The sequence below is a fragment of the Andrena cerasifolii genome, chromosome 9 (assembly GCF_050908995.1).
Source record: "Andrena cerasifolii isolate SP2316 chromosome 9, iyAndCera1_principal, whole genome shotgun sequence".
In the NCBI taxonomy this organism is placed as follows: domain Eukaryota; kingdom Metazoa; phylum Arthropoda; class Insecta; order Hymenoptera; family Andrenidae; genus Andrena; species Andrena cerasifolii.
In genome coordinates this window covers 3,059,349-3,197,607 of record NC_135126.1, presented here as the reverse complement: position 1 = coordinate 3,197,607, position 138,259 = coordinate 3,059,349, and the positions used below count along the sequence as shown (strand labels likewise).

The 138,259-nt window shown below is 39.5% G+C and overlaps 18 protein-coding genes across 32 annotated transcripts; 6 read left to right on the top strand and 12 right to left on the bottom strand.

The window, feature by feature from the left end:
* Positions 1–24,053: 24,053 nt before the first annotated feature.
* Positions 24,054–26,735, top strand: LOC143373045 (phospholipase A1). The gene is made up of 2 exons (XM_076819829.1): positions 24,054–24,452; positions 25,476–26,735. Exons 1-2 carry the CDS (start codon positions 24,080–24,082, stop codon positions 26,225–26,227), a joined length of 1,125 nt encoding a protein of 374 aa, XP_076675944.1. The 5' UTR covers positions 24,054–24,079; the 3' UTR covers positions 26,228–26,735.
* A 5,806-nt stretch (positions 26,736–32,541) lies between these two features.
* On the bottom strand, positions 32,542–52,005 carry LOC143372923 (uncharacterized). Of its 2 annotated transcripts, XM_076819579.1 has the most exons (6): positions 51,555–52,005; positions 49,216–49,647; positions 47,111–47,261; positions 39,680–39,992; positions 35,229–35,375; positions 32,542–33,241 (listed from the first exon to the last, which is right to left on the bottom strand). In XM_076819579.1, exons 2-6 carry the CDS (start codon positions 49,361–49,363, stop codon positions 32,759–32,761), a joined length of 1,242 nt encoding a protein of 413 aa, XP_076675694.1. In that variant the 5' UTR covers positions 49,364–49,647; positions 51,555–52,005; the 3' UTR covers positions 32,542–32,758. The 2 variants fall into 2 exon arrangements, with proteins under 2 accessions (XP_076675694.1, XP_076675693.1); XM_076819578.1 differs by lacking the exon at positions 51,555–52,005 and having other exon boundaries at positions 49,216–50,048.
* Positions 52,006–56,885: 4,880 nt separating this feature from the next.
* On the bottom strand, positions 56,886–66,614 carry LOC143373575 (CDK5 and ABL1 enzyme substrate 2). 2 transcript variants are annotated; one of them, XM_076820975.1, is made up of 10 exons: positions 65,471–66,614; positions 64,296–64,673; positions 63,946–64,069; positions 63,738–63,865; positions 63,484–63,522; positions 62,700–62,785; positions 62,513–62,619; positions 62,326–62,432; positions 62,049–62,253; positions 56,886–61,962 (listed from the first exon to the last, which is right to left on the bottom strand). In XM_076820975.1, the coding sequence occupies exons 1-10, from the start codon at positions 65,890–65,892 to the stop codon at positions 61,822–61,824; spliced, it is 1,737 nt and encodes a 578-aa protein (XP_076677090.1). In that variant the 5' UTR covers positions 65,893–66,614; the 3' UTR covers positions 56,886–61,821. The 2 variants fall into 2 exon arrangements, with proteins under 2 accessions (XP_076677090.1, XP_076677091.1); XM_076820976.1 differs by lacking the exon at positions 63,484–63,522 and having other exon boundaries at positions 65,471–66,609.
* Positions 66,615–68,406: 1,792 nt separating this feature from the next.
* Ubr1 (Ubr1 ubiquitin ligase) lies at positions 68,407–75,781 on the bottom strand. 2 transcript variants are annotated; one of them, XM_076819567.1, is made up of 3 exons: positions 75,414–75,780; positions 74,837–75,074; positions 68,407–74,503 (listed from the first exon to the last, which is right to left on the bottom strand). In XM_076819567.1, exon 3 carries the CDS (start codon positions 74,468–74,470, stop codon positions 69,107–69,109), a length of 5,364 nt encoding a protein of 1,787 aa, XP_076675682.1. In that variant the 5' UTR covers positions 74,471–74,503; positions 74,837–75,074; positions 75,414–75,780; the 3' UTR covers positions 68,407–69,106. The 2 variants fall into 2 exon arrangements, with proteins under 2 accessions (XP_076675682.1, XP_076675683.1); XM_076819568.1 differs by lacking the exon at positions 74,837–75,074 and having other exon boundaries at positions 75,414–75,781.
* Positions 75,782–76,200: 419 nt separating this feature from the next.
* Positions 76,201–77,492, top strand: Rps27 (ribosomal protein S27). Its single transcript, XM_076819607.1, has 2 exons — positions 76,201–76,358; positions 77,163–77,492. Exon 2 carries the CDS (start codon positions 77,164–77,166, stop codon positions 77,419–77,421), a length of 258 nt encoding a protein of 85 aa, XP_076675722.1. The 5' UTR covers positions 76,201–76,358; position 77,163; the 3' UTR covers positions 77,422–77,492.
* A 156-nt stretch (positions 77,493–77,648) lies between these two features.
* Positions 77,649–83,864, bottom strand: Ap-1-2beta (adaptor protein complex 1/2, beta subunit). Of its 6 annotated transcripts, none has more exons than XM_076819571.1 (12): positions 83,625–83,864; positions 83,109–83,270; positions 82,356–82,526; positions 81,042–81,068; positions 80,696–80,941; positions 80,351–80,611; positions 79,838–80,260; positions 79,069–79,753; positions 78,731–78,989; positions 78,305–78,662; positions 78,028–78,219; positions 77,649–77,943 (listed from the first exon to the last, which is right to left on the bottom strand). In XM_076819571.1, the coding sequence occupies exons 2-12, from the start codon at positions 83,214–83,216 to the stop codon at positions 77,869–77,871; spliced, it is 2,805 nt and encodes a 934-aa protein (XP_076675686.1). In that variant the 5' UTR covers positions 83,217–83,270; positions 83,625–83,864; the 3' UTR covers positions 77,649–77,868. The 6 variants fall into 6 exon arrangements, with proteins under 6 accessions (XP_076675686.1, XP_076675684.1, XP_076675687.1 ...); XM_076819569.1 differs by having other exon boundaries at positions 83,650–83,864; XM_076819572.1 differs by having other exon boundaries at positions 78,311–78,662; positions 83,650–83,861.
* A 1,541-nt stretch (positions 83,865–85,405) lies between these two features.
* On the bottom strand, positions 85,406–94,492 carry Sbf (SET domain binding factor). Of its 2 annotated transcripts, none has more exons than XM_076820527.1 (21): positions 93,896–94,492; positions 93,459–93,544; positions 93,109–93,396; positions 92,817–93,036; positions 92,495–92,736; positions 92,107–92,412; positions 91,852–92,029; positions 91,534–91,738; positions 89,856–91,457; positions 89,589–89,782; positions 89,099–89,497; positions 88,807–89,023; positions 88,523–88,724; positions 88,296–88,441; positions 87,370–88,215; positions 87,155–87,302; positions 86,936–87,081; positions 86,631–86,857; positions 86,341–86,547; positions 86,178–86,260; positions 85,406–86,096 (listed from the first exon to the last, which is right to left on the bottom strand). In XM_076820527.1, the coding sequence occupies exons 1-21, from the start codon at positions 93,993–93,995 to the stop codon at positions 86,004–86,006; spliced, it is 6,135 nt and encodes a 2,044-aa protein (XP_076676642.1). In that variant the 5' UTR covers positions 93,996–94,492; the 3' UTR covers positions 85,406–86,003. The 2 variants fall into 2 exon arrangements, with proteins under 2 accessions (XP_076676642.1, XP_076676643.1); XM_076820528.1 differs by having other exon boundaries at positions 89,099–89,494; positions 93,896–94,491.
* Positions 94,493–94,581: 89 nt separating this feature from the next.
* On the top strand, positions 94,582–105,238 carry LOC143373350 (peptidyl-tRNA hydrolase 2, mitochondrial). Of its 3 annotated transcripts, XM_076820534.1 has the most exons (5): positions 94,582–95,002; positions 95,109–95,286; positions 95,375–95,560; positions 95,654–95,853; positions 104,044–105,238. In XM_076820534.1, exons 2-4 carry the CDS (start codon positions 95,131–95,133, stop codon positions 95,834–95,836), a joined length of 525 nt encoding a protein of 174 aa, XP_076676649.1. In that variant the 5' UTR covers positions 94,582–95,002; positions 95,109–95,130; the 3' UTR covers positions 95,837–95,853; positions 104,044–105,238. The 3 variants fall into 3 exon arrangements, with proteins under 3 accessions (XP_076676649.1, XP_076676650.1, XP_076676648.1); XM_076820535.1 differs by lacking the exon at positions 104,044–105,238 and having other exon boundaries at positions 94,582–94,998; positions 95,654–95,868; XM_076820533.1 differs by lacking the exon at positions 104,044–105,238 and having other exon boundaries at positions 95,654–95,868.
* LOC143373345 (uncharacterized) lies at positions 95,967–104,359 on the bottom strand. 2 transcript variants are annotated; one of them, XM_076820524.1, is made up of 16 exons: positions 104,218–104,359; positions 104,058–104,123; positions 103,392–103,649; positions 102,927–103,329; positions 102,289–102,846; positions 101,901–102,196; positions 101,351–101,816; positions 100,870–101,277; positions 100,420–100,797; positions 99,559–100,339; positions 98,814–99,484; positions 98,236–98,738; positions 97,801–98,163; positions 97,507–97,744; positions 97,210–97,428; positions 95,967–97,136 (listed from the first exon to the last, which is right to left on the bottom strand). In XM_076820524.1, exons 2-16 carry the CDS (start codon positions 104,079–104,081, stop codon positions 96,496–96,498), a joined length of 6,207 nt encoding a protein of 2,068 aa, XP_076676639.1. In that variant the 5' UTR covers positions 104,082–104,123; positions 104,218–104,359; the 3' UTR covers positions 95,967–96,495. The 2 variants fall into 2 exon arrangements, with proteins under 2 accessions (XP_076676639.1, XP_076676640.1); XM_076820525.1 differs by lacking the exons at positions 102,927–103,329; positions 103,392–103,649; positions 104,058–104,123; positions 104,218–104,359 and having other exon boundaries at positions 102,289–102,654; positions 102,738–102,846.
* Sea (mitochondrial citrate transporter scheggia) lies at positions 104,649–108,039 on the bottom strand. Its single transcript, XM_076820532.1, has 4 exons — positions 107,770–108,039; positions 106,913–107,347; positions 106,119–106,339; positions 104,649–106,038 (listed from the first exon to the last, which is right to left on the bottom strand). Exons 1-4 carry the CDS (start codon positions 107,915–107,917, stop codon positions 105,856–105,858), a joined length of 987 nt encoding a protein of 328 aa, XP_076676647.1. The 5' UTR covers positions 107,918–108,039; the 3' UTR covers positions 104,649–105,855.
* Positions 108,040–108,575: 536 nt separating this feature from the next.
* On the bottom strand, positions 108,576–110,999 carry Snr1 (SWI/SNF related, matrix associated, actin dependent regulator of chromatin, subfamily b, member 1). 2 transcript variants are annotated; one of them, XM_076820530.1, is made up of 7 exons: positions 110,863–110,980; positions 110,678–110,791; positions 110,081–110,543; positions 109,858–109,985; positions 109,452–109,764; positions 109,181–109,357; positions 108,576–109,107 (listed from the first exon to the last, which is right to left on the bottom strand). In XM_076820530.1, exons 3-7 carry the CDS (start codon positions 110,530–110,532, stop codon positions 109,068–109,070), a joined length of 1,110 nt encoding a protein of 369 aa, XP_076676645.1. In that variant the 5' UTR covers positions 110,533–110,543; positions 110,678–110,791; positions 110,863–110,980; the 3' UTR covers positions 108,576–109,067. The 2 variants fall into 2 exon arrangements, with proteins under 2 accessions (XP_076676645.1, XP_076676646.1); XM_076820531.1 differs by lacking the exon at positions 110,678–110,791 and having other exon boundaries at positions 110,863–110,999.
* A 108-nt stretch (positions 111,000–111,107) lies between these two features.
* Positions 111,108–116,171, top strand: Vang (Strabismus domain-containing protein Vang). Its single transcript, XM_076820529.1, has 4 exons — positions 111,108–111,747; positions 111,853–112,444; positions 112,516–112,674; positions 112,757–116,171. Exons 1-4 carry the CDS (start codon positions 111,617–111,619, stop codon positions 113,591–113,593), a joined length of 1,719 nt encoding a protein of 572 aa, XP_076676644.1. The 5' UTR covers positions 111,108–111,616; the 3' UTR covers positions 113,594–116,171.
* A 2,278-nt stretch (positions 116,172–118,449) lies between these two features.
* Positions 118,450–119,827, top strand: Pfdn2 (prefoldin 2). Its single transcript, XM_076820841.1, has 3 exons — positions 118,450–118,696; positions 118,913–119,036; positions 119,447–119,827. Exons 1-3 carry the CDS (start codon positions 118,551–118,553, stop codon positions 119,639–119,641), a joined length of 465 nt encoding a protein of 154 aa, XP_076676956.1. The 5' UTR covers positions 118,450–118,550; the 3' UTR covers positions 119,642–119,827.
* Positions 119,828–121,706: 1,879 nt separating this feature from the next.
* LOC143373495 (polycomb protein EED) lies at positions 121,707–123,188 on the bottom strand. The gene has a single exon (XM_076820824.1). It carries the CDS (start codon positions 123,186–123,188, stop codon positions 121,905–121,907), a length of 1,284 nt encoding a protein of 427 aa, XP_076676939.1. The 3' UTR covers positions 121,707–121,904.
* Positions 123,179–126,338, bottom strand: LOC143373502 (uncharacterized). Its single transcript, XM_076820834.1, has 4 exons — positions 126,014–126,338; positions 123,651–123,839; positions 123,410–123,571; positions 123,179–123,319 (listed from the first exon to the last, which is right to left on the bottom strand). Exons 1-4 carry the CDS (start codon positions 126,077–126,079, stop codon positions 123,218–123,220), a joined length of 519 nt encoding a protein of 172 aa, XP_076676949.1. The 5' UTR covers positions 126,080–126,338; the 3' UTR covers positions 123,179–123,217.
* Positions 126,339–126,787: 449 nt separating this feature from the next.
* Positions 126,788–128,486, top strand: Mcts1 (malignant T-cell-amplified sequence 1 homolog). The gene is made up of 6 exons (XM_076819387.1): positions 126,788–126,968; positions 127,049–127,201; positions 127,274–127,374; positions 127,484–127,617; positions 128,104–128,171; positions 128,250–128,486. The coding sequence occupies exons 1-6, from the start codon at positions 126,958–126,960 to the stop codon at positions 128,329–128,331; spliced, it is 549 nt and encodes a 182-aa protein (XP_076675502.1). The 5' UTR covers positions 126,788–126,957; the 3' UTR covers positions 128,332–128,486.
* On the bottom strand, positions 128,342–132,454 carry LOC143372817 (uncharacterized). Of its 2 annotated transcripts, none has more exons than XM_076819385.1 (10): positions 132,028–132,454; positions 131,893–131,939; positions 131,738–131,818; positions 131,428–131,634; positions 131,260–131,350; positions 131,057–131,179; positions 130,215–130,387; positions 130,032–130,133; positions 129,788–129,976; positions 128,342–129,730 (listed from the first exon to the last, which is right to left on the bottom strand). In XM_076819385.1, exons 1-10 carry the CDS (start codon positions 132,089–132,091, stop codon positions 128,624–128,626), a joined length of 2,184 nt encoding a protein of 727 aa, XP_076675500.1. In that variant the 5' UTR covers positions 132,092–132,454; the 3' UTR covers positions 128,342–128,623. The 2 variants fall into 2 exon arrangements, with proteins under 2 accessions (XP_076675500.1, XP_076675501.1); XM_076819386.1 differs by having other exon boundaries at positions 131,266–131,350.
* Positions 132,455–132,559: 105 nt separating this feature from the next.
* On the bottom strand, positions 132,560–134,857 carry Vps36 (vacuolar protein sorting 36). Its single transcript, XM_076819384.1, has 6 exons — positions 134,623–134,857; positions 134,363–134,558; positions 133,924–134,285; positions 133,703–133,867; positions 133,407–133,622; positions 132,560–133,342 (listed from the first exon to the last, which is right to left on the bottom strand). Exons 1-6 carry the CDS (start codon positions 134,716–134,718, stop codon positions 133,169–133,171), a joined length of 1,209 nt encoding a protein of 402 aa, XP_076675499.1. The 5' UTR covers positions 134,719–134,857; the 3' UTR covers positions 132,560–133,168.
* Between the last annotated feature and the right edge of the window lie 3,402 nt (positions 134,858–138,259).

Sequence of the window (138,259 nt, the reverse complement as noted above, 5' to 3'; positions counted from 1 at the left end):
TTGGTACGTTTAGGGCTCGTTATTTGCAATTAGCCGCGTCGATGGGACGCGCTCGCGGGGGTGGTACCAGACTACAGGCACGAGTGTGAAGGCCGAGCTTGCACAAACAACAAGATGGCCGCCAGGGCTGCAATCCTGCACACCCCCTTGCCCCCGCGCGCTGTGCCACCTACCCCCCTCTAGATCCTATCCGCCGGCAGACCTACGTCCCACGACGCCAGGCTGCCCCTACGGGCGAAAGGGTTGTTTTGCAGAAGCGCGTACCTCGTCAATTCTTTCCGAATGTCTGGCCGTTTGAAATATTGGCCCGCCTGACCTGGAAAGCGTATTCGGTCCTTCCTTTTCGGCGCATGGGATCGTTAAAAATAATGAATATCCGCGATCGCGGATCGATCTTCCCCATTTTTTCCCCACCTTCTGCCATCGTTGGGGCCTTCGTTTGAACCGTCACCGCGGTGGCAATACGTGGATCGGGGTGCATCCTTGATAATCGGTAATTGCTCGTGCGGCAACATTTTAAAATAGCATTTTGCTGAATCTCGCCCATTAGGTGAGAACGAGTGTGGTTGTCTCATTTTCTTATTTTTATTTTTTTACGGGTTATAGCTGCAGGGAAGGTCACTCTGGCTTAGATTAATATAAACTACGTTCGTCCGACTTTATTAAAAAAAATTGGTCCTGTGGATTTTGTCAATCGGATTAAGAGCTAACTGACATTATTTGCAGAGACTATTTTGTAACAATATACCCCGAGGCTGGGTTGGTTGTCAGAAATTTAGATAGCTAAGTTTATTAATAAAAAGCCGATTCACTTAAGGATGTAATATCATTTTTTTATTCTAATTATACATGCTATAGTCTTGAACGCGAAATAAAACTTAGGAACGTTATTAACAAACAGTTTACAACTTTATCACTGAACCCCAATTTCTCTGGATTTGCTTTCTGAATAGAGAGACAAGCACACAAGGCAAAAGACTTCTTCATTTTCTTTTTCACCTTAATTAATTGTTGACATTTTTCTTTTTTTTATTTTTTACTTTATCGGATAAAATAACTCGTTTTACTTTGTTCTTCTTTCCAAATGTTCTGTGACAACTTGACCCAACCCGTTAAACAATCCCACCTTTCTACTCATATATTAAAATGTTAAAAAAAAATGCAAGAAAAATCGTTACAGTAAGTTAGAAAATCCTCTAAACTACAAGAATAATGCAACAATATTATAGTCAATATTAAGAAATAACCTATACCTACTTCATAGAAAATACGGCGTAATTAACTTCGAGCACACGAAAAGAAACAATGACACGTCTTGTCTTCATGCGTCTCCGCAGCGAATTGAGTGATGAGGGAAGGAGGCTGCGATATGTTTACGCGTCGCCATGGATTATTAGTACATTCCTATTGTTTACAGTTTCTATTTTACAGCGGTTGTGACAACCTACCCGTGTGACAACCATACCCAGTCTCCCCTACCCCGCGAAAACAAAGAAACAACAACTATGTATTAATATTAATCTAACACAATCTGATGATGCAATAAAGACGAATTATTATTAGTATTATTATTCTTATATACTTAAATTATGGTGGAACTGTACTTAGGTATGGTTCGCGAGGTAGAATGTATTAAAGTAACGTGAAGCAGCTCCTAGTTTTCACAAATGAACATGAGCAATCCTTCAACCCCTTACGAGATCCATGTTGTTAACGCGAATACAAGCCCTCCTCGTGATGTTCCTTCGATTCTGAGGTATCCTTATCTACTCGACTCTGCGTGAGACGCATTAGTTATTTGCGATGCTTATCGCGCAGCGTAGCAGCGGGGCGTGTCTTATCTCCATCCAGGGTTACTCTGCTAATTGGAGAAATCTTTTTACCGTCCCCGCGGCCGAGCATTTAGTTCCCAATTACCGATCCGCCGTTAGCGGGGCCGAGAAACGACCACCCTTCGAGCGATTCCTTCTTTTCTATCCGTCCTATCGATGATTTGCGCCGAGACTAAACCCGAGAGGCACTCTCCTTAGCGACGCTCGTGAAAACACAATGCGGGGATAAGAATGAGCAGACAGGCCGCTCGGAAACATCGATGACCATCCACGAACGCCATTTACACAGTTTCTCAAATGTTTCTTGCGACCTGGTGACTTGCAGACGACGAATACCTTAGATCCACAGATATTACTCGAGTTATCCTCGCCTAATACATTCGACTTTCTGGAGTCTATCTTCCCACGAAGCCAGGGAGTGTCGATGCTGACACAGGAGTCACGGAACTCCGCGGGACATCCCCAGCTGCGAAAGTTAATTGTAAAGTCTCGATGAAACGGATAATGGACGCGATGCGGTGCATGATGAGGCACCGGGTTACTGGAATGCGATCAGAATTCACGAGTGAATAGGTAACCCCGTACGCGTGATCGAAGCTCGCATTGTGACGGGAGATTTCATGACGATCGTGGGGCGCGTGCACGAATACCAAAGCTTCGTGGATGTTGCGCGAAAACTGTCCCGCACGCCACGAAGACTCTCCTGGAATTGACTGGCTCGTTTCGCCTGTGATTCTAACGGGCCGTCGGAAGTCGGAACTATCGGGATACCGGAGGGGCTGCATTTCAGGCTACCAATCAAACTCGAGGAACATTTACTGCGGATTGATTAGTAATGGGAAATTAGCTTCGCATGCCTGGTCTGTTAAAAAGTTCCTACACATTTGGGAGAGTATCGACACGCAGCCTCGTGACCGCCACCAATTAGTGTGCGATCAAAAGAGGAAGAGACGAAATGCCGATAGATCTCTACAATTAGCCGCGTCGGCCAATCACCGTCCCTTGTGCTCGCCTCCGAGGACACAAAAGAAAGCGGGACGAAAGAGGTCGGGAGGGACGCGAGAGCTCTGGGTGCCTTTTAAAAAAATCTTGGCAACACGGCCGCCTTTCATTAGTCCTGCCAGCTACGGCCAGTGTCTCTTGAGAAGCTTAAGAAGAGGGCTGGGCGACCGTCACTCCCCTACTTGGGTCAGTGACGGCATTAAGATTTAGAAAACCCCTGTGCTCGGGGATGATGGACCTCCTGGACGAGAACGAGACAATTATATGTTCCCTTCGTGGGTGAAACGTGGATTCTATCATCGACATCGAACATTCCACTCGAGCTAATTACAGAATCAGGGGTGTAGGAACGTTTAGATGTTTCGCAGTCATACTGTGATTTGTGCGAGGGAGTTCAAGTATTCCATTAGCCGTCGGTTCAACAGGGGGTTGATAATCTACTATGCCATTGCTCTATGCCAGTGCCTGAAAATTCTGGTTGCTAAAAGTTGCACGGATAACGCGTTAAATAAGAAAATAAATCAGACCAACGTGCAATAAAAAGAGGGATGCGAAAGCCTGACCGGAGACGGCGACACGTTAAGGGACAATTTGCCGCGCATTAACGAGTACTTCCACCCCCGACAGGTCGACGACGGCCAGGGTGTTACACCATCTCGTCGCTGAGGGTGACTGCGCCCCTGACGTCACAGCGGCAGCGTCAGCAGAGACATAGGGAAAAAGAGAGTAAATGAAACGTTGGAGGAACGACGGACCTCCGCTTGTTTCGAACGCGTCACTCGTTCGTTTCGCTTCCCTTCTATGGTTTAGCTCTGGTTCCCTTTTTTCTCTCTCTCTCTCTCTTTCTCTCTGCCCTGCTCGCGGAGTAATCAGCAAATCGCCGAACCGGCCTGGCAAGCGATCACGACGAGCAGAGAGGAGGGCGAGAGGAAAAAGGAGAAAAGTCTCGGGGAGCGGCTCGGCGAACGCTAGAGGGACGTCGCGACGTGAAGAGAGAAGGTAGACGCCTGATAAGACGTCGAATAACTCGATTACTCGCCGAGGGAGTGTCACTTTGCCAGGCCGTGCATCCAAGTGCGAGAGAAATTTCGTTAAGGTGCTTCTCGCGCGAACTCCTCGACATCCTTCGCTTGTCTCTCGCCGCTTATCCGCCCCTCTCCTCCCCCCCCCCTCCCCAGACGGGGTAGATTCGAAGAATTTTCTGATAGGGCGAAGGAATTGTAACTGCCGAGGTTTGGTCGCTGATGCGCGAAGAAAGTCGCGCGACTCCTTCGCTCTCCGGTAAATGCAATTTGTCCGGCGTTACTTAGTTAAATCGCGAAAGAAGTATTTAGAATGCAGGTGGTCCTGGGAATTTGGAGAATCTTAGTGTTGCTGAAAGCTATCAGAAGATGAACGAATTGGTATTATTTTCGTGAAGTATGAAGGGGACTACTTAGGCAGTCAAATCGCTCGGAAATCAAGTATGCTTTGCGAATTAATTACAGGCAGATGAAAGCATGCACAGAATTTTCCTTTTACACATTGTTTATTACTAACATGTAGAGTAAACAAATATTTTATTTGTCTACATATCTGTTTTACAAATGGCGCCACGCGAGGTTGATTATACAGTATACTTTAGAAATAGTGGCTTTACTTTTGCCCTGATATTGAGCTTAAAAACAAAGATACAACGGTTTCCTTGGAACATGTTTCTCCTAGAACCTGTAATTTCGGAGCATACCTCTGAAAGAATAATTGAACTAAAATTACTAAAATAGCGATTAGGAGAAGGCGATTTGTACGATAAATGTCGATTTTTCGGAGTTCACAGATGGCTGTTTTTTATCTCGGAAACTAGACAATTTAGACTTTATGCTGAAGTAGACTCCAAAAAGGAATATATTTTAAACAGGCTGTAAAAATTCGTGCAGCCGGTTTCGCATGGTTTTCATTTTCGAAATCGCGCGAAAAAACAAAAATTACATTTTTCCTATTAATAATCTCATACTCCTGTTTTCCACCAATAATAACATTTATCTTAAAATGATCATTAATTGAAAATTTATTAATAATAAATAACCAACTCAAACTAGTATCAATCATCGTAATAATTTCTAGATTCGTCATAATCTGAAGATACATCAATTTTATAAACAACAATATTTACAAATACAACAATTTCAACAAAATATTCACCTATACAGTAAGACAAAAATCACAAAAAAACTAATTTTCATCTATGCTCTAACACTAACATCATTTATATATATATTAACTTCTAAATTATGAACTAAAATTACTAAAATAGGGACTAGGAGAAGGCGATTTGTACGATAAATGTCGATTTTTCGGAGTTCACAGATGGCTGTTTTTTATCTCGGAAACTAGACAATTTAGACTTTATGCTGAAGTACACTCCAAAAAGGAATATATTTTAAACAGGCTGTAAAAATTTCAAGTCACTCCGAACCTCGGTTCTTTCGCAATCAGGGCAAAACCGCAGAGAAACGCCTACACATCAAACGACTGTAGCGCCTTCATATAGATGTATATATTATTCAAAAAAAAAAAATTATACAGTTTATAGTATTAATAAACATTACTCAAAAGTACTACTCACAATTCGTATTCATCTGCTTGTAATTAATTCGCAAAAAAAATACTTGATCTTCGAGCGATTTCACGAAGATAATAATTTTGTATAGCGAATCCTCCACTTCGACAAGTAAAGTGACTGCACGATACGTGCGCGCCGATCGTATCAGACACATGCGTGGCCGTAAAAAGGTTACTCTACTTCTGCTACTTGATTTAATCACTATAGGCACGTAATGAAAGTTTAAACGTAGCGTAACACTAGACGATGGATGCATTTTCTACACGCATGCCCAACGGTACGATTTTTCCGAACGTCATAATTTTCCATTAGAGCAGCCGTATCGGGCTCGTTCTTTCGCCTCCCCAGCCCCTCGCATTTTATCGTCCCGCCATTGAAAATTGCTCCCCGGATATTGCAACCGCATCCTGTGGTAGAATAATAATAATCGCGAATACGGGGAACAGTTAATTCGCGGATTTTTCCAATGAAGAAGCTCGGGGCCGCGATGCGGAGCGTATCGCGGATCGACGGGTAGATACCTACAGTGACGTAGGATGGAGGAAGCGAATTGCTCGTGGCGAATCGTTAGCGTCCGGAACCGTGCAAGTTGTAACCTTGTTTTTGGAACGGGGAACAGCAGAAGCAGCAATTTCTCGAGGTAATCGCGGGGATCTGACGAAGAAGCGCGCGAGAAGACCGGGGGAGACGCAATTCACGAAAACCGAGAGGTTGAAAACGGGTTGAAACAGCTGCGGGGACCGTCTAGCTCGTTGCATGACAGATTATAACGGGTGACCCAATTAAAATCCGACGTTCCCGCGACATCCAAGAGCGGGCGCAATCCGTGGAACTGTTTACCCTCCGCGTCTGATATCATCTCTCAAAGCTGCGAGCTTTGTATCTCGATTAACGAGCACGGTATTAATGAAACATCGTAAAATCGGTGGAAATATTTCTTACACTACACTACTCCAAATCGTTGCGCTGGAATTTTTTTATTCAAATCTTCTGATTAGCTATTAACAAATATGGGACTATAATCCGGAAAAGTGGCAGAGTGGCAGAAAAATTCCCGGGAAATGTTAGGTAATTTACTAATGGTGTGATTATACGACAACCTCGGGAAATTCTCTGCAACCGGCGTATCGGTTTTCGTAAGAGATTAAATTTCAACCGTATATTCGATCGGGCACAGCGGCTATTTCCTTTTGCATCGGGTTTCTCGGTAATCTTGGACTCTTTTCTCTGTTCCAACGCGATGATCTCGGATGGAAATTGGCTTCTGCGGGAGCTGCGTCTGAAAACCGAACGATACAGTTTGTCAGCGGAGCTGGGAGGCAGCGCGGCAGGGAAAGCAGCCAGTCTTGATCAGACAATTGAGTTAAGTAAGTCAAATAGCTGCAAACACTCGGTTCCCGGACCTGTTACGTACAGTTAGCAACAACTTTCCGTATCTCTCATTTGATTTCGAAACTAACTGAGGACACACACACACACACAGCGATACTTGTGAATGTTGAAAAACATCTTTCCAATTACGGGACAATACGCAACGAGTTGCCTGCTACGTAACTCATATTTTTCTTTGCTGTTAGTTTCGTTGTCCCTTTAAGTGTTATATTGTCAGCGTGCTGCAACATGTGACAATAATTTCAAATCAAAAGGTGCTCTCCACGCAGCTATAAACGCTTCGCAGGGACTTCCACAGTGGAACGAGTAAACTGTTAGTCAGACATAGGTGGGAATTTTATGATCGAGCCATTGTACATTTAATTTCTCTGCGTGAACTGTCTAATCTGCTGGATTTATATACTTTGAACTGCAGCGATCCCCATTTTCACAAATACTTTGGCAAACATTTAAATTAAATTTTAGCAATTATTGTCGAAAACCGAGAGCGAGTTATACGCGCCAACTTTCCACGGTATTCCAATTATGCGCTCTCGAAACTTATATCTGGCGCATTATATTTTCATATATTTCGCATGAATGCTTCAGGGTCCTATATACATTGGCGGAAAACAGGATTCCAACCCCGCAAACGACACTCGCTGGTTTATGCCGTATCCACGATCCCCAAAATATTCGGCGGAACTGCAGATCGAACCCGCCGCGAGTTACTCCAATCTGATACCACCTAAGTTAGCTGGCATCAGGAGCCAATAACATTTACTGGATTGCAAGCTATAGTCTTTCGCCGATTGGATCTTGTTTCGCGTATACACCAACCGGTGTATCATAAAAAGTTATCGCGAATTTGCCAAGTCATTCGTTCCATACGTAATAAGAATATAAACAATTTAACTGCTTGGTGTTCCTCTTAATTACCGCTAACTACTCTCAACTACATTTAATTTTAACAGAAGATCAGTCTACTCAATATGACGGGTTAAATATTATAGTGCAAACTAATTCTTGTGAAATAAAAGTGTAATATAACGGCGCTATTTATTCAGAGTAAGACAGAATTATATTAAATTTTGCTGGAACTACCCCTTTGCTCCGTGATGGATTCTCCCACCCTAAGAAGAATTGTATAAAAATCTCAACTTATTGAAAATTGTGGCCACAAATTTTTAATTTAATAGTTAGCACTCTATTAACAAGGAGCCACTATGGGCAACGTTTTCAATAAGTTTAAACAAATATTTTCTATTGGACTCTTCGCGAAAGCTCGCGAAAGCTAAAGCTTTCCCCATCTGGCGCTGGAGTCACGAAGCTCAAAGCTTTCGGCTTCGTTAACTGTTAAGTCGAGAATACAGGTCCCTGAGAAGTGCGCGCGCAAAGAAATTGTACCACGAAGAGGTCGAGGAGGGTAAAGGTAAGCGACTGTGTCGAAAGCAGGAAGACTTATCGAATCGCGTCGGCGGAAAGACACAACGAAACAGCATTGTATTTTCAACACTGACGCATTTCACGGAGAATTGCTTTTCCCAGATATCTCGCGGGGCTTCGGCTTCCTCTTTGCTCTGCCGTGCAATCGCGCTGGCCAAAGCACGTTGGAACCGCGCCACGGAGCTTCGTTTACCAACGAAATGCAGCAATATGAAATACATTACGGTTACCAGGTAAAAAAAGACTGTTCGATCTAGAGAACAGAGATGATGCAGCAGTGCTCAGAGCCCAAACGTGCAGGCGGTTACCTATTTCCATTCCGCGTTAACATCCCCTTTCGCAATTTTTTGGGGGGATGGGCATTAGTGAAATGGCCATTTGCAATACTTCATGCGAAACAACGCAGGACGAAGTGGGTGAATATATTCTAACAATGGTGGGAATTACCATCGGTACTAAAATTTGCAAGTTAACCCTTCGTTGACACTCTGGGTGTGAGCCACCCATAAGCTGATTTTGACGCTCTGTACCTTCTATCCACAAAACGAGTACCTTTTCTCCAAAGCTGACTTACAAACTATTTTTTCCCTGGAAATATTATATCCGACCAACAACTCTGTAGATTTTTAGCCTCTAATATTGAAATTTGTAAAAGTTACAACTATTTAATGATTTTCTTCGTTTTTCTCGACATGCGGTAATCTAGATTTTTTTCACAAAAACTGTGATTAAATTTCAATAAAAAAAACTATTGGAATATATTCTAGAGATCTTAAAACTGATCCATGATTTTTGTTATGACGATTGGATTCTTCAGATGATAATGGCAGTCGTTCAAAAATTGCTCTGAGTGTGAGCCACCCAGGTATGTCAAAGTTGATCCAAAAAGGAGGTGTGTCGACACGAAGGGTTAACATTCTGTTCCTTTAATCCCCCTTGGTATGTTCTATACTGTAAGCGAGGGGGGAGGACATTTTTGGAGGACACGTGACTGTTGATGGATATTATATAGCGAAAAGCTTCTCTCCGATTGCATGATTTTTCCATCCCAGAATTTCTATGATGCTGCGCCTCTAATTACTTAGAACTGAACAATTGTTGATAGATGAAGCATTGTGCAATGGTGGATTGAGATCAGTAAGTGTATTAGGATCACTGGAATATCCACGCGAGTAGCTTAATTCCATTTTAATTTAATGTACCGATCCCGCAGGCCCTTTGCTGCTGCCTTCCCGAAAGGTACGAATTACAGCGATTCGATCCGGCAAGAAATATACTACCTTTGTGCGCCACTTTCGTCGTCCCTCCGTCGTACAGAGGAGCGAGCAAAAGAACGCGCGTAGTCGATAAAACGCGATAATTAAAATTTAATTCGTCGGCTCGATCGCGCGCCATCAAACGCGACGCCGCCCAGACGTAATTGAGGCATTACTTTTCGATTAAACGCAAGGGAATAGGGAATGAATGCCGACAGGTAAACGGGAAGAACGGCGCGCGGCGGGGGAGGGTGGCTGTCGACGCTGGAAAGCGATGGTGGCCATGTGATGGGATTTAAATTAGCGGCGTGGCCCCATGCGACAGATGTCGCAGACTTCCATTAAATGTCGCTCGCTCCACGACTACGATCCCAAAAAGGAGAAGCTGCGAGTGGTGAACAGTGGCTAGGAGATCAGGGGCGGGGACCACGAAGCTGCGAAGACTGAGGGAAAACGTCATGGGTGAAGGGTGCGGAAAGGGAAAGTCTATGGATTAATTTATGGGCAGGAAGACTGCTGCAATTGATATCAGTTTTGTACTGTAAATCGAATAGGCACCCCTTCAAGTATCAGATTTAAATTGCACGATGTCGCGGTCACTGGCAGAAGGAACGGTAGCCAACTAGGATAAGCTAAACACCTCCCATGTGCTACCACAGACGTGGTATAAAGTAGCCCAACTTTGACTGCCTTGGCGATGGAAAAATTCGACACTGATCGTAGTGTCCTCTGTTCATGAATGATCGACAGTTGAACAACTATTCCCCAAAGCAGTATTGAGGGCAAAGGGAACCTGCGTGTGGAAATGCTGACTTGTCTATGGCGCGGACTGACCATCGCAGCGTTTCGCAAGAAAATTCCTTCACGCTCATTTGGACGAGTTTTACGCTCAAGTAAACGATGCACTAGAATGTCAAGGATTTTAATTAAATTGTTCTAACTGAAGTTAGAGGGGAGCTGTAAATAGTAACTTTGCTACTTAGTTACAAATTTGTTTAAAAGATAGTGTAACTATGTGCTAACTGACAAGGAAACATATCGAACCCGAAAATTCTGATTGTAATGAAACTCCGTACGATTGTAGAGCATGTCGGAGTATGTAAGAAACGATTTTTTTTTCTGCGGAAAAATACTCTGAGGGGGTGAAATCAGCCCCCAAATTTTCAGCGATTTTTCGGTTTTCGAGTATAACTTTGTAACGGTGCGAGGTAGAAGAAAACCGTGAATGGACAAAATGTTCAGTGTTTGATGCCGTATAACTCGCTGCAAAAGAAATGTTTGTAGGTCCAACAATTTATAAATAAATTAAAATTTTCGTTATTTTACATATAATTTCTAACCGCGAAGGTTGGGGACGATCTTTTCCCGTGTAAAAGTTATAATTCGCAATGGTTTACTAAAATGTAAAAGGAACAAATTTTGGTTCATTTGATTATTTGTTTACAAAAATTTTCCGCCTTTGTCCATATTACTACCATCTGCCACTTGACAATCGATGACTTCCTCTTCAAAAGTAATTGAATCTCTTGATTTTGCATATTTGGCTCACATTTCTTTTTAAAAAATTAACTCATCAGACTTGTAGACAATTCATTTTCTTCTGATTGATTTAATTTTCTCTTTCTATTCTGCGCTCCTGAGAGTTTTTTTTTGACATTCTATGGCTAAAGAAAAACAAAAGATTTTTATGTTTTACCCGAATTTCAAAATTTTATGGGAACTTGCTGAGATGTATATATTATCTAGTAAAAATTCACATGTAACTTTTATTAGAAAGTACTGCAAGTTATTAGAACTGACAATGATCCTTTGATTTGAAACTTTTAATGTTACAAAACAAAACTCATAGTTAAATTGCAATAGACATTTATATTTAGAACTTAAAACTGCGAATACGTATAAATATATGAAAGGATAAAATATTTCTCAGAGTCCAGGAGTAACTTTGTATATTATACAAAAGCGTGTTTCTTAAAAAACTTTACTGTAGCTAATATTCTTTCAAGAAACGACGTATAATATAAATTGTTATGGTTGCTTTCGTAATTCATCGTTTTTTATTTGAATAATACCAGAAATACTAAAAAAAATAACACAGAAAAATAACTAAATTAAGCAACTATTTTTTTATCGAAGCGCCCTCGCGAATTGGCGCCCCGGGCGGTCGCCCGCTTCGCCCGTACCTTCCGCGGGCGCTGAAATTAGCCTAGGCTTCCTAAGGTGTCTTCTTTCACTATCACTTTTCACTACTTTCCTTTTCAAAACATTATATTGTTAAACTCCCTTTCCTGCGACAGGGTGAACCTGAGAAGCTGAAACAATTATCTACGTTATGTTAGTAATGGTGTAGTAGGATTGGGAGGAAATTAACAAAAGAATTATGCAGCTGGTGAAGTACTTAGCTCAAGTAATTATTATACAATTATCCGAACGTGTAAAGAATTTCGCAGCAAATGCGTGAAATACTGTTTTACGTGAACGAAGTTTTACTGTAAATTTCTGTGTTGACGGCAAGAGAATTCCTGTACCAGGTCTGCGGTACTATTACTTTCTTTTCCCCTCATTCTTCTTAAGTCCTAGAAACCTCATTATTGCTCGATACCCCTATACTTGAGCATGCTCAAGTGGAGTGTAACTGATCTTGTGGTGAGAAACGTGGTAAAAAGGTTACGGAAGTGTTCCAAGTGTTATCTATTCGAGCAATTTCTATGTCCCATTTTTTTTTATAGATCCTAAACACATTCTATGAGTAGAACTCGATAAGAAACCCTTCACTGAGGCTGATCTACGGCGTCCGCCCTCCCACTGGCTGCTCAATGAGAACGACATTAGGAATTAATGATACAGGGTGCTGGATGGAGGATCGAGCGACGAACTTCTCTTTCCACCGAACGCCGGCTGGGAAATAATGAAATATACACTTCCGCGGAACTGAGACACTCGCCGTTTTTCTTCTTGCCTCCCGGACTCGCGATGGAACTTCTTACGATCTTAATGATTTTCCTGTCGTTTGTTTCTTATTGTGGCAACGAGGAATGCTGATGAGGCACTTCTCAAGGGAAGTTATTGGAAGTTTTATGAACAGAATGTTTCAATAATCTGCGACAACTGGTCAGATAAACTTGAGGAATACTTTGCGTCGCATTGGGGTGGCTTTGAATTGATCATACTTTTTATTAATGTGTCGCATGATACTTTTCTTTTAAAATTTCATTCTTCTTGCATGTTACTTTAAACACAATGTTTAATATCAATATTATAAACATGTCGACGGTGTGACTTTGCATTTAAATGAAGGTGCATTTAATTATTGTTCCCTGTGCTTTTTATTCGCGGGGTTTGTAGAATCGTCGCTATTAAATGATCCGAAGATCGTCTCTGTCAAGTTGCACACTTAACACGGTGGCTTCCGGATCAGAAAAACCGGAAGCGGCCGCCCTCCGCCTCCATCAATCAAGCCCATCCTCCCCCGCGAATGTTTATCGCATTTGTACCGATGAATTCGACTGAAACACGCGCGGATACATACACGCGATCGGCGAATTCATTTCGCAGTCGTTTCCCACGTCAACTCGCTCGAATCGTCGAAATTATTCGGTCGACTTGACGCCTTCAAAAACGAGTCCGTCTCGTTGCACGTAGAACGCGCGTTATTAATGTTCTATCGAATATTGCACGCATTCCGCGATTACGTTTTCGAATTGAAAGCGCTGCCGATGACTTTCTTCGCTCGCCAGGGGAAGAGCATTCTTTCTATGGGAAAAAATGCTGCAGCAGACTAGGAAGTCGATAGAATGCTTCTCGAAATTGTAAAATCAAAGGATTCCTCTCTATCAGCCTTCTTACTTTGACATTAAACACAATTCCTACGGTATCAAGGTATGTATTCAAGATTATCATTATATTTTATATCTTATGGGAGTACGTGTCACCGCAGAGGAGTTATAGGATAAACCTATCACCAAGCCGAAGGAGGCGCTAAAAAACTATATCGCACCCTTAATAATAAAGGAATTCAACTCCCACGTAAACAAAATGTGAATGTAATTTTTTTATTGTACCTTGTAAAGGCAAAACATATTAAATAAAAAACAGGTGCAAAAATTTGGGGGCGCTAAAAATTTTCATGCATAAGGGCGCCAAGCATCCTCGCGCCGGCCCTGCCTATCACCCCATTAGTGTTGGCTAGAACCGTGATTTGTGAATCACTGGTGAATCATTCGATCACATTCATTCCTAATCACGGTGATTTTTCACAGTGATCCGTGATTTTAATCATCGCTTCTGATTGGTGCAGGCAGAACGGTGACTCGCGATTTTCGTGATCTGATTGGTGGAAAGCGTAACTGCTCTTTGCACGCGCCACATAACCCCAATTTCTAATTTCTCTCGAAACATTCTCAAGTCCTCACTGTGCTTATAGAATTTCAGTTGGATATATTGAACCAATGTAATCGTTCTTGATCTATTTAAATTAACGAATATCTCTTCAGTTTAGTTAAAAAGTGTAATGTGTATGTGAAGACTTTAGCCAATCAAATCAGTGGGTGCACGTATTGACTATTTATGAATGTAAATACTAGGTATATATTCGCTGAATTAGCACGCTTTGTCTGCAACACAAACTATATTTAAGTATTTTTTTACAAAATAATTCACTCAAGATCAAGAATTACGATGACGGTGAACAAATTCGCTCAAATTAAAAAAATAACGATCACTGTTTAACTTCACTCACGACCGTGATCGTGATTCTGCGACCACTGTGATAAATCACTGCTAGTGATTTTGCACTCCATCCCTACTGACCCCATGCATTTTTCTGTCACCGGTTTGTGGGGTCCTAGGACCCCATTACCATTTCAGTGTCACATGCGACATTACCGATGAAGCCTGGAAACAGATTGTAACGCTACGCGCGGTGGGAATTAGAACTCAACACGAATAAAACTAGGAGCGGTATTCACAGTCGCGCCTTAAGCAAATGCTTCAGATCATCTTCTGGAAGACGATCTTATTCCCTTAAGACATCAGGAATTCATTTTAATTCCTACCACACGTAGCATTGCAATCGTCTTTTAGACTGAATCGATAACGTTGGGTGCGACACGAAAATGGTAAAGGTGACTCGCGAGCCTCCCGAGCGTGCGACACGACATTAAATTGAGTGATAGATGTATCCTATACAACGTCGGTCACGAAAGTCCATTGGTCGAGGTTCAATTTTACACCTTGTCTGCGATTTGGCCCTAGAATATCCCTAGGACTTTATTCCATACCTCGTCTGTGATTGGATTATAATTTTGTCGCATTTCTATGTGTAGATAAAAATCAATTTTCATCGTATTCAGTTTCAATTCTAACCACTAGTAGGATTGAGGTCGAATTCCGTTCTGGATCGATAACGTTGCATGCTACACGAATATGGTAAGGGGGTTTAGAGCCCCGCTCTGTCTGGCAATAATAATTTACCATTAATCAACTCAAACAACCAATCTAATACATCTCCCCCTATCAATTTTAACTTTAATGTTCCAGAGTTCCTTGTACAAACGAGAGATAATCAAAATGTGAAGAAGCAAAAGCGAAAAGGAGAAAACAATGATCACGGGGCCACGATTTCCATGTTCCTTTTACGTTCGTCCAAGAAATCAGGATAACTAACTTCCGACCACCGTAAGACGGATGCGACAGTCTACATCGTAGACCAGCGTCGTTCAGGAGTTGCCCGCACGGGCAACAGATCAGGGTGCCCGGGGCAGACACGGGTCGGCGGCAAGTAAGTCACGCCTCCACGGGCAATACGGTACAGACGCCAGGATGAACAAGGACCGCCGCGTCGAGTCAACAATATTAGAATGAACCTACTAACACATGCCTGCCTACGCATCTACGAGCCTGTACAACCGTTCCTCCCCATTCCGCTGTACCGATAGCTGACGGTCACTGCCCGGAACTTTGCCCGCAGCGTTAGCCCCGGGCAGTGGCGGGTGCCCTTGCCCGCAAAACCATAGGCTGAACGGCGCTGTCGTAGACTCTACAATCCACAAGCAGCAATGAATTTCATTCCTCGAGGATCAGGAATAGCATCGAGCCAGCGGCTTTTTCCTCCTTTCGTTGGACTGGCGTCGTCCAGCTCCGCGATATCGGCGCGTGCACGGAACATTAAGCTTCCCTCTAACGAATGCGCGCTGCAATATTTTTCAGAGCACATATCCGCGCGATAAGAAAAGTTGCGCATTCTTGGCCGGCGCGGCGTCGCAATATTCGTGTTTTCTCATTTTTCTGGCCGGCCCCCCTTTCTCTTCGGCATTCCCCGCGGGTTCCACGATGCGTATCCACTATCCCTGCCTTTTTCGTCGGTAGACATTTCCGTGCGGCGATAAATCTATTACGTACACTTGGAGTGACGATAACGGGGCTGGCAATATTGAAACGCTGGTGTAAATACGCTCTGAACAATTACGCGCTGTCTTATGCAAACTACAAAATCTGGGGGATGATTTAACAATTAAAAGGTAGCTCAAGAAGTGGGCGACTATTTAAGATTTAAGGGGAGGTTTCGGTCTAAAAATCGAGGCTTCGTATTGAATTTCCTCCTTATTTCATTATCATCCTAAACAAAAACTTTGGTTATTTCTTGGAATGCCCCACAATTCATTCATTAGTATACTAAGTAGTTCACCGCCATACCATTTCACTTCTATGCGCACCTTCCCTAAGTACGCATGACCATCCCCCAAGGTCAAAAACTTCTCAGAACACTGGAAAAACTTCTGAGAAACCGAGAGAAGCGGAAGGTAAGCGAGAGAAAAAGCTGATTCCGCAAAGGGTCTCACCATCCCCAATACACTCCCGTTCACCCTTTCGATCCCTCGCGGTGCACCCATCGCGAGTTTGTTTAAACCCGCGTCGCCGCAAGACACCGCGACTGGTAAGAGGCAGAAAAAAGAATGATTGCAGCGCTTCCGCGGCACGATCTCCATAACGAACATGTACGCCCGGTCCATATTTCATGCGATAAGAAAAGTCCCGCGTAGTTGGCCGACGTTGCGCGAGCTCCACTCTCCTCCCCTTTTTTCCGGTCTCACCCTGTGTTTGCCCTCCGCCGCCTTCAGTCTCCGCTTTTCCTTATTACCCCTTAGATTCGCATCGGTCCAGTAAGCCGAAAACTCGCTCCCATATCTCCATCCCCCTCCCCCTCCCCTTCCTCCCTCTCAAGTTCCTCTTGCAACGATCGTAGCTGCTGCACTCTCCTTTTCAACCCCTTTTCCCCGACTCCCTCCCCCTGCCCCGTCTCCAACGTGGCCAAGGGTGCTGCACCCCCAACCCCCACCCTGGTTCCTCGTTATTTGTTGTTGCAGCGAAAACCGGCCGCGTAATGAAATATACACGAAACAGCCGCGTCGAACGCAGGAAGCGAGGCGGCCAACAGCATCGCGGCGGTGATTCATAACGCGATCCTATCCCGCCTAGGAAATATTGCGATTCCGCGCCACCGCCTTAAGGGGGTAGACACGGGTAATGCAGGGCGCTGTATACCGACACAATCTGGCCCGAAACATGGCTTCAGGATTTTTCGTTTCTCGTCCTTATATGAGCAGATTTGGAGCTGGCCGAGGTCTCATTCGAAAGAGGAAGGTTCAATGCGGAGCGCTCTGCTCATGGTTCAACGAGATTGCGTTGATATGTAATAATATCAGTGTCCAAAGTAAAGCAAAAGTCGACAAAATATACCCGCAGAATCCAAGCATTTTTAGGTCACTAAAAGAGTTTCGTGACTCAAACGGTGAGCAGAGCGCTCCGCATTGAATCTTCTTCTTTCGAACGAGACCTCTCCCAGGCCAAAATCTGCTCATATAAGAACGAAAAACGAGAAATCGTGACTACAGTCCCAAATCAGAGTTCCGCCATATTGGCGATAATACATGGCAAGTCACGTGACAAATTTAGTTGAGGTAGTAGATACGAGATGGCGCCTACTCGGGAGGACTGCCAGCGAGAAGTGGCGCAGATGTTTCGAGACAGTGACTGTTCTGAAATTTAGTATACCTCTTTCCACTTCATGTTCTCCTGATATATTGGCCAAAATCTGGCGAAAATTTTCAGAATGCACAAAATTGGGTGTGACTGTTTAACGAAGAGACGCAGAATTTTCGAACGCCTCTTGAAAGGCCTGCGCCTCTTATTGCAACTTTAAGGCGATGCCTTTGAAGCTGAAATAGCCACTAAACATTTGTTGTCATATAGCATATATTTAGGTTATATTTTCTGTCACTTCGAGGAGCCGACCACATAATAATCACGCGCATCCAGTCTGCGCATTTTCACTAGCCCAATTCAACATTCAATACAATTTTGTATATATAATGTTTGTTGATAACTGCTTTCTGCAGAGGACGTGTAATAAGTGTATTTCATGTTCTGTTTCGGTGCTTTGCTAGTAAAAAAATGTCTAACCTAACAAATTTCATTTTCTGGGGACATTCCCTCATCTATTTTCCCTTTTCACTTAGAATTCCTTACTGCTAACGTAGAATATTGTAGCATAAGCACGTTTCAAGTAATTAAAATGTACAATGAATTTTCTACGTTTACAGTACCAGCCGACTTTCCGTTTAAATTTTTATAAGTATAACGGAACAGCTGAGAATTTCTTTCCTTATTCAGAATAGAATACAGAACTCTCGCGTTCACCGGGTAATCGTCGATCTATCGGTATTACCATTTCTGTGCAGAAAAAAAATGCTGTAATACCGACCTGCCGAATCGGCCAGGTCACGCGACGTGTCCACCCCCTTAACAACGTGGCCCTCCCCTGGCCCGTCGCTTTCCCAATTCCACCCTCCGCGGCCCTGCGCGCCACTCTCTCGCCCTCTGTGTCTCCAAGCAGACCGTCCAACCACCCCGAATTGGATCCCAGCTCCGTGTTTACGCGCTTTTTGCCGGCCCTCCGCGCCTTGGACTCGTCGATGGTTTTTCCAACCACCGCCTCCCGCGTGACTCCGCAAACAAAGTGAATTCGAGCGTTCCCGGCGGCGAGAAGGAGCCTTCCTGTACGTAGAGTCGGGAGTCGTAACGATTCGCTGCGTGTTACCTCGATGGGCAAGACAGGATGGTCGTTGATATAATTGCGCATAGAAGGGGTGAAGACTGCGAAGAGCGGAGAACAGGGGTGGAGGTAGCTGGTGGTTTTTCGGAGATGCGACGAAGGGCGGGGGAGGATAGTCGGGTTCTATGGGCGAAGCCTAGCGGGAGGACGACTGTAAATCAGAGAGAACACAATTTCACGGGAGGCTGCGACGACGACGTGGTCCGTCGCACGCTCGATCGACCGGTATATAATTAATGGAGACGTCGGCGTCGGTTCCTCGGACCGCGGAAGAATGTTTGCCGTCTGGAATGCTCGCCGTGGCAACCTGTTTCTATCTGGACGCCGATAGGGCTGCGAGGCGGGGGCGGATTTAGGAATTACATATTTGGGACGCTTTATGCAGACCCCTGCGCGAGAATCTGACGTCTTTTTAAAATTGAGACGTAGGTGGGCGATCCAGAGTCGTCGGGCATCAAACTTAATGTGGTTTACGGAACCCACTTTTGGGGACCAACTTTTGGGAGATTGTTTTAAGAACGGTTTGTTGAAATTCTGTGGCGTTGGTTAGAAAATTATTGTCCTATGTGTCTCTTTACTTCTACTATTTAATCATTGTTAGACACGATTGAAATACCACTAACGTCGTCTAATTAATTATAAACATAATCACGACAACGATTATATTGGAGCCGAAAAGTACCTGCGTAAATTGTTACTGGACAAATATATAATTCTTACATTTTTCGCGATACATAGTTCAGTTCACTGACATAGAAAATTGCATTCAAGAAAATAGAAATTTAACGTTATTTATTAAGTTATTTATAAGCCGAGGATCTGGGACTCTTGTAGAAGCATCGCGGATCATTATGCAACCTAATTCGATAGGAAAATTATTTGCTTATTGCGTAGGAAAGCCTTTTGAAAATTCGTCCAATTTATGAACTTTTTATTTATTTATTTATTTATTTTATTAAATACTTTGAACCTGGACAGGTCCTTAAGCAAACTTTTCAAGGTTGGCAATACAGAGATGATATGTTAGTACTTATGAACTATATATTTACAATGTTTTAACAAGTATGAAGGTAAAAATGTCAGTTCTTGGTTTTAACAATGTTAGTTGCTTAAGGTTATTATAGTAAAAATATATATATATACCTATAAGTAATTTACTAGTAGATATCACAATCCGTGTTGATCTTTGGTCAGAGCATATTAAAAACTATCTTACTATCTAAACGTATGGTAGAATTTATGAATCTATGTACGTACAAATACTAGCGGCTCGTAGCGGCGAAATGGTGAACTAAGAAACCTGGAGTTGCCGTAGACTGGCGTTGGCGTGTTTCGACGGACATTATTTCAGCATGCATGGTGTTTTATAATTGCTCCTAACTAATTAATTACAAAGCGAATGGACTCAAAACTCTCAAGAAGAAGCCAGAAGGGTTTATACTTTATGATGTAGTACTCAAAATATATAAACTAATTCTAGAAAAGCTTCAATTTATGATTTGGCACAGAGAGTTCAACTCACGCCCGAAGTCGCTCGGCCGGGTGGAAAATATGTGGTTTATTTATTTATCAATTTACAATACAGGGCCCTAGATAGCTTTGTAAAGTCACTACCAATCACTGTGTAACAACAGTTGCGATATAATTCTTAAAATGTTGCTTGAAAATGATATTTTACGATTTGAGGAAATGGGCGTTGAAACACGCCAGTGCCAAGTTTAAGGGACGTGTCTTTCTATGCTTTAACCTGGCACTGGCGTGTTTTAGCGCCCATTTTTTCCAATCATTAAATCACATTTTTAAGCAATATGTAAACAATTTTTTCGTAACTGTTCTTATACAGTGATCGACAGTGACTTTCCAAAGATATCCAGAGCTCTGGGTTGCAAATTAATAAATAAATAAACCACCTATTTTCAATCCGGCAGAGCGGCTTTGAAAACGAGCTGAACACTCACTGCCAAATCATAAATTTAAGTTTTTCTAGAATTAGTTAATATATTTTGACTATTACACCGTAATGTATACACCCTTCTGGATTCTCCTTGAGAGTTTTGAGCCGATTCACTTTCTAGTTAATTAGTTATGAGCAATTATTAAACACCATGCATGCTCAAATAATTGGTGCCGAAACACGCCAACGCCAGTCTATGGCAACTCGACGTTTTCTAGTTCACAATTTTGCCGCTACGAGCCGCTAACATTTGTGTTGCAGAAATTGAACGAATTTCAAAACTTGTTGTGATACTTACTAAGTACGTAGTAAAATACTTATACGTACATGTACAAATATTATTACTATAATAGTTTTAATAGAAAATATTTTATTGTTAAAACCCAGAACTGACATTTTTACTTTTATACTTGTTAAAGCATTGTAAATAGCTAGTGTATAAATATGCTAACTTTGGAATTTTTGCTTAAGGACCTGTATAGGTTCAAAGTATTCAATAAAAAAAAAATTAGGCGAATTTTCAAATGTCTTTTCTAAACAATAAACAAATAATTTTCTTATCGAATTTGGTTGCATAATGACCCGTGACACTTCTACAAGAGGCCCAGACCCTCAGATTGCAAATAAATTAATACATAACAAATTTCTATATCTATTCTTGCATGTAATCTCCTTCGCCAGTGAACTGAACTACTTATCGCGAAAAATGTAAGAATTATATATTTTCCAGCAAGTGTTTACGTACTTTACCAGTTGGATCTTGAAGCACAGACTTGCCTGCTTTTCCATATGGAGTTAAAAATTGTGTTGTTTGTAATTAGTCGATTATTAACAGTTTCCCATCATAGATCAAATCATTTCGTCTACTTACCAGTTCATAATTGTTAAAGTGGCTAAATATATTTTCAGAAAACTAAACAGAATTCCAGGAAGAAAAGATTGTCTGTACACCCGCAATTCCGGGGCTTTCACTTGCATCATAGCCAACGAAATTCGCAGCTTTCTCTTTAAACAACAAATGCTCAAAGTGTCAATACCATCGCTTTTTATTTTACAAATGTTAAGTACTACGGCTAAGATCATTTCTTCTACAAAAAAAGGATCTCAACTAACTGCTGTATTTTATTACACTAGAACACTTACCGTATTTTTTTAACGCGGTGCCCATTTTATGCTCATAAAGCTCACCCATAAGATACACATATAAATATCTGCCTGAATTCCTAATCGTTACGGAATTTACAGTCTGAATATCGGGACGCAATAAATATTTCAAAAATCGTCAATTTTGCGTTAGAAAATACTCTTTTGTAATATTTCCGCTGGTCACTCGTACACCTTCGCTTCCCTAAAAATTACGTTCTTACCTATCCCTTCTTAGAAGTCATCAACAATTAGCATATTTCACACATTTCTCGAATAGCTCATTATGACACTTTTAACTCTTGGTATTTGAGCGTATCACACTCATAACCATACTCAGTGATGCGTGCAAACTGGTAGTCCCTGGCCTATTCGTTGGTTCGAACAATTTGTTTGATCTGCCATCGATTGAAAGTACAAGTTGCTCTAATAAACGTTCGTTTATTGAGTTTGCAAAGCTGTTGTATACCATCAAGCACCTGGGTACAGAAAACCTTACGTATTTGCACCTGATACAAAGAAAGGGCTGCATAATGAGACGCGGAAGCGTGAAACGTTGATGAAGCGTGCCTCATTTTAATTAAAACGCAACATCAATTCTTCTCACTTTCTGCTGTTCATAGACTCAACATTGCAGTATCTCACGAGATTTCTATCGATTCAGAAATGATTAATATACCTGCGTGGGATATCGAGACAATTTCCCAATGACACTCCCTTTATTGCTAAAAAATCCAGGATCCAGAGAATAAAAACGCAAAAAGAGAATTTTAAAAATAGCGCAGGTAAATGACACAATTAACAATCTTACCAATTTACCAATTAATCTATTATTTTTCACGCTTTCTGCCAGTGGCCTCGTTTACCCGCCAGCGCCAATGATTCGTGGGACCACTTTCTTCTCACTTTTCCCTGTCAAAACTAAGTCTCTCGAGTGCACTCGAGAGACCTCGCTGCAGGAAAAGAAAGTGGCCAGCTCGACCTACACCTCTGCTTGCCGTTTCGTTAGCCCTCCTCTCTGATAAATGAAAACAGAAACACCGTCGCGAGCTGGACACGCGGACTCAGAGCCAAATTTTCCACTCATCAAAGTTTCCGTGGGCGTCCCGATGCACTTTCGCAACTTTCCACGAAACTCGGCCTTTCCTTATTCCAGTAATCTTTATTCAAGGTTGGAAACACTAAAACAGGAACCCGTGCGCAGCGTCCCAATTGAAACACATGCCTGAGTATCGTAAAGAGTAATCTACGTGTCTAAGAAATTCTTAAATGAATATCGAATATTCTTCCTGCGATCCGGCTGACGACCTCCGTGTCATCGCTCAGTTACGAAACTACCCGCCTACACTCTAAATTCGGCATTTAATGGCTCCACAAAATAGGCAGGAAAAGCAAACCCAGATCTATAAACTGAGGAAGAAGACAACGTTTGCACAGAATTAAAGGGTCGTTCCTGTAATCACGCCGCAAAATTCGGCAACATTCAGGCTTTTTTTCTCAGTGAACACAATGAATAACAATGTCAAACTTTTTTCTCATTTATTAATCTACTTGTAAGGTACACGGAACAATTTTTTAAATACACTTATAAACGTGATTTTTCAAAGTTATCTGGATTTAAATATCGCTCCTTTGAAAAGAAATATGAAACAAAAAAAAAAACAAATTGCTTTTTAATCATTACCGCTATCGCAGGTGCCAGAATTAGCCACGTAAGTCAAAACTTAACAAAATCGCGCGCATTCAAGTCTCCAAATTCTCCATTTTTACTCGAAGCTTGATTTTTTTGTTTCAGATGAGTCTGTGAGCTGAAATCACCTCCGCCGTCTTTTCAAAGGCGCGATTTTTACCTCTAGATAACATTGGAAGAACATAATTAAAAGTGTATTTAAAGAATTGTTCCGTACGCATTACAAGTAGCTTAATAAATGACAAAAAAGTTTGACATTGTTATTCATTGCATTCACTGAGAAAAAAAAACCCTGAATGTTGCCGAATTTTGATTACAGGAATGACCCCTTAACATTACTAATGAGTCCTGAAAGATTCAAGGATCCCAGCAGGGTTGATTACAGCATAAACTAATCCTTCGATCACCCTCAAACATCCCATCACCCACAAACCCAATATCTCTACCAATCCACCATCAAATCTGAAGTTTGAAACTCCTGAAACGGATGTCCTGTTGCTCCACCCCGCTCTAAGCCATCAAAGTAGAGAATCGCCAGGCCTAACACTTCGCTCGCTTATAATCAATAGTCATCTCTCCCCCCTTTCGCCCACCTGTCCCCTAATATTCAAACACTCGGCGACAGGTGAACGAGGTGGGGGTGGGAGCAAGGACAAAGTGGCATCGGTGGTATGACCGCGCATCATTCCTCGTGTTGTGTCCCGTCGATGAACTCCTCGTGTCTCGCGATGCTCCCATCAGCGTTCAGATCGTCATTGCTCCTGGCGACGTTGTCGCTGATTTCGATCCAGGCTTCGGCGAAAACGCCTAGGTCGGGACCCATACATGACGCGATCCAGAATGGTGTGGCGGCAGAGTACGACCGGGACAAGTGCATCTGGAGGCGAGGGAACGACAAGGATTCCTGTCCAGATCCTGACGTGAAGGTCTACCTCTACGCGAACGATCGACCAAGACGTCAGCTGGACGCCAGGGAGTCTGACTGGCTGCGACAGGATTACGATCCAACCAAGGAGAACATTCTTCTTATACACGGATACGCAGGTAGGCATTTGCTCGAATCAATGATACTTAATGCATTGCACGTAGAGTAGGGTACCAAGATGGAGGCATTTAAGGGGAGGTTCTGGTCTAAATGTCGATTTTTCTTTTATTTCATTTTTCGAATGTTCAACCTTTTAGGAAAACGGGTTTGAAAGGATTTGTTGAAATTCGTAAAATTCCCGAAGTTATAGGCATTTGAGTCGCGGCAAATACATGGGTCACAACCGGCTACTCGGCGCTCACGTAAAACTTTAAGGGAAGGTTCTGGTCTAAATGTCGATTTTTTTATATCATTTTTCGAATGTTCAATCTTTTAGGAATACGGGTTTAAAAGGATTTGTTGAAATTCGTAAAATTCCCCAAGTTGTAGGCATTTGAGTCGCGGCAAATACATGGGTCACAACCGGCTACTCGGCGCTCACGTAACACTTCAAATGCGTTTTTCTCGAAACAGTGTTCTCAAAACGGTGGGACCTGTATCTTCAAAAGTTATTATCCGATTCGACTGAAACTTGTTTTATTTTGAAGATTATTCTTTTGGCTAGGGGGGGGGGACTTAAAAAAATACAAAAAGTTGAAAATTTATAATTTTTAAAGGCGTTGAAAGGACGAAAAATACAGGGAAAAGTGATTACAAACGTGAAGTGTCGTTATTTTCTAAAAAAATGTAATTTTTGTAATTTTTTTAGTTCCCCCCCCCTAGAAAAAAGAATAATCTTCAAAATAAAAAAGGTTTCAGTCGAATCGGATAATAACTTTTAGAGATACAGGTCCCACCGATTTGGATCAATTTTTTGACGCCTTAACTTTAACGACTCCCCAGGGCTGTTTGCACTGATTAATTATAAAACAAGAAATATATTTCTATAACATAAGACATCCTTAATACAATGCAACAAGTCCCATTAAATTATATATAGTAGTTTTCCTTTAATTAATTCCTAAATATCACCTATTTTTTGGGGCTCTAGACCAGAACCTCCCCTTAAAAGCATCGGAGCAAAACACTTCCGAATATTCCAGGCGGCGACGACGCTCTACCGATGGTAGTCCTCCGCGACGCCTACCTAAGGAACGCCAGCTACAACGTGTTCCTGGTGGATTGGGGTGCCCTGTGCGCGCCGCCCTGTTACCCAGCCGCGGTGGCTAATCTCCGTCCGGTGGCCCGCTGCCTAGCAGGCACCTTGACCACCTTGCGAAACCTGGGCTTGCCGGTCTCGAGGACGACCTGCGTGGGACACTCGCTCGGCGCCCACGTCTGTGGCATCATGGCGAACTTTCTGCTGTTCAGGATGCACCGAATAGTCGGCCTGGATCCGGCCAGGCCTCTGCTGCGACCTGGATACGTGAACCGGCTGGACAGCGGTGACGCGGACTTCGTCGAGGTGATTCACACGAACGCCGGGTATTACGGGGAGGGCGGGCGGATGGGGCACGTGGACTTCTGCGTAAACGGTGGCAAGGTGCAGCCGTTCTGCGAGAACAAGCCGAACTATCAGCTGTGCAGCCACGTCTGGGTGGTCTGCTATATGGCCCAGAGCATCGACAACGACGGCCTGGGCTCCATGGCGGAGCCGTGCTCGAGGAGATGCCCTTCCGGGCCCAGGATCGCCTCAAGGGCCGGCGAGTACGTGCCCATGGGGCAGCACACGCCGTTCGGTACCAGAGGCTCCTTCTGCTTCACGGGGAAGCACCCGCCCTATTGTCCTAAATACGGAAACGGGCGCGGCGACCAGAGGTGCTGCTTACCAGACGGCAAGGTTCCTCCTCTGTAACGGACTTCGGGGTGGTAAGTGTTGCGGTACGATAACGCCTTTTGCGTCGTGGTGGATTTTAAGACTGTGCGTGAAGTGAGGACCAGGAAGCAGTGTGTGTATATAGAAATAGCGTAGCGAATGGGAAATTGACTGCGTAGATTCCAGAACATGGGATGGAAAGCGTAGTACATAGGTACGGAAGAATGGTTTGTGCTTCGTCGTTTTGGCATGAAAATTTTTTAATATCTCTTCGGGGAGGATGGTTTCAAATGATGTATGTACTTAGTAGGTAGCAGTGCTTTCAAGGGAGATACTGTATGGTGGACTTAACTTACTTAGATACTCGTTTTGCTAAGTAATACAAGACACACGTAACAGATCGTTCTTGATATATCAGTTATTTATCAAATCGAAGAGGTGTTCTTTACCTCAAATGTAACGATCAGTGGCGGATTTGATGGGCCCCTGGGACCCCATCTTCAAAAAAGGAAATTACAATTGTATCCAAACACTATATTTTCTTTCTGTACTGCTAGGCTTAGGCTGTTTTTGATAAACCACCTCTTCATTTTCCCGAAGAAATGGGCCCCTCGGTACGTTGCCACCTGGACGTTTTGCTTAAATCCGCCACTGGTAACGATTCATTGAATTTCAATTAGTAGTTAACAAATACCTACACTTAAGAGGGCACACCACTGTGACGGCTGGAAAAGTAAGCTGTCTTTCAAAATTTTTTCAGGAATAATTTACAGTTTCCATAGAAAATTTTGTATTACCTACTTTAGTACAATGTACTATAAAAAAAATTGAAAAACATGCATAAATTTTAATGTATTAATTAATCTTCTAGACCCCCCACACGCGCTGGTCGATTGTGTAACTATGGAACAGCAGGTTCGAAGTCAAATTTCATTTTTTTTTTATAAACTATAGGTAGTTTTCGTTGCACATACCGATTTCTTGAACAAATTATTTTTGGGAAAATGGTGCGTTTTAGAAGAAAAGTTTCTAAAATCCGCGAGTAAGATGGACAGTTTTTCGAGCGCATTTAAAAAATTTATTTTCAATCAAAGAATCCGCACGTGCAACGGAAACTTCACTCATACAGTTCATAAAAAAAAATGAAATTTGATTTCAGACCTGCTGTTTCATAGTTGCACATTCGACCACCGCGCATGGGAGGTCTAGAAGATTAATTAATATATTAAAATTTAAACATGTTTTCCTATATATTTTATTTTTATAGTTTCTTAAGACATTGTACTAAAGGTAAGTAACACAAATTTTATTTGAAAACTGTAAATTGATCCTGAAAAAAATTCTTAAAAATGACTTACTTTTCCGGCCGTCACAGTGGTGTTCCCCCTTAAATCAATCTTCTGAATGTCTCCCATATGCGCGATTGTCTAATCACGCTCAATAATCAATATGCCTAGTTTCTCCGTATGAAAAGGAATTGCGAGTACCATTCTTTCTAAAGTGTGATAAGGTGAATGTCCCAATTTCTGCTGATTTAAGAGGAAACTCGTCATAAAGGTGTAAAAAATTTGTTCGTGATCAAAATTTGCAGAGTAATTGATTAATTCTTTAATTATAAATCAACCAACTGATAAACTATTTAAGAAAAATATTTCAAGATGTTTAACTATTACTAATTTGTAATTAAATACATAATGCTCTAAATGTCTTTATTTCCGCTCATGAAAAATAGTCGTGCAACACTCTCGTAAATGTTTAAATAATTTAGAATTATTTTGTTGCAACTCTAGTACAAAGGTAACGCATTTAATAATAAGAAAAATACGAAGTGAGCAGAAATGGGGACATGAGCAGAAATTGGGACATTCACCTTACCGCGATTGCTCCAACGAATCGGATCGAAGGACAGGTGTCAACGATGGATCTAGTTCGTGCGGACTTCCATTCGTTGCTCCATCGATCAACACAGGTGTGCATGGACATGTGGTTGCCCGTACGGTACCGCGAAGCGTGCATTCCTATCCAAGAACGCGATCACGTATTCAAAGACGGTACGCGTCGCCCGGAAAAATCTCGCGTTCGTGATCTACCGACCCAATCAATCCCGTTAACCGCTCCACTGAACCGTCATAAATGTATGCACGACGATGTCCACCGAGCAACTGGACAAACTGTTTTCTTCAGTCCTTTCTCGCCGAGCGTCGTTGCGCAACCGATCGACTGCAATGATTTGCATGTTCAAGTATGACGCGCGATTTCGCGCCAAAACGGAGCGCACGCTTGAGGTGCTCGATGTTCCACAGCTAGGAAGTATGTATCCCAGATTTATCTTGCGCATCGAAATTAATAAACTGTTGCCAAGAGTTGTGCACGTGTTGACTATAATAATGACACTGTGCATTGAAATAACACGGTGTGTTACTGGACTGGAAATTGATACGTCTCAATAAATCGAATTGGATGGTATTTGTAAAAATATGTGCAATAGTTCAATAAAAACAGTTTGAATATTATAGCTCGACATAAAAGGATTGCGGTTGTCTTATGAAAAATGAAGTGGAATATTGCAAAAGTATTCGTTTACTCGGGCGGAGTTGTGTATTCTTAGGCTAACTAGGCTGCAACCTAGGTCGGAAAATTTTGGGGAGCGACAAATTTCGAGCGAAAGAAATTGGGAAAGGTTTAAGGGGTGATTCTCGCCTAACAGCCCCAAAAGTAACTGATGTTTAAGAATTTTTTTTTTAAAAACTGTTGGTCATATTGGATTAAACTCTTTTGGGTTATAAGGAGGCACCTTTAAACTTGCAGAAAATAATTTTTTTATGTAGATCCTTCTTATTATTTAATAATTATTGTGGAATCTTCTCCACCTCTTCGACGCTGTAATTCCTGTTTACGGGATGTGTAGCACCTACCACAGCCATCTGATTGCAAAAAAAAAAGAGTTTCTTAAAGTTAGATAGTTTACGCTGGGATTGGTCCACTTTAAAGAAAAAAAATGAAAAATTGAAAGACTTATAAGCGTTTGAAAGAAAAAGTAAGTTTTCTTCTTAGTAAAATTTTCATATTATTTTTTATATAGACAAAAAAGGTATTATAAATAAGAATTAAAATTTTAGATCCAGTCCCAGCGTAAATTATTTAAGTTTAAGAAAATTTTCCTCTTTGTAAATCAGATGACTGTGACAGGTGCTACACCTGAGCCAACATCGTCGCAGAGGTCAATACAATTCCACAATAATTAATAAATAATAAGAAGGATGGACATAAAAAAAATTCTACAATTTTAAAGATGCCTCCTTATATCCGACGAGACTTTAATGCAATATTAACAATAGCTTTTTCAAAAAAAAATCATAAATTTCGCGGGCTATTACACGAGAATCCCCCTTAAACAGAGGGGCTTGAAACGACTTAAAAAATAATTCACTTCCTTTTCTTACAGCGAATTAGCAATAACTCATATATATTAGTTACCATATAGGCCTACTCTTGAGATTGTCTCGACTCTTAAATTAAAATATTTAATGAAATTTCGCGGAAAGGGCGGAAGGACACTTGTTAACCTAGGGGCGCGAAATCTCCAAATCCGCCCGTACGCTGAGAAGCTTGAATACCGATTCGTGAAACAGATTCTGACATACGACCTTCCGAATCCTCTTCTGCGCTCCCCGACGTTACAATTCCAATGCTTTTGTCGTTCTCGCGAGGCCACTTGACGAAAGGTAGCCCCCAAGTACCTATCGCAATGAGCAAGTTCTGCTGGAGAGCCTGAAGAATTACCATCGCGGAGCGGCTTCTGCTTTCCCAGCTACCGAGTCCTTAGCTGCACTCGACGTCGCGATTCCAAGGCTTTTGTCATTCTCACGGGCCGCTCGCCTCCACAAAGGGAGAGAAAAAAATATTCGGAGGCATCGCCACGAGCAATTTCGCTGGGAGACTTGAAAGGGGACGTATCGAGGGGGCCCTGTCCTTACACGGAAGCCCGTTCACGAATCCAGGCGCCGTCGAGTAGCCGACCAACTGGCGCCCCGCTGATTCAAAAGTGTTTCAGGGAGACATCGATACACTGGAAGCTGTGGGATCGTTGGATGGGCGACACGTAGACGCGACGCGGCCCTCTACAACGAGGACCCGTGTCTCCACATGTATATACTTCCTTCTCAGCCTGGTGGTTTTCGAAATCTGCCCAATGAAGATAGCCTTTCTCCGGCGAGCACACTCATCGCTCCGAAGGACGTCGATAGATTCGAAGACGAACGTGCTCCAAGTTTTGTAATTAAATGCGCAATGATACCGATGGTAGATATTTCTCTCAAGGTGAAAATGTAGTATCCTCTTAAAGTCCTTGTAGACACTTCTGGGGCCCACGACTGATATCCCATTCACATATTTTCTAAATATCTGTTTTTAAGTGAGTATACGAAAGTGGGTATTTCTCACGCGAAAATGATATTTCTGTATTGAATAGTAATCGTTTCTTAAGGGGGTATACCCGTTTGAACCCTCGGAAAATGTATACATTTTGTGGATTTTTTTACAAGTCAACGGTTTGATGCAGATTTCCCGTTTTTTAACTATGTTTACATAGTATTATGAACTACTTATAAAAAAAGTTTCAGTTAAAAAACTATTGTTTTTCGGAAGTTACGGATACATGTCCGAAAGTCTCTCGATTTTAGACGGCTAAACGGTGGCCCTAAAAACTCGCGCTACGTTCAACCAATTCACTTCCAATTTTGCATGCAGAATCATAATAAGATTCCACATCGTCCAACGAAGGCGATTTTGAAAATTTTGAAAAATAAAGAAATGGTGAGAGATCAAATGTAAAGTTAAATTTTTCTAAGAGAAAAATCCACCTTTTTCCTTTATAAATAATAAACGGGGAATCGAAATAAAAAAAGCCTTCGTTGGACGATGCGGAATCTTATTATGATTCTGCATGCAAAATTTGAAGTAAATTGGTTGAACGTAGCGCGAGTTTTTAGGGCCACCGTTTAGCCGTCTAAGATCGAGAGACTTTCGGACATGTATCCGTAACTTCCGAAAAACAATAGTTTTTTAACTGAAACTTTTTTTATAAGTAGTTCATAATACTATGTAAACATAGTTAAAAAACGGGAAATCTGCATCAAACCGTTGACTTGTAAAAAAATCCACAAAATGTATACATTTTCCGAGGGTTCAAACGGGTATACCCCCTTAATCGAGCGAAGTGTAATTGTCTGGACGTGGGTATCGTGGAAGGAGCAAGGGGAATGGAAATCGGTAGGATGTTGCTTAGAGCAATAGGCGGCAGGCATGTTTTGTAAAAAGTAATTTATTACAACGATAACGTACAGTATAAAAATCGCGGATCTCCTTAGACTGTGTACCTTAAGTAACGATATATCGTGAGTAGAAATATTTCGACCTCTCAAAGATTAGAGTACAAATTTACGAGTGAAAATACATGATATGGACAAATGCACGCGCTTAATTGATTAACGATCCTGGAAGAGACGGTGCAGCGTGTATAATACTGGCGAACTGTACTCTTCGCGTTTCTGCTCAAGGAACTAATAACAACGGTAACTGCGATAACAATTACTCGTATGCTTGTTCACCTGTCCTCCGAATAAGGCACTGAATTGTACTGATTTACATTTTTTGCGCGCTATCCGCGATATTAGGCACTTACCTCTAGAATCTAATTTCTCGACGCATTCTTTAATTATTGCTTCCAACTCAATACTCCTAGTCTACTTATTTTCCAGAGCAAGCGAAGTCTAAATTACATTAATTGTATAAATATCCGAGAAAATATAGGAATCAGGAAACCTGTCGAGCGGTAGGAAAGTTATTCGCTCCATCTTTGGTCTGCAAAATCCGAGAGTCTAAAAACATTCTGTCCCTTCGCATCCCAATAAGTGGTCCATGCTCGCAATTATGATATGTACACACGCGCACCTACCAGAAGTGCATCCTCTCAGAGACAGATTGCCTCGAAAGCGCCGCGGAGCTTCAAAATTCAGTAGTTTCTCTGCGCGCCTTTCTGATTTCTTTAAGCCGCGTATTCACCTGCGCATTCGCCCCGAATGTGCATTCGGCGCGCACCGATTTTTTGCTCGTCCGGTGTTCGGCGCGTGTTCGGGGCGCGGCGCGCATTCGGGCCGATCCGCTTGTTGGCGGTCCATCAAAGCGCGCATTCGGGTCCGAACAATACCATGAAATGGACGCCGCAAATTTCACTCAACCCCGAATGCGCGCCGAATGCGCGGCGAACGCGCGCAGAGCTCTGAACGAGCAAAAAATCGGTGCGCGCCGAATGCACATTCGGGGCGAATGCGCAGGTGAATACGCGGCTTTATTCTACATCCTCGATCAACAGTAATCAATCGTAAACCTACTTGAAAATAGAAAGACCGTAGATATTAACAGTCCATCGCTTCTAAATACAGAAAATCTTTGGTTCGTCGCCGACAGTCCGGTCTACTTACTACTAGACCTTCTTACAGATTTAATCTTACAAGTAACCAATATCGGAAACAGCTCTGTTCGCGTAACAAGCATTCATAAACGTGCCCATTAATAATACCTCGAGAATTGCGCGGCTGATTGGTAGGATAACCTGGCGAGGTCTCTTTGCATCGCGAGGGATGGATGGAGCAGACGGAAATAATAGGGCAGGTTCAGGTCATCGGGTCTGGATGATGAACCGGAGGTGCTAGCATTCGCGGCGGACGAAAATTGTGGGGAAGAATCGACCCAGGGCCTGTGCAATCTTGGCTGCACGTCACGATCGACATCCCTCGACGGTGAGTTCCGGTGGCTGATCGAGGGCAAGGGTGGGCTGACATCCCCGCAGCTACTCACGCCGCTGTCGTCCAGGTGCTTCGATGCCCTGGTCGACTCAGATCCGGAAGACACGTTGCCCTCCTCGTCCTCGACGCAGCTCGAGCTCTCCGTTTCCGTCTGATGGAACTTCCTTTTGCACCGCGACTGGCCAGTCTCTCGGAAGCCCTTCGCGAACGGGTTGTTGTTGATCTTCAACTTTGTGATATTCTCGTTCTGCAATCATTCGTGATATTTGTTTTGGAAGTTTCGTTTTGGCAAGGAGACTTTCGTGCGCAGTGATTCTCTGTAGGGTAGAGTGGGGCTAAAATTCAGGTGGGTAAAAAAGTCCCGAATGCAAAATCTCCATTCGTAAACCATCGGTTGAATATTGCAGTGTAACTGTGCTGATGGCAAGGGTAATGAGGAGGACCGCAGAGTCGGCAGTCGGCTTTGGGCTTCGTGCGTGTTCAATGTATTTCTTTGTAATTAAATGAGAAAGAAATGCTTCATTTTCGGCAGAAACAACTGCCTTTGGCAGATACAGGAGCCCAGTGAGAAACAGGCACGTAGGTATAAATTTTCATTCCTTTGCAGAGGAAGTGCAGTATACTTGGAATATCAGTTTGTTTAAGGCGAATACAAAATTACGGCAGAGGATGGGAACAAATAAGACTGCATGATATCATAGGGAAACTAATACAGTTTTATATTTCAAACTCTCAGTAATAATAAAAAACAAAAAGTAGCTCTTTTTAGTTGCAAACTTTGGTCTAAATGAAAAATGACAGGAAGTATCGATTTTGTTAAGGTGCAGGTAAATTGGAATTCCGGTATCTTAGGTAAATATTAGAGATCCCTATTTCACGTGTATTTAAAGCCACGTGTAAACGTATCCGTACCTGAATCCGTGTATCTTTTAGCACACGGGTACCCGTACACTATTGCACGTGTATTTAAATACCCGTGAATTTAGATACACGTGTCTTAATAAATACACGTGAATTTAGATACACGTGTCTTTATAAATACACGTATATTAACGTGTCCGTATTTTGATTCGTCTGATTTTTAATATCTATGGATATCCCAGAACTCTGAGGGAATGCGAAATTAATAAAATAATTATTAATGTATTCGACCCGTTATTTAAGTCATTTCTTATTTAGTTAATGCCCAATTCTAATTTAAAATACACGGATACGGTAATACACGTGTATTTAGATACATCTGTAGGTAAATGCACGTGTATCTAAATACACGTGAAATACATAGTGCACGGGTATCTATTTAGAATGTATTTATGTATTTACACGTGAAATAGTGCACGGGTACCCGTGTAGTAAAAGATACACGGATTGAGGTACGGATATTTGTAATACACGTGTACACGTGTCTTTTTACTACACGTACTATACCATGAGTCTCTGGTATTTATGTCAAGAAGCGAAAAAAATACGTCGTTTTTGTTGTGTTCCTACAGTAATGTGTACATAACATTGTTTATTTCTGAATGATAATATTTTCGAACCTATATATCGGCGAAACTATAGAGGTACCATTGGGGAAAAAAGTCCCTTACTTATATTTTTATTTTTTGTTAAAGAAGTCATGTTAAAATACTAAAAAGAGTGGTTGTCTTTGTTGAACTAAACCAATTAATAAAGTCATAAATTAGCTAGCTTTTTCCTGTTTTTTTATATTAATAATTTTAGTTTAAGGAATAAGGCCAAAGTGATTAAAAGAGAGCTATATCTCTATGTTGAGCCAAGATTATTGTGCAATTTTTTGTACAAGCTGAATCTGTGTCCTGTATTTACATTCTTTTGTCTAAAAAATGGTTGCCGTAGTATTTCCTTTCAATATTATATATAAAAAAAAATTGGTTTAATAAATATTCGTTGATTTCAAAAGAGTTATTTACTTATCTTGTTTTATGTTACAGGACAAGCTGGTTAGAAGATATTAAGGGCTTTTTACCCCAAACATGCCCGGGACAAAAAAGTCCATTTTGAATTGACACACATTTTGTGATAAAACTCAGCAAAAAATAGCACTATTAACCAACAGCTTTGTGAAAGTAAAGCATGATAGTTTTAGTTTTCAGATTGTTATTACTAAATTTTACATAGATTTATATGCAAAACAGGACTTTCAGCCCCACCCTACCCTACGCCATGTTACCATAACTTAGCGACGGTTTAGTTGGAATATAGATATTTACCTGATAAGCAGTGACAGCAATGAATTCCGTCTCGGTGAATTTGAACGACGAAGCTGGATGAGAATACAGATCGCTGAGCCTGGTTGCGTCGTCGCAGCGAATGATCCAGATCCGCGGAACGTATTTGTGCATGGATGTCAGGACCACCTGCGCGAACAATCGGATTCTTTATACATATATTAATCCTTAAGAAAAAGAGGCGAAAGTTTAAAAGTTACAGATAAACGGGCAACGATATAATTCTTACGACTCGGCACGATGCATAATTGCTAACTATAAGTGGATCGACTGAAATAGTCGGTGAAACATCGCAATTGAATGTTTTCATTAATTCCGTGCTCGCCGTTAGTGGTTGGATCGCCGCGCAACTCGCGACGAACGTGTCCGTTTTTTCGCCGACGCGAAGAAAGAGATTCTCTTTGCTCTGCCCCACGCGCGGCGGTGGGAGGATTTTATTAAATTCGTAATTAGTTTGAAGAATCGGGTAAAAGGGCGCCGCTTCGTCAAGATAAGTTGGCGCCTCCGCCAAGGATGCCGACGACGGCGGGGACAGACGCGATTCTCGAAAACCAGGCTGGCCCTTCAACCTTCCCGGAATCACGCGCTCTCGACTCATTCGAAATCCTGTGTGAACTGCAACGTTACGCGATGAACCTTCGATTGCTCGAGAGCTTCTTCGCCGGTTGCGCGATCTTCCAACGGAGGAAGTCATTAGCAAACACATATTCCCCTTTTAATAATCAAGTGATCGCGTTGCTAAGTCAAACACGATAGAAATGAAAGAAAGTGTATGTATCTAAAGTAATATTATTTTTATGGAATAACTAATTCAAAATGAACCTATAAATTACTCTAGAAGGTACCACCAAGATAGTCCACTTGCTCTGTTCATCTAATTCGCTGGAACTCTAGCAACGGTGAACCTAAAATTCGATATAGGTACCACCTAGCGAAAGCTTAATTCGGTAACCGAAGAACACGAAATCCATGGAGCTCCCGTGGTCTCCGAAGAGGTCCCGGCAAAGAGAATCGGAACGCAGCGAGAATCCCTTGGTTTTAATAATCGCCCGTAATAACTCCCCGTGGAAGGGACGCGCGTTCTTCGGGCTACTCGAGGCGATGCAGATCCGCAGAAGTAATTTCCGGGATGTTGGTGAAAAGTGAAAGGGGACTGGCAAGGGGCGCCACCCGCGGCCACGGCGATGCCAGCTGCCAGGACGATGCCTCGTCCTGTCCGGGCGTAAACAAGCCCGCTCGCCCCTTCAAGAAAGGAAGGTATATCGATTACAGGGTGTCGTGGAGCGTGTTAATCTCCGTTCTTCACGGACAACGCCCGGAACCGACGTACCCGGCACCGTTTTGAGTAGCTTAAGTCTCCTTAAAGGTACGAGGAGAATGTACTCGCGGCATCGACCTTTTCCCTTTTCCACACTTTAATCCTGCGCCCGGCTCCCGCGCACCGCGCGCTGCCGAGTTTGGTCACCTTGGCCATTTACAGGGGCCCTCCAGCATCAGCCCATTAAGGGGAGGTTCCGGTCTACAGCCCCCAAAAATAGGTGATCTTTAGGAATTAATTAAAGGAAAACCACTAAATATAATTTAATGGGACTTTTTGCATTGTATCAAGGATGTCTTAAGTTAGAGAAATATATTTTTTGTTTTATAATTGATCATTACAGACGGCACTGGGGGGTCGTTAAAGTCAAGGCGTCAAAAAATTCATCCAAATCGGTGGGACCTGTATCTACAAAAGTTATTATCCGATTCGACTGAAACTTTTTTTATTTCGAAGAATATACTTCTACCTAGGGGGGAAATCAGAAAAAATACAAACATAACATTTTTTTACAAAATAACGACACTTGAAGTTTGAAATCACTTTTCCCTATAGTTTTCATCCTTTCAACGCCTTTGAAAATTATAAATTTTCAATTTTTTGTATTTTTTGTCTGGTTTTCCTCCTAGCCAGAAGTGTATTCTTCAAAGTAAAAAAAGTTTCAGTCGAATCGGATAATAACTTTTGGAGATACAGGTCCCACCGTTTTGAGAACACTGTTTCGAGAAAAACGCGTTTAAAGTTTTACGTGAGTGCCGAGTGGCCGGGTATTACGCATGCATTTGCCGCTACTCAAATGCCTAAAACTTTGGGAATATTACGAATTTCAACAAATCCTTTAAAACAAGTATTCCTAAAAGGTTGAACATTCGAAAAATGAAATAAAAAAAAATCGACTTTTAGACCGGAACCTCCCCTCGCGTTGGAATTTTCGGAGGCTTCGATCTTCAGTGCATCGCGCAATTGCAGGGACCAGGTACTTATCGTATCGAGACCTTCAAATTGGTGAAAAGAAATATTCAATAGCAATGAAGATTGTACGATATACATGAATACATTTTTGCTGGCAACGTCTCTCGTAGATTAACAACGTAGGAAATAATGGAATACTAGAAACACTTGGTAACATCCCGAGGAACTGCCCACGGGGAGAAAGTTGGGGCTAATTGACACGAAGTAGGGTATCGTTCGGAAACCTCTAACAGGAGGAGTGTTTTTCCTTGAAGCAGAACCTAATCGGAAGTGAAACGGGTAGCTAAGAGGGTGGATCCGTGTGCGGCGACCTCCCGCATGCGGCTCGAGCGTGGAGGAGCATAAGTCGAAACCAGAGACACGCATGGCGAGAGAGAAAGGAGGGGCATTTAAGGACACGCTAGCCTGTCCAAACACGGGACATCTAGATAAATGGTACGCTGCTACCGCTCCTAGTGAATCCCTGGCTTCCCTTTCCGGGCTTTCGTGACACTCCCCCGTGCCTTTTCGTGGGACGCGGTTTTGATCGGTCAAAGATGACTTGGAGAAAGTGTCAATACTTTTAAGTAGATAGAGAGAGAGAGAAAGCGTATTTACTCTCGTATAATGAATATTTGTGGAGCGTACAAGTGATACGGCGATAATGGGTACATGCGTAAAAGGCAGGGCTGTGGAGTCGGAGTCGGAGTTCAGAAGGAATTTCTGATTACCGGAGTCGGAGTCGAAAAAATATATGCCGACTCCAACACCGACTCCATATTAGTGAATTTGATAAAAATCCGAGTCTGTTGAGCTCTACTTTAGTCTGTATTTTATTGAAATAAAAAGTGCTTCAATGGCCATTGAATGTATTAGTTAAATTTAAAGTTTTTTTTTCATTATCGGTTCTTTCCTTTATTTGCCTTTACTGTTAGCGTAGCTTTAGCTTTTTATACTGTAGATATATAATATACACAAACATACTATATATTAGATATTAGTAATTTTGTTATAGGGTAAAGGAATCAATTACTGACACCTAACCAATTACTGTCACCTTAAGCTATTTTACTTAAAATAACGAATAAATAAACGATGTAAAGTCATACACAAAAAGAATTATGTAATTCAACCTATAATCTATACCATAGATTACATACTATAGTTTATTTATTCGTTATTTTAAGTAAAATAGCTTAAGGTGACAGTAATTGGTTAGGTGCCAGTAATTGGATCCTTTACCCTATATATAACTAAATTACTAATATTTAATATATAGTATGTTTGTGTATATTATATTTCCTTTACATAAAGGAAATGTAATTCCTTTAATTTAATTTGAATACGGCCGCGCTCTCTCGAGTGCTAATAAAGTAGAGCGTGTGAAGGACGAGAGGGTAAACAAAAAAACAGTTGCGCACGTGGCAATTCACGCAGAGTAATTATAAATTAAAGGTATTAACAGAACTTGGAAATAGAGATTAACAGGATGATCAATGACATTAAATGTAGTTTCTTGATTACAGAGAAACTCAGTTTTGTTATTGTTAATCACCATCAATTACTCTGAAGAAATAACAATATATATATATATAAACAAAAAAACAGTTGTGCACGTGGCAATTATATATATATATATATATATTGTTATTTCTTCAGAGTAATTGATGGTGATTAACAATAACAAAACTGAGTTTCTCTGTAATGAAGAAATAACAATATATATATATATATATATATGAACAAAAAAACAGTTGTGCACGTGGCAATTATATATATATTGTTATTTCTTCAGAGTAATTGATGGTAATTAACAATAACAAAACTGAGTTTTTCTGTATTCAAGAAACTACATTTAATATCATTGATCACCCTGTTAATCTCTATTTCCAAGTTCTGTTAATACCTTTAATTTATAATTACTCTGCGTGAATTCCCACGTGCACAACTGTTTTTTTGTTTATATATATATATATATATATATATATATATATATATATATATATATATATGCATATACTGAGTATATTAACAATCTATTATAAATGCAAAAGTCAGAGTCGGGGTCGGAGTCGGAGTCGGAGTCGGTGGTAAAAAAAAAAGGGGAGTCGGAATCGGGGGTTTTGACTGCGGACTCCGCAGCCCTGGTAAAAGGAGTACTCACGTTGGTTCTCGGGTCGACAGCGTTATTGGTGAGCTTGAGCTTGTTGAAGCTGAGAGGATGCTGCATCCAATGCGCGCCGGTCGCTGGGCTTTCTGGATGCAGGTAGATCCGTCGATCGATTCGTGGCTGAGGCTCGGCTGGACCAGCCGATGTCCATCCTCTTGCGTTCCCACAGCCATCGTCGACGCCAGAACCACCGCCGCCGACGTACTTGTGCCGACGATCGGTCGCCAGCTCCACTTCGAGGAGGACGCAGTAACGAGCACGACGCTCTAATCCACTGATAGTCAGCTGGATCGACGGGAACATTCGTCTGGAACGAGACCGTACACCACTATGTTCATTCCGAGCAACGAATCAGCTCAGACATCAACCCTTTTACATGTACTGGTACTGTCCAGTCGATGCGTATGGACTACCGCGTACACTGCAGGTCATAAGCATTGAGCTACTTACCCTGTGTGAAATAATTGAGGAGTTGAAGTGGCGGAGGATTTAAGTGCAAGTAGTTAAAATTTTCCGTAGAAACAAAGAACACCGTCTGTCACTCGTTTATCGCAACTTGATCGTTTAGCGCTATGGACTTTCAGCGAATACCACCTTCGCAGAGTCAAAGGGAAGTAAAAAGATTACCGCTGCGAAGATTGCTGACACTTTCATCGTTTTTCACCACAGCGAAGTTCGCACTTATGTAACCATATATATCGCCGAGCTTTACATTTAAAATCAGGAAACGAATTTAAACCTCGAGTATCAGGTGGGAGGGAATTATAGTAACGAGCCGAAATATAAGCAAAGGACGATTCAAATTTAGATGTCAACTGCGTCGGTATGGAAAGGAGACTTTGGTGTCGAGTAGAACGAGAATTAGGCCCATGGTAAGAAAGATTATTGCGAAGAAAATCCAGCGCTGAGGCATACGTAACCGAGACGTTTTGACGCATAGGTGAGAGACATGATCATACTTCGGGACACAAAAAGAAAAACGCTCGAAGCAAAAAGAAAAAAATTGTGAAGCACGAGTCCTTTACTGAAATCATTTTCAATTTTGGGCATTTCATTGCGAACGGCCGGCGTCCCAGGTCATTACGAAGGAGAGCCGGAGTCATTTCACTGCCACCGCAAAGTTGACGCGACTTCTTAACCTTTCGCCTTCACCCACGACGGGCGTAGAGTGCATTCTGCACAGGTAGCGCGAGCAAGCCGAAAGCGAACGAAAGGACAGAAAATTCCCCAGTCATTAACGTCCCAGCGACGGGTAGGCGTCGCCGAAGAAACGACTCCAACTCCTGGCTACTTCCTGCGACCCTCGGTGCATCACGGCCGCTATCTTTCCATCCCGAAGCGGCGAGTTTCCCCCTCGTGTAAACACTCGAAACTCGCGGATAATCCCCTAAGTAAACCTTCGAAAAGTCAATCTGCGGTGGTCCGTTTGCATACCTAATTGCAGATTTTCCGCCGCAGCTTTGTGTCTTTCCGCAAGTCTCTCGCTCGCTCCCCGCGGAACCGTCTAGGTCTAAATGGACTCTAGACTCTAGAGAACCAAACGCCAAGAGCTTCGCTGTATTTCACATACTTTTACAAAACCACCTAATCTACCAATCGTTGAGTCATCCTTTACTTTGTTTTTCCCTTGCACTCAGGAGTTAAACCTGCGAAAGGTTCACTGAAAGCTGCGATTACAGCAGTACCTGACTCCTCGGTAGTTAAAAGTTAAGTCGACGAGCGACACGTATCTCGAGAACTGGACGCAATTAGCAAAGGGAGGCCCAACCTGTGCCTGTGAAATGGGCATCAAGTGTCACGCTCGATTCCTTAAGCTTGAAACTCACTTAAGACCTCGCACAAAGCGACACATGCCCAATCACCCTTTTAATCACCGTCCGCGATCGTAATCTACGCGAGTCCAGTCGCATCGCCTTACCGCTTACGCGGAAAGCAATTAACAACGGGAAGCCCAAAGGATTCCTTAACACACGGATGTCACGGGACTTGGAATCACGAAATCTCTCATCGGGCATTCCCAAACTCGTCCCGAGTCTCAATCTGAAGATCGTCTGGATGTTGGGCCGTTTAACAAAACTGTAGAGGACTTAGGACTCTAATCAGAACACAAATTCAACTGTACTTCCGCGTTACCACCGAGGCAAAAGATCTTGCGACCCATCGTTTGTTCCACGATTCATTCGACGCTGGTAGAAAAAAGCTCGCGAGACTCGTTGGAGAATGATGAGGAAGATCGACGCCATGCCCCAGTTGTTGAATCCACTAAAAGTGGCGCCCTCGTAAGTGGAGGATTACGCCGTCGCGACGGCTGCTGGTAGGCCCGTGCCCGCCGATCGTTCGAGCGTGTCTGGTCCTTTTAAAAAAGCCACTCGAGATTATCGAACAGCCAGATAACGCGGTAATTGCGTGATACTAGCCGCGTGCAACGGCAGCACGCGTCCCGCTTCCTTTCATCTCGCACAATTAGACGAGTCGAAAGTCACGTGGCTGGGCGGAACTTTCTCCAAAAGCCTCGGGGCCCTTTCGAGCTGCTCGTTATTGAATTATAAATACACTTTTATTACACGCGTTACCAATCCAATTATCAGTCAACGTGACTCTATGCGTGTCCCTGGCTTTGAAAAGGGGTGAACAGGCTCGTGATAAAATTGGAAATCCAAGTGGTCCCACATTTTGGAACACCCTACCTTCCGAAGTAAAAGAAGCGGCTGTTTCACGCTTTACGAAATCTCGGCCGAACCCGAACGGCTACCATAAACTCGTAAAGCCATAAAGGAGCTCGAGAGCTGGTCGGCGACAGGCGAATCACAGGCGAAACGTGAAATTAATTATCTCCGCTTAGGGACAGTCCCTCGGCGAGGGGGGAGGGAACGGATAGCCGAAGAGAAAACGACGAAGTTCGAGGAGGTCGGGGACTGCACTTCTGGAGCGCACGTTTGCTTCGCCTATTCAAGTCGGCCTCTGACGCAAGGATGCCAACGGCAAAAGCACGGGGGGTAGCGCGAGGGTGGAGGGCGATAGATGGAACAAAGTGCGTAGGAGCGAGGCTCGCCGAAGGGAACGGGAGGAGCGCAAAAGAGTCGATCGTGTCACGGAATACTGATCGGTAAACGAGAGAGGCCTGAAACGGGGCGCACGTGGTTGGCACGTGGTGCGCCCTGGGAAGGGAAGAACCGTCGTCGGACCGGAAGGCACGAATATTCGGAAGGACAAACACCTTCGTCGCTATTGTGAAAGCTGGACCGCCCACGAATTGCCCATGTTAAGCCACTGTCTCTCGGACTCCGTTTATTCGCGGTATCCTGTTTCTGCCTAACGGTGAGGATCAGGGAAGCTCGCAACGTGGTATCTGCGTCAGAGCGTGGGAAGTACCTATGCACTCCTGGACACTACTTTTTGCCGAGCGGTCACGCGAAAAGTTATACGAAATGCATGTAGAATGAATAGTGCGCAGTTAGGTGTATCATCTGATGTATCATAGATGGCATTATTTTAAATTGTTAGAAGAAGGTGGCGTATGGTTTTAAATTTACAAATTGTGGCTATTCAAAGCGACAAACTTTGTCGTGATAAAAATGTGTCGCAATAAATTCGACCTCGTTATAAGTTTAATACAGTTGTACGTCGTGTATTCAAATTCTTTTCTCTGTCCTATTTAGGGTGCATGCACCATTTGCGGCCACTTTAAGGGGGAACACCACTGTGACGGCCGGAAAAGTAAGCCATTTTTACGATTTTTTTCAGGAATAATTTACAGTTTTCATAGAAAATTTTTATTACCTACCTTTAGTACGCTGTCTTAAGAGACTATACAAGAAAAAATAAATAGAAAAACATCTATAAATTTTAATATATTAATTAATCTTTTAGACCCCCCATGCGAGCTGGTCGAATCTGTAAATATGGAACAGCAGGTCCGAATCTAATTTCATTTTTTTTTCTAAACTATATGAGTGTAGTTTCCGTTGTATGTACCGATTTCTTAAATAAATTATTTTTGTAAAAATGGTGCGCATTAAAAGAAAAGTTTCGAAAATCCGCGAATAAGATTGACAGTTTTTCGAGCGTATTTCAAAAAATTTGTTTTCAATCAAAGAATCCGTATGTACAACGGAAACTACACTAATATAGTTTATAAAAAAAAATGAAATTTGATTTCGGACCTGCTGTTCTATAGTTACACGTTCGACCAGCTCGCGTGGGGGGTTTAGAAGATTAATTAATATATCAAAATTTATGCATGTTTTTTCTATTTATTTTTTTGTATAGTCTCTTAAGACAGCGTACTAAAGGTAGGTAATAAAATTGTTCTATAAAAACTGTAAATTGTTCCTGAAAAAAATTCGTAAAAATGGCTTACTTTTCCGGCCGTCACAGTGGTGTTCCCCCTTAAGGTATCGCACCAGTTTTGGCCACTGCTTAAAAAATATAATATTTTTCCGTGTAAGCAATAAATGTAACCTTATATTTCTGGCGGTATACCAAACAAAATATCTATCACGTGAAATTCTCCACAAAATAATGATCTGCAAGCCATTTAAAAATGAGATAATTAAGCACTGCCAAAAGCAGTGCAATGGCCACAAACGGTACATCTACCCTACTTCCTATATGATTTTTAAGAAAATTGTACAGTAAACCCTCCTATAACGCGGTACCTACTCTCATAGCGCGGTTCCCATATAACGCGGAGCAAAAATTGCGTCAGTTCTCCTATAACGTGGTACTCTCCAACGCGGTTTCTACATAACGCGGTACAAATTAATTTCGTAAGGTGAATGTCCCAATTTCTGCTGATTTAAGAGGTAACTCGTCACAAAGAAGGTGTAAAAAATTTGTTTGCGATGAAAATTTGCAGAGTAATTGATTAATTCTTTAATTATAAATCAACCAACTGATAAACTATTTAAGAAAAATATTTCAAGATATTTAACTATTAGTAATTTGTAATTAAATATATAATCCTCTAAATGTCCGTATTTCTGCTCATGAAAAATAGTTAAAAATAATTTAGAATTATTTTGTAGCAACTGTAGTACAAACGTAACGCATTTAATAATAAGAAACATACGAAATGAGCAGAAATTGGGACATTCACCTTAGGAGGGTTGACAGTATATGTCTTTTCTATATGTTGGCAAAAATAGTGTCGAGCAGTACATACTACTTTCGTTTCTAAATAAATGCAACTGATTTCGCACTTAGGTAAATTAAACGTTGCTTACTCCTACTTATACCGATTCCCTGTCGAATGGACCTTTACCTAATGAGCGGATAACGAATCTTGGAATATTGATAATGATCCAAGTAGTTTGCGAATTGTAATAAATATACGGATACCTAAAGTGAGGTGAATTAATATTGAAAAGTATTTCCAACATCGAATTGTCGCACAGTTCCAGACTCGGGCACCCTGTTGAATATTTCAAGAATTCCGGCGAGTCCTTCTCGCGTAGGCGTACCTATCCCTACCCTTTTATTTCCGTGTTTGAAGCGAAACCATCTGGCCGCTGTGTCGGAGGGTTATCTAACACGATGAGGCGCGCAATTCTTGGTACGTAATCTGTTATCTTATTGTTAGATAGCCGCGCTTCTGTATCTGGAGAGAAGTGACCGGTAGCTCGATCGTTTCCGCTGAAGAGCGACCGGAAGCCGTGATTCGTCCTGCATCCGTCCGGTCGTACGACTTTTCCCCGCAAATCTACCTTTGGTGAAGCGATTCGAAGATCGGCGGGGTCGATAAACGGCGGGCACGTCGTCACCGACCTTACTTTTACGACCATTCTTGACCACCTTCCGTGAAACTAATCGCCCTGTCGTCGCTCGGAGGCGTCCCTCGTTAAAGGCGTCTATACTCGGCCGACGGGCGTGCAGGCATGTCATACGGAAACGCCGCACTCGAGCTGAGCAATGCTTAGGTTCAGTTAGATACCTACTTCGCAAAGTACAGAGACTTTTATCTTTTATTGGAGACAGTGGCGCACTCAGGGTTTAATCTTTGGGGGGAGCCGAGTTGAAGGGATAAAAATACTTTCGATGCAAATCAATAAAATTCATTACGTGATTGTAAAAATTTATTTAAAGACCTAAGTGGTTTTCTTTTCTTTTTACAGACCTCCTTCTTTGGGCCCTTGGAGGCCCTGCACCCCCACAATACCAGAATCTCACGACTTTCCACGAGAAATGCTAATTCAGGTTTTTATACAGTGCGCCACAAAAGTATTGGGACAATCTTTACCACAGAATAACTGTTTTAAAATTGGTCCAAAGGACTTGAATTTTTTTAGAAGCTAGAAGGATTAGTTTACTACCTTAGGTGGCGTGTTTCGTCGTTTTGGAAAAAAATTCCAATTGGTCGGAATAGTCGGAATGTGTTTGTACCTAATGGGCCTATGCGAGTTGATTGAAATGATATGTATATAGGTACAGTATTATATGAGGCTATCGGCGCAATAGTGGCGTAACCCACAATTTTTGGTGAATTGACATTTCAGCATACACCACTTCTTATACAGCAAAATTTTAATTCTATAGTTTCCTGAGCGACTTTCCAAAAACATCCACAAAATGGCAGCACTAAAACGTGTGTTTGCACTGAGTATTTTGTTGAATTACGTCGCGCAATACTGACCTGTGCAGCATTGGTCGTTATTTTATATACTAATAATATACATACACCTTAGTAATTATATTTTTTAACAAATCATACCCATGTACCTATAAATAGAAATTTTAAGCATCGACTTAAGAGCGCCAATAATTTCATTAGCCGTTATCTTAAAACAAAAGTTTTGGGGTTACGCCTATGGAATTCAATCCCGGGATTTTAATCCCGGGATCCCGGCTGTTTTTTGGATTCCATTTATATATTTTTCAGTTGTTCATGAAGTAATTTACGTTTTTAAAAATTCTCGAAATTCACGGGATAAGTTATAACTTGATATATCAAATCCCGGCAGTTTGTAGTATTAAAAAAACAGCCGGGATCCCGGGATTGATTCCCCTAGTTACGCCACTATTGCGCTGAAAGCCTGATATAAGTGTTGACATTAGACACAGAGAAAATTCAGGGCCAGGTCGCATTTTTCAGGTGAAGACACGCCAAGGGTTTCGAACGGGACAGAGGGTGTGGTCGAATGGCGCCTGACAGGCTATTCCACCCCCGATGGAATGCAAGGTAAAAAATTTTCGGCGGAACCTTCAGAAGAATAGTTCCGTTGGAGCTTGCGACCAACATGTAGGTACAGGCAAATACTAAATGCACCTACGCGTAGAGACTTTGCACAGACATTAACAACCCCCAGCGGTATCATTCAATTTAAGGGTAACGAAAGAAATGATACAAATACATACTATAACAAAACTTTAAAGTGATTCACCCACACCCAGCAAGTTTAAAAGAAAGTCCTCATTAGCGCTACTCACCGGCCCAGCTTCGTAATTATCATCTCCGTCGTTTCGGCGTGGAACTGCTGCCAGAGCTCCTGATTCAGTAGCTCAACCTTCACCTCCGGAGGCAGAGGAGGTCCTCCGCCAGGACTTGGTATCGCCCATGTATTCTGCGTCGGTATATCATCTGAAAATAATCAAAGAAGCATCCCCATAAATTTACAAAAAACACACAACACACCTCAAAGAATAATTACAAAAAAAATATTCTGCAAAATTCAACTACCAGGCGAACATATCCGCAGGATCTGAAGCTCTAAATCAATCATCTTCTCCCACGAATCTACGAAACTACTACGACCCAGAAGAGCACGAAACAAGGACCTAGAGCAGCGGGGAAGTTTCTGCAAGGAGCATCGCGAGAGGATGAGCTGTCCGTACGCGAAAACTGTCTTTCCCTCGTCATTATTTATGGAAACTGTGTCTACCTAGACACCGGCCAAGGAAAGCCGAAGGGGGGGGGGGGACAAGAGATTGCGCGGATGAGGTAACTCGAATGCCGGGAAGGACACCTTTCGCAAGTGGATCCTATAGGATGGCGTCGCTTGCCCGCATGAGCGACTCACCCTTGCACTTGTCTCGCGGTTCTGCGGTCGGGGCATTATGCCCCGGCCAGGATAATTGCAGGCATCGGTCCTGCCTCCTTTCTCTCCCTGGCCGAGAGGGCGACGCCACGCCGACCGGTTGTATAGAGGCAGATAACGATTGTCCGCTCGACCGAAAGTCGGCGCCTTTCATCTTGGCCGAGAGGATCCTCGCGCGGATCTATGTCGCCGTCGCGGCAACTTGTCGCGTATTGCGCGCACCCTCTTCACCCCGGGCGCCCTGCTTTTCCCCGTGGGAAACCCAGGGGACGCTGGCTTCTCGGTACACGCGCGCACCAGTCCCTTAAATCCGCGTGGCCGAGGAGTTTAATTGGTTCGCGGCTGTGGTCGTGCGACTTTAATTGCTTGAATTGGAAAGATTGTCCACCGGGTTATGCTAATTATACCATTACACCAACGGAGGGGAAAAGATTGCTTTTCACCAGCTTTGGAATGTTTATTTTTAAGATCTTGACAGATTGGTGACTGGCAATTTTATACGAAAACTAACCCGTGCCACCGGCTATTTTTCCGTATAATTGAATATTAAAACGCACAAATCCGCAGCTGTTTTATATAGGTACTTGCATGGCACGACGTAAGGAGTTATTCCTAGTCAGAAGGCTGAAAGAGGCGAATTTTTTTTGAAAAAGCGGAAGCATATATTTTTACAGAACTTTTTGCATTTAATAGAGCAACATTTATAGAACATTTGGTAATTTTTTTTTGTAGAAAAATATTTACGTTTATACTAAAAATACAACGACATCCAAGAAGCCTTTTTAAAAACGGTGAGCAAGATATCTCAAAAACTACTGCACCAATATTTCTGAATTTTTGTGGGCTTATTTCTTATATAAAAATCTACTGAATGACGGAAGGATTTTTTCTCCAATGTATAGTTTCGATTTTATCAAAGAAAAATAGCCATAACCATGAAGTAATTTTTCGTTGATATAATCGACACTATACATTGAAAAAAAAATCCTTCCGTCATTCAGTAGAAATGTTTATAAAAAATAAGCCCACAAAATTTCAGAAAGATTGGCGGAGTAGTTTTTGAGATATCTTGCTCACCGTTTTAAAAAAGGCTTCTTGGATGTCGTTGTATTTTTATTATAAACGCAAATATTTTTCTACAAATAAAAATGACCGAATGTTCTTTAAATGTTGCTCTGTGAATTGCAAAAAGTTCTGTAAAAATATACGCTTCCGCCTTTTCAAAAAAAATTCACAAACATTCGCCTCTTTTCGGCGTCCTGACTAAATATTTCGAATAATAACTCTGCTCCAAAAAATTACACAGTGAATACTTAAGTTCGTCTGCTATCATTCAGTCGGCAATCCTCGTGGGATTAAGCTGCGCGCAATTGAGTCTTCGCGAAAGCAAGATTAGAGGAATTCGTGCTGTTTTCGAAGAGTCAGAAAAAATTCCAAAGTACGCGAAACTTCCGCGAGTTAACAGAGAGAAACGAGAGATAAAGGGGAAACACCAACCTGGCCTGTGCCTCCGTAAAGCGATCTGCTGTTGGCGAAAGAGCATCTGATGGTGCAGTTGCAGCTGCAACTCCATCGGTATCGCCATGATCGAGTTCATGCTCCGTTTGATGACAGCGCCTGGATATCGATTCCGTATCACACCCATGTAGGATTCCACCTCGACTGCACGCACGACTGCGCGAAGGATTCGAATAGAAGTCGCTGCGTCGTCGCCACTCGACGTTTCCCGCGTTAGAACCTGATGACGACTGAGGATGCGTTTCGGGAATTGCAGAGAGCAGCCTGCTGCAGCGATCCATCGCTGCACCGAGGGATCCCTTTCCGTATTGGTCGACGTCCTCTCCCTACCGCGTTAAAGCTCCACCCTCGACGGTCCCATTGGGCGATGCAATTGCAACTTGCACTCGGGGATAGCCGCGAAGTGCATTTCTAAACAGGCGCGATAGTAACAGCAAGATAATGAAACACATCGACGCATCGCGTTAGGTGCGGCACCCACCGCCAATGAATACAAAGTGCTCCAAAAATGTTTCCTACTGTGAAACGATTTCCAAAAATGCCGTTTGTCAGTGAATCATATGAAGAGCTTTGAGGCAGGAACAGGGGATAATGAAAATCAACTTTTTTTTAAAGCTTTGTCTTGTAGAATAGGGACATAGTGTGTTTTTTTTTATTTAGAAATTCACATTTAAGTATCACTCCACCAAAATCACGAGTAGTGTTTCTTCTAGAAATCTAGAGAGTTCGTTGTTGAGAAAAAGTAAAGTTTTTGATTTCTTATTTCTCCAGATATTTTTCGAGAAATATCCTACAAAATTTGTAAAGTAAAAAAAGACTTATTTAAAATTTAACTTCGAGACGAATTTAATTTCAAGTAAATTTAATAAAATTTTGATCACCCAACTGAAAATATCGACGTAATCAATTAAAATTGAAAGTTAGTTTCCACTAAATTTACTTATATTTCGCTCCTCCAAAAAAAGTTTTAACCTAATAAAAAAAATCGAATTTAATTCATTTTTAATTATCAATTTTATTTCTTTGATATGTATATATATATTAAAATAATCACCCATCAAGTTCTTACTACTTGTACGGTTATTGTTCTTCTTTACTTATTTAAATAAAGTATTATTACCTATTACATAGGACGTGTATTTAAGAAATTGATGTTTGATTATTCAAATATCCACTTACAACAAACTCAAATTGAATTTAACCCTTCGTTGACCCACCTCTTTTTTCGATCAACTTTGACATAGGTACCTGGGTGGCTCACACCCAGAGCAATTTTCGAACGACTGCCGTTCTCACCTAAAGAATCCAATTTTTGTGAAAAAAATCATGGGTCAATTTCGAAGTCTCTAGAAGGTATTCCAATAGATTTTTCATTGAAATTTTATTACGTTTTTGTAAAAAAAATCTAGACTACCACATGTCGAGAAAAACGCGAGGAAAATCTTTAAAAAATTGTAACTTTCACAAATTTCAATATTAGAAGCTAAAAATCTACAGAGTTATTGTTCAGACATAATATTTTTTGGGAACAAATAGTTCGTAACTCGATTTTGGAAGAAAGTTATTTATTTTGCATATAGAAGTTACAGAGCGTGAAAATCAACTTAAGGGTGGCTCACGCCCAGAGTGTCAACGAAGGGTTAAGGATGTATTACTATTCTCGATAAGTGAAAAATGCGGAGAAATCAGAGACACTAATCGCGAGCAACTGGATCGGTGATTAGGGGACACACATAGACCGACTCGGTTTCGGGGAGGCTCGACGCAGCTTTTCGCGAGGAGGAAATCGCGCGAGCAGATCCGCGACGTGAATCGCGGTCAGCTTCATCCCAGCTCCGCCGGGATTTATTCGTCGGCGTATTTGACGCATGTCTCGGCACACGATCGCATTAACAAACGAATGCGAGAGCGTTAGGTACAAGAGCGGCGAATCGTCACCATAAATTACGGGATCCGTCGGGCGGACGGCCGTTAATAGTTTGTTCTCGGGCCGAGACGAGACGAGGCGAGAAGATAAAATCAAGAATCCGTCCGCGGTGCGTCGGCGGTCAAAGAGGAACGGAACGGAGCGGAGCTGAGCGTGGAGCGCCGCGAGATACAAATCTATACGCTTTTCTCGCTCCCTTATTCCCTTTTTCTCGTGCTGTACCGCTCCTGTCGTCGCTTCTTCCTTTATTTTTTTATTTTTTTTTTTTTTTTTCAAACGATAGAAAGCGGCCCCTTGCCGCCTGCGACGCCGGTCATCGCACCATTGTAGTGGGTTCCGGATTGCGGATTAACTGTAAGCGATACCCACAACAAAAGCGCGCGCGCTTTACCTGACAGCTCCGGCTACCTGTATTCTACTACTTTACGGCAGCATTGTAAGTGTCTCTCGATCGTGTCGACCGTGACCGCTCCGCAGCATCACCGGGGCTGAATTCTTAACTGGCTTCCAGCGATCTTCCCGATCGATCGCCTCCTATCGATGCACGCTGATAAGCGCGTTTTCGCGGCACACCTGTGCGGCTTCTGGTGAACGAGGGTGTTGTCCCTTCAACTCGTTCTGATTCATCTTCGGGCGCAGTGCGCTGAAGGGTAGGTACTTGATTGAAACACTCCACGAGTAGTATCGAAAAAGGAATTCCAAGGGGACGTTGGAGGCTTGGATAGTATAACACACAGAGCAGGGAAAAGGGTCCTAATAGAGTGAGCCAGAAAACACTTTGGTAAAGAGATACAGCTGTTTTGGAAAAGGGTCAGAACCTCGATCTAGTAGAATCCACAGTTTACACTGACGAAGTGTTCTCTCGCAAACAACACATGCATCGGATTTTTGTTTCTTTTCCACTGAAGAGGTCATTTATTTTACTTCTTTCCTCCGGAAGAGGCACAGTAGCGTCGATCGGTACCTATATACGTGAAAGTACCAGAATAATTTAAGGCTTAATAATTCGTATAAATCATTAATTAGTGAAACTCAAAGTTTGCGTTGGAGGCCTGATAAGTATTCAAAATTCGTTGAATGCACTGGTTGGCGTACCGTAAAATTAATTCGGCTTCGAAGGGTGCCCAGTGCTCGAGGAATTAGGTAAGCGACAGTGCCACCGTAGCACAGCGAAGGATGCTACAAACCCTTCTTCGATAATAAAGGCTCACGCCTGCTAGCAGATCGGTTTCAAGTTCTGCCAGTGGGGGGTCTCCGAGAGAATTTCACGTCCTTCGACCATTTACCCCCGCTGATTAGACAAACTGTTAAGACCATTCTTCCTCTCCCTTCTAATCCTAAGTACCTAATTAGGTGTCAAGGGTTATTACCCTAATGAAGAAGAATTATAAGTTGTTCGCAAACTAAACCATGAAATGGGCAACGGACTTCCTGCGCGACGCGTCCGTCGAAAATATTTCGTGACAATTGCATCCAGTGGAGGAGGAAAACCGCTAATGAAAATCTAAGCTGCCAGGGTTGGCTCTCGCGAAACGCTGGATCTACTTTTGAATTTATTTCGCCCGTGGAAATGCTCGTTGCATTCTCCTGCGTAAAGAAATTTCCACCGCAAAACCGTGGGGAAACGGGGCGTTATCTGGCCAGCGGTGTAAGCCGAAAGCTTTCGGCGAAGAAAAGAGGTACGGTTAAGAGGGAAACTGGATAAGGAGAAGCCGACAAATAGGTTTTACGGCTCGCTTCCTGCCTGTTGCACGCGACAGTTATGCGCCCCATAATAAGACGATGGCTACTTTCCGAGACCACTTGCACTGCGAGCAAAGAAACGAAATTGTAATTCGCATTTAACCGATTTACTTCTCCATTTATAAATTAAGAGCGTTAAACATCCAAGACCGGTGGCGCACCCAGACGGAGTGACCAAGGGGCACCCCCAAAGAAAAAGGAAAAAAGAGATTAACGTAACCACGACTGAAGTAATTCAAGAGCTTCGTAAAAAGAGAATTGGATTTTCTTCTTTAAATAAATTTGTACAATCACCGAATGAATTTTATTGAATTTTCATTGAAAGTATTTTTATCCCTTCAACTCGGCTCCCCCAGAGATTAAATTCCGAGCGCGCCACTGTTCAGGACATTTTTCTGATCTTATTTTTATAGAGCCAGTACTAATAATGAAAGCTCGAGTGAAAATTCTTTCTCTTAATTATTGCGTTACTAAGAATGTAAGGAAGAATAGTGGAAATAGGGTAAACTGTAAGAAAGGTATAACTACGCACCGCAACGTTTCGGCTCCAAGCAATCGAGATTATTTTCTTAAACGACAGGATTCAGAGGACTCCTTAACGTCGCGTTGAAGTATTCTCTGTATGTCTCCTGCTGCAGAAGCCTCCAGAGGAAGGGACAAACAGAAGGAAGGATAAGTAGACTTTCTCTCTTCTAGTGCCAAAGGACGAAAACGAAGACGTTTACTTTCGAGTGGCCACTTTACCGCGAGTGTTTGTGCGTTTGAACGGAAGTCCTGTTCGATCGTTCAATGACTATTTATTTACACGCTGCCGCCGAATCCTTGCTCGACGAAAGACAGAGGGAGTGTTGCTGCTTCGTCAGGAAGGCTATCCGAATTCAAGTTCCCAGAAAATTCCAAAACGCTGGCGGAATTAAGGAAAGTGGCCCAGGTGGCAAACGTTCCGAGGGGCCCATTTTTCGGGAAAATGAAAAAGTAGGTGGTTTGCTAAAAACGGACTAAGTGTAGTAATAGAGAAAAAAAGGCTATACTTCCGAATGGCCCCAGTGACCGATCGACATGAGGTTTGAGCGGAGGGTTGGAGAGGGTGTGTGGACCCTAAATCTAAAATTGTTGCTTCGGGAATTTATTAGTTTCCGAGATATTAATAAAAAAAAATTTTAGTATGTCTGTTGACTTATTCCGACGTAACGCATTCCACTGTTCAAATCGTGCCGGGTATTAGTATTGGTTGGGGCTAGATAAGGGTGGGAGGCACGTGCCCGCTTGCGGGCGCGTAAATCATGGTGGTGAATCCATGTGAGTTTGGAGATTTGAACCAGAAACTTGCGGATGCGATCCATCCTATTATACAGGGTGGATACCTATTACTCTGTTAATAGTCAATACTCTAGGGGGTGATTCTATGCGCCAAAATAAGACGAAAATATAGAATACAATTTTTTAATATCGCGCGTCGTTTTCGAGAAAATTGTCTTTGAATTGCAGCTAAATACGCGAGCCCTTTGGACGCCAGAGGGGCAAGCGGAGGTAAGGGGAACGCATCCAACTATCCATAGAACAAATGGGGGGGGCAGGATGGATCTCCGTTAGGGTTACGTGTACGCAATTAAAAAATAGTTTGTACAAAAATTAACAATAATTTTTATTAATATTTCGGTAACTAATAAATACCCGAAGCTACAATTTTAAATATAGGGTCCACCCTCCCCACCCCTCCCCTCAAACCTCCTGTCGATCGGCCACTGGGATCATTCGGAATTATATCCAAAAAAAAATAGTGTTTGGAGAAAGTCATAATTCTTTTTTTATCTTGAAGATGGGCCCCCGGGGGCCCCTTCTGGGCTGGGGCCCAAGCGGCAACTGCTCATCGGCCGTCTGCTAAATCCGCCACTGTGCTGATGTATGTCCCGCGGACACGTGTTTCGCGGCCACTACGAATCACCGAGTCCCCAATCGCCGCACATTAAATAAACTGTTAGATAAGCTGTGACTGTCCACAGAGGCGGTTGGAGGGTATTGTTATTTCAGGATAGTTACGAATAAACGTGTTCGGGACACGGATTTTCTGTTCCGAGAGATACAAACGCGATAACATGTCATCCTGTGAACGCTGCGCACGAATGCAACGAAACATCTGGGACTGTGCCCGAAACTGTGGCAGCCGGTAGTTTTATCTCGATTTCCATAGAACGAGCGAAATTCAGCTTCCTACGCGTGTTTTACTAGTTAAACAATCGGGTTCGAGATCAATGCACATTCGAATTATGGAACTGTGAAAACTCACAGGCGTCGAGTGCGTCATCGCGGACGCAGGGGAAGTTAATTACTTGAGGATCACGTGGAAGACATAAAGTGGCGTTTCCGGGGGAGGTTTCGCGCGTGGGCATTTAGCGGCGCGCTTTGAACGTACGCATCCGCGTGCTTCCCGCTTACATCTTCACGCGTTCTTTTAATAAAAGCCGACTGCGATTCGCGCGAAAGATTTCGCATTGCGTTTCACAGACGCTGGGTTATTAAAGCTTCCCGTTTCCTGCAATTACTGGCTGCTCAATTATTATTAAATCAATCGAGGACAATTGAAGAGTCCTTGTAGAAAACACTGCAAGTGCCAAAAATCAAATTCTATACTAACAGGGGCAGATCCCCAAGCCGGGAATTAAAAAAATTATAAAACTGGAGATATGTGAAGGATATATAGATACGTATTTCGCAATTTTTGTTTGCCCTCCTAATTTACTCTGAGGAGATGAAATTGACCCCTGAAAATCCGGCTGTTTTCCGATTTTGTGTTAGAACTCGCGAACTCTAAAAAATAAAAAAATTTCGTACAAAAGTCACTTCTTTTAATTAAGACTATCATTTGGTAAGTTTCAGTTCGCGAGTTATGATTTAACGTTGCTCTGAGCTATATAAACGTTTAAAGATCGCAGAATAAGGTCGAAAATCGTTGGTTTCGGGAATTTCGCGATTTTCAATCTGTACAACATTTTAGCACCAAAACTATGCGTTGAGGATATATACAGTGGCGAACCAAAGAAGGTTTACAACTTTTAAAATCGCATAACTTTTTTAGAATTGGTCCAAACGACATGAGTTTTTTTTTTGAGAACGTAGAAGGATTAGTTTGCTAAGCGACGTGTTTCGTCGTTTTGAAAAAAAATGTAATTGGTCGAAATAGCAAAAAACAATAATAAATGTCGTTTTTTAAACTTTTTTTTGCGAGCCTGTAATGAAAATTCAAAAAACCCGTTTACAAACCTGTTTACAAACCTGTTTACAAACCTGTTTATAAACCTGTTTATAAACCTGTTTACAAACCTGTTTATAAACCTGTTTACAAACCTGTTTATAAACCTGTTTACAAACCTGTTTATAAACCTGTTTACAAACCTATTTATAAACCTGTTTACAAACCCGTCTACAAACCTGTTTACAAACCTGTTTACAAAGCTGTTTACAAACCTGTTTGTAAACGGGTTTTTTGAATTTTCATTACAGGCTCACAAAAAAAAGTTTAAAAAACGACATTTATTATTGTTTTTCGCTATTCCGACCAATTACATTTTTTTTCAAAACGACGAAACACATCAGTTAGCAAACTAATCCTTCTACGTTCCCAAAAAAACTATCGTTTGGACCAATTCTAAAAAAGTTATGCGATTTTAAAAGTTGTAAACCTTCTCTGGTCCGCCACTGTACATATCCTCAACGCATCCCCAAAGTTTCATAATGTTTGAATTTCCGCGAGTTGGGGATCTTCCCTTGTAAGTACAGTATTACCATTGGCGCGTAGAACATTTATCGATAATCTTTGTTTTTAATCCTGGCACTTACAGTGTGTTTTACAAGGACTATTCAATTACCCAAGAACTCGCAACGTAAGAGCGATAATGTCAAGCGATTATCAACGGCTCGTGTCACTCGTTCTTCCTTGAGCTGAAACGTTTGGAGCTTTCAATGAAAAGACCTCGAGATGTTCTCCTTCGCGTTTTATTTGCATTTATACATTCTCTCTCCCTTTTGCCTTAACAGATTTTGATAACTCAACGAAACATTGGATATGAGAACGACCCGCGCGCAGAGCATCGGTCGGTGTTTGTAATAATATCATAATTGATAGGCTATCGTAAGTGTCGTTAACTTATTTCCAGTGACACGTCGAACATTCATCCCGAATTTTGTGCATGTAACTAAAAAGGATGTAAGGCATGTCACGATTAGCCACGCAGAGGGAAATCAGCACGACGGTCATTCTGAATTCACGAGCGATTAAGGTTCGCCAATTTCTTGGAAAAGAATCTTACTAAGTACATAACGCAGCGCACTGAAATAGTGTTCCGAATGGCTTACACAGTGTTACGCAAATTAAATTGGTATCACATAATGTTGAAGGCTATATCTCTGGTGGGAGGGCGAACCAGTACAAGTCAGAATTATTAGTTTTGCAGGAAGACAGTTAGAATATTAAAAATGCTATCTAACAACGAAACATCCCGAACCCGGAAATTCGAAAAATTCTGAAACTGTGTGAATATGTAGAGAATTTCCTCCTGATTACAACGCAATTTTTGCTTGCTGCCCAAATTAACTCCAAGGGGCTGTAATTGGCCGCTGAAAATCCGGTTATTTTCCGATTTTGTGTCACAACTCGTGAACTGTAAAATAATTTTTTCACTAAATGGTAGATTTAATTAAAACAAGTAACTTTTATCTTGAAACTTTTTTTCTATCTCTTACAGTTCGCGAGTTATAACACAAAGTCGGAAAACAGCCGAATTTTCAAGGGTTAATATCACCCTCCTCGAGTGAATTTGGGCAGCAAACAAAAATTGCGTTGTAATCAGGAGGAAATTCTCTACATATTCACGAAGTTTGAGAATTTTTCGAATTTTCGAGTTTGGGATCTTCCCTTGTAAGTTCAGGTGCTAAATTACGGACGCGAAAATTGATAACACGGAAGTGAAGATGGAAAATGTTTAAGCTCGAGGTTAAGTTTCAGTTATACTCGTTTGCCCGCCCGCCGGAGATACAGTTACATAGAAATCTCTTAGGAGCTGGTATTTTAAATCACTGATCCGTTCATCGAATCCTAATTCGTCTTCTATCAAATCGCCATTATAAATGTGTCGTATCAAAGTCCGTCCTCTTCTACTTCCATTCTGATTCCTAATCGTATCGGCTAGGATTAAGTTTAACACCAAGAAGGGAAATTAAAGGAGGAAACTGAAAACTGGCTTACTTAAGCTTTCAGTCTTAAAGCTGCTGTACAAGTGTATACGTATGTACATACATTCACGTACGCGCGCATACGTACATATACAGTTACACACGTGTACACGGGACGTTGCTCGCCAATTACCAGCGGACTAAACCTATGTTAAAGAATTTCAGCAGAACCGAGGTTCAAAGTAACGGATAGCAAAGTCGGTCCAATTCTCTACACCAAATTACCCTGAATATCCTATGTTGTAGTTACCTAGCTTTATTTCGAACTGAACGCGATATTAATATTCCGAGAAGGGCACGCATAAGTGCATTGTGTAACTGTAAGTACTTATCCTAACGTTAAGAAGTATGTACAGCACCGAGTACTTTCTCTAGGTTAGTTGAGGTTTCTTGACTCCAAGTGGGAAGAGCACCTCGTTTGAACAAAAGACTTGGGAATTAGAATGCACAGGTCGCGACACCTGTGCCAGTGGATAGAAAAGATTACACGAGCTATGCACTTGGTTTCTTATGGCACCAGATGAAGAACCACTCCCAACGAATCTGAAGAAACTATATAATTCACCGAAGTAGAAAGAAATCGCGGAGATAGCCCACTTTGACTGTGAAATACTTGTACATGTATGGTGTAGTTACACACGCCTACCACCTAATCGCTAAATCTTACTAGACATATCGGTTCATTAATACAAATCACATTCCCCGTCTTGACGCATTACTGGCAAGGATACAGATTTAACTTGCCAGCTGAACAAGATCAACAATGACGAACGAAATTAGTTATGAATGACATGGGTTTCTAAAGTTATAGAAATTGAGAAGAATAAATCGTAAGTCTATGTTCCCCTGCGGGTAATGCTTCGCTACATAATTGAACCACGTACCGCTAATTCGTTTTAGGATAATCTACAGAAAGCCTGCTACAGAAGCTTGGATCACAAACGCATATCATTCGTATAATGTTAAAAATATAATTACGTAACAATAATTAGAACTATGCGACCGTACGTTCTATCTAACATGACTCGGTTCTTCGATAATGTACAGGATCGAAATAAATCTATTTTACAGAAATAAACTTACTTGAGCAGAAAGCACCGATAAGATATTTACACGAAGCAATATAATACAGTAATTCATTCCACCCACTTACTAAAAGGAAACTGAAACAAATACATTCACGATTTAAGTGATAGCCACATTTGTACAATTTTACATATCACAAGTTTTCACCGTATAATTCGTACAGGATGTATGCAAGAATTTTGTGAACGTAAAAAGAACTAGATTATTATTCGATGGTATATGTGAACCGAAAGAAAGGCACAATTCTTTCGAATTTAGTTTCGAATATATTAAACGAAAAATGTATAATAAAATCCTTTTCTGTTCATATTGCAATACCCATTTGTACCAGTAAGGACATTTTATAACTTAATGAAAATCATTAAATCCATAAGACTCTTAACGTAGGAATTTCAGTATCCTCAATTTCGTGGTACTAATCTTATCATAATATATATATATATATGTATATACACACAATAATAAAACAAATATGCATCTCTATTAGAATTAATTTGAGGGTATAACATATTAATATAGAACTTCGAATTAAAACTTAACATACGAACGTGATAAATACTGTCATCGATTTCTGTACATACACTTTACAAAGCGCGTAAGTATTCTTTTGTGATAATCAAAGGTACCAAGTGTTTTAAAACCTGAAATTACGAGTGAAAGTTTGTAGAAGCTAGATTACCTAGAAGCCGAATCACCTTCTATCGACGGTATCCGATGTACCGGGAGTTTATATTACATCATTGTTGTTCATCCAAATAATATAAAGAAGAACCGAGAGAAAAATAGCGATACAAAAATATGTTTCTGACAACTTGACAAGATTTATATTAGCTTATCAAGTACCATTGTGGCAGATACACCACGAAATTAAAATTTACGCTATAACACCACTCTGGTGTTTCACTTTGGATTTCAAAGAATACTTAACCGTATTAATGTACATTATACAATTTTTTAAATATTTAACGATACAATTTCTGTAGTTTTGTCCCACGAAAGTAACACTGTCACAATCATTTTCAATTCTCTTATTTTTCTTCTCGTATCTTATGTGCTTTCACTCATTACTATATGTAATGTCCAATGCCTCAGTCCATTTTTAATATCACACCACAGATACAGACCTATATTTAAAGTGCTATAAATGAAGTTCTACAAACAGTTTAATATCATTGATCTTTCGTCAGCTGGATTTTCGTCATTACAGCACTTTAAACATACTAATTTTTAATTTTTTAAAATTAAAGCACAATGATGGTTGAGCAAATAAAACGAATTACATCCACCTGGACTAGATAAAAAGAACACAGGAAAGAACGTAATTGAATTTATCTGGTTCTAGTTATATTAAGTACCCAAGATTATATTCTTTTGGTTATACAAATAAAAAGATATTGACGTTAACTTAATTTTGCACGATTCTTTGTAATTATTTATATAAGTTCCCTTTCTGTTCTTCGTATTCGTAGTCAGAGATAAGAAAAGCATGCGGTTAAAATATAATTGAAAATCTACAGTTTAAATAATTCTATTAATGTATACTGCATAAATATAAAAATAGAATAATTACTAATAACTAGGGCAATAACTAATTCCAATAAATTATTACACACCATAGAATTAATTTCACCATTTACAAACACAGAAACACTTCGTATGATGTAGAAAAAAATAATTACTTAATCCATAATTACTTTCTCATGAAATTTTCTCGTTAGTTCGTTTAATCAGCCTAATATTTACGTGATGAAACTGACGCACCTTTTTCTGCAGTAAGTAACGACTTCGTCGCTATTAAATGTTTGTACTAACAATCCAGTTTGTTTAATTAAACGGGAATAGATTAAAAGATTAAAGACCGCGCGTAGAACTAAAATTTCGATGAAAGTGGCCAAATTTTAATATTTTTCTAGCGCATGAAGTTCCGATAGTATTCAAATTTGAAAATGTTGAGAACCCACAGTGGTCATAACATCCGTATTTACGGCGCTTCCTCTGTAACTCTCCCGAACCACCTAACTCGCTTTACAATTTAAGTAATCGCCACCATATTTCTGTATCTTTGAGAAAGGATTACTAATTATAATAAGTACTATGCATAATAACCCTACAATAGTAAAATCAAACACTGAATAAGTACTCCGAAGGAAAGACGCATTCAGCTTTCTACATCTCAAAAATATACACTGTAGTTTGTAATTCTTACAGCCCATTGCTTGCACCAACTGCTGCTATTTGTACAATTATTCTGATTACGATTCGGGGAATATTAAACAATATCGTAATGACAGATACAAGAGATTAATAATAATGGAGCCGACCTAACTTGAATCGCTATATAAGGAGATAAGAAGTACATCGACCTACTCCTGTAATCCTTATTTATCAAGATGATGACTGTACATATTACTGATGTATTGTTTCTTATCATCGTATCGTATCTGCTCCTCTCCGAATTCTTCTTTTTCTTGCTCTTATTTTTATACGCCTCTGTATAAAAAAACTTCTGCACATTGTACTTTTCACAGTTACTTAGAAAGCCTCTATCTCGTGAAAAAATTGTTACGGCTCTACGGAAAACGAGACGACTTAAAAGAAGATCAAGACTCGTATATCAATCTCTGATAATGGGGAAATATTTCCCACGTTGGGAGATGCAAACCAAATTCTAAGGCCACCAAAACAGCAAATTCAGACGTAATCAAATCCTTGCGATTTAGACGGAATACATTTTCAATTCTCTAGAAATCGTGTAAAAGTTGTTCGGTTAAAACAATCGTCGCATGTGATTTCTATTCGCGTAGGAGACAATGCGTAGATGACATACCTCTATCAACGACTTAAGAACATCGCCCTTAACGTCATTCAATTTCGCTGCGAGAAGTAAACATGCACCGGCACACAATTTCCGTGTTTGTTTCGTGACGACATTTCGTAGGATAAGCTTCTCAAAATATACATAAGCCATCGCTACTGTCAGGAGGTCAATACTGTATTCCATTTTTGCTATTTTCCGCATTTCTCGTTTCAAACTATATACGATAGAACACTGTTAAATTTTCCATTAAGAACGTATATAATTTATGATGCCGTTCGATACTGACCTTCTTAACTTACTCAAAGTGAGCTGGATATGCGGAAACTTCTCTTTAAACTTATCATTCAATTCCTTCTTCAAATCGGATGGTCGTACGTAATCAATCACTGATGCCTGTACGAAAAGGCAAACGTGTAATTGCCATGTAAGATACTTATCAATGTACTGTATCACCAGTTTATAAAAATAAATACCATGTATGCTGTAAACGTAAGTAGCGTTCTATGTTTCCCAGCTATTAGCTCCGGGTCATCCAGTAAATTAGGATTGTATTGCAGCGATTGCTCATCCCAGTCATAGGCTACGATATTGAGAAGGGTATCTCTTTATATATCTATTCATTACTATTAATTACTATTAAATAATTCACATACTATATACCTTTAGAGTCAGTATTGAAAGATAACGGTGGAGATTCAGGTGTTAGATGTTGAGTGCGATGCGTGGCTGTATCATAAGATAAACACCTGCAACAAATCACTTCGCACTGAGATACAGCACAGGAGAGCTTTTTCTTTTAATTTAAGATTAAAGTCATGCAATAGAAATATTTACTTTATCGTAATAGGTAAACTTGTCTGGCACTGAATATGCACTAAATGCCCAAGGATAATCATATGCTAACTATGAGTTGTGAATAAACGTATGTGAATGCGTACAAATAAAAGTGTAAGTGATAATGCATTCGTATGAGCGATAATATCTGAATATTTTGTGTATACATTATTGCTAAAGTAGACGATGCCATACTGTAACGAAAATGTTATGCTCATTGAGAAGATATTGTTGTTCTTAACCAAATGAGATAGGCGTGCTACAAGGTTGCTCCATTGAAAAGAATTTACAATAAAATGTGACTGCTAATTACGCGAACGTAAATTAATTTCCCAAGTAAATATGCAGCTATTTCTATTTCAAATTGTATCTGCAGCTGAAATATTAAGGATATATACGTATTGAAAAATATAATAAAAAAAAAATGCTTCATACGTATACTTTTACACTAGATTCACTGTATTATAGATATATACATATATATGTATTATTTCTATTACTGCTCATTAATAGTTTGAAATTAATTTGAGCTACAAAGTATCATTCATATCTTTCCTACTCATATCGTTTTAAGCTCTTTTTATAATATGGTACTATTACAGGTTTTTACCATTTAGAGTGATCCACATTCCATGTAATAGTTTTTGTCCTGCAAAATATGGTTAAAATATCTCGTTATAAAACAAACAAATGAGGTAGATGAAATGCATGAAATATGAACGGCGATGTTAAAAGGATTATGTACAAGAATATTGGATTTTATGAGAATCTTTGATCGGTAAAGAACGTTTATAAGACTTGTGCTTGCAAACAGGAACGAAATATTCAGTCACAATAGGGAGACATTAAGTTTGCGATGGATACCTCGAAACGACAGGATGTTTATTTGGTATAACATGTGTAAGTTCTATTGCCTCGTTATCGCTAAAATGTAATTTCTTGTCCTTCTGAAATTGCCTAGATGGAACAAGCAACTGCCCGTAAGATATTTCCTACAAAAGAAGAACAGGTCACTAAGTCCATTTGCCAAAATGAAATGCATGGATTTATCTCGCACATTCTGCTCACGTACCTGGCCGTCCTTCGCACGTTCTATACCCAATAAACCAAAAGGATCGATATTATCGTTTATTGCCGACAGCGGTCGCTGTGCAGAAATGTTTTTTCTCCGCCCAGTATCTTTACGCAATTCGGACCTAAAAATGGGAATGAGAATGTACGATAATGAATATATTCGTGCCACGTTCCTACTATTAGGGTACGTTTATGGTGGAGCTGCGATAAACGATCAGAGCAACGATTAGAGCGAGATGACTATATAGATGACCAACGATAAAAGCGTCGAGAAAGAAATATTTCTCTTTCTTCGCTATTATCGCAGCTCCGTACTAAACGTACCCTTATACATAAGGCGTATCTTACCAACTAGATCTTTGTCCTTTGTTATAAGGGAGAACAGAAAACACTAGGAACGGCACACGTTTGTTAGAAACCAAAACCAGTCTATCATCTCCGAATTTATAGCCATTTACTGGATGCTGCATTAGGCGCAGCTCTCTTGTGACTTCTGGTATTATGCCACTACTTGTACACCCAGATTGTGCACTGTTCGATGGCTTCGTTTTCGCTTTTACAGATTGTGGCTTAGAACGCAGAGAACCAATGCTCTCGTTGGAACTATTATATTGGTACTTTATATCCTCCGAAAGCGTAGATGTCTGATGAGTTATACGCTTCTTATATTGTAAAGAGCCCACTCGTCTTTCAGGTAAAGAATATTCACTACCAGTTGTGCCAGTACTGAGGAATAGAAATGTACATATTTATACCTCTTTCTGTGTAACGATGCGCGTAAAAATAAACATAAATTTTATAAAGCGTAGGTACTATTATAATATAAACCATGCTATATCCGAGTACTGAATAACACTTGTTGAAATTACTTATTGCTAACTACTATCATTTTCCGAAGCATTGGAGTTACATCATCCGACACATAATACAGTTAATGTATTATACAATACCATCAGTGCCTCCCTCCAATTGAGTTAGTATAATTGAATATATATCCTTGTTATGAATATATGTTATGATATAAATATGAAGAGTTAGTTACAAGAATAATGTAAAACTCATTATTTTTACAACAGTGAATTTGTTTATTAAATTCTGTATATCTTACTCATACTGATACGACAAATTTGTGTATAACAGATGCACGAGAATGAAATGTTAATAAACAGAGTAGTAACACATTAAACAGTTGATGATAATAGCACAATCCTACAAACTATACCAGAGATAATGAAATTTATATTAATTGTAGTGACTGCTTATCGCATCGTTTCATTGCCTTAATGTAAGACAAATATATTGTACTCATTGGCAAGAATGTATAGCGAGATCAACAATATTATTTCAAAAGTACAATTATAACCAGTCTTGTTTGTATTATACCCGTTTCGCTTTCTAAATCACTGCGTACAATCTCTCCGATGTTATCAACCTATCGCAAGATCCCTGCGATCGTTCGAAGTGCAAAGTGGAAGAGAATATACGTCGCTTTGATATTTAAAGGAACTCAAATGACTGTTTACCGTTCTCTGAATGAACTATGAAATCCGGTAGAGAGCTGCGGATAATTCCTTTCCTGTTCGAGGAAAGCAGCCACTGCCGCCTTCGCGGGGGTCAGCAGCCCGTCAGAATTCGAACTAAACGAATTGTGTTCAACGCTCTTCTGTGCTAGCTGCGGAGAGGATGCCTGCTTCGTGGATGGTTGCGCTAAATGCTCCTCTGTGGAGTCGTCGAGGACTTCCTCGCTGGAAATGTCCAGGTCTGTTTGACGAACATCAGCCTGATGAGCTTGGCTGTCACTGAGGGTACGAGTGTGAGCAGGACCATTCCGCGCGAGGACGGCTAGCTTGGTATCGCGGTGGCTGCCATCGAGGGAGATGTTCGAGAGAAACGTTAGGGCGGCCAACCTTCTGCGTGAATGATTCTTTTTTAAGGCTGCTGCCATTCCACGGTTGACCGTGCCGTGAGACCGGTGTTACCAAATACCGACGTAAACGACCAGGAAAAGGACGAGTGCCCGACAAGGACTCTTTTATCAAACGAGGACAACTACTAGGATCACAATTCATTGTCACCGCTCGTACACTTAGTCCTGACATTTTCCGATAACGTGCCCGCGCTGCGCACGTACCAACGTGAACCGGTGTCACTCATCATCGTACCGTTTCTTTTCATATGATTAAAAACCGAATCCTACCACCAATGAAACAACCTTCCTTCCTACTACGCAACACTACGACCCATCCTACTCTCGGCCAAAGTGATATCCTCTATCTGCATCTGCGACTGCGCGTATTCTTACCCACGTTCACACAGAACAGTGTGTCGTTTCCCAGAAATCTTCTCTTCTCCCCGAAAAACTCAATTGATCCCTTCGACTTTCTTTCGTTCCGATAATAGATTTTGGAAATTTTCGTGGCCTTTTACGCCGACGTAATCATCTTTCGATGTTAGCAACAGTATTCCAAGATCACCAGTAACCACGACTAATGTAGTGTATCGTTTCAAATTTCTGACATTAGAGAAAGATACTGGCATTCTATATTATTTAAGAATTCTGTTGCTAAAATCACAGATGACGTACACGGCAGATCGGTGATGTCCAAACTCAACTCTGAACAACTCTGAAGCCGAGAGCCCTGAGGCTCTTTCCTGCTCTTTCCCCAACTCTCTGCACCGTTTCCATAGTGCAACGACGCTGGCTGGTGCCGCGCTTTACGACGCGCGCTGGATATAAACGTCCCCCGCGAAAATTAATGCGTCGTTCTTTGTTTTATGAGCGAAATGTCGCAAGCAAACGGTCAATAGTTCATCTCTCTTCGGCTGTGTTATGAGGAATATTGATTCGAGAGGTTCTTTCCGCTTCTGTGCATGAAATTTGAAAAAGCACACGTGCTTTTAATTATTATTACCTAAATAATATTGTAGCACAGACCCGGCATAAAATTTCACCCACAGCCCAGGGGATCCAAAACCACAATACTATTTTCCTGTTGCATGCGACGTTATCGATTGAAAGTAGAAGACGATCACGACAATACTCGCGATTAGAACTAAAATTAAATAGAGCGAGATACCCTGTATCGAAAAAGCTCGATTTGTTATCTGTGCTGTAAGCTCATGGACATAGGAATATAGGGACGTAGCAAATTTTGAGGGGGGTGAAGCAGCTTCCAAGGAGCGGAGATCTATGGTCACGTGGTATGCACTCTGGTGCCGCATTGGCGATTGGTTGTGATCGCGCAAGCGCAATCTTATTTTCATCGAGTAAAAGTGAATCAGAACCAATTGGAACCAGGGTGAAAGACAGAACCAATCGGGATCACCAATGCGGCACCAGAGTACTACGTGACCGTGTTCCCCGCTCCCTAGAAGCTGCTTCACTCCTCTCGCCAGAAGTCGCAACAATTAGTCCATCCCTATATTCCTATGTTCATGTGTAAGCGGAATCACAGACGAGGTATAGAATAGACTTTACATCCTATAAGAGTTTGTCCGACGAACAGAAATACCAACTTCAGAGAAAAATCAGAGAAATTTAGTTTCAATTCTAACCGCTAGTAGGATTGCCATCGAATTCCACACTGAACCGATAACGTTGCATGCGTTACGAAAATGATAAGGAGCTCGCAATAGTGTGACACGAAATTACATTGAGTGGTAGATCTATCCTATACTTTGTCGATGGCGGAACGCAATTCCGGGCTTAATCGATTTTAAAAATAAACTGCGCAACAAACTCAATTTTTTTTTCTTTACGAATTTGATACTTTAGTTTTCGTGCGAATATAAAATAAATATGTAGCAACACAAGGATAAAAGATATTCTATGAATAGTACTTATGTAATGCTCAGAGAAATTTGAACTACGTATATAAATATAAAATGTTCCTCTACTTTTTTTCGTTCTACTTTCATCTATAATAAAATAATGAGTAAATGATAGCAATGGAAGAATGAAATAAAGTATTTTATTAGTTAGTACTGGAAGTAATTGAAATAGATATTAAACGCGTAAATTTGAGTGAAACTCCACTTTGCATTACGTTATTAATTATTAAAACTCTTCTTCGAAATCATTTTTTTTTAAAAACATTTTACACATTATTATTACTTCGTAAATAATCAGTGTTATGACTTATCAAGATCTAGCACACATAAACAAGATTGAGAATATTCGTGTTTGTAGTGTTCTGTAAAGATTTTGAACTTCTTAAATTAATCGATATATATTATTATTTACATATCATCTCTCAGATGCTGTAAGTCTATGCGTAAATAATCCTATGTTAAATAATTGTACAGTATACAAGTGAATACAATGCTGTATTAGAAGCAGGAAAACTAATCTTATAGATATAAAAATGTTAATATTATTTAAAGAGAAAATATTTTCAAATTATATATCTTCTTTCACGATGTATATTCAACTAAAAGACTGGCAATGAGAAAACAAACGGTATGTCACATTATTTATTTTAATTTTTGAAATTAATTATTTAAATATTTACGCTCTTTATTCTTCGTCCATATACTGTTACTGTTTACGGATTTCTAAAACCAAAAGATCTTAGCCATATGCGAAAGTATATGCGTTTAAAATTCTGCTTATTCGAATATTCTAAAATTGCAACAGTTTATGACATAGAACATTTTTAATGTAGTCTATAGTATTTCCATGAAATGACAAAGAAATCGATGAAATCAGAGCAGTTTAAAACAGCTAATACAGAAGAACAGTTCTTCGTATACACAGCTTGAATTATTCGTATGTTCCTAAGAGCTCTTAAACAATGTGACAATTAGTTGAATGACATTAAAAACTAATTTCTACAAGCAACAAAGGTCGTACAACATTTTGTCAATAATTATAAAGAAATTTATATTTAATTTACACAATGATAATAGAAAATTCCGTAAACTCTGAAATAATCTAAAACGACATCGCAACGGGAATAACATCCAATCGTTTTAAATATACAAAGCCATCCGCGCTGTATTTCTCAAAATAAATAATTTTATCAGTTTCTTGCGATGATCAAACAGATAATTAACAGTCGTAAATATTAGCCACTATGGTCGCTTATGCTAAATATAGATTTAGTACTTTTTTTTTAACTAAACGTCCAGGCTATATTGCATAGGAAATCCTAAGATGGTTATAGATGCTGCCATCGTGTCGACATAAGACTACTTGAGGATTCAATGGCCCTCGATATGGATTCATGTAGTCCATGTCCCAGCCACATTTGATTCAATTGCCTGTACTTATCATGACACAATCGAAGCGGATTTCCTCTTCGTAAACCTTGATCCGTCTCCCCGTACTCGTCAAGGTATGGCGGACAAACGAACGATCCACGATTTGGGCTCCTTAAGAAAAGGATTTCACATTCTCGTACGCGTAAGAACATCCCTACTCCAGCGCCGCAATTACTGGCGTGAAATGTACACGCGCCGACCATCAGGTTGTTCAATTCGGTTTGGCAACAATAACTTTGAGAACATAACATTTCTCCACAAACGAGGCACATCGTCGGGTTCTTAGAATCCTCCCGCTCGCTATTGGGGCACGTAAATGACGATATCATGTTTATCAGTTCGCTATAATCTTCCGGAAGCTCGACCAATTTGTTAACTTTCAAAGGCTCCTTTATTACTGTCATTGTGCCGGACAAATATATTTGGACAGTAGGATGACTCTTCCAAGTATTCATCAGCTTCATAATTACATGTAAATTTGGCTTGACCAATTCGTCGCAAGTAGTAGGTAGTCCCAAATATGCGCAGATATTTTCGTACGTAGCCCCGTCCACTTTGCTCAGCTCCTCCGGAGCAGGAACATCGGACACATAGTGGAAATAGAGAGCACAGCATCTAAGGAAAGGCAAACAAGCTTCCTTGACTCGTCTCCATATTTCGTCAGCCGTTTGACTTCCAACATTAATGTCCAGTGCTTGAATCAATGTTAGGATGGATCCTGAGGATGTACTTTCACTCGTTTCTTGGCCTTCTATGTCCATACCTTCGTTCAACTCCAACGTCAGTAGGATTTTCGCTATAAGAGACACAAACACAAGTTGCAAGGCATAAAACTCACATATCCCGCCCGTAATGACTAACGGCGGCGTGTCGCATTTTGTGTTAAAGAAACTTGGCAGCGAATTGATTAAAGGAATAAGCACTCCGAATGGATCCCAATGTAGGACACTTGCTCCGTCGTGCGGGTTTCTCAGTAGCATCGTTAAAAGTGAAAGAGCATGATTCCCAATAGTATCTTTGTCTGCCCATGTCAAATTCGTACTGCCACCAGTGACACACGTAGACCCCAAAATAGCTGAAATTCTAGCAAGACCTTCCAAACTGTCTCTTTGTCTAGATGACAAGGCGCCCAACAAAGGCTTATCCATATCACGCAGAAGAAATTCTATAGCGTGAATAGTAAACGCCGTTGATTTCCATGCTAACAAGGGTACCCTAGAATCACCTTCGTGAGGCTCTGCTCCAAATCCTTTTGTGTACGTCGCCTGCGCGAATAGGTGTATCATAGATATTAAATTTTCTGAAAGGGTTGGCCCAGGCTGTTCGTAGAGTAACTTAAACACTTGTGCTGCCAAATATCCAATTTCATGATCAAGAGCTTTTATGGGGTACCCGACTGACCCGTGGTCCTGAGGATTGTCCTCTCCCACAACGTCAGCATCGTGCGATTTGTTACAGGAGCAATAGCGGCGCGCAGTGTTGTGATTATATAACTTCCCATGTAATTTACATTCTGTGAATCTCAAAGCCTCGAACCATGTGTCGAAATGAAGATTATGGTTCTGAACGGTTGGCTGTAATGTGCCTAGGGCTGGTAACAGAGGTAAGACAGTATTACTGAGACATTCGCAAAGTGGACAGAGATATTCATGTTTCTCCACGTCAAAACTTCCTGGCTGTCGCGAACGGAATGGCCTTCTATTCTCTTTCGCAAGAACGTTATCGAAATATTCTTGCCAGCAATGCACGTGCATTACGTGGCCGCAAGTGCTGGTGTGCGGCGATGCACCTAGCTTCGCAGAAAGATATAATGGATCAGGCTCGTTGGTATCGGCTCTATCTTGACACAATACTGTGGATTGTTGAACGAAGGCGGCTAACACCATCGCTGGACCGGTCGCTGTTACAGCCTGATTCTCCTGGCACAGGATACAAGTGTAGGATTTCTCTTCGGACATTCTTGTCGTTTGTCCGATACCAAGAGCAACAGGTGTTTTCTGCACGCTCTCACACAAATCCATAGTAGAACCTCGATCATTGGTTTTATTTACGTCTAAAGCAGCTTCTTCGAATAGCTCGGCATTGCTTTTCATGAAATGCTTTTGCATAGCAGCCATTTGTGCCATTATTTCTTTACGCTTCTGCGCTGCCATTTTCATCCTCCACTCTTTATCACTTTTACTGTTTTCGGTATCACTTGCTGGTTCTGTACGAACCGCTGCGGGTGCGTTATTGATTTCCATTACGGTATTACCAGCGACTTCTCTATACTTCGTTAAAACCCAAGTTAATAAATCCTTGTGAGCATCTATACGTGGACTGCTAGACAGATCCTCTAACAATTTATAAATTTTCCACTTTGCAGCCCTCGCGGGGAAAGTAAGGAACGGATAGTTACCAGATTCTTGTTCTTGGAGAGCATACCCAATGAGGTGTAGAACCTTATGGACTTGCGGCTCTGAGAAACTGCGCGCCATGAAGTTAAGTGCTCTTTCTAATACAGTTTGCATAATATGTAACATGACGTCGCACTGCAATAAGTTAGTTACCAAACTGAATACTTCCGTCAATTTAGGAAGCCTGGGGGGTGGACAACATTCTAATTCTTCCGTTGCTTTCCTTCGCTTCCGTTGTGCCTCTTCGGATTTGCTTAACTCTTCCTTTGTATAATGATAAAAGAATACGTTATATTCTGAATACGACTGAGGCTTCAGTTGATACACTCCTTTCCCCCCTGATGCTTGCGAAGGTTTTTTAAAATCGGCGACCTCGTGTATTACCTTCTCCATTCCAGTCCCAGAATGCCCGTCGTCTGGTAATGTTTTATTAAGCTCCGAATGAGAAAGCGGTTTTATACATAATTGCTGAATTATCTCCTTTTTCAAACGATTATCAGCAGTAACTTGTCCAACTCCAGGCACATATCTTTCTCCAATTATTGTTATCAATAATCCTAAAAATTCCTCGACCAAATTTATAGTTTGCCTAATGCTATCCTCTTCAGGATTTTTCAGAGCATTGGGTTCAAAGTCCGGGTTCGCCCAGTGCAGAAGATTAAATTTATTTAAAACGTGAATTAAGAATTCGTTACTTTCTATTAACGATGCGCCAGCTTGTAACAAGACGATATCTCTATCTAACATTTCTGAACGACATTTGACATTATGATAGAAATACAACTGATTCAGCAAAGAGTACCCATTTCTTCTCCACATACCAGCATGTGCTTGCGAAATCATTACTTGAGCCGCTAGTACAGGCTCTATAATCTGTTCCGGCGTTGGTTTCGTTTGATTAATAAATTCTGCGCACTGAAAATGTAGATTGTGCTTTTCCAGATACAAAAAGAGACCAGCCAAAAATCTGGAAAGCGGGAGGTGTATAGATACTGGCTCAGACGACACATCGTATTGAAGGCATGTTGCGCTGTGATCAGCTAATTCTCTCACTTGAGTTGGGCCAATCTCGTGTCCAGGTTGTTCGTATAGCTTTCTCAAAACCAATCTGAAAGCTTTTATTAACACAATCCTATCTGAACCACACCATTCCAATGCAAGGCTAATAACTGGTGATAGCTTAACATGTAAATTGAACGCCGACTCCCATTCAGGCTCATATTCCATGTGTTGACCAACTTGTCTCAGTACAGCATCCATGCATTGCATACTACAGAATAATGTGAGCAGAAGTGACAGTCCTTGTAAGAAACCTTTCCTCAAGTTATCAGTCCAAACTTCCGGTTTAACGTTCAGTAAATATCGTAAGTCATGAAGTATATGTTGAGCTCTTCTAAAAGAAGCGTTAGGCGTGTCTCTTTCGAATTCCAACTTTCCCGCAGCGTTACATCTTCGCGAGCTCTCAGAGATAAATGTGTTTAATAAGATAAACAGCACGTCGTGGTGCGCAATAAGATAATGCGCCAACGTTGGAACTGTAAATAACTGCACCGAAAGCGACACAATAGAAAACGAATGATCGTGATCGTCCCTTATGAAATCTTTCATGACGGAACCGTAATTACATGTAAATACAATTGCCAAAGCTTTCTTGCTTTTATATTCCGTAAGCATTCCGGACATGAACAGTCTGTGCCATGCAGTCCTAGCAGATTTCCATAAATGCGAGTCTCTCATTAGTATACCTTGCACGATCGAAATGTTTGGTACTTTCGTATTGAGCGCAACGTTACTGAAAAGCACTCTAAAACCTTCGCAGAGGCTTATAAATTGTTGCAACCAGTTCAGAAGTTTCATGGCAAACGTTTGATGAGCAATTACATGAGCATGCACCACATGAACCTTTAATATTCTATTGCTGTGCCTTGAAGTAAATCTTTCGATATCAGATTTTAAATCCTTGCAGTGCTGAAACCCGGAACACCTCACGACAGCTCTACCTTCTCTATCAACATTCGTCACATATTCCACTGCATCCCTTTGAGAGCACTTCATAACCCGCGTAAGCGTGGTGATTACCTGATCGAATGTATGAGTCTCGTCGTTAAAAAGGACTGTACAAAATGTATCTGAAGTCGATAAAAGCGACACAGAGTCTTCGTCAGATTCTTTAGTTCGTAAATCGACAGGCAAGCCTGGCATATGTTCTAACGATAGCATCTCGTAGCAATACCTTAGTACCGCCTCGAAAGTCATTACCGCTCTTTCAGATATATCAGCGGGCAATTTATTTTCATCAGGTTCTTTAGCTTGCGTTCCAGCTAAATGTATGTTGCAAAATGGTTCGCTCTTCCATGCTTCTGTATCCCCGCAGTCGCAACAACCTCCACCATTAGAGGTACCCATTTTGTACTTATGATTGCGATGGGCCGACTGTTTAAAACAATCTACGCAAAGCACGCATGTCATATCCATACCACACTCTCTGCAATTATACGTAGGATCTCCCATCTTGAATACCTTGCCGCATATTACATTATCCATTTGACTTAGCTGCTTTAAAATCACCTGCGAGTCCCCATTGCAGATAAACTCTTCTAAAGTATCGTAAAGTATTTTTTGTGCTCTTTCCTCGTCGAAATTCCAGTCCAAGCAATTGCCGTTCGGCTCCGGACTATATATCTTTGGGACCCAGACCTTCCAGTGCCCCTTAAAGTGAGTATACGATAACGTTCCTTTATTCATTTTGTCCATCCAAATATTCACGCATCGTTGACTAGAATTTGGATCTTCAAGCATAGCCGACTCTGACTCCATGTCTTCGATGCCTTGATCTGGATGACTTTGTATATTCTCGTTACTCATTGTGGTAGGATTAAATTGCCGAAACAATGTGTACTGAAATAATAAATATTGTAAATTAGAGTCTAAGCTTTATGGACTCTAAGATTAGAAATTCCACAAAACATTTATATACAATTAATACAATACAGAATCGATTAAAACAAATCTTTATTCATTTTAATTTAAAGTCTTTACAACACCAATCGTTTTACTTTACATTATCACTCCACGTATTTTATTCTAATGAAGGCGGAATGCTCTCTGAAATCTTTTCGCATTTACTACATCCTCGCATTTAAGTATTAACAATAGTTTATAATTTATATAATAGCATGGGAATTTTATTCCAGGAAGAACACATGCGTGCTAAACATTTGCTATACTAACCACAATAATACACAGGATCAACGCAGTTTCTAATATAATGTACCAACGGAAGGCAGACGCATCTCAGTATACTTCTCACATCGTCAATTCGTCCGATGTATGTATCAGCGAAAGATATGCGAAAACTGTTGGTACAATTCTATTACGCGCGGCGCTTTAATTCATACGAGTTATCCAATTTTATACAGCGACTTTTATTTCACGCGTAATGCTCTCATTTTTGCTTGGTTATAATAATCTGAAAGTCATAGGTTACCAAGAGCTTATAGATAAAACTCTGTACAGAATATAATGCTGCTCTGTTAGTTTCTTATTGTTAGTTGCGATAGGAAATGAATTAGTAACTACATATAAATTTGAAACGTTCATCAGGTCACATGGGATATCGAAATTATGTATTTCAAGAGATCGGGAGGGCAATGAGAACTCTCGTAGCGGATAAAAGGCGACTGTTACATTACGAAACGGTGCATCCGACACATAGCGAACATTTTAGTTTGAAAAATTATTTCACAAGTGTGACAGACCTTTTCACTAAACCGAACTATTTTTAACTTCCTCTAAAGACGATACTTACTGTTATGACGACCAGGCCAAGGTTAATAAAAGATATTGAAAAGTTCTTTGTTTCGCGAAATCTGCCTGTGCCTTTCTCGATCACCTGTATAATAATAATTAAGAATAGTGCCGCCGTATGACAATCACACGATCGCGTCGGAGACGCGTATATTCGACAACAGCAATCAACCAAGTTTTGACATCTCGAAACGAAATGATAAGTAATATTTTTGCACAGCTGCTCGAACAATGCACAAAATGGCTTATAAAGTTTAGAGACCAAAATCACATGTATATTAGATACGTCTACTCATTTCGGTATCTACATTTGATTGCAGCGCTCGAACACTCGCCAGCATTACTATCAATATTTCCGAGAGTCACGCACTAGAAAATATATGAAATTAATCGCAATTATAAAGACCTGAAATATAAACGTATTTAAATTTGTAAATAATGATTATTCAAGAATATATTGAAGACACATTTCGAGATATATAAAAAATGTTTTAGGAACAAAGCATACATTTCTGTATATGTTTAAAGAATTATCACAGCATCATAATATTGATTTTGTATTAAAAGAAAGTTTAATATAAGCACGTAAATTCGATTATTACAGGGGTTGCATAAAACTTGAATTTTGTATCTATGCTTAGATTATTAAAACCTTCTTGCAGCATATACTATTGCGTTTGTAACAGGATATTAATGTAAAAGATGTAAGTTAAAATTCTTGAACTTATGAAAATTCTAATTTCATTCGCCAATATCTTTTGGGATCATTTCGTCTTCGCAATCCAGTGATATAAATTTAATTGGTTGGCAACGATAGATTGGTAGCAGGGATTTTGTCGGTCGGAAATCTGTCGGAACCTGTCCTTTTCAGTTAATAACGTTGTTACGATAGCACGTGGGTAACAGTACGATTATTATATTTAGAGCGAAAAAAGAACGTAATCACGTAAGTAAACACGTCAAATTAATTAGTAAGGCATGAGGATTGCGTATATAATGAGAAAAATCATTCATTGCTAATTGCAGTACTGATGCATGTTCATACGGTTTCGAGTATCGCATCGGTATTGCATCGTAGAAATTCAAGAACGGCGATCGAATTATTCCGTACGATTGTTGCGATATTAATTATTCTATCGTTTTAGTGTTGCGTACATATATTGCAATGCAAATTAAGATTAAACCAAATTACGCTGTATAATGGAGCACGGAAAAACATTTCCGAAACACGTTTACGTACACGGTGTCCCATAGCTTGTCAGCTGTTAATTGCCTAAACTAATTCAAAGAAATCTATGTTATACATTATATGTACAGTATATATTCCATTTCTTCATTTTAGTACTTTTTTATTAGTACGACAGAAGCAACAAAAATTATAAATCCGATCGATATTGCACGTTAATTTTTTAGCAGTATTTCTCCCAAGTTTCAGTTTTAACCCTTTTAGATTACCGCAAGAGCTCGTGATACCGAATTTTATATCTTTATTTTCATTATTAATTATCAATGGTTATTTTTGGTTTCAAAAGCAACGGTAAAGCCTTTGTAATTTTGCTATGGTAGAAATCTAGCGTCTGTAGAGTTGCATCGTATTGCACAAATATGCGAAATAGAATTCTCGGGTAACAGTTGCCTCCGTAAATGTAAATAGTGGCAACGATTTACTTACACATATTACGTTGTATGATTATCATTTATTTGTATATTTAACACTTACATTTCGTCATGATTTCTTTTCTTTTCGCAGAATGCCTCTTGCTAAGGATCTGCTTCATCCAAGTCCAGCTGAGGAGAAAAGGAAACACAAGTTGAAGAGGCTTGTTCAGAAACCGAACAGTTACTTTATGGATGTTAAATGTCCCGGGTGTTACGCCATCAAAACCATCTTCTCGCATGCACAGAAATCAGTGGAGTGCGATGGATGTCGCACGATACTCTGCACATCCACTGGTGGCAAAGCTCGGTTGACCGAAGGTTGCTCGTTCAGGAGGAAAGTCCAATGCTAATGTAACAATTGTTAAGACAACATAATGTATACATTTCTCTTTATATTCAACAAATAAACAAAATCACTATACATTTAACTGTTTCGAATTTATACATCCTAATTTTATACGTGTATTACAGAATGCGTTGCAATTTAGAAGGATTCATTTTAAGCCATGGAATCTTACAAAGTTGAAGTATACATGTAATTTTTATATTGTTAATAAAAATCCAATAAACATACGAATACATTAACGCAATTTGTATTTATTCTGACTTACATTGTTTTCTTTATATACGATAAATTTAACAGCATATTAAATTTATTTAGGTTTATAATATAAACAAGTGTATTTAATGGTTTTCAATTGGATAAATCATATAGTAGAATGACTCTGCGTTAAACAGTCGAGTTATGGTCGTGAAATGATTGTGTAAACTTAATGCCGAATAACTTAATTTGCTATTTAAGAATGCAAAATTGCATTATACGATTGAAATATGCCTGCCGCAACTTCCACCGAGCGGGACTTGAGAGATAACTGTAATCAACCATATAGTAGCAATTAAATATATTAGAAGGTGATCTATTAATGATAAACGTTTCGGTCTAAATTTAAACTTACAGTAACATCCGGATTCCCCGGTTGTATTTTCAATTCGTTTAACACCCAAACATTATTTGTTAATTTCAGAGATTGATACAACATGTCCTGTCCCTCTACATTCCTTTTAGCGATCGTAAATACATTATTTTGTTGCATCTTTTGCACAACTTGATCTGCAGTCAGCATCACTCCTTTTAACGTGTATTGTACCTGGAACATGAATTTGTAGTTATTGATCCCATGCGCTTATATACTGTAATAGATTTCACGGTAATATTAAGAAAAAAGAACTGACAAACACCTCATTTTGAGCAGGTATATCTTTCCATGTACTCAGAAACACTCGTTTGTCCAATTGTCCATCCTCAGAGAAATAGGCGTTCATGGGAACAACACAAGCGAAATAAAACACATCGATGTTATTTTTTATTGCAACTTGAAGATTATTCAATGGTTCCATGCGTTGTACTGCCCCAGCGGTAGATAAGATTACATTGGTATCTACGCTAGCGCCGGGGTTCAGAGGAGTCGGTACTTGTAACGGAGCAGCTGGTGTTAAACCGAAGCTGTTTTTATTTAATTGTATTGCAAAGCCTCCCATAGGTTGCATCGCTTTATTAGTAAATGTTATATCCATACTAATCTGCCCACTCCTATCGTAAAATAACATCAGAGATTTAGAATCACGTTCAAGTTTTCGCTTGGTTAGCATATTACTTACTTTCGCGAGAATGTTCCCCATATGTCGAGTCCTTTGCCTTTTTCGGCAGGTAACCAATTAACTTTAGGCGTTATATAAGAATTGGGCCCTTGATTGAAGCTAAATATATCGCCAAGAAGCCCAGTAGTACTTTGAGATACCACAGGTGCAGTAGTTGCGGTATCAGCGCCGCCCAGAATTCCATCTAAACCACCTCCTAGCAGGTCTAAACTTAATCCCGATTGAGGAGCTGGTGCTGCAGTAACCATAGTTGGGCCACCTGTAACAGTAAATATGATGTATAAATTAGAAACTCCACACGAATGTCAAAGTAACAATCAAGAAATGCTTTTGCTTACCAATATCCATACTGAGAAGATCGCCTATGAGGGAATCTTGAGCTGGGATGACTTGAGCATGTAGTTGCGTTGTGTGTTGCGTGGAATCTTCGCTCGAATTACTTCTAGCAGGCAATGATTTCCTAGCGCCTGCTGCTCTACCTTCAACGAAAGCGGTAGGAGGTTTATGATACACAGACGCTAAACTCGATATATGGCATATTAGTTCGTCTAATAGCGTCGGCTCCAACAAATCTGTTTCTTCCGAGATAAGAGGTTTCTCGGCGAGTACAACTTCTTTGGCGGCCGCTGGATCGGTGCTAAGTAATCGCCAGTAGATGAATCCTCGATCTCTTAAATCAGGATTATCAGAATCTTGCGTTGCCAAACTGAGAACTTGCTGTACCAATTCCTGAGTATCCGTAGGTCGTTTGAGAAATAGCTTTACAATCGCTGTGAGTAGTTGCAATTGTACTTGCGTATTCTCGTCATGGAATCCCTCTAAGAAACTTTCAAGCAGTTCATCTGCATTGTCTATGCGTTCTGCATACTCCCCAATGATCCATATCATGGAAGCGCGCGCCTCTGGCTCATCAAGCGTATCCAGATTCTCACAAAGCGTTGAAATAATACTTTCGTACTTGTTCGGATACTTTCGGAAAATGTCTTTTATAACCACAATTGCCTCTTGAACCACATAATTAACCTGTAATTAATATAAATTGCGCATATTACTATTTAAGGAGATAACTATGTATCTAACTGTAGTAGGTATCTATATATTTCATACCTTTGTTTGTATTAGATCCAAAAGTGTCGAAACACATCGTTCAGCAGAAGGCTCGACTTTAATGGCACAACGACCAATAGCTCTTACAGCTTTTCGTACAAAGTCCACGTCAACTTCTGTAGCATATTCTTTCAATTCAGATAAAACCTGAGCTATATTAGCTTGAGACGCTAAACGAATCATGATGTCTAGCTTCTCAAGCTTAACGTAAATCGGATCATTGTACTTGACAAAGAAAACTTTCATCTCGTGCTTCAAAATATCCGGACGCTTTTGAACAATAAGATTTATATTTCGTAATGCTACATATTGGACTTCAGGCTCGGAACTAAGCAAAGTTACAAGTGGCGGCGCTAATTTCTTTGTTAAGGTGCCGACAAAATCAGATTCTGATTGTAACATTTCCATCAGCTTCATTAATACCTATGCAAGTAATATACACGTTTTTTTTTTAAAACTGAAATAATTATAAGGCTTATATTAGAAAGCATTAAGTATTAGTCGATACTGAACCTTAACAGCGGACAGGACAACCGCTGCATTGGCGTGAGCTAAACGTGGAGTTATACGTTCGCATATGCTTTGTGCTTCGCGATCGTCTTTAGGCGAGTAGTTTGCAAGTGAATCCAAAATGAACACTTGGCCCCACTCTGTACATTCATTGAGAGCCGTCAGCAGCTTGTTGATGGTCTGTGCATTCATTTCGACTAGAGGCTGCCCGCTTGGGCTCGCTTCGTTGATTTCAGATAGGGCAGCCACTGCGTTCGCAACAACCTGAATAGAAAAATTATGCGACTGAATAAGTGAACATACAGCTCCTGTTAATAAGAGAATTGCAAGTGAATCTGAAACATTTACCATGGGATTGCTATCTGACAAAAGTTCTTCTAACCGATTCAAAAATCCTTGATCCTCGACTAAATCTGCATTAATATCATAAAGCTTGGCGACACAAACAGCTGCAGTCTTACGAACATACGGGTCCTCATCCTTCAGGCACTTTCGCAATGGGGCACAGAGGTACTCAGTAATCTTGTCCACGCGTATACAACCCATTGTGCGAACAGCTAATGCTCGAATCAGCGGATTTGGGTCCTCGCAATCCTGCGCAAAAATCGGGCAAGCCAGGGATTCAAGTCTAGTCACAGCAGTGGCTATCTATCTCAACCCATGAATTTTAACGAAGTAGAAAGTGGTATGGTACCTTTATCATCGGAGATGTCGCTAGCTCCTTTTGCGTGTCAGAACGAAAAAGGTCAAATTGGTCACCGTCACCATTTTGATTAATTGTTAAATATTATACTTATCAACCATTTAATGTAATATGATGTAGAATTGATCATTTTTTAAAGAGCACGAGATATCCTTCTTAAACTTCTCTATTTATAGCTTTTGTTTTATAATAATGTACAAATTAAGATTAAATCGCAAGTTCCACATTAAATTTGGTGTCGTGCGCATAAGAATATGTTACATGATATCTATTCAAACATTAAAAGTTGTACATTCAAGTGTTTATGATAATCGCATTAAATGCCAACTTAAACACCGATTACACTTATTAATTAATACTAAAGTTCTGAAAAGAATAAAACACTTTGCGTGCAGATAGTGTAAATATGCACTGCGTACAAGCAGCAATTTATAATGCAGTCAGACACATAAAATGAACATTTAAGGAATTGGTTTGTTCATGCTGTTCACACGATAGACATTGTGACTAAGGAATAGATTTTTCTTTCTACCACTGAGGCTGTTTCAAACAGTTATTTAAAGACCGATTACATATTCATTGTTAGTATACAGCTGTGTCATTGTTGTACAATTCTCTACAAGCTTTTTAATTGTATATAACATCTCTGTGACTCGTAGAAGAAGTTTCATGCTCCATTTTGAGGAATAGCGCAAGGTAATACCAGTGCATTAATATTAAGGGGCTAACACATAAATTATTGAGTCTTCAAATGACCGTCTTAATTATTTTGCTAAATATTACAACTGTCATAATTCCATTCTTGTTTTATTTTTATGCTAAACTGAACTGAAAAAAGATACTGGAATTTGGTAGTGATAAAAACAGTAGAATCATGACAGATACACAAGTATTATTAATACATTACTGTAGAATTTAAAACTGGGATAGTAGGAGTTACACTTTGTTTAGCCAAATTCCAGTCTCGTGCCCTTTAAAAAATAAGCAATTCAGTAAGAGAGAACAAAAGGTACATTCCGTCCCATAACGCAGACAGCTCTGTGCAAACTGATGTAATTTGCAAAGCACGGTCTGTACATGATGCGAGGCAGGCTGTAAAATTAATATTAAATTTATTTGGAAAAAGAAAAGAGAAGAAAATATATGAAACTCAGGAAAACTCCCACGTGAAACTTCCTTTTTTCCAGCTTGCCTCTTTGCAGACAGAGACTCTCAACATCATCCAAGTGTCAGTAAAATATATAGAGGGTAAAAGTGCATTAATAAAAGATGATGAGTGTTTATATAGATTTTAAGCTACGTTACCTTAACAAATGTGTTGACAGCCATGATAGCCATATCTGGTTGACTTTTCGCGTAATTCATCAGGTACAAATACACCAGCTTCTTTAGCTCCAAATTGTCCGTCTGCATACAGTTGACAACGTCAGGGAAGAGCGCCGACACATCTTTGCCCACGGTCATGGAAGCGATCACCTGAGCACAGTTCATAATACATTTAAGCAATTAATAATGGATAGGATCTTACTACGAAGATAAAAATAATGACAATAGTAACCACCAATGCAATAACAGTAACAATATCATTATGCAGATACATGATCTATGCTCAGCACCATAAAGTGATGCTTAAAATGCAAATTTATCGACGAAATGAAGCTACGAAAAATGTGTAAAAAGTAGATTTCTTAATCCTTGAAAGTTCTATTGTAACTCTCCAGTCGTCCTTTTCTTTTTGCAGCGTGAAACAGATTTATTGATTTGATCTTTGGACAATTGTAAGCCCTTATATGCAACAATATTGCAAATGAAGGATTATGCTTCGATAAACACACGTTATGAATTTCACAATGTCAATAACGGATGTACAATATCATGTGAACGGCATACCGTGTAAGAAACATATTACCTACCAAAATCGCATTCGATACTTACGGAAACATGTTATTAAGAAGATAATGAATATTAAATTGTTACAATGCTACTATGCGATGTAGATCTTCGATGTAATTTACACGAATGACAGATAATTAACGTTTCAGAAATCAATTGACTTGCCTTCTTCACAGCTTCCTTCTTTTTCTCCTTTTTGTCATTGTTTAATTCTGACTTGAGCTCAAATATTTCTCCTTTCTTTGTAGTGGTGAAATACTTTGAATCTGTCATCTTGAATTTCTGAGCACTTCAGAAAATTGTAATGCAAATGTACAGCTATATATTCTGAAAGAGGGGCAACAGCTATATATTGTGGGTGCAGTACAGTAACAAAATTAAATAAGGTTTCAATATAGCAAACCATGATTGGATCAATGTTCAGGGCATATAGTATCATTCTACTAACTCTTCTTACCGGAATATGACGTTTTATGAAATTTTATCAATCTCGACAGCAAATTAAAGTATTTTACATGACTATAGGAATAAAGAAGTTTTAAAAATGCTTAGAATGTAATAGGATAATGGTATATTGTTAAAATTGTCGATATGTGCGGACTTTTCATTCGTTCTTCTCGCGAACCAAAATCTTAACCCTTAACATTTATAAGAATCGGAATGATTGATTAAAAGGCTTACTTAAATATATTTTCTTTTAAAATACCTCAATTGTTTTAAACAGTTAACAAATATGATAGAATCGATGGGTGACAGAACATTGACAGCTCACTAAGTAAAACGCCCTCTAACCACGGACTAAACATTCGCATTTCGCAATGGATCCATACATTTCTCCTACGCATCACCCAGCATCACCGTTCACACCGTTCACAAGGCTCGAAAATTGAAAATATCGTTCCGACTGTTCCGACTACCACAAATGCACAACGAACATCCCTTCTACAATGTTTCGTGAATATGATGGGAGGTAGCTTTCCCCGCTCTCCCTTAAATGCTGAAACAGACACGTCTAGTAATGTCCAGTAATTTAATCGAGTAGCGAGTAATTTAGTATTTTACTATTGTTTCACTAAACTATTCGACTAAATTTTAGTGTCCAAACACGGTAAATTACTAAATTACTTGCTAGTCTTGCTACTCGACTAAGGTTAAGGTTTTTATTTTCTCTTACTACTCGACTAAATTACTGGACGTCTCTGAACCAACCTTTGGGCCCTTTAGGCAAAGATGAGCAAAAAATTATTTCAAATAAAAAAATTGAGTTCGACTAAAAGACAAAGATTTTATTCGAGACTCATGAATAAGACTAACCCGAGTCAATTTTTAATTGAAGCGCTCATGATTGAAATGATGGGAGATTCAATCGTCGGCCATGATTGAACTACTTCAATCATGGGCGCTTCGATTAAAAATTAACTCGGATTAGTCTTATTTATGACGAATAAGGCTAAAGTCTCTGTCATTTGATACGTCATTTAAATAATTTGTTATTTAAGTAATGCCCATCTCTGCCTTTAGGGCATATTCAGGCATTTTCACGAAACATTGTAGAGAGGATGGTCGTGAAGGTGCTGCTAATTGTGCGAAGTTAGTGCTCTCTGCACTGCTCTGCACCTGCACCGTGCATCTGAGATGGTTGGAAAGATATTTTCGAAATTGTTGAGCTGGATGTTCTCATTGCATTCATATGATATGCATGAAGAAGAAGAATTGATACTACAATAGGAATACCAGAGATATTTAATGTAAATTTCATTCTAGCTACCTAGTTCGACAAATGAATGTTTACACGACTAGAAAGGAGAACACTCCCAAGCCTGGCAGACGCGTTTTACCGCCAATTTCTTCAAATCTTTAAATCGCATTTCTTAGCAGCGTATAACAATTTTTTTCGTGATTGTTGTTGCACAGTGATTTGTAGTCATTCTGCAAAGATGTCTAAGACTTTGGATTGCAAATTAATAAATAAACAAACCAGTTATTTTCATACTGGCAGCGCGACTTCATGAGAAAATTGAGCTCTCTTTGCCAAATCCGAAATTGTAGCTTTTCCAAAAGTAATCTATGTATTTTAAGTATTGCATTTCAAAATATAGATCCTGGTCATACTTTCCTGCATTTTTTACATTGCTTCACTTTGTAATTAATTAGTTATGAGCAATTAGTCAACGCCAAGCTATAACAATTCCAAACCAAATATCACTTTTAAAAAACCGAATCTATCCTTGTTAAAAAATTCTAAACATCGTTTTTGACTACTACTTTATATTTGTATCGACGCTCACAGAGTATCAAATAAATTGGAGTAGCATATAATATGCCTAATATATTATCTTGCTTTTCCATTAAAGGTTTAGACATTCAATATTCCTACAAATATACACAATGAGTAGGGAATCAATGACGAGGGTATTTCGTGAGAAGATTTAAAATACTAGAAATATAAAAGTAACTTTAAATAATAGTTAGAAAATAATAGACTTCTTTTAATTTCAGTTTTACTGATAAGCGTAGCAGAATTATTGAAACAATGTTACATGAGAATTTGATAATGAAACGTGTCCTCTTTGTTGTTGTTCACGTTTCATTTGCGCAACAAGCGAGATCACGACATCCGATTAAAATTATAATTATACTAAGATGACGATACAACAATAATTCCTGGAACAGGCATTTCATTCAATGTTTTAACACATTTTGCGCTCAAGTTGTATTCATTTAAAATTAAAAACATAATAAACAAAATAAAAAACTTTTTAACGTTTAGTTGAGTATGTAGCGATCTTTCATCTTCCAGCTGAAATAATTCAAATTTAACATAATTATATAATTACAATATACATTTATATAATAATGCTATGTCAAGGATATGAGTACATCACATTCAATTTATGATACCGCTCTCAGTCCAACAATCATCGGTTTTAAAATATTTAAAACAAAATTATTGCAGTCTATAATATGTACTATTAGACTATACAATAGTATGTAACAAAATTAAAGTCTGTTTTTAATCTATCAGTCACTTGCACGGTTTAAATTAGAGATATAATCAAACTATTGTAAGCACGCTTGAACTTTCTCAATCCATTCCTGCGCCGTTGCTGCATCGCCAGCACAAAAATTATATGTTCGTCGGTTTGTACGTAGCTGTAAATATAAAGTATTCGCATGATAGGAATTACGATCTTAATAAAATAACGGAGGATATAAAAGTAACTTCATATTTACATCAAAGAATGATTTATCGTCTGTTTTCTTTGGTGGCCCTGGCATTGGTGCAGCTGGAGTAACAGACACTACTTCAGCAAGATCTATAAAGCACATAAAATAAATCTCCAATCTTTACAGATTTGTATCGCGTTATCTTAATTAACAATTAATATCTACATACCGATATATCCTTTGCAATGGGAGTCCTCCATTGCATCGTAGTATCTCAACTGATGTTTTATAGAGTCTAACACAAACCATCTCTGTTTCCAACCTTTAAGCAAGGCACCCCGCTTGTAGAGGTATCCTTCGTGTGTCCTATTTTCCGCTACATTACTGGAGAATTGTTCGTAATATTGTTGTGACGAGGTCTGTATCGTGGTAACACCTGAACAAAAATAGCACGTTAAGTTGACGAGGGCAAAAAGGTTTAGAACCATTCATAACACACAGTAAGATAAGACTTCATACTTGAGTTTACGCTTCCATTATCACCGCCACTTCGTGTCAACGTGTGTGTTTGTAAATTGTCAGTCACTGCTTTGTATTTTGTGCAATTTTTTGGCACCGTATCGGCGCATTTGTCATGGTACACGTGCCCGCAATCAACGCACCGTAAACCAGCTTTCACAGGACCCCATAATACACCAGAACAAGCATCACAATGAGTCGGGGTCGCTGAATCTAATCTCTCGAATCTTCAAGAACATAATGTACAAATATTCGGTAAAGAAAGCGTTTATGCAATCCAGCAAACAACTGGGCAAATCAATTACCTGTGTGGGTGTGCGTAAACAGAACCATCGTTCCCAGATGTATTCCCACCAGCCAGTTTGCCTCTTAAAAGAAGTTCTAACGTAGAGCGCTTATGAATCAATCGACCATGATATCGGACCAAGGCTGTACTAAATGATGCGTGTCTCTATATCAGGAGGCAGAATTTTTACTCTGAATATACGTAGTTCTCGTTTTAGCGACGCAGTATCCATACTTACGGCAAGCGAATCCGTATTTGGCAGTTCGAGCTTGTCCCAGAGAACCTTCCACTTTTGTGGCAAATGGCCCAGTTCGGTTTCTAATTTATGAATTTCTTCCAACAGGTGAGAGAAATGATCGGGTACCATTGTGCTTATACCGTCATACCTAAAAACATTATATGATAATAAAGTAACAACATAAGCGTAAAATAATAGGATAAATTGAATCTTACCCTTGCGTAACTACTTTACGGTTACTTTTAACCACGCCATCAGCAGCCTCTGCTTCTTCCTCTTGTTGCGAATCTTGTTGCAATACTTCCAAATCATACGCAGGCCCGTGAGCCAGTTCTTCTTCCAAATAGTACTGCCAAATATCGAGATTCGGCAAATGTGAGACAGGTCTCAGTACCGTGTGCTCCGTATTAGAAGTGTACATGAAATTATAAAACAAGGGGCATCTTGTACGTTGTTTCTCGATGTAATCAAATATGCTTTGACCAAGATTGCATCCAGTGTTGGTCCCTGCTAATCTACCACCAGGATAAATCGTTTCGTCGTCGCTACCTGTATCCACGCCTTTGTGATGGCTCGTTAACGAGCCTCTTTTGTCTTCAACGGCTGTGATGCCGCATTCCATTCTGTCGAATTCACAGTCCAGCAAAAACGTACGAAAACGGCACGAGACCGAATGATATGCCAGGAATTTTAAATAGTACTCGTTAAATTCAAACGCCAATGGAAATTGCTTTTGTATCTGATGTACTATGTCGAGAAATTGAAGAAAGGTAGGGGTGAAGTTTGTAGTTTGTGAATTGGCAGCGAGATTGCTTCTGTGCCCGAACCTGTGGCCGAATCCGAGCCACTCCTTTTCAATCAACGTTCGAAAGCCATCGATTGTCCTGTAATGCGGATCGAGACACACTTGGGCAACAGAGCAAACTGTTGCAGTTGTGTCCCAACCATCCTCTAAACAGACAGCCACAGACGAGCCCTGTACATCCATTAAGTCTATAACTGCTCCAGCCAATTGCATTAAATTTTGAAGTTGCTGCAACCATTCTGAACTTTCAATTAATCTGAAATCATGAAGATTATCGGTCAAAAGTGTTCGCGTCCTGCGCGATTTCGCTCTCTAGGAATAAATTGTTCGACGCACTTGTAAAAACTTTGGTCGGGTTCTATGTTTGGAGAGCTAGGAACACAGGCTCGCATAAGTTTTTTAAACGCAGCTTTCGTATGCCTCACATCGTAATATTCCACTGGAATGAAGTCCGTTTTCGGCGCCGATTCCGCTTTAACCCCCTTTAGTGTTAACAGAAACATAAATTAGTGACGAAATTACAGCATATATACTGAAATTAATTTCAAAACAAATGATCTTGCTTTCATATGCGCTTTTTCACCAAGAATGTACAGTGCAGCACGTTGGAAAGTATGAACACATTCCGTGCCACTGTCTGAATCAGCGGAATGTCTCACGGTTCCACGTTGGTGGACTGAAGTTAAGGAAGCTTGAGAATTGTGTCGCTTATCTTTCAACGAACCCCACCGCCCAAAATTCTTTGGACCCTTTCCACCTGACGAACTATAAAAAGGTGCACAATTTGCTGAGTTCTCTCATTATATCCCACAGAACATTAAACACAGAAATACAATGAAGATTATACCTCAATGTTCCAATGGCTTTATTAAACGGATTTCGCCGCGATTGCTCGGGCGTAGCGTTGCGATCTTCGGCAGCTAACAACAGAGAATCAATACTGAGGGAGCTGTCAGACATTCCCCATGCAGAACCTTGTCTTAACGCAGACAATGGGGTCGCAGTTACAAGGGCCATAATATATTTCTCTTGCTCTAGGGATGACGTTGTTTCTGAAGATGTCGCTGTCAATATGCGAAAGATACTATAGTATATGAAAAGCTACAACATTGCCGGATAATGTCTTATATTATTAATACCTTTTAAGTTACCAGCAGATGTTGGATGGGCTTTTAGCATGCCCATAACACCCTTCCCGTGATAGCCCGCTCCTCGAATAAGAAGTGCTTTCGTTCGTGGGTGTCTCCACGTGACAACCGGTATCCTGCTATGTCTGTAAAGCCGACAGAACCTACGGATACTTTCATCTGACACACATGTGGGAACTATAAGGAGCGCGGGATAACTCCTACAAATCATGTAGGCACAATTCACCGAGGACAATCGAAACGGTTCGTTTCTACGATTATTGTGCGGACCGTTCAAGTATAATCCCAAACGATACCAATCCCTGACGTAACTTCGTTCGGATAATCGTTCTAAGGTCTTCGCATCGGTCGGCGGTGGTGTCACAATACCAGGTATTTCAAAGTCATCTACTGTAAAAACGAGGTGTGTCAAGGTACTTTTAAAATGTAAAGACAAATGTTCCACTACGCGCAGAATGTTAAGTATATACAGTAAAATTACCGCTAAGATCGTCATCGTGACTTAGATCATTATTATCTGTTACGGGTAAACTCATTCGACCTGGGGATGTCATGTATTTATTGTTAGCAATCATATTCATGTTTGGCAAGACGTATTTTTGCCTCTTAGACGACTGCTTTGGCTTGAAGCCGGCCTTACGTGCCGTTTTTAAAAGTGTTTTCTTTGCAAATCCTCTGAAAGAAAAAGATAACAGCTATATTACAGTAGTTAATAGATAGAAATGTGCCTGAATAAAAATTGACTTACTTAAGAGTGGCATTTTTCTCTTTTCCTTTGTGGTGCGCGGTCTGAGTAACCAATACTTGGCCATTGAAAGCGAAATGATGGAAGATATGCGGCGGATATCGTGCTTTATGAACTAATTTCCGCAATGTCTCGATATTTTCGGGTGTAACTTCTTCGTCGAAAGCTAATTTTATTAATTGGAAAGTACAAGAACGTAGTTGAAGGCCTTCTTGCAGACACTGATCCAAGTGCGCTAGATGCTGCACAGCGACTCGTTTCTCCTTAGTCAATGATGTTACTGGAAAGGCTCGAACTACTAACTGTTCGCAGGCAAATGGATCGCAAGGTATTCCTTTAAATACAATTCTATAGTTAGTAAGGAATATTGCTCCTTCCGCTGGCAAGAGTGGTGGTATCTTTGGCAATCCTGCAGGACTTTCTTCTCTTCCGTCTGGTAAGAGATAAACCCGTAAACCGTCCATAATAACTTCTTCACCTGGCAACATATTAGGTGTCAAAATTTTAGGCTTCTGTATCGGAGGTAATCTCTTGCTTTCCCTATGTACAGCTTCAAGGGTTTCGATGTGCATGTGCACAACGCCGGGTACCATTTGATGCAAGCATCTGACGTGTTCGGTACTTACACCTCCTTCGGTGCAAACACGATCTACGAATCGTGAAACCATTCGAATGACAGCGCTCCCGGTTTCCCCCGGATCAGTTTCCTCGAATCCAGACTCCGCGTCACCGCTGTCGCTTGCTACGCTATTTGTGATACTATTACTTGCACGTTCATCATCATAAATGCTATCCTGGCGATGAGTCTTTGCCCCTATATCTAACGGAACCAATAAATAAACCATTCTATTTGCATAATGAATCGCTTGGCTGTACATAGTACTTTCTTCGCTTGCAATCAGCTCCTTCTGTTTCTCTGAATCAATCGTCGGCCAAATCCTCATTTGTTCGGCAGCTATTTCGAGAGCTGATGGTTCTTGGATTTGATAAATTGAGTATCGATCGCGAAAAGGGAATTCTTTGCCATCACGTGGGCTAATAGGGCTCAAAATGCCATCGTTCATGAGCCGAGGCGGAGAATTCTCTCCAGGGACATATAATCGTTTGATATCTTTCTGCACGTCCAGGTAAAAAGCGTCTTCCCAAAATTGCTGGTTCTGCCATACGGGATGCTCTTGTATACAAGTATAGGCGAATTGAATTACTCCTGTGCAAAGTTTCCTACAGAATGCCGTTGCTAGGGGAAGAAGGGCAGCAGCAACTCCGTGCTCATCCATGGACGAATCGTCTTGCAATGCGCAATTCATTAATCGAACTACAAGATCAAATTGCTGATGTTCTAACATGGCTTTATTCCCAACAACGTGCTGCGATAATTCCATGCAAAGTGCTAGACGAGCAGCTTTGCTTTTTAAAGCTCTCAATACAGCTGGAAAGGTTTTACGAGCATCTGATATTTTATTTTCAAATATACAATTTATACAGTTACGTAGAACTTCAAGTCTACGCGCAGAATTGCTAACCAAGTGTCTAGTGTCATGGACAAACGAAATGTGTGGACCCATAGGTACAATTCGAGGCTGTGATGGCCTTAATGACGATAATCTGTGCACAATAAGTCAGAAATAAGCATCAGGTGTCGTACAGTAACAGTGTATAAAAAACCATTTGTAATACTGACCTAACTTTCAGATTATTTTTAGCGAGGCCCTCGTCTATAATTGCTTGAACTTGTTCTGGATTAATGCGCGGTAAAAGTGGCTGATGTATTCTAGCAAACGCTCCTTCAGGTGGTTTCAAAATCTTTTGTACATATGGTTGAGGATTCGGATTTTCATTTGTGTATAATTGTTGTGCTAGCTCCTGAATATGCGTCAATATAAGTCCTAAAAACAACATAAAGTTAAGAAATATTGTACACGCATCTAAGCGACATGCGTCGCATATAATAGTTGGTACATCATTACTGACTATGTCTCATCGTATTATCATTGCTTACTATGGTCTTGTGCTTCTTGTTTCAATTGGTCGATCAAGTTGCTATATAATTCATCCCATACATCACAAGACCGCCATGGCGGTCCTCTTTCTGCAATGAAGGAAGTAAAAAACATGCAATCCAAAACTCTAGTTGTAAAATCACAATCTGTCAAGCCTCGTTCTCCTAAGAAAGCTGCCTGGAAATAATAAACACAACTTATTATCCGTACACATTATCGAATAAAACAGAAGAATAATAATTAAAAAAGAAAACCTTATGAAATGTTATAACAGGTTTTGGATGAATTCTTATCAGTGTAAGGCAGCTTCTGTATCCTTGCAACAATTGAGCAAAAGCTCTCATGAAAACTGCTCTTAACTCCTTATCCAGCATAGGAGAATGAGGAGCTCTTGTTGCAAGTGGTGGGAAGGCATAATCTGCGCAGGCCAGTTCCGGCTGCAATACTAAAGACAATGCTTCTTGTGTTTGCGAAAGAAGCGGTTCTGGAAGTAATGGAAGTGAAACCCCATCTGGAACCATGATAGCACCTCCATCTAAATCAGCAACTATTACGTCCATCTGTGCAATAATGTAATACTTATACAAAAGCAGTCGCGACGCGATGGAAGATCATATTGGGACTATGTTAAATACATCTTACAAGTTCTGCGACTTCGTGTTTCAGCGAACTGTGCACACCCATAATGAATGGAGTGGGTGTACTGAGTACTTCGACTAAAGCCGCTGGTAAAAGAGGAATGTAAACGTGTGTGTATCTAAACGGATACATTAGTGCGGTGAGAGCACGACATCCTTCAGTCAATCGTGAATAACTCACAGAATGGAAAAGTAGTTTGTGTTCTGTCATAACAGCGCAAAATAATACTAACACATTACGAATACCTAAGAAATGATAAATACAGTTGTTAATGAAACAGTCGCGATAGAAATTGTATTTATAATGCTAATCATTGCGCGCTTACCTAACTGTTGAAACAAAAGATTTACACTAGTGTGAGTTATTGGAAGAGAGGGACTAATTGGAGGTTGAAGTGCTTGGCGATCTCCTGCTCCAATACTAAACCGTACTTGTGGCCCACCTGCGGGTGGTACTTGTATACAACCTAATATGTTACCTACCAAAGTTTCTAACGGTATACTGAGATTTTCTACGTACACAGTGTATATAATACCAAGGCAATTCTGAAGCAACGATAGAAAGACGTTATTCTTGCACATGGAAACTTAGCGTAACGCGGACAAAGTTGTACGTACTCTAAATGTTTCGATGTAATCAAGTCTGGAAACCAGCACCAGACATTTCGGTGCATACATGATGCTGTGATGTGCAATCGTGGGTATCGTTCTAACCAAAGAACGACTATCGCCATCCACTGGATCTTCTTCCTCATCTACAGGCTTACTTGGCACAATAGACACTGTTTCATTAAAACACATGCAAGCACAATAATGGCGATTCGCATCAATGTCGGTTAATATCGATACAAAAAATCGTGGTTCTTGTCTCTCTGTAGATAAAGCCCATCCTTGTGGTTGACAAAACTATAAAATTATATGGTATCACACGTAAAGAATATAAATAAATTAAGAAAGTAAAGCTTTACCCATTCTATTCCTTCAATGAACGGTGTATCTGACCAATCTTTCTCCGGGAACCTTTGTAAAATGAGTCCGTTACTGATACCCCCTCCTATAATAAAAATAATAAATAATATTATTTGACGTAGACTCGTAAAAGCACACAAAGGCGCAATTTCAGCGTAATGAAAGTATTTCGATTTCCTAATACAGAATCGTTTCTTAAATGAGGTATAGTAAACAGAAAGACGCGATGGATAACAAAATATGAATGCAAATTTCCATCTATGTATGTTTATGTACAGCGTAGAGCAGGTGTCGTAGATATATGTACTTGAATGTTACATAGAAAATTTGGTACACGTACATAGCAATGTACGTGCTAAATATTCGATGAATAATGTACGTTAGAAGCATTGGCGTATTATTGAGTGGCATTTTATGCTGGATTTTGAAAACTTACTCTCTTTTTCGTGGTCGTAGCCGACCACAAGGAAGTAGTCGGCTAACCGGAACATTTCGGTGTAGTCGTGGGGCTGCGTGGGGTTGATAGCGCCCAACATCCCACGTAGATTTTGGTACACGTGATTTCATGGACCGTATCCTACCAAGCAACGATCAACTGCCTTGTGTCAACGTATCACGTAAACACGCATCAATATGCAAATCACTTGGATGGTGTCAGGCACATTTTGCAACCTCTGTCCCTCCGTTTAGACACTACGCGAATTTCGAAGCGGAGCGCCAAAAACGTAGTACCATCGTGAATGCGTTTAAAAAATTTTGTTCGGTTTGGGGAAGAATTCTGAAACAGTGGTCGAGATCTCGAAGACACCGCGCGCACCGCCCCGAAGGAGATCTTCGCACTCGTCACGCTCAGGCACTACACACCCCCGTCATCATTAGTGCGCGATATTATATTTATTTTATAAATTACAATACGATGCCACACCCCGAAGCTTTAATCCATAACCTTCCAAACTCAAGCGCCACATTGGGTGTTTGTTGAACCGCGTATGAACCAAAACGCGCCACGGATATACGAACCAGGAGACGAACGCGCTATAATTCGCGTTTAATTTTACGTTTTTTTTTTGTCTTCTGCTTGGGTCACTGAGGCTACCTTAAATCTGAAAATATACGCGTTATTCTAGATGTTACTCTGATATAACTTTATAGCGGGTTCATAGTGAGTCGCGTTGCGTAACAGCTGCATGTGCAAATGTGCAACTATTCGGCGACGCTCTGTATTCATAAAATGGAACTTCGGTATTTTCAAATTTGACCAATGTTTGGCTTTTATAGTAATAGAGTATTTTAATATTTTAGTTTTCTCATCCCTCAGATATTTTGCATCACCATTCTTCTGTTTACGTTATGTTAAATTCTATTGTTGAACCTGCTGAAAGATATACATACTTTTACCTCTTTCATTGAGAGAAGTGCATTACTCGAATAACCTTTCTAATAACAGTCACGTGGATTAAGCTTATGGCTTACCCAAGTCAGACGAAAAGAGTAGTGTATAAGAAAATGTTAGAGATTGTTTAGAATTTTGTCGCATAAGTAGGTAATTATCTATTTAATTAATGCCTGATAACCGAATGCTTAAAAAAAAGATCAATGAACATTTATAGCATACAATAATTACGAATGTACATTTTCAAATTTTATAGGCCTCTAATAAATTCAAACAAGATGAATATTTCTGAAATACTTGAAAGTGCCGCAGATGCAAAAGTAGGATTTACTATTGCAGTAATAATGGGTTATTGTTTATACAGAATGATGGCAAGAACTAATAGAAATAAATTACAAGTATCTGACGACAATAACGAATCTTCAAATGATATTGTAAGAAAAATTACAATTTGTATAATTCTGATTCTTCCGTGAGTTACATGCAATTTCAATAAATAAACATGTTTTTTCTTTTAAACAGGCATTTACGGATGAATATGACAATTACAAGCTGATTTTAGTAATCAGAACTGACTTAAAAATGGGAAAAGGGAAAGTAGCAGCGCAATGTGCTCATGCTGCTGTTGCAGCGTACAAGGCGGCTAGAAAACATCCTAAACTTTTAAACCTATGGGAAGAATGTGGGCAAGCCAAGATTACCGTTAAAGTATATATATTTCTTATATATTTATTGCAGTAAAATGAGACCTGCGTAATTGTCTGTTTCAAATGGAATAATCATCACTGGAAATATTTCCAGGTGGATAGCGAAGATGCTTTAATCACGGTGGCAAAGCAAGCCAAAGCTACGGGACTTCTATCGAATATAGTACAAGATGCTGGACACACGCAAATAGCACCAGGAAGCAGAACAGTATGCGCAGTCGGTCCTGGCCCAGCTCCACTGATAGACAAAGTAACGGGACACTTGAAATTATTTTGATAAATTGCCAAATAAAGGTACTTTACTTTTTATTTGAGTTTTAACTCTATGTTCTGATCTTTTAAACGGACACGTATCCGTGGGATATAATTGAGAAGATATTTACATAACTTATGCATAAAGCCCAATGCATAAAAGATGTAACAATATATTTGCCAAAAATGGGAAAAGTACAGATTAGTAAAGTGCGTACTACAACCTTAAATTAATATTCAGTCTAAAATCCATAACGTCAACTAAGTAGTTAATCTTTTTGCACATAGCGACATGCGGTTTCATTTAATAAACTCTAACACAACATTATTTTACATGTTCGTCTTAATACTAATATAATACATTTTCTCATTAACAAATATGGGTATAGCATTGGGTGTCATTGCAAACAGTGTACTTTTAAAACTAATGTTTTTATTAATTATCGGTGTAAGCAGAAATGGCATTTATTGATATCATGTTGAGAAATATATTGCTATGTAAACATTGAACAGAATTATGTGGGTAGAGTGTCATTGCTGTGGTGTAAGCAATTACCATGAATTGTTCTCAGCTCTGATGACGAAACAATGTTTCCAATAAAATATCTTCCATTCTTTGGTACCCAGTACTATTATCCACATTTAAAAATATCATTTAGTGCTTATAAATATTATATAAATAATCTATACTGGAGGAGGGGGCGCCTTTCTATGTATTTTGTTAGAGCTGGTAGCACTGCATTGCGATTCGGCGATAGACCTACCATCAGCCTCGTCCCTTCGACAGAATTCAGATTCATTTTGTATCCAATTTTGAGTTTGATTGTGATTCGTTCGTGTCGATTGAGCTTCCTCGTTTTCTGGGACGGATCCTACTTCCTCTAGTAACTTCGATAAAGATGGTGCCAATCCTAATCCCAAATTTCGCTCGTGATACACCTCGGAGATCGTAGGTGTTAATTCGCGTGTAAGGCTCGTGAGAGACGTGGCTACGTTTCTTAAATTTTGATTGTGCGCCTCTGCCGGTTGCGTGGACTCGGATTGGGAGCAAATATCTTCAGTGGTCGTAGGATGACGAGGCTTCCTAGGTGAATTAGATCCGATTTCTGTTCGAACGCTTAGTCTTTCCAGTATAGTCGCCGGTAAAGGTGGTAATGGTTGCCGTCTTAAAACTGTCGCATGACCGTTATCCCAATCCGTTACCGAACTGCTTGAACTAGATCCAGGCCTCACGCTTTGATCCGGATAAAGATTTCTAATACGTGTTTGGTGATTTAAGTTCAGTGCTACGGGAGGGCTGGGAGTAAAGGCAACATCCGATTCACCTATAAAACACGTACATACGTTCTTAATGTTGTGTCTAATATTTAGGTAAATTTAAGCAAAATTTATTTGTACCTCCTCCATTTTGACATGGTTGTCGCGATGTAGGAATTGGAACGTTTGGCGGTTCCATAGTTTTTCCATCTGGCTCACCTCGATGTCGAACGTAATTCGCAAATGCACCTCCTAGTCGGGGTCGTTCTATGACATTCTTTTCGGTATGAGCAACAGAGGCTAGGCTTTCCATTGAGCTACTGGAGTCTAAACTCAGACTTTTAGGTGCTTCTTGCGTGTCTAATAACACATTTGTCAATTAGTATACCTTGCTTTACAGTACAGGCAGCCCTGTCTCCAAAATCAATGTAAACTTACCAAATAAGGCAAGAAGAGCTTGAAGAGCGAATTGAACTGCTCTTCGCGATGCTTGTTTCCCTGTTCTTAATGTGACTTCCGATTGGCCAACTTCCATAAGATCGAAACCTAAACTTGCAAACAATTCATGAGATCCTGACGCTCTCCATACTTGAACTGGTAATGTGACCTCTTGACCTTCTGTTGCACAGCTTGCTCTTCTCATTGCTGCAATCACATCTTCTGCAGCTCCCGGTGCCTATAAAACGTAGTCGTTATACCTCATACTGTAAAGAGTAGACGTTGATTTATTACCTGTAACAATCTAACAAGCGCGTGTAGCGACGATTGCCCCAATCCTAGTAATGCTTGCAAGCTTGCACTACATCTCGTTAATCTTTCTTCAGGATCACTTTGTGGGAAGAACACCGAGGACGGTATCCCGTTTCCGGCTGGTTCGAATCTAAACCCAACCGACATTAAAAGTTCTCGCCAACCAGTGGCTGCTCCCACTTTATTTTCAATGCTACGTTGAGTTGTGTACATAGCATTCTTTTGCCCACGATGTATTCGCTGCAACGATTTCTCTACTAAATGAAGCGTCACGCGTAAAGCGTCACGACTTTGTTCAGGACCACCGCGCAACAATTCAGCAAGTGCTTGTCCCATTAGAGCGACCTAAACAAATTATTCGTAAACGACCATGTGCACACAAGTACCGCAATTACATTAAATTCTCAGAGATCGTACTTTGTTCGACAATCTTGCGTCTCCCCCAATGAGCAGCCAACCAGCCCAGTTTGCAGGATGCGCGAAGTGTCTTGTATGCTGAACTGTTTGCATAGCTTCTGCCAATGCTCTTGATGCCCTAGCGCCTTGTAACATAGCGCTATAAAATGCTCGTAATAAGATACTGCCAGCTGTGGGTGGAACTGCCCACATTCCTATAAGTACGCATTGTGCTCCAGCGTTTAATAAAGCTTTAGCTAAATTTTGCACACCATCCGATGTAGCGGTTGCATTCTCTGCACTACTCCAACAGTGACCACTAGATATTACGACTAAACGGGCTGCTATTCTCAATTTTGATATATCTGAATAACTTAGTAGATATTCTGGTCTCTCGGAAGGCTCTTCGCATTGATCGGCAGTTAGTACCAAACTGGCAGAATTCCAAACAACTGGTACTGTCAAATGTACGCACTCTGCGTCGGGTAAAGATCTTAAAACAGCCGATCTAGTTGCTTCTGCCCCTGTTAATAATGATTGAAAAATTAATGTATTTAGGATAGGAAGTTAATAATGCTTGCATATGCGTTGATATTTACCGGTTAAGGCGCGGGCTTCTAATAATTCAGCAACGATCTCGGATTCCGTTTCAGTAGAAGCTGTACTTTCAGACCAACCATATTCTTCTCTAATTTCTTCGGGAAGTACCGGGTTCCCTGCAACTAATGCAGCCACCGTTGCCCCGCCTTCGGGCATAGGAGTTTTAGACCGTTTTCTCAAAGCTGCAAGAGATGGTACAACTAACAACGAAAATCTTTCGCATAGATAATCCTCCCCTGGGTTTGATTGCAAAGCTGGAAGTGGCGCCAAGTACAGCGACTTTTCCACTACCATAATCAGCTCCTTCCTCGCAGGCGGTAAAAGATCTTCGAACGGGGCTAAAAGTAAATCGTAGAGTACTTGAATCGGTAATGGTGGTTGCCATGTGGGTCCTTTTGTTCCTCTTCCCCATCGAGCACTTCCTGCACGCGAACTGACCGAACCCACACTGAACAGGCTACTCAAACTATAAGAGCTGGCATTAAGGTGATGCCCCCTTGACGGTATTTTCGTTTCTTCGACGAGTTCGCTCGTCTCGTCCAACAGAGCTTCTCTCGCTTGCAAAACTCGTTTCTCCAATCCTATACCATCGTCCAAAGTAGTAGAATGAAATCTTAGTAGTCCTCGACCCGGAGCTAGGCACCAGGCGTGCAATTCGCAGCCCACTTCACTGAAATATTATTTAATACTTGTTAACAATCTTATAGAATCATAATTTATTATCATTCGATAAGCTCGAATTACCTATAGTATAAGATTACTCCGCGTTGCCTGTCAATGATTTCTGAATAATGCGCGGCATCGTCTAAACAGTTACTTTTACACCGCCTGGATCTCTCCGCCCAATTCAGTGCCTCTTCAGCTCTATTTAAACTGATTAACACTTTTTGTAACATTCTATATGTTTCTGATAACAATTCAGACTTGTTTGGCTGTCCACAAGTAAGGGTTGAAGAGGTTCCATCTAATGATTCTAATAAATTCGCTGCCTTTTCTAAATGTTCCACTGCAATAACTGCTTCGTCAGCTTCCCAATGAACAAGGCCCAGTCTGTGTCTCAATCTAGCTGCCTCTTCTCTTCTACCCAATCCTTCAGATAGTGATAGTCCAGATTGTAAGTAGCTCAAGGCACGCGATAAATCACCACACAAATGATGAAGCCTTCCCAAGCTAGAAAATGCAGCTGCTCTTGCTGGTTGATCTCCAGCGGCTGCAGCGAGACTTAGTGATTGTTCCTGTAATCTTATGGCTTCTTCAAATTGTCCTAATGCTTCTTGGGTTATACCCAAATTTGCACAGGCTCGAGCTTGTAGTCCGGCTGCGTCTAGACCTTCAGCAATCGAAAGTTCCAATTGATGGTGGCGTAATGCAGAATTTGGATCGTCCATTAACAAATGAACGGCTCCCAATCCACTGGCAGCTTCCGCTTCAGCAGCTTTGTCTCCAAGTCCTCTGGCGAGAGCAAGTTGATGCGATAAACAACTAACAGCTTGCTCATGATTACCCAATGCAGCATGCACCCTACCTATAAAATTAATGTTAGCAATTTCGTAAAGTGTATAAAAACAGACGAGTGTATTTAAAAGACAATGTACTAATTTTCACCTAAATCTCCATATGCTGCGCCTCTCGATTCTGGACTGTCCACTTCATGTGCAGCTACCAACCTCTTTTCAAAACAAACCAAAGCTTCTTGTAAATTCCCAGTCGCTTCTCGAGCTCTACCCAATCCTCGATATGCTCTTTCTTGTTCTCTTATACTCTTCAACTTCGTAGCGGCTGCTAATTGTTGCTCGTGACATTTAATAGCTTCCTCCGGATCTCCCAAAGCTTCGTAACAGTCACCTAGATTCCCGAGTGCTCTAGCCTTGTCCAACAGAGCTGTACCTGTAGTTAGTGGTTCTAAAGTTGCTAATTGCTGTTCGAAATATCCAATTGCATCCTCGTAATGTGCCATGTTAAGTCTAGCTATCCCCAAGTTTCCTGTTTAAGAAAAGGATAGTTAAAGACGTGGTTGTACATTCAAATATCTTTTAGATGAAATATAAATTTTACCTAGAGCTTGCGCTTCCACTCCTGAATCCGCTAATTCTTTAGCTCTTTCAAGCTGTTCTTGATAACATTTTACAGCATGGGTATATTGACCCAACGCCATATGTACTGCGCCCAAGTTCCCGTGAGCCCTACACTCGCCACGCAAATCTCCAGCTTCTTGTCTTAAAGTCAATTCTTGAGTATGAAATCCCAGCGCCTTATCGAGATTTTTTATCGTCCGATGTGCGATACCTAAAGCTCCATAAGCAGCAGCTTCTAAACTCCGATCACCCGCCTGCCGTGCTAAATTTAATTGCCTTTGATGCATTTTTATCGCTTCCTCAGCTTCACCAAGACGCAAGAGACAATCACCAATATTCCCCAAAGCTCGAAATTTTCCAGCTAAATGCTTAGTCATATGCGCAATAGCTACATGTAAAGAAACAATGTATATTTGAGAATTCTTTTCCACTACGATTACGGAAGCATAATAATTTCTTACCTAAGTAATACTTTTGGCATTCTAATGCTGTATCTAAGTTTTCAAGAGCTAAATGCGCTAATCCCAAATTACAGTAAGCCCTTCCCATTCCAGATTTATCCTGCAAATCCTTAGCTAGTGCCAAGTCTTGATCATAGTATCTAACAGCTTCACGATGGTTACCTAAACAATAATGAGCGTAACCTAAGAAGTGACATGCTTTCGCTTCTCCTTCTACATCATGTAACTCTTGGGATAACATAAGATAGTTTTCATAATATGGAACTGCTTCTTCGAATCTGCCACGAGATGACAAACAATTGGCTAGGTTAAGTAAAGCGCATGCTTCACCAGCTGTGTCTTTTAGCTCGCGTGCTATAGCCAAGTGGGCTCTGTAATGCCTTAATGCTGCTTCGTGACCCTGTACAGCTTGATACGCTACTGCTAAATTCCCATGAGTACTAGCTTCTGAACTGCGGTCATTGACCTATAACGAACAGCAGTTTTCACAGTACTTATAAACTGTTTATATGTATGTAGTTTAAAGATAACACTAATCTTATTTATTTACCTCTTTACTTATTGTTAACTCCTGTTTATGATATTTAATAGCTTGCTCATAATATCCTAACGCATTGTACGCATTTCCAATGTTTCCATACGCTCTGCCCATACCAGCTTTATCTCCCAACGATCTAGCAATTCCTAGATGCGCTTGATGCAACTTAAGCGCAGCTTCGTGTTCACCAAGTAACTGATAAACTATTCCTAAATTGCTGCATGCTCGTCCTTCGGCTACTTTGTCTTTTGTAGCTAATGCAACGTCAAGTTGTCGCTGGTGCCACAGCTTGGCTTGTGCAAGATCGCCTAAATAGGGATACATTTGAATGAAATTTTATAATAAAGTTCATTTCTTCGTTGGTTTCCTCATTATGTTTTCGTTCCGAAAAATTTTTCACCTGCACATCTTGCAGCATGACCCAATCCAGCATAAGCTCTCATTTCTATTGCTCTATCACCGAGTTCTTGAGCTATTCTTAGAACATTCTCGTGATAAGCCATTGCTTGACCGAAATTTCTACGATAATGATGAGACGATCCCAGGTTACTAAAAGCTCTCGCTTCTTCCACACGATCCCCTAATCGTCTTGCTATTCTCAAGTGCTGGGTATGACAATCAACAGCGCTTTCAAATTCTCCCATTGCTAAATAAACTGCTCCCACGTTACCTATTTCTCGTGCCTCCTGAAGTCGATCTCCCATTTGTTTTACTAACTGTACGCATTGCTTATGGGAAGCAAGTGCATTTGGTAAATCACCAATAGCTGTATAAACGTGACCCAGGCTAGTTAAAGCAGAAGCTGCGGCCTGAGTGTCTTTGCACTTCATAGCTAAAACCAACTGATACCTGTGTGCTGTTAAAGCTTCCTTAAAACTGCCTTTGCTAAAATACGCAGAGCCCAGATTTCCATGAGCTCGACATTCACCCTGCGTATCTCCCAAAGATCGTGCCACACCTAGAAATATTTTCATTTCAAATTTAAAATAGTTACTTGCCTCGAACACATTACTATCCTATTTTTAAACTGACATTTACCTAAATCTTGCTGCATGTAATTGATAGCTTTGTCCAAAGAATTTAATGCCCAATATGCGCTAGATAGAGCAGAAAATACAGAGCCCCTTAATTTCAAACTACAAGAACCAATAGTAAGCGCAGCCTCTAATACACCAGCTGCCGCTTTATATTGCCCAGCTCCAAGAAGTTCTTGACCAACAACAGAAATGACAACAAAAGGAGATTCATCAAGTTTCATTGCACGTAATTGTTGAAATGTTGGTTCTAACGTCGTACGTAGTGGAGATTTTAATGATGCTTCTACTAAACCAGACAGTAATTGACAATTAGAAGGATCATGTGCCAGACCTGTACTGAAGGCCACAAGGGCCTCCCCATGCCTCCCTAAACATTGTAGCGCTACTCCTTGACGATAATATGCCTAATGAAGGAATGAAGTTTATTACTCATTTAAGGAATAATAAGTGAAATGTATGAATGTACCTTTGGCCATTGGGGACTGAGTTCGGTAGCTCTAACAGCATCTTGCAGAGCAAGTGCGAATAAACCCATTTTGAGCCGAGCAGCTGACCTGTTTGAATACAGCACATGGCTGAGTGGATCCAAAGCAAGAGCTTCTGTGTACAAGCTTGCAGCAAGTGCATAATCACCATTTTGACATGCTGCATTACTACGACGTACTGTATCCAAAAATAGAGATCTTGATCCAGCAGCCAAGGCCGACGTACCTTCGGGCTCCACCTGAAACATCAAAGGTAATGTGCTACATTCGACTATCATTTATAATTCATTTTCATACGCCTTTAATTAGCACTAAAATCATTCAAATCCAAAGCACGTTATCTTCGTTGTTCAACGCTTCAATGATTAACTAAATGGATGTTACCATAAATTTATAAGAAATATATGCTTTAATTTCAAATTTATTTTATGATTTATGATAGTTTAATCACACAAAATTATATTCATTTTGCATTCATATCATCGTAGAAACATACAATTATTATTGAACTTGCATGTATCGAGTCAAATTTCATGACAAGTCAAAAATTGAAAAGCGAAAAAAATCTATAAAATGAAAAAAATTTCGATTATAAAACCGTGATAATACTAGTTGTGGGAACGTATGCCGTAGAATTATGCTGTTACCTCAGAGATATCCCTATGAGACATTGCTTAAGACGAGCAGGTAGCATCCTCCTGCATGGGCATTATCTGCGGCGAGGGAGCTCCATTAGATAAGGCCACGCATTTTAGAGTATAAGGCCTTTCTAGGACTTCCCGCACCACCTTTCTTTTTCCCACTTACATTTATTCTTCGCGAGGTGCTAGTTTCAAACTTTGACGGCGCTCACCGGGCACACGTTGACACTAAATATTTTGTCCTAGTAATCGGAGTATTTGCTAGGATGAGTGAATTGGTTCGATTAATAAAAAAGGAGGGAGGAAGGCGTCTTAGGGGGGCACCCACTGCATTCCTCAGGCACAGCCATCTTGGAATGTGACCCCGGGTCCCCCCTTGGGCCCAGAGTGGGGCCGGCACTGTCTGCTTCTGTACCCTCCGTATATTGGGCCTCACGTACACGCATATCTCGTAAGCCTACACTTCTCCGGGTAGATGTGTACGCATAGAAATGAGCAGCTTGCGTATACAAAACATAAGCCTATCAACGCGTATCTTTGTAATCTAATTACAATGATATTTCATTAGCATTCTGTAATAATCCGCACACATGTATCTCTGATAAATATTGAAAATATATTTTATTGTACAATACATAAACTATTTACATTCGTCATAAGTAACAACGGTCCATTTATTCCATTCACAAATATGTACAAAAGTGTAAATTCTCTTTCATGTACAGAGTTTCAATTGCAGTGTCAACGATTTACTAATTATTTTAAAATATTAATATGGGTTCGATGTGTGCACGCTTAAAAATATTATTGTAAAAGTACGACATATAAGTAATACAGAATGTTATAAACTATGATTCTGTTTGTACCTAAAGTAACAGGATAGGCATTTTGTATTTATTACAAGACTATGAGGTTTCGATGTTGAAGGAACATTCGTAAATTTATATCTATTTGAAGTTATATTTTGATGGTTTATTAAGTTCGGAATAGATTACTCTATGTGAGCGAAGATTGTTATATTGGAATGTGTATATAGATTTCAGTTAATGATATCCTGTTATGTACATGATTGTGATTAACGTTTCAGTGACTACTTATTAAGAAGTTTTATGCGCATTATGAAAAGGCTATTTGTTATATATACTTTTATTTCAACTCTATTGCCATGCATATGATAGTCACTGAAATATATTCATAAAAAAAGTCAGTCTATTTTCCTTCGCTCGGGTAATAAACATTTTTTTTTTATTTTGTACTAAACTGTACACTAGTGTTTCTCGGAATAAATGGTATACATATATACATAACTTATGCATATCATATACAAATCGTTTGCACAGTATAAACATTCATTCGATGATTCGAATGCTCAGGAATGTTGAATATTTAATAATATTTTAAATTGCAATAACGGACTGATCAAGGACCAGTTAAAAAAACAATATTTCTAAACGAAATTAAAGTAAATAACAATATATTAAATACAAATTTTTCGTACGAAAAAATATATGCGTTTAATGGAATTTGCGCATAATTTAACTATAGCGTTCGGAATTGTAACTAATTGATACCAAAAATAGACGTTCCCGGCACAATCCTATGTTCGTTTCAATCTTCGTTGATTAAAATGCCTACTATAGTAGCATATATGCGTGTATCACATTTGAAATGTATATGTATCACATATACATTTTACAAATGTACCGCTACTAATATGTTGTACAAATATAAAATGTATATATTTACGAAAGCTGCATTCGCGCTGATGTTTTCAACCATACAGTTGTGAAAATATTTACGATCTTCACGGCCAGAATTTGTTGAAAACTTCCATGAAGGAATCGTAAATCATAAATGTGATTCCAACGTCTAAACATACTCTACTTAATCTCGGAACAGTTCCTTTGTAGAATGCTTTCGGACCTTCGTTCTTCCATATCTGAACCATACAGTCTACGCTGCTTTTGTATTTTGAAGCCTCTAGGCCCTAAAAACACGATTCAATTTTAATAATCTACACTCATTAGAAAGTCACGTTCTATTACATCTGAAATTTCAAACCCGTACCTGCATTCTCGTTTTTATAACGTCAATGGGAGTGTTTCCAAACACTGATACTGCGCCAGCGCATGCACCAAATCCACCTATAACTAGTTTGGGTACAACAACATTTTTGTCTCCACCCTTATACCAGTCTTTCAATGTTTCCATGACACAAAATCTAATTGCTTGGTTCGATCCTTGTTTTATAATCGTTGGCATTAATCCTTGATACACGCCTTTAAATCCTGAATAAAAAATGTTACACCTTAATATTTATATTATACGTAAATATATTCGTAACTAATATGTTCAAAATTCAGGGTGCATAATTGTCATTAAGCACTCGCCAGTAGATTCTAAATAATTTTACAAATATAATACGCGAATAGCTTCAGCAGGAACTATGTAACAAGATACGACTGAACATTAATGGACGCATACTCGAGTTGCTCTGTTGTCAGATGTGTAAGCTGAGAACTGTACTTGATATTACTCGACCTCTTTGCAAAGACGATCAGGTTAATTATACGTACAGTTCAAGGCTTCTTTCATAATGTTACACTCAACTACTTTAAATCCACTTACATGTTACCACTGTAATTGTTATAATACTCTGATAGCGAATTCGGTATCTCTCACTGACTTTGTGCTGATACCAGAAAATGAGTTGGATTAGTTGTTTCTGATAGAGACGAAGATAGCTCTATAAGAATCAACCAATCCAAGTCATTTTCTGGTAGCAGCACAGAGTCTGTGCGAGATACCGAATTCGCAATGACAGTATTTTTTTCCGTGTTACTTCACATATTACTACTCACCATATTCTTGAATAATCATTCTCACTCCATGCAAGAATCCTTTGTATCTTGGATTAGCAGATCGCTGGTCATTAATGAATTTTACTTTAATGGTCTCCATTGGAGTAACAGCGAAAATAGCTTCCGATGCACCGGCGCACAGTCCTGCCAGGAAACTAGTTTGAGTGGTAAGTTTGCCCTCGTCATTTATCAGCAGTCCTTTCATCGTTTCGAACGAGCCGAATCGCACTGCTGATTTTGGTATCGAGCCATAGACTAGCACCGAAAGGCCCCTGTATAGGCCGAGCACTCCACGAGTTTGTACGGTCTTTGTCACGCAGTCCCATATCCCCGTGTACGCTTTACCAGCCCCAGCTTTTCCATCGAGTTGTAACTGTGTCTTCACATACTCCGTTGGATATGTAATACATATTTCTATACCGCCGGTAATACCTCCTAGAAAATAAAAGCACTGTGATTAGCACTTCGTTCTATTTTCATTTAAGAAAGATATTTTGTTTAAACTATAGAGCATCTTATACCTGAATGACAAACCTGAATGTCACATTATTCATAAGTAGCAAAGAATGCAGCATGAAGGATAAATGGTTTTAGTATGCATATCCAAGGTTAACTATTCCTCAACCTTTGGAATTATCATGCGCTTAGTATGTTGAATTTTGAATCGTAATCTATTTCTCTCTTTCTATCCTTCATATTCGTCTGCTTCTCTTTCACTCGCGGTTAATATGTTTACGTTCAACCGATCTATTTCGATAATTGTAGACAGGTGGCAAAGCGTAGCGAGCGCATACATTAAAAAGCGAACGATTCGAGACTTGTATTGTGAAAGAAAAGGGGAGAAAAGAAACACATACCAGCTATAACTCCCTTTAGGCCAGTACTGCTGGCGACCGCCGCAGCTCCGGTTTCCGTAAACCACGGCCTGCGAGGGAATGGATTATTATGGAATGGTGTAATTTCGTCTGCCCCCTGTGATGTGCGCATTAACCAACTGGAATCCATCTTCCAAATTTGTTTCTGTTTATCGGCAGTCTTGTCCCGTTAGCCGTCGAACCTAGACTGTGCTAGACCGAGTCGATTAATATCTGTACGTTTCGATGCGCGTACCAATACCAATGTTCCCCTTCCTCGAAGAACTTCTTTCACTCCCGCTTTATTCGTATGTATGGCGTAAATTACGCTGATATCAGCGAATAAAAATAATCGAAGGGTGGACGATGGGCAGAGAGGACGAAATTCGCCACACCTTCCATTAGTATTATAATAAAACAATAGTAATCTTATCACGGAATACTATTTATTTAGCAATAGCAATCTAAAATATACATTATCATTGTCATTATTTAATTCTAATTCGATCTCGTTATTAAAAATTATTTTTTACTTCCTATCATTGTTTTATTATTACTTTACCCTTATGTACTCTTTACTGCAATGAATTGTAACGAAATTAACACAAATTCATTTTGAATATATAATTAATGTCGAGTATATACCAAATTGGTAATTTTAGGAGAAACTTTAAGAATTAAGTTAAGTTAAGAATTTGTTCGCAAATTGTGTTTTATCTACAAGTACATCGAAGCATAACTGAGAAATAGTCAAGGTCGAATAGCCAGGTTGAAATGAACATATGAAATTAAAATTTATGCATAATCTATTTACTTGCATACTAAATAGTTTATTATAATTTATAAAACTTTTTATAAATCGCTTAGAATATTCCAGGTCAACTTGGTCATTAGCATGTTTCCAATTTTTATCGCCACTGTGAATAATTCATTGCATTATGTGATGAAATTTGTTTTGTAAGCTGTTCAAGTACACTACCAGAAACGTTTCCATTTCTTGCATTATGTAACAGTATTAATGACTGTGGCCACATGTCAGTAAGAACACGAGAACAGAGAGTGGGCCACGAGATAAGACAAGTTTTTGAATGGCGGATTGTAGATAAGCCCTCGCATTTACTTGAATGCACTTTATTTTCTGCCTAAATCTTAACATAAACTTTATTGTTGTATTCATAGCTTAAAAAAGTTCGAAAATGAACAAAGTGTGCGTTTCCTAAGCATACTATCCAATCACAATATAGGATGCCACACTGTGTTGTTAATTGTTACAATTATTATTTACCATATGAGTTTACGTTTTACCACCCAGGTGTAGTATTTGCTAAGCGTCTCATACGTCTGAAATAATTAACAAATATTATAATTAGCTATTCATTTCGCATAAACCGTTTTGCAATGTATTAATTCTTACCGCGTATTTCGATCTTGATCGCGTATTTTCTTTTCCATTTCTGCATCCGTCAACGTTTCTAAAAACGGTGCCCATTGATCAGCTTCTGACGGTGGTCTAAAAGGTACTTCAACCGTGGGTAAAGGGGCTTCTGAAAATGCGTAGGTTCTTTGGTGCCACGATAACTGCCCACGAACACTGAAGTCATATTTATTTCAATCGTGTACGAATAAGTAGAACTTCTAATAAAATCATTTCGTAAAATGTTTGAGCGTAAGTTATTTGCACCAACCTATAAGCAATGGCAGTGACAAATTCTCCGCCAAGGCCTAACTCGGCGCAAAGTTTCATCGCAAATTTTTCTGGATTATTTTCTTTCTCAGACATGTCCCATTCTACTTGATCCACTAAAGACGTGTTGCCAACATGTATATTTAACTTAATTATAACTCGTTGATCGCATTGATCTTCCAGAATTGTTTCTTGCGGAAAAGCTTCAATCTGTTGTCTTATAGCTTGCGCGATAGCTGGTACAAAAGTTAATGGGTTTAAATCTAAATCGTCGCATAATACTTCAGCAAATTGTTCTGGCGTTATAAGGCTTTCTACAAGAAGAATGTGTATTATACATATTTAACGGATTGCTGCAGTAATGTTTCTCTGTAATTTACGCGATTAGACATTATAGGTAAGCATACCATTTTTGTTCCATGTAAAAGTGTCTCTTAACTTTTGCCCTTCGATTTCCATATCTAAACGAATTGGAACCAACATTTCCTGTTGCGCCGCATTTTCCAGATTCGCAGATGGGTCTGTATCGTCGAAACTAAAAAGATATTCTATATTTGTAAGCCAATACAAGATTGATTTGCTGCGCGTGAAATGGTTTGCGCATAGCATAATATTGGCTATAACATGTACCATAATGGGAATGTTCTGATTTTCTTATTATGTACTCTATTACGATTAATTGGCGTGGCTTGGGGTACAGCATCTAGGTGCGAACTATTTGGTAAACTAGGCACCCAAGGCATAGATTTCTTCGACTTTCCTTCTCTAGGAGCTGGAGGCTCCGTCGAATGCACCGATACAGCTTTGTATTTGTCATCGTTGCCTTCGATAATGTCTTCTACTTCACTGGCTCTTAAAAGCGACACGCTAGACGCGAGTACATGCTGGCTTAATCCAAGTTCTACTAGCTTTTTACGTTCGTCGTTTGTAATGGATCTCCTGAACATTCCAGGATAACGTTTATACAACGATCCACGAAACAGGCGTAAATAATTGCCCACTTCGGACCCAATGCAATAATATTCTCCATTTTCCTCCACTTGAAAACTTATCGGTTTATCACCATACGTACGTAGAGCCATGTTTATAGTTCCTGTAATAATAAAATGTTTAACTATTTCTCTGAAATATTCTAAAGCTAAGGCCGAAAGCCTGTATCAGATATTTCGTAGTACGAGATTATTTATCAAAACTATTACTGTTCACATGCTCCCTTTGTTCACTTACTTGTTTCACTGATCACTTATCACTTTTCATCTGTTAAACATTTATTAACATTGCCACTAAACGTATCATAAAGCATTTCCTTTGCGTCCAGCGCAAGCGATCTATAGCGCGCTACTTTACTATTTCCGTAAACAATATTTCATCAAAACTAGCCTGTAGTGAAGACTTATATAGAGGAAGCTTACCTTAAACAAGAAAATACCGAATGTTTGAATATTTCGGTGGATTATTCAGTATTTCGTGTTTGTTAAATATGATAATACATATTCTAAGGGTTAGTTTTAAAGGCAACTACTAGTACCTAAGATGTTACCTCTGCATCTGAAACAGATTGGTATAAATACCTTTGGTGCCGTTTTCAACGCTACACCGACATTAATGCAGAAAACTAAATCCATTCGGCAATTTAAAATTAAAAATACGCGAGGATTATTGAATTTTCATTTCTTGTACACATATATATACCTCTTAAATGCATACGGCGCCAAAAATTTGTTATATTTTATTGATGTACAAAAACATCCCTAGAAAATTGTACATACTGCTTTTACCCCAACAATTATCCTGGAATGTGGTAAAAAGATAGTTGGAGGGGGTGGGAATAATAAACGTTAGGCGTGTCGGCGTCTGTTTTTTAATATATTAATAAAATATTTAATTGAAAAAAGCGATCTTGCCACGGTACTTATCTCTGGATGGTACGAATTCGATTTCCGAAGAGATTCACTGCGTATCGTAATATGTTGGGGGTGCAAAAAATTGCCTGCACGGAGAATGCTCTTAAGACTCTCTATCCATAGCGTATCATTTTATGGTTCGACAAAATTCCAATTTTATATTTCCGATATAACAGTACGTATATGTGGCTGGCGTTTGATTACGCGTGGAAGAGGGTATGTTCTTATGGGGTAGCAGGTGGGCGGTAGCCTTTGCCGGGGAATGGAGACGGAGAGCGTAAAGTCGGGGGCTAGCGAGCATAGCCATAGCCATCATAGTAGGAGCTCCCAAAAACACCATCGAACTCACAGTTCAAAGTCTCATCACAGGCAGCACTCCCACCGAAGTACCAGGTATTTTAATCTACTAAGAAGTCTGCTACTCGTTTAAAGTACACCTGACAGTATGTTATTCGTACGGCGATAACATTCCCCTCAACATGGATATTCTTTTAAAAGGACCAGTCGCAGCCAAAGAAAGGAAAGGCATAATTTAGATTCCGGCGAGATGGCTCCCTTTCAAACAACCGTCAACGTAAGGGGGGACAGCGTGGACAATTTGGGTCAAGAAGTTATCGAGGTACAGATTCTGCCCCAGGATGAAAACTGGGGCGAGAATACTACGGCTGTTACTGGGAACACTTCCGACAGATCGGAATCAACCGAAGACGTGAGCCATTGGCCCAGCGAGAGCGACGGATCGTTTAGTTCCTGTAACCGCTTTGTGGGTCCTGCTGTAGCAATGATACTTGGACTAAGTGCCTTTCTTAGTCCTATAGCTATGGTCATACTACCTAAATTAGGATTTTTCCCTGACTCTACGACCGTTCTAACAATGCAACAGAAACTACAATTGCTATCGTGCAATGCAGAATGCAAAGGCCAATTGCTAGGTTTAGCCTTTAAGTTGGTGCTACTAGGTATCGGGAGTTGGGCTGTGTTTTTACGCCAACGAAATGCTACGATGCCGCGCATATTCTTGTTCAGAGCTGGAGTGTTGCTGCTTACTACACTGTGCATCTGTACTTACTGGCTATTTTATGTTGTTCAGGTATGTAATTTCACTATGTATCTCGATAACACTTAGTAACCACGACGTTCATGGTGTATCATAAATTTCAGGTCACTGAGAGTGCAAAGACTGCTGCTAACGGTGAAATAACAGAGTACAAAAATCTAGTAAATTATGCTGGCACTCTTGTGGATACCTTATTGTTCATACATTATATTGCTATATTACTCATCGAAATCAGACATCAGCAACCCACGTTTTACCTTAAGGTATGTATATTCCATTTTTATACACCGCCTCGTATTTCTCCTTATTCATGTTACAACGATGTATCATTACCCTGTATTGAAGGTTGTAAGGTCACCAGATGGTGAATCACGATCTTACGCGATTGGGCAGCTATCTATACAACGGGCAGCAGTGTGGGTGTTAGAAAGGTATTACACAGAATTTCCTATTTACAACCCATACCTAGAAAGATTGCCCGTGTCAAAGTCTGGTAGAAAGCAATCGAGCTTCAAATTTTACGAAGTTGATGGTGGAGTAACCAGCAGTGTCCAGTCTCGAGGGGGTAGCGGTGATAGGGCAGCCATAACTACTCAAACGCGTCGTAGAGATTCTAGCCATAATGAGCGTTTTTACGAGGAACATGATTACGAGCGTAGAGTAAGAAAACGAAGAGCAAGATTAATCACTGCCGCTGAGGAAGCATTTGCACACATTAAACGTTTACACTCAGAAGTGGATTCAGCCCCTAATCCTGGCCCTATGGATCCTATGGAAGCTGCGCAAGCGGTATTCCCGTCTATGGCGAGAGCCTTGCAAAAGTATTTGAGAGTAACGCGACAGCAACCACGCCACTCGGTTGAATCTATTTTAAATCGACTTGCGCGATGCTTGGCTCAGGATGCAGCACCGCGTGCATTTTTGGAACCTTTTTTCGTACCCAGCCCTGTACTTTCGAATGAGAAGGAAAGACAAAAGCGCTCGCATCATTGGGCCCTAGTTTGCGAGGGGGAATTACCGTCTCGACCACTTGCCAACGGCTGCGAATTTCAATTGAGGCAAGGTGAAGTAGCTCTTTTATGTACAGCGTATCATTTACCCCATTTCCACCTTACGGAGCAGCTTGCGCATCCCAAATCAAATAAATTCCTACTAAGATTAAATTCTGAAACGTCGGTCTAGTAACGCTTCATTTCAGTCAGGTATTTTGTATGTGTAACGAATACAAGACTCACTAAAAACGAGTAGTTTTTTACTGTATATAATTCAGAAAGCTCCAAAATAATAAATTTGTAAGTATTGTGAATTGAATAGAATTATAGCGAGCAGAACTCCCAAGGCATATGCTACATATTACGCGCGATGAGATTTTCTTAGAGTGTATTTTCAGAGGAACAGAAATCTTGCGAACAAAATAGTTTTGTATGCAGAATCATGAAAATTATTCACAGCAATGAAGATTATTTATATTTCCTCTTTGCTAGAAATAATCAAAAGACCAGGGGACAATATAATTTTTGCATCTATAGTTCCAGATAGAATACTCAATTTCTCGTACGATAAACGCACATGTATTTATTTATTTTATCGTCTCGCATATCATTATTTATAGAGAAAGAAAATAAGCTTATAGCTACATAGAAACTTATTAGCTATCTTCTGGTTGGGATTACAAACATTGTACAAAGCTACAAATGCTTTTGCAAACATCGAGAAGATTTTTCGGATTATAATTGAAACAGTGGTGTTCTAAAAGTGCATTGAAATTATGAACATCAACGCTATACTTATTATACACTTCGTACGTGTAAGTTTCCATTACGCGAAACATCGTTTTATTTATTTAATTCCATTGTAATGAGAATTTTGACAAATGTAATCACAAATGTCAAAGTGAAATATTTTAAATAGGAGAAAGGGAAATACATTCCTGCGATGTATTTGTGTGGTATAATGTTTATAATTTTATGCATACAATTATGCATATACGTGTATCACACGTAACAAAACTGCAGTTTCTTCCATGACATGAATTTTATTAAGTTTTCCCCATTTATAGTACTTTACATATCTGCAACTAAAGATATGTACTTTGTAATTAAATTTTTTTATAATTTATACATGTGGTTATTTTTAGACTGCTTATAATCGTTAATAAGTTTATAATTGTTAAGTATATTATAAACTTCGGTATCTCTATTAGTTTTAATATATACATACAACTCGCAGTTGTAGTATGCAAATAAGACTTTGTGTATCTCCTTAAAATTCACAACTTCAATTTGTCGCGAATAGTAGGACAATTCTTCGTCGAAACTTCTATTAAATTTGTTCCTTTCGTCTTCGTATTTTAGTATTATATGTCATTTGTCTGTTGCAATCGGACATTAGTTTGCTCATACCCATCATTGGGTACCATACCATAGTCAGTATAACGTTTACAGGTATTTGAATATTTTCCATCGTTCACATATTTTCATGTATCTAGTGATACTGATCGTGCTGATATTACTTCGACGTGCGTTACGAAAACTAGCACGTTTCAATTTTCTTACGAAAAACAGCACGTTTGTCTTCGTTGTTACGAAAACCATCACGTTTCGGTTTTCGCTGCGAAAACTAGCATGTTTGAGCGGTTTGCCACGAAAAGTAGCATGTTCCGCCTGTAGCTACGAAAAGCAGCACATTCGGATTGTTGGCTACGAAACATCGTGTGCGTCAACTTGAATACCCTACGACGCGATTTTTATTTAGTATTAGGTTGGTAATTTATTAAACATTAAAATACCGTACTTCAATTATGTAGATTAAAATTTTCATACGTGTTTCTTTTTGGAGATTAGATGGAGTTATTATTTATTAAACAATATTTTCAATAGTTGAATTCTTTGATGGAAAATGCACTTCAACATTTTAAACATGCCACGCGCCGAAACATGATAGTTTCTGCAGTATAATCCAAAATGTGCTACTCTTCATGGCTAAGCAGTCAAATATGTTAGTTTTCGCAGTGGAAGACCAAACGTGCTAATATTCGTCAGAAACGATGAAATGTGCTTCTTTACGAGGCAAACTGAAGCGTGCTGTTTTTCGTAAGAAAACGGAAACGTGCTACTTTTCGTAACTCATGTCGACTTGATACAATTACTGACATTGTATTAATTTTAACGTACTTTTTCTGTATTAAATTGTTATTATTTCGTAACATGTCGACTTTACAAGGCTGATAGTATCTTATTGCATTTGTGACTGGGCTTGCTACTGAAATATATGTGTACAGTAAATAATAATATTTTACATTCACGTTGAAATATGTATATACGATATATACATCATACAAATGTATGAGGCGATCAATGTAACGGCGAAACTTGTTACGCAAAAGAGGTTTTAAATGTTCTATTATCCTTTTTTTGCGCATTCCCTTTTAATATTTAAATTTGGATATAAAACGAACATGATTCTATGCGACGAGTGCAAGATCAAGGCACGTCTAAGGAGCATTTTAACATATCACGATTAAATAATAAAAGAAGTGTACATCGCATACCTCTGCCCATAATTTATATTAATTAAGAATCGTAGTAGGTCAGAAGTACTTGTATTAAGAAAACGAAAATTCTTTTTATAATTCTGCATCCTTGCGGGTATGCAATGTTGCTGTTGTGAGTAGCTTTATCTACAAACTTTTTATTTATGTGTGAGCGTGATGAATGTATTAAGTGATAAACAAAATATACATTTAATGTATAAACATTCACTCTCTGGTATATTTCTTTAAATACAGTGTACCGAATATGTTATATTCTGTATAAAATATACTGCGTCTTAATTTTGTAAGCTACTACTGTACTTTGCGAGGAATGATACGCACAAAATAGAATTCTATCGATAGCATAGGATTGGAACGTAAAGGATAAAGAAATTGTTACATTAAATTCACTTCGTAAATGTTAAGCCGCTTTGCAAAGAAGTATTCCTTGACTGTAAGCCGTATGTTTACACTAATACATGAAATACACAAAAGAAATGAATTTTTTATTTTCTAGGCTTAGGGTTCGCTACTAAAGAAACAATTTCTTTGTTGAATACGGGTACATAACGATTAACAGCGCTTCTATAAGAGACGTAGGACTTCCGGTTGCAAATAAATGAATAAATAAATACATGCTATTGTTTGTATGACTTTTACAGTGAACATGAACTATTACGAAGAACAAATGAATTATGGCTTGTATAAAGTTAATCGATGTACTTTGTGCATTGAATCACAAAATATAGACCCTTGATTACGTTCCTATGTGCTATCTGTGGGGATGTTCTTTGTAATTAATTAATTAGTAATTCTTCAACGCTATGCGAGCCGAATTCATCCTCAAGTTGGCACGCGGGAATGTTTTAGCGCCCATTTTAGTTCACACCTTCCACCGCTACGTGTCGCTGGCATTTCAGTGTTCGAGAACTGAACAATTTTCGAAAGGCTTTTTAAGTAATAAATAAAGAATTTTGTTATCGATTATGGTTGTATAATGATTTGTGGAACCTCCACAAGAGGCCTACAATCTCAGCTTCCAAATAAATAAATAAATAAACAAGTTTGCATATTTTTGCACATAACCTCCTTTCCCAGTGCATTCAACGATCATGGAAAATTAATTAATTATCCATTTCGCAAGAATTTATGCACTTTTAGAATTGCATCTCATAATATAGACCCTTTGCCTATTTTCCTATATCATCCTTGTCATTATTTTATTTATAATTACATAGTTATGCTAACAGTACTCAAGCAGGGTTAGAATTAATGCGACGCTATTTGCAATACTCAGTTTTTTTAATTAATTAAGAATTTTCCAGAAATAATTTATGTACTTTTGCCGCTGAATCTTAAAGTTTAGACCCTTAACTACTTTCCCAAGCGATATTTGCAATCAGTTATTTTATAATTAAGTAACATTTATCAATTATTGTTGGATATGCGTAGAACAATTACAACGGCGGCTTCAGTTAGTATACAGACAAATTTTTTAATCAATTATGGATTTTCTAGAAATAATTTGTAAACTTTTAACGTTGCACTAAATTACATAATCCTATGACATTTACCGGTAGCTTTTATATGTATATACTTTTGGATAAATTATTATACTCGTGGGTAAATTACTACGTTTATATCTCTAATTTATGCACTTTTACAGTTGCATTGGGAATTATTGATGTTTTACACATTTTATCTATTTAAAAAGGAATTAGTTATAAACTCTGAAAGTGGCTTACTATTTCTATTTACATTGCATTTCAAAGGTATATGATGCGACTAACTCCGCTTTATGTGTTCCTGATAGAAGTAGGAAAAAACTGTCGCGTTAACCGGAACACAAAATAATGCTGGAGGTTGTCCTTGACGAAGTGTGAGACACAGAGGTGGCATGTGCAACAAGGATAAAATTCTACCACCTATTTTCGTTATGTGCCCCTGATGCTTCGGCGCTATGGGGTAGCAGGGGTGCATAGTGCGAGGAGGTGGCCTTTAGGGTGAGAGGTGGTGAACACGGAACGGGCGGGTCGCTTTAATTCACAATATCACCGCTAGGTGATTATAACGTTTCTTGTTCCATGAAGTAAACAAATTTGAAAAACATTGTTTTAAGATTTTAAGCAATAAAATGATAATTATTATGGTCGATGTGATCATGAACGAGTCTCTAATCTATAAAGATTGCATCTCTGGTTTAGGGCCTTTCAATGCAGAAACGTAAATTAATAAACAAATTTGTATCTCTTTCCATATAAATAGTTCCAGTGAAAGAGATGAAGATATAAGCCGGTATTCATAGTTGGCAACTATTAGGGTAACATTAATTAATCGCAGGATGCTGTTAGTTTTTATTAGACAAAAGCATATTTGAAATATATAAGCATATAAATTAAAATGATCGCAAATGGCATAATATGAAATATTGTATATCCAGAGATTTCTGCTAATCGTATCCAGCTTGAGTTCCATATTCTATATAAATCGATCTAAAGTGGGAACCAGTGGGAACAGCGTCACGCGTGACGTGAGGTGAATGGTGGATCGTTGAATCGTTGGTGTGAATCGCGCGTATGTGGAAGAAAGTAATGCAAAGCTCCTAACATGGCAAGCAATAAAAAATCGGGAAAGGCGGCTGAAGCTGCGAAATCTAATGCAGGAATACTGTCAGAATTTCAAATACTTCGCAATGAGCAAAGAGCAATGGCTAATAAACTGTCAGAAATGGAAATGGAATTGAATGAGCACAAGTATGACTTTCCTAACCTATTTTAAACGTTTCTGTTTCGTGCATTTTTAGTCCCACTGATATATATTAAATAACTTTTGAACGGTAAATGAACTCCGATCGAATGAAATTACCAAGAAATTTTTACGAAAACCAACTACAAAGCGTACTAGTCTTTTAAAACAAATATAGCGTTAAGTGGCGCATTTCACGAAAATACACAAATTTGATGTTTTAGGATTGTAATTGACACTTTAAAGAATGTAGACCCGAAAAGAAAATGCTTTAAAATGACTGGAGGTGTTTTGTGCGAGCTTACAGTACAAGATGTAATGCCTGCATTGGTCACGAACAAAGAACAGGTTAATTCGCTCTTTCTTTCTCTTAACGATATAAGCATAAATTAAAGTGACCAGACGTCCTGCATTTCAGCCCTTTGTCCCGCATTAAAAAGTATCCCGCAAAGTGTCCCGGATTGGACACGTAACCATTTACATTTTCGCAGTGGCATAAAGTCACTGTTTCCTCTACTTTTTTTGTTGTGAAAAAAGAAACATTTTTAATTTCGTTTCAATGTATCACTTTATAATCACAAGTATGTATTTTTAAATATATTGTAAATGCTTTAATGAACTACGGAAAAGATCTCCTCACGGATCTGTTAACTGCTTGCTTGTCCCGCATTGGAACAGAAAATAGCTGGTCACTTTAACATAAATAAAACTTTATTGTAAGCATGGAACATTAAAGAAATATATCTCATGTTTTGCAGCTGATTAAGGTCATAGATGCCCTGAATGATCAGTTGACGAAAAAGGGAGTATTAATAAATGAATTCAAGGAGAAGCATAATATCAGAATCAGGGGACAGCACGATGTACAACGACCAGCCGGCGAAGATAAAGAAGACAAAGAAGCAAAGAGAAGCGCAGTTGTTGTTAATCCATTGTTAAACAATTATGCATAAAATCAAAATCCCTTCTTTATAACACGTGTCACACTTACATTTAAATCATTCTTTGGTGCTTATTTATTAAATCTTCTTTGGAAACATTGTATTTGATATGTACAAGCATTCAATTTTTCAATAATTTCTGTACTTTGTATAAAAAGGAAATTACATAATGATTTTTGTTTATGGACATTACTACACGATTGCGAGTAAGTATTTCAATTTCACGCGACTGTTATTCCTTGCAAGATATTTTTATTATAGGATTATTATAGGTAGTTTGGAAAATAACAAATCGTGAGATAAGCAGAACAAATTACTGATTAATACATTTGTGGGTTATTGCGAGGTCAATGTACGGCTTGTAGTAAATACTTTATTAATTGATCATTTGATGTCTAAAGCATGAAACTTTTATTCCTTATAGAAGCACTTAGTCCAAATTATAACAAAGAAAAATTGCAAAATGTTTTTACGTAAGACTACGTTTAACAAGTCGGATAAAGTATGGGGTAACTTATGGCTGACCGCCGGTGACGAAAATATGTTCCAATTGAAATCATTGTATCATTGAAACTACGTGCCGTACAGTAACCGTGTTTGCATATTCGTAAACAGCATGGAGTCCAATTCGCTTATTGCACAATACATAATGCGCTCGACGCTCCCCGTCGGGAATAAACAATATATTGCAGTGGTTTAAACTAAAATTGGTAATCGTGCATAAAAGCAGGTACACTTCACCGACTTTGATGAAATTTAAATATGTTGTAAAACTCGACATTTTGAACAACTTTCCCCTATACATATAATCGCCGCTCGGCACTAGTTTCCGAGATATTCGCGAAGAACTCCTGCTACTCAATGAATTGTACTTACGTGTGTATTACGCGTCTGTGGCAGCGTATGCATCAGCATGGGGACCACCGCTTATCTACTGTTTCCATAAATTCATCGCGACGGTCGAAAACAAAACAAATGATGAAGCCGATGAAGTTTTCGAGATATTCCACAAAAAAAAATTAAATAGGCTCAATTTTGATTGAGCTATCAGTTTTGAGCGTACATACGACTATGACTTGCAGATCGGAGAGTTCAAATGAGCTAGTCGAATATGGTTTCAAAGAATGTATTCAGGATTATTTGGAAACATTATGTAAGCTACATTTCATATCATAGATCTGTGTTGGTTATAACAAATTAAATAAACGCTTTGAAACCATACTCGACTACATAGCTCATTTCAACTCTCCGATCTGCAAGTCCTAGGGCGGTATTATCAGTCGTTGTTTAAGACTAAGATCGTCTTAAGCATCCGACATCCTTTACTAATCTACTAGACTAGTAGAGGATGCCGCATGCTTAAGACGATCTTAGTCGTAAGGGGACCTTCCGGTTTAGAGCCCCAAAAAATAGGTGATCTTTAGGAATTAATTAAAGGAAAACTACTATGTATAATTTAATAGGACTTTTTGCATTGTATTAAGAATGTCTTAAATTATAGAAATATATTTTTTGTTTTATGATTAATCATTGCTCTGAGGAGTCGTTAAAGTCAAGGCGTCAAAAAATTGATCCAAATCGGTGGGACCTGTATCTCCAAAAGTTATTATCCGATTAGACTGAAACTTTTCTTATTTTGAAGAATATACTTCTGGCTAGGGGGGAAACTGATAATACCGCCCGTAGTCGTATTTACGCTCAAAATTGAGCCTATTTGACTCCGCTTTGCATGAAAGACGTTAGACTTAATGTATAGAAGTTACTAACGATAAATTTCTTGTCAAAGTTCAGATGTAACGTAATAAATTTCTTTTCGAGTATAACATTGCTATCTAACCATTTAATGTTATTACTTGTACATTGTACAGAATAAATTTTATTTCGTGGAATTATTATTATACAAATTCGAAAAATATTATACTGTATAATTATGATGAAATAGAAATATACAATATTCCTATAGTTAGAACTATCCATATAATATAGATATGCTTACGTTTAGCCTTGCTTTTCAATGTCATATACAAAAATGAATATCATTCTTTTGCAGAATATTACTACAGTACGCTAGTAACAATGCGTTTAAATGTTCAAATTTTAATGTGTCTTCATAAATTATCTATGAATAAAAGTATACTACAATTACTTTATGTCAAATTTATAATCTACTATTCATTTTACTTGATGATTCTGCATTTTAGAAGGCAGTGAGTAAGTATGTAATACAGCACATTCTATAAAATATAAAGGCACTATTTTATATATTACACAAACATTAATGTTCACGATTCCATCTCCATACAGTGGCATCGTCACACACACATAATAAAACTGAGCCGTCTCTACTTAAACTAGTCTGGCGTATGGGCGCGGTGCATCTAGGATGCTGAAGCGAATAACATCGTGCCTGACCAGGTTCATCGACTTCTAAATCCCATACGTACGTCCTGCCCACTTGATTGCCTAAAGCTATCGTGCGTTGCCAAAAGTCCATTGAAAATCGTATGAACCATATATCACATTCTTTAAATTCAAACCGATGCAAAACAGTGGCGCTCGTCTCTCCGTTGCGCAGCTGAGAATCTTCAAGGCGCCCCGGTTTCCAACATACGATGCAATTTTCGCAAGATTTACTTAAAATGAAATCTCCGTACCACTTCACACAATCAACGTAATTACGATGAACATCGCGCGTAGTAAAGTCTGGAAAATGCTGAAGTATCGAATCGAAAGGTCTTCCGCTACGGCTGGGATTACAGTAGTAAGATTGTTTAATCGCTTCTTGCATGTCTGGCTTGTCCAATGACCACAGCTTCAAAGCATGATCCATACCGCACGAAATGATGCGTTCCCCTTTCATATCGAAATCTGCGCTTAACACCTCGTCTCTGTGACCTTCGACGCCGCCAAAAATTGCTATGCACACATCGGTTTTTATATTCCATAGTCTGAGAGCATGGTCTTTCGACGCTGAGAGCAATATATTTGGATCTTTAGGATGAACTTTCAGTTCGTTTATCGCGTGACCATGTCCAATATAGTGTTTGATGCAGGTCATAGTTACGGGGCTAATAACTCTTACAACGCCGCGCGACCCTGCCACCGCCAGTAAAGGTTTCCCAGAGTCATCGTAAGTCCAAGTACACGTATAAAAGTTTTCCTCTGGATCGGGATCCGCGTAACATTGGCGCAATCTAATATTACCTCCCTCCGGGCATTCATAAATGCTCACTCTGTTGCTTCCTACAGACGCAAATATTAATGGCTCGCCTTCTTTCAAGTGATGATTAAATTGCACTCCAAACAACGGTTGCCCGTGGTCCTCTTTAACGCTACAGCAATATTTGTAAAGAGGCTTGTCGATGCACGGTTTATACTTGGCAGTCTTACTTCTACGCCGACCTTTTCTTCTGTAACGAGCACTGCGCGTAGGTGTGTCGCTACGGTGAGTACCAGCCGTAGAATTACTGCCAATACTACATTCAGTTTCGTCGCTGTCGTTTTCGCTGTCCTCTTGACTAGAGGCATACGTTTGACCCTTGCTATTTGCCTTTTTCATTTTAATACGAGAGGCGAGAATTGAAAATTCTATGTTGAAAACGTAATACTAGGGATCCCACTTGTTATACCCAATACAGCTTCCGTTAAGTTCAATATTCTACCACCCAATTGAATACAAACTTCCGATTTCTGAAAGTAATATTAAATTTTATGTAACTGTGAAATATATTATACCACACTTATAATAAGTTAATATAGAAGAACATTATATGAACTTACAAAAACATTGGCAGATAGAAATCGAATATTATATTTGTCTCTTATGTTCGTCGATTTATGGGAGGTCAATCCCATAATATTTGAGATTCCCGTGCAGTTTATTAGACACACAGCACCAGAAGTTACGTAATGTTCATCTATAAGATTTATGTTGGCTTCTACCTTAAACAATAATTGAATTTTGTGTTAGCGTGAATCGATTGCTGTTCTTAAAATTAATTAAAGAAAATTGAGTACTTACTTCGGACAGAGACTGCGTGGTTCTCCAATCAAACACAAAAATAATGAAATCCGCACTAACATTTAAATTGATCTTTGCAACTTCGGTGACGAATTCGCTCAGATGCACTACAATATGCCATTTCCTTTTCTTTGCGCTTTCATGTAATCCCTCAGAAATCTTGAGACATAATTCTGCTGGCCCTATTACCTGTGTTAAGTCTTAATGTTATTAACATTTCATAACAACAATTTGCAGTGAGCCACGGAAGTATTCGAACGCTCGCTATTAAAACAGTAATCAATAAAAATATACATGTTAGGCTTAAGTTCTAAAAGTAATGTTGTAACCCCTATAAGACACAAGTATCGAGATTATATATATCAAATTTGAAATGAATCGGATAATATTTGTAGAAGCTATGAAACATTTATTGCAAAGATGTAATGAAACAGGGTCAGAAAAGTATTCAAACAGCATTAATTATATGCACCGTATTTATATTATTATTTTATATATTACCTTTGGCTCCAATTATGCTTTTAAGACGTTGCATGCTGTGCACTAGTTTCTCAGATATTTCAGATTCGATAGAATTCCAAATTTCTAAAATCTTTTGTTTTAGTACGTCTTTCAAAGTTGTGTTGTAATTTTTTAATCTCCTGTCGATATCCGCCTACAAATATTCGATGTGGTTAATGTCCAGACTTTGTGGGGGTGTATGTAACCCATGTGGTGTATTATACATTATACAATAACCATTCTTGCATAATTCCAGCCATATGCTTGGGGTCATTGTCTTGCTGGAAATACAAATTTTCCAATAATCCCAATTTGATATCACTTTCTTCTAAATTATTTTTTAAAATATATAAAAATGCATGTTTATCTAAAGTGCCATCTATAAAAACAAGATTTCCAGTGCTGTTTGTAGCTCCACAACATCACGCAACCACCGCATTATTTTACAGTAGGACTTAAATTTTTAGTATTCATTACTGAGTTTGATTTTCTCCAGACATATCGACCTCCATTCGAACCAAATATATTAAAAATGTATTAAAATTATATTTGGTTCAGATGGAGATCGTTATGTCTGGAGAAAACCCAACTCAGAAATTAATACTAAAAATGTACGTCCTACTGTAAAATAATGCGGTGGTTCCGTGGTGCTGTGGGGTTGCAAACAGCACTGGAAATCTTGTTTTTATAGATGGCACTTTAGATAAACATGCATTTATATATATTTTAAAAAATAATTTAGAAGAAAGTGATATCAAATTGGGATTATTGGAAAATTTTTATTTCCAGCAAGACAATGACCCCAAGCATATGGTCGAAATTATGCAAGAATGGTTATTGTATAATGTATAATACACGACATGGGTTACATACACTCCCATAAAGTCTGGACATTAACCACATCGAATATTCATAGGCAGAAATCGACAGGAGATTAAAAAATTACAACACAACTTTGAAAGACGTACCAAAACAAAAGATTTTAGAAATATGAAATTCTATCGAATCTGAAATATCTGAGAAACTAGTGCACAGCATGCGACGTCTCAAAAGCGTAATTGGGGGGAGCCAAAGGTAATATATAAAATAATAATATAAATATAAGGTAATAATATAAGGTAATAATATAAAATAAGGTGCGTATAATTAATGCCATTTGAATACATTTGTGACCCTGTTTCATTACATCTTTGCAATAAATGTTTCATAGCTTCTACAAATATTATCCGATTCATTTCAAATTTGATATATATATACTCGATACTTTGGTCTTATAGTAGTTACAACATTACTTTTAGAACTTAAGCCTAACATGTATAGTTTTATTACTTACAGTTTTAATAGCGAGCGTTCGAATACTTTCGTGGCTCAGTGTACATATTGCATTCCAAACATCAACATAACCTTACAAAATTTGACTCGCGCTATTTCTTCGAAAATAACAGAAACATGTGATAAAAATTATATAAAACTTTAGCGCTGCACAATAAAGCAATGTAAACAATATCTTGTACTATTTTACTGACGCGAATACACAATTACGGCTACGTAAAGTGGTCCTACCAAAAACTCAGGAACGAACGCGTCCAGGATTATTTTGGCCAACTTTGCGGATGTAACAATATTACAATCAGATAATTCTTGAAATTAAAACAGAAATAAGATCTTTTCTAAGGGAATGTTAGATCAATTCATAATAAACCATATGTATTATTATTTATATTTTGATGTTTCACTTGTCGCAACAGTTACACGTATATAATAAACCAACATGATAAAAAACATTGAATGGAATAGGAAGAATTGAATAAAAGAAACAGGAATACACAGTAACAAGATTTAAGTAGATAATACAAACTCACCAAGAAGGAAACTAAACAACCATTTCGGTGTTTACCGAATTGATTGTTAGTGAGAATACCCGCCATATCTCATCTTCAGGTGATTATGGAGACGAAATTCAAAAGTTAAAGACGGGAATTACGAAATCATCTATGGACATATGTACTGAACAAATGTAAAATGAATGGCTCCAGCATCAAAATTAAAATATATAAATATTTCGTTGTCGTTTCTTATGCACAGAGAATGACATCTTTATTGTACATTATATTCTGATTCCTGATATATTCTTCCTCATTACGTATCTTTTTCTTCTTCATATTATTTTATCTGTCTACTAGCTTCAGTACTCAGCTTCGCCCAAAATTTAGATTCTGATCTTATAAAAGAAAACAATTTTTTTAGTATTTTTTTTTGTGAAAATTGTCACATATATCTGGATTAGCCATAATGAACCGGTACATTTCGTGACCCCCGAGTTTACCGTTCGAAAGTTTTTAGGCGACAGACAAACACACAACATACGAAACACTTTCTGCTTTATAGTATAAGATAGTCCACTTTACTTATCTATAGACGACTTTTGCTAATTATTCTCTAATTTCTCTATTCATACATTTTAAAATACTATATAGATATATCTGAGAATTAAAATTCCTTTTATTATTTAGATTATATATTAGTATTAATATTAAAGTTTTTTGTTCAAGAATATTTACGCCCTCACGCGTTATTCTATTGGAAGCTGAAGTACCCCTTGCATGCATGCAACCCGCACAAGTTGGGTATTGATCTATATATATTATATGATACTATAGTATAATAACTATAAGAAGTGTACACCGGCTGGCATCGAATTTTTACGAGAATCAGCATTTAAGTCAAGAATTGTATAATTGAATGTATCGTTTAAGTATTAAAAATTCTCTAACGTGTAACATTGTTTGATAAAAAAAAGGGGAAGATGTTTAAAAAGTACGTGCATCATTATGTTCGTTAAAGCAGCATAACCTTCACACAATAATAAACCCAGATTTTATTTAACACATTCTTAGATTCGACGAAAAAGACAGTGTTTCTGGTACACAGCAATTAAAGTCATCAGTTCAGAAAGGAATTCGTTCAAAGATCATAGATCTTTATCCTCATTTAGAGAGTCACGTGGACACTATCATTCCGAAAAAGGATTCCTTTCGAATTGTAAAATGGTAAGTCATTGTTATAATTTATGCTGAATTCGCAAATAAATTAATCGATCTCTATTTACTTTTACATGCTAGCCACGATCACATAGAAATCATAGTAAACGCGGCAGGAGACCTTTTGTTTTTCCGCCAACGCGAAGGTCCTTGGATGCCTACCTTAAGATTACTACATAAATGTAAGCCACGATCTGTTTTCTTATACCATGTCCACGTAGTATCAAATACGAACAAGAATTCGTGCTCTTTATAAATTTATTCTCCTTTTACATATTAAATAAATTTCAGACCCATTTTTTTTACCAATGCAACAAGTCGACAAAGGTGCTATCCGGTTCGTTCTTAGTGGAGCGAACATTATGTGTCCGGGTTTAACATCAAAAGGTGCGAAGATGACATCTGTAGAAAAAGCAACCGTTGTTGTATCCTTCGTAAAGCTAATTTAAATTTTATACGCTAATTATTAGGCAGGCTCTTATTTACTCTAAGAATTTTTTTTTTTATCTTTTTCACATATTTCGGTATATGCCTCCCCCTTAAAGGTTTAAAAAATAGTCCTCGAAAATAAAAATTCCAGTTTTTTTGTTCGCCTTCATAAATAAAAAGTGTTCTAGAAGCATTTAAACTTTTAAAATTTGTTTTTTTTATTTAGTTTTTCGGACTTTTTTCGAAAACCGTTTGTCGCATGAGAAAAAGTAATAGAACATAAAAGATGCTTTTTTTATTTAATCAATAACTTGGAGATTATTATATAAAATCGACTTCGCGAGCTTTTTTTTTATTAATTATTTGGAACTATTCTGAAGGGTGCCCCAAAGAAAATAATAAGTCAAAAATAAGAGCCACCCAACTAATTATCGATTTGAAAGTTCCGCAAGGCTATTACGTACTTAACTCGAGATACGTAGGCTGTTATGGCAGAGGGTAAGCGACATGCGTTAGCTGTCGGTACCACCACATTGTCGACGGAAGATATGTAAGTAAAAACGAGGCAGATTTAAAATGAAAAAGTATTTAAAAGGCGGCTGGTGTATTATAATAATATAATTTGCAGAGCTAAAGTGAACAAAGGAGTAGGTATAGAGAATTGTCATTACTTGAACGACGGGCTTTGGCAAATGAAACCTGTGAAGTAAAAGACTGATGTACATTCAATGTCCAATGTTTAATTATACACGAACATCTTGTACAAATGCATTCTGCGGCATTTTATAAAAGTAATGTCATGCTGTGAAACGACCGTTCTATCGACCGTTTCGCTGCTAAAAATAAAAAAAAGATTAACAATGCATTTTTATTGTACAAATTGAACGAGTGTGACAACTTTATTATAATTGTTTAAATGGATCAATATTCAAATGTAGTTCTACGGTTTACATAAAGTCCAAGGGAATTCTATAAATAGTTATATGTAATTATAAAAAATAATTAACCAGATCCTGATTTAATATCTACTTGGCCCTCTTGATTCTCTGACGGAACGGAACGTTCGTTTTCGCAATGTCCCGATGCTGGAGAATAAGATGAATTACTGGCATCGGAAGTTGGTGCGGAAGCGGTGCTTGAACCGGGTACACTGTTATTAGTGGTATTATTCTCCCCAATAGCGTGAGGAGACTGTGGATGATAATGAGGGCTGTGCGGACTGTGAGGGCCATGGGCATGAGGGCGACCCATGGTGTGAGGCGAATACTGCGAATACGGTTGATAATATGGGTGTGCGTATTGAGGATATGGTTGATGATAGGATTGCTGCTGAGAATAAGTGTAAGACGGGTGTGGAGGTCTTGGAGCTAATGGAACATTTTGGGCTTGTTGGGTTGGTCCTGGTTGATACTGTTGGCTGTAGCCTTGATTTGGTGGAATCATTTGGGGAGTGTGTGGATTAGAAACCGGCCCGTGAGGCGGAAGCACCTGAGTTCCCTGGGTTCCTTGCGTTCCTTGATGAGGCGGCATCGAATGATTAGCTAACATTCCCTGCTGATGAGGACTATGCTGTATAGGAGGAGCTGGCGAAGAAACGGGAGGCATAGTCGGTGGTGCATTTGCAGTTGCGTTCACACTTGTTGGTGCACTTGTATTTATAATAGCAGTTGCTGCTGTTGTTGTAGTAGGCTGCTGAGGTTGCAAAGAGGGAGGTTGTGATTGTTGATTTGCTGATTGTTGCGGATGCTGTTGATGCGGTTGTGGCGGTGGTTGTTGATGTTGAGTTGGCGGTGGTTGTTGATGCTGTTGAGGTGGCTGTGATTGCTGATGTTGAGCTGGCGGTGGCTGTTGTTGCGGTTGTGGTTGTTGAGGCGGTTGCTGCTGCTGTGGCTGTTGTTGCTGCAATGGCGGCGGCGGTGTTTGTTGTTGTATTGGACTAACAGCCCCGCAATACATCCCGGAATTGGATGCATGTTGATTAGAATTTGCTTGAACCGGTGGAGGTTCAAGTTTACTTTCAGTATATGGTGGCGATGCTTCCTTCTTTATTTCAGTGTTAAGTTTCTCAGATACATTCGGTTTCTTCTCTATTGCATCGTTATCAGGGACCTACGAAAAAGCGTATTGTATCATTGTTACAATTAAAATGACATAAACAGTACTTACATCAGATGGTGTTTCGTCATTAACAGGAGCTGGAGTCGGAGTAGGTGTAGAATTCGGAGTTGATTCACTCGATGCAGGTCCATCCGAACGATTTTCTTCTGTCCCTTTTAATCTATCTCGTCTAAGAGCTTCATACTGGCGTTCCACCATTTTATTAAAAGTTTCTTCGTCTACTGCTGGTTTACAGTGCTGAAAAGAACTTCTTTTATATTCCACTATACAGTTTAACAAACAGATAACTTACTTTCTTCAATTCTTCTTGAAATATTTCGCTTGTCTCGATGAATTTGCGTTTTTTTGCTTCAAATTTTTCTTCTATTTGTTGAAGCTCTGCTTCAAGTTTTTTCTGTAAACATTTAAAAATTTAATACCCACATTCATCGCGTTATATTTGTTTCAAAACTACTATGTGTTGTAGTCGTTATACCTGATGCATAGTTAAGGACTGTACTTGACGGCGTAAAACTTGCATTCTTTGGGTAGTGACAACAGAGCGAACATCAGGAACTACAGTATCACTGAAAATCTCATTAATCAGACGATGATTTCGAGTGTACCGGGAGTACGCAACGTGTTTCACGGAATACCCATCATCTTGATCTGTAAAATAATAAATGTATATAAACGAAATTTTTATGTGCTTAACCCCTTGGCTTACAACATCGAGTGAGACTCGTGGTATCTCGATCGGGCCAAAGATGGAAAGCACGGGTGAGACTCGTGGTACGTTGATCGGGCGAAACGTAAACACCAAGGGTCAGGCTCGTGGTTAGTAGATACTACGACTCAACTTGTCGCCGATTTCTTTTCATCTCAGTTATTCCTGACCGCATACACATGTATTTACTTTGTTGCAACTGCGTATTCACCTGTGCATTCGCCCCGAATGTGCATTCGGCGCACACCGATTTTTTGCTCGTTCGGAGCTCAGTGCGCGTTCGGGGTTGAGTGAAATTTGCGGCGTCTATTTCATGGTATTGTTCGGACCTGAATGCACGCTTTGATGGACCACCAGCAAGCGGATTGGCCCGAATACGCGCCGAACACCGAACGAGCAAAAAATCGGTGCGCGCCGAATGCACATTCAGGGCGAATACACAGGTGAATGCGCGGCTTAACGGGGCTAAGACGTGTGTGGTTGACAACTTCGGACGCTGAGCCGAACCGTGAAATGGCTCGCCGCGTGGCTCACCGCTGTGCTGATTTGGTGCCGGCGGTCAGAATTTAAACGGTAAGCCAAGGGGTTAATTGTGTAGTGTGCGTACATACCGTCATCATCTTCTGCCGGCAAAATGTCTATCCTCCTATCTTGTGCAGCTTGCCCTTTAGTACTGCCCGATGAACGTTCGTGGCTCTCTCGATCATCACTATTCTGTTGCGCCGCACATAATGCTACACAAAGCAAAAATTAGAATATTGCTGAATTCTATCTGGAATTGAATATGTTTATGTAAGATTTAGCGATATCTAACGTTTACCAGATTTTCCTCTATTCTTAGCTGCGATATAAGCTAGGTACGCAGGCGAATTGTGGTAAGTTTTTAAACTCTTTTCATATTCAACCTAACGATGCAAAAACACTGTTAGTACTTATTATTCATTTTCATAATACTGTACGAAAGTAATACTTCGACGCGTACTTTTTCTGCCTCATATTCTTCGATAAACTCCGTTTTGTCCTCTTCCGGCAAATCTCTCCACATTTGACCGATAATTTTTCCTATTTCCCATAGCTTTAACTCTGGATTCTGAGCTTTCACTTGATCCCACACTTTTCTACTATATCTCATGTAAGGCATAAGCGGTTTCTCTGGCGGCTTAGGTGGTTTAGGCAGACGAGAATCAGCCTATCCGAACAACGTGAAAGTCAGTTTAACCAGGTTCATAAAACTGATATACTCATTTCAATTTCAATGCATGAAACACATATAACCGAAAGAGAATACATACGTTTGTGTTCTTTCCAACCTTCTGCGGTGTAAATCCCGGATGGCTGTGCGGCGTTTGTATAAACGGGGTTTGTGCATCCTTCTACAGATTACCATAAACAGTAGTTTTACATTGTAGATACGATTACATCATGTTTAGATAGAGGATCTACTTACGCTAACACTCGAGCTGTTACTACTTCCGCCGGATGCCCTGAGACGTTCTAAAAGATAATGGATGTTTTCGAAACATTTATTTGCTAAGGAATATATGAAGTAGAATTATACGTAGTGAACCTTAAGAATGCTTACGATTAGATGCAACAATGTTTGATGTAGCCATTGCTACTTGCTTGTAGTTTGGAGGTAAAGCCATTTTGCAAGCAAGGCTAGGAAAGCTTTATTTTCCTTTTAACGTGTAATAAACAAAGATAATAAGGAACAAGTATTATCAGTTCTAATATCGTTCGTGACTCGAAGAGGCTTCGCGTTAGAAGTAATTCTCTAAATTATGCTACTGTGTACACGACCGTTGCGGAGGCTGCTTCTCCCGATTCCACGGTAAAAAGTATTTTCATTCTAGCCTTAAACTAGAACAGTACTCTTTCAGTCACTGCGGCTCTGTTCCATTTTCGGGTTAAACGAACAACAGAATTGTTGAAAACAACAGCGTTTTCACTAACTTTTACAATGCACTCCGGCGTTGTCACCTTCCTGTGATGTAGCGCGGTACGTACTACCAACTTCTACAATTCGAAAACTGCATGTCTCTATAATTCTCTAGTTGTTTTCGCAGCGCATTGGGGGTGGTATTTACTTTGCGAATTAATTATAACAGCACGTGTAACATATAAAATATTTATTTACTTACTATATATACATAGAAGATATTTATGTGTTTAGGATGTCTAACAATGACACACTGATAGTTTCAAATTACCGATCATTATGGGTGAATTCCACTCACGCACAACTCGCCCGTGGTTAACATTCCAAAATTTATGAAAATCTCTTGAAATATGGAAGAGAATTCTGTGAAAGAGCCATTGTCGGAAAATACAGGTTTTTAACTATAAATTACGACTCGAAAACAGGAACTTATAATTTATGATATTCATTTTATTACAAAGACGGAAAAATCGCGAAAAAAAGGCGATTTGGGCGTAAGTGGAATTCGCCCTATGTACTTACATACACTCATGATGTATGAATGTTCTTATCCCTCTTATTTATTAAAAATATCGGAAATTAGAAGAGATATTAATTTCGAAATAAGGATGACGGAGTTTTTTGCTTTCGAATCAATGGATTACCTCTACTTTTTGACAAATTGAAGTTTTATCGCGTTTCATATATATATATATTATACGGCACAAAAATATATAGTTTCAATAACGAGTTTCATATTGTGGATAAAATATAGCTGTTGAAAGTGTCAGTAAGAAAGTTGGTGTTAATCATCTCTTTCCAAAAATAAATTGGGGTAGAACCTTAGTGCTTCAATTGTGTCATCTCTACATGCCTTTCCTCTTTTCTCCGTAACTAATAATCTTTCGCGGGCCAAAAGGACTGATATACCTTCTGATTGTGCGAGTTCTTCTGCCGTTAGCGATGCTTTCTCTTTTATCTGCAATGGAATGGTAGAATTAAATTTTATATAAAATCTTTCCAAATTCTACGTGTTTGCATACCAAGTCAGCTATCGCGTCAGCTATAGCATTATCATCATGAGATCGACTTTGGAGAACCATAACTCCACTATCAAAAACTCTTAATACTATAGGCAAACCCAAAGATGCTAATTGCCTACTGGCATTTAATAAGTCTTCTGGCGACAGAAGCTCTAAGCCTCTAGCTCTGTTCACGCGACAATAAACGTCCGTTAATGTCATCATCCCCCCGACTTCCTGTAAAAGAAAATTTGCTAAGTTATCTTATATATTATCTATCAGATATTAATTAACAATTAACATCTATTAGTATTAACATTAATCGGTTCTTCTAGAATATCCGCCAGCTGTTTTGCCAATTGCTTGAAATATTCATTACTGCTTTTGTACGCGTCTCGTGTGACGGGGTCGTCAATGCCGAGACTCATTAAGTAGGATTTAAATCTGACTGTCTCGTCCTCCGTGATGTCCCCTTGCCTCTCCTGCAATGGTCTTTGATTATGAATGCCAATTTTATAAAGTAACTGTTGAGAGTCACCCGTATTTTCGCTGAGATGGTTTTCGAAATGGAAACCATGTCTTTGGCCATTCCCATGAGCTTCTTAAGATCCTGAAATGCCATCGATATACTTTCATCTGTTGCTTTCTGTTGCTCCTGGAGACTTCTTTCAATGCCTATGATGCCAGTTCGCGTTTTTATTCGTGGAAGCGGTTTGGCATTGTCTCCGCTATGTTGCGTATTAGAATCAGGGTAATTAATAGGCACGATGGGTGCGAGCTCCCAAGTCCGCCTTACAATAGTGTCCGATAAATGTACAATGAAATTTGGATCTAAACCTTCTTTGAATGATAATTTTATGTAACTGTATATGCTATTATCTGATGGGCCAGGTTTCTTATCTATAAGGATGAAATATTTTATTGAAACTTCGTGGTAATGCCTCGATATAGAAGCATATGTTGTAATAAAGGTATACCCATTCTAGCTTCAGAAAGATGTACAACAACTTTCTTGCTACGTCCAAAAGAAAATGGACCGAGAACTTCCTCTTCAAAGAAAATAACATGATGAAGGAACAACGACAGGCATGTGTGACCGCGCGATATATCGCCGGGCTGCCCCCAGAGAATTCTATGACTTGTAAGTACTAACTCACCACCCTCGAAGTTTGTCTGTCAACAAATTAGAGGTAAGGTTTTATTCTGTTTAAATGTCATAATTATTATACACGTGTACCTTGACATCGCCATCATATAAACGTACGCCAATATCACGCCTTATATAATTTTCATTTGCGTGTAATTGAGATTCGACGTATTCAAATCTATTCATTGTCTTTGGAGGTTAAGGTCAGGACCAGATTTTTAAAACCAACGTAAGTAGTTGCAAGTAGTTTTCGCAAAATTTGGGTGGGTTTAACATCAGTTATTATGTTCGCCGACCGCGAGATGCCTCTCAATTTCTGCACGATCTATACCCGCCTTAATACCGACTGTATGTATGTACCTACAAATGTTTATTTCGCGATTGTTTAGTAGAATATTTATGGTCGAAATTTATGGAAGTAAGTACAAATTGTGTTTCTATCAAAATCTATTAGTAAACGGAATTATGCAAAATGTTTTGTTGAAATTAGTCGTAACATTCAGGCCGTTTTAGATTGTACCGAAGTGCGCGACCTATTAATGCTTTATTTAACGCTTAAAGGTAGTTAACGAAATAAACTCAGAGAGTAGTAATTAATAAATTCCAAAAATGAGTAATAAATAAGTACCTAGTTCATATTGTTCATAATGTTGATCCAGATCGATTCAAATCTGTGTTTTTCGTTGCATTTTCGTATTTCGGCAGTCTCAATTCTAACCGCTAGTGGGATTGAGATCGAATTCCACTCTGTATTGATAACATGCAACACGGAAATGGTAAGGGCACAGACGAGGTCTCTGTATTGCTAAATCAAATTGGTCAGAATCAAACATCCTTTTTACATTGTATGGAACAAACTTACAAGATTTGTATGGTCATTTTAAATACCAAAAATGTAACTTATAACATAGTAAAAACAATTACTATATATATTAAAAGGTATGTTCGGTTCAGCTTTATTTGCGCACACAAAGGATTAATGGCGAATTTTATAACACAAAAAATTATATTAATATGTATAATAGATTATTGTAAGACTATTAATATTATTATAAAACAAAAAGTTAATCTAAAATATCGGCCAAAAATGAGCAACACATTAATGGAAGCCATTAATATCTCTAACAAAAAAAGCGTAACTAAAGAAAATGTTTATTGTTTAATTCCTTTCTGTTGAAACACAAACGACTGAGATACAACTACTGTACGACTACTCACATTTAAATTGTATATAGGATGCATAAAATATGATGATGTGTAGTCGTACGGAAATTGTATCTCATTCGTTTCTGAAGTTTAATGAATTTAATAGCGAATTTGGCAGGCACGCGCTGGCACTGTACTAGTGCCAGAAATTATCATACATGACTTTAATTGGTTGTTTCTGATAGATACGAATATAGCTCTATAAGAATCAACCGATCAAAGTCACGCATGATAATTTCTGGCACCAGTGCAGTGCCAGTATGTGCCTGCCGAATTCGCTATAACTGAAGAGTCCTGAATACACGTTTCAAATTTCCCTCCTAGTAATTTAGTCTTACTCCAGCCCGCCTAGATGGCGGTGACATGACAACAAAAGAGCATGGACATAGGAATATATGAACGGAGGAATAGTTGCAGGGGGTGATATCCTTGCGGCAGGGGCGACGAGGTAACATACGCCTTCTTTCTATTTGCTGCTGCTTCGCACGAGCGCAGTGATGTGTAATGATGAACGTTTGTCGCGTCGCAAGCAGAGATAGTGGCAGCCATATTGGAAGCGTTTCTCGTAGTGTGGTATGCAGTGCGTATTCACCTCGTATATTTTAATAATTATAAATGCATATTTCTCTTCAATTTGCATTATTTTTACAATTTATATTCGTGAATAATCACTTCGTTAGTATATACTTACAATTAGACGTCTGTACGTAGTAATCTGTAGCAAACACTTTTCATAATTAGCGGTACGGAGCATGCGTAGAATGCAATCAATCAAATCCAGGTAGATGTAGGTGCTCCCCCCCTCAAGTACGTATCACTCCCCTTGCCAACTAAGTCGCAACTATTCCTCCGTCCCTATATTCCTATGTCCATGCAAAATAGTATATCGAGTGTCAACATCCTGGCCGCAGTAGCTCCTTTTCCTCTTCGCCTGCTCCGTAGAGCCGTAGGAGAACGGCCCCCTCCACACCTACTTCACTCTAATGAATTTCTCCTCCGAATACCGCACTCTTTCACCGCTGGATCTCGTGCAACTCCTGGAGAAAAATAAGTGGGGGAATCGGCTGACTGGGGGCCCGAGTCCGGCGGCTCTCGGAGTGGGGAAGTTCGACACCCCTGGTTTAGGTGCTGCAGGTACCACCGATTTGGATGAATGTTTTGACGCCTCGACTTTAACGACTCCCCAGTGCCGTTTGCAATGATTAATTATAAAACAAAAAATATATTTCTATAGTTTAGGACATCCGTAATACAATGCAAACAGTCACATTCAATTATATATAGTAGTTTTCCTTTAATTAATTCCTAAAGACCACCTATTTTTATGGGCTCCAGATCGGGACAGCCCCTTAAGCTACAAAACATGGTGACCGAATACTAAACGTGTTGAGAAGTGAGCAACTGAGCGGTTCAGCGAAAAATCAGTGAGCGGTTACTCAACGGCTGAATCCGCTGAACGCACCCATTGGATGATAGGTCTACTTGATCGATGCTGCAAGTGTAAGTAATGCAGATTACGTTTATAATATTGATAATGTAGGAAATGAGCATATTAACAAGTTCAGTAAGAAGTTAGTTACATTTCAACTGTTCAAATAGTAAGTAGTTAAAGCATTTCTATTAATGCGTTTAATTAATAAAGTTAGTAAGGGACGCAAAGTATCCTTCTCATTCACGTTTCTACCAGTCGAAACGTTAATTAATTTGAATTAATTTTAATCTTATCAAAGCATGTATGGAATAGATTATGGAATAGATGAACTCTGTATATTTACTTCTTGTAATTAATTTAACCCTTAACTGGTATCCTGGGGTCGCTCGTGACCCCAAGCACCCAAAGTTCGATGCACAATTTTCGGTTGCCTAAGTTGGTAAACTGAATTTCTAATTAATTTTATAATAATACTTTAACTTTCTACGCTTCTATTATTTTCTACATTACCTAAGAAGAAAATATTCATAGTGGTTGCTCTAGTGTCGACTTTACAAATTTCTGTGCCCTTTTTTTATTTGGGGTCTGCCACGACCCCAGTATACCAGTCACGTTTGCCAAAAACAGTATACCAGTTAAGGGTTAAGCACAAACAACAACTGTTTGTTTATTCCTATCTACCCTAAACAACCGATGCAATCAAAACCAAACAACCACGCACTCGTGCGACCTTATTACATCTTCAGGCGATGCAGTTTGCGATGCACTTTGCGACACAAACCTGATTTTCTGAAAGCGAGTAAGTGCCCTACGATCTGCGGACGGTACTGCACAAATGTGCCCCAGCTTTTAACTCTACCTTGTACAATTTTACAGCGGACACGATCGCAATTACGTGACGCATAGCATTCAAAGCCCGCTCTACTTCGTAGCACAATAACTCTGCACAATATGCCTCTGGTGAAACTGGCCGAGCTCCGTATCGAGAAGAATAGGTACAACAAACCCGCCCCGACGTCTGCCAAAACAGCGGAATTAACGTGACCCTGATTAGACGCGCAACTCTCCACGTTGCGACCAGTGTAATAA

What these genes read in the sequence shown, in the direction of transcription:
- LOC143373045 (XM_076819829.1), top strand. Translation starts at nt 24,080, where the DNA reads ATGACCGCGCATCATTCCTCGTGTTGTGTCCCGTCGATGAACTCCTCG. An exon ending in TCTTATACACGGATACGCAG is followed by an intron (nt 24,453 to 25,475) that starts GTAGGCATTTGC and finishes CGAATATTCCAG; the next exon opens with GCGGCGACGACGCTCTACCG.
- LOC143372923 (XM_076819579.1), bottom strand. Translation starts at nt 49,363, where the DNA reads ATGGGTGTGATACGGAATCGATATCCAGGCGCTGTCATCAAACGGAGC. An exon ending in TTTACGGAGGCACAGGCCAG is followed by an intron (nt 47,262 to 49,215) that starts GTTGGTGTTTCC and finishes GATTATTTTCAG; the next exon opens with ATGATATACCGACGCAGAAT. An exon ending in ATAATTACGAAGCTGGGCCG is followed by an intron (nt 39,993 to 47,110) that starts GTGAGTAGCGCT and finishes GTCTCGTTCCAG; the next exon opens with ACGAATGTTCCCGTCGATCC.
- LOC143373575 (XM_076820975.1), bottom strand. Translation starts at nt 65,892, where the DNA reads ATGGCAGCAGCCTTAAAAAAGAATCATTCACGCAGAAGGTTGGCCGCC. An exon ending in CATAGTTCATTCAGAGAACG is followed by an intron (nt 64,674 to 65,470) that starts GTAAACAGTCAT and finishes TCTATTCCTCAG; the next exon opens with TACTGGCACAACTGGTAGTG. An exon ending in AACGTGCGAAGGACGGCCAG is followed by an intron (nt 63,866 to 63,945) that starts GTACGTGAGCAG and finishes CTTCTTTTGTAG; the next exon opens with GAAATATCTTACGGGCAGTT.
- Ubr1 (XM_076819568.1), bottom strand. Translation starts at nt 74,470, where the DNA reads ATGAGTAACGAGAATATACAAAGTCATCCAGATCAAGGCATCGAAGAC.
- Rps27 (XM_076819607.1), top strand. Translation starts at nt 77,164, where the DNA reads ATGCCTCTTGCTAAGGATCTGCTTCATCCAAGTCCAGCTGAGGAGAAA.
- Ap-1-2beta (XM_076819571.1), bottom strand. Translation starts at nt 83,216, where the DNA reads ATGACAGATTCAAAGTATTTCACCACTACAAAGAAAGGAGAAATATTT. An exon ending in CTGTCAACACATTTGTTAAG is followed by an intron (nt 81,069 to 82,355) that starts GTAACGTAGCTT and finishes GACACGCAAAAG; the next exon opens with GAGCTAGCGACATCTCCGAT. An exon ending in CGACATCTCCGATGATAAAG is followed by an intron (nt 80,942 to 81,041) that starts GTACCATACCAC and finishes ATTTTTGCGCAG; the next exon opens with GATTGCGAGGACCCAAATCC.
- Sbf (XM_076820527.1), bottom strand. Translation starts at nt 93,995, where the DNA reads ATGTTGGGCGCTATCAACCCCACGCAGCCCCACGACTACACCGAAATG. An exon ending in AACACGAAGTCGCAGAACTT is followed by an intron (nt 92,413 to 92,494) that starts GTAAGATGTATT and finishes ATTATTGCACAG; the next exon opens with ATGGACGTAATAGTTGCTGA. An exon ending in GTGAAAAAGCGCATATGAAA is followed by an intron (nt 88,442 to 88,522) that starts GCAAGATCATTT and finishes TTAACACTAAAG; the next exon opens with GGGGTTAAAGCGGAATCGGC.
- LOC143373350 (XM_076820534.1), top strand. Translation starts at nt 95,131, where the DNA reads ATGAATATTTCTGAAATACTTGAAAGTGCCGCAGATGCAAAAGTAGGA. An exon ending in ACGAATCTTCAAATGATATT is followed by an intron (nt 95,287 to 95,374) that starts GTAAGAAAAATT and finishes TCTTTTAAACAG; the next exon opens with GCATTTACGGATGAATATGA. An exon ending in AAGCCAAGATTACCGTTAAA is followed by an intron (nt 95,561 to 95,653) that starts GTATATATATTT and finishes AAATATTTCCAG; the next exon opens with GTGGATAGCGAAGATGCTTT.
- LOC143373345 (XM_076820524.1), bottom strand. Translation starts at nt 104,081, where the DNA reads ATGTCTCATAGGGATATCTCTGAG. An exon ending in GGAGTAATCTTATACTATAG is followed by an intron (nt 99,485 to 99,558) that starts GTAATTCGAGCT and finishes ATAATATTTCAG; the next exon opens with TGAAGTGGGCTGCGAATTGC. An exon ending in AGCTCTTCTTGCCTTATTTG is followed by an intron (nt 97,429 to 97,506) that starts GTAAGTTTACAT and finishes ATGTGTTATTAG; the next exon opens with ACACGCAAGAAGCACCTAAA.
- Sea (XM_076820532.1), bottom strand. Translation starts at nt 107,917, where the DNA reads ATGGATTCCAGTTGGTTAATGCGCACATCACAGGGGGCAGACGAAATT. An exon ending in AATGATTATTCAAGAATATG is followed by an intron (nt 106,340 to 106,912) that starts GTGAGTAGTAAT and finishes TTTTTTATTCAG; the next exon opens with GATTTAAAGGCGTGTATCAA. An exon ending in TTATAAAAACGAGAATGCAG is followed by an intron (nt 106,039 to 106,118) that starts GTACGGGTTTGA and finishes TCGTGTTTTTAG; the next exon opens with GGCCTAGAGGCTTCAAAATA.
- Snr1 (XM_076820531.1), bottom strand. Translation starts at nt 110,532, where the DNA reads ATGGCTCTACGTACGTATGGTGATAAACCGATAAGTTTTCAAGTGGAG. An exon ending in TTTTACATGGAACAAAAATG is followed by an intron (nt 109,765 to 109,857) that starts GTATGCTTACCT and finishes TTCTTCTTGTAG; the next exon opens with AAAGCCTTATAACGCCAGAA. An exon ending in GTCACTGCCATTGCTTATAG is followed by an intron (nt 109,358 to 109,451) that starts GTTGGTGCAAAT and finishes ATATGACTTCAG; the next exon opens with TGTTCGTGGGCAGTTATCGT.
- Vang (XM_076820529.1), top strand. Translation starts at nt 111,617, where the DNA reads ATGGAGACGGAGAGCGTAAAGTCGGGGGCTAGCGAGCATAGCCATAGC. An exon ending in CACTCCCACCGAAGTACCAG is followed by an intron (nt 111,748 to 111,852) that starts GTATTTTAATCT and finishes TTCTTTTAAAAG; the next exon opens with GACCAGTCGCAGCCAAAGAA. An exon ending in AACCCACGTTTTACCTTAAG is followed by an intron (nt 112,675 to 112,756) that starts GTATGTATATTC and finishes CCTGTATTGAAG; the next exon opens with GTTGTAAGGTCACCAGATGG.
- Pfdn2 (XM_076820841.1), top strand. Translation starts at nt 118,551, where the DNA reads ATGGCAAGCAATAAAAAATCGGGAAAGGCGGCTGAAGCTGCGAAATCT. An exon ending in ATGGAATTGAATGAGCACAA is followed by an intron (nt 118,697 to 118,912) that starts GTATGACTTTCC and finishes TTGATGTTTTAG; the next exon opens with GATTGTAATTGACACTTTAA. An exon ending in TGGTCACGAACAAAGAACAG is followed by an intron (nt 119,037 to 119,446) that starts GTTAATTCGCTC and finishes CATGTTTTGCAG; the next exon opens with CTGATTAAGGTCATAGATGC.
- LOC143373495 (XM_076820824.1), bottom strand. Translation starts at nt 123,188, where the DNA reads ATGAAAAAGGCAAATAGCAAGGGTCAAACGTATGCCTCTAGTCAAGAG.
- LOC143373502 (XM_076820834.1), bottom strand. Translation starts at nt 126,079, where the DNA reads ATGGCGGGTATTCTCACTAACAATCAATTCGGTAAACACCGAAATGGT. An exon ending in GTTGTTTAGTTTCCTTCTTG is followed by an intron (nt 123,840 to 126,013) that starts GTGAGTTTGTAT and finishes GACTTAACACAG; the next exon opens with GTAATAGGGCCAGCAGAATT. An exon ending in TTCTATCTGCCAATGTTTTT is followed by an intron (nt 123,320 to 123,409) that starts GTAAGTTCATAT and finishes TATTACTTTCAG; the next exon opens with AAATCGGAAGTTTGTATTCA.
- Mcts1 (XM_076819387.1), top strand. An exon ending in TCCTTTCGAATTGTAAAATG is followed by an intron (nt 127,202 to 127,273) that starts GTAAGTCATTGT and finishes TTTACATGCTAG; the next exon opens with CCACGATCACATAGAAATCA. An exon ending in CTTAAGATTACTACATAAAT is followed by an intron (nt 127,375 to 127,483) that starts GTAAGCCACGAT and finishes AATAAATTTCAG; the next exon opens with ACCCATTTTTTTTACCAATG.
- LOC143372817 (XM_076819385.1), bottom strand. Translation starts at nt 132,091, where the DNA reads ATGGCTTTACCTCCAAACTACAAGCAAGTAGCAATGGCTACATCAAAC. An exon ending in AAACATTGTTGCATCTAATC is followed by an intron (nt 131,940 to 132,027) that starts GTAAGCATTCTT and finishes ATTATCTTTTAG; the next exon opens with AACGTCTCAGGGCATCCGGC. An exon ending in ATGACGAAACACCATCTGAT is followed by an intron (nt 129,731 to 129,787) that starts GTAAGTACTGTT and finishes GCTTTTTCGTAG; the next exon opens with GTCCCTGATAACGATGCAAT.
- Vps36 (XM_076819384.1), bottom strand. Translation starts at nt 134,718, where the DNA reads ATGAATAGATTTGAATACGTCGAATCTCAATTACACGCAAATGAAAAT. An exon ending in CCATCTCAGCGAAAATACGG is followed by an intron (nt 133,868 to 133,923) that starts GTGACTCTCAAC and finishes AGACCATTGCAG; the next exon opens with GAGAGGCAAGGGGACATCAC. An exon ending in CTGACGCGATAGCTGACTTG is followed by an intron (nt 133,343 to 133,406) that starts GTATGCAAACAC and finishes ATTCCATTGCAG; the next exon opens with ATAAAAGAGAAAGCATCGCT.